General features: G+C 29.0%; 13 protein-coding genes across 30 annotated transcripts; 6 read left to right on the top strand and 7 right to left on the bottom strand.

The window, feature by feature from the left end:
- Positions 1-489: 489 nt before the first annotated feature.
- Positions 490-5,818, bottom strand: LOC108347271 (protein PIN-LIKES 3-like). The gene is made up of 11 exons (XM_017586438.2): positions 5,753-5,818; positions 5,243-5,395; positions 4,974-5,053; positions 4,741-4,865; positions 3,544-3,665; positions 2,941-3,177; positions 2,354-2,464; positions 1,932-2,032; positions 1,803-1,855; positions 1,089-1,274; positions 490-874 (listed from the first exon to the last, which is right to left on the bottom strand). Exons 2-11 carry the CDS (start codon positions 5,375-5,377, stop codon positions 750-752), a joined length of 1,275 nt encoding a protein of 424 aa, XP_017441927.1. The 5' UTR covers positions 5,378-5,395; positions 5,753-5,818; the 3' UTR covers positions 490-749.
- Positions 5,819-18,326: 12,508 nt separating this feature from the next.
- Positions 18,327-23,210, bottom strand: LOC108346804 (protein PIN-LIKES 3-like). The gene is made up of 10 exons (XM_017585851.2): positions 23,049-23,210; positions 22,832-22,911; positions 22,603-22,727; positions 21,808-21,929; positions 21,275-21,526; positions 21,016-21,108; positions 20,659-20,759; positions 20,434-20,486; positions 19,898-20,083; positions 18,327-18,451 (listed from the first exon to the last, which is right to left on the bottom strand). The coding sequence occupies exons 1-10, from the start codon at positions 23,181-23,183 to the stop codon at positions 18,327-18,329; spliced, it is 1,272 nt and encodes a 423-aa protein (XP_017441340.1). The 5' UTR covers positions 23,184-23,210.
- Positions 23,211-28,072: 4,862 nt separating this feature from the next.
- LOC108347089 (protein PIN-LIKES 3-like) lies at positions 28,073-37,547 on the bottom strand. Of its 5 annotated transcripts, XM_017586207.2 has the most exons (12): positions 37,420-37,545; positions 34,228-34,518; positions 33,275-33,463; positions 33,064-33,143; positions 32,841-32,965; positions 31,844-31,965; positions 31,292-31,549; positions 31,014-31,106; positions 30,834-30,934; positions 30,585-30,637; positions 30,058-30,243; positions 28,073-28,236 (listed from the first exon to the last, which is right to left on the bottom strand). In XM_017586207.2, the coding sequence occupies exons 3-12, from the start codon at positions 33,407-33,409 to the stop codon at positions 28,112-28,114; spliced, it is 1,278 nt and encodes a 425-aa protein (XP_017441696.1). In that variant the 5' UTR covers positions 33,410-33,463; positions 34,228-34,518; positions 37,420-37,545; the 3' UTR covers positions 28,073-28,111. The 5 variants fall into 5 exon arrangements, with proteins under 5 accessions (XP_017441696.1, XP_052723935.1, XP_052723934.1 ...); XM_052867975.1 differs by lacking the exon at positions 34,228-34,518 and having other exon boundaries at positions 30,058-30,171; positions 37,420-37,546; XM_052867974.1 differs by lacking the exon at positions 34,228-34,518 and having other exon boundaries at positions 33,275-33,441.
- A 12,064-nt stretch (positions 37,548-49,611) lies between these two features.
- LOC108346305 (uncharacterized) lies at positions 49,612-55,124 on the top strand. 5 transcript variants are annotated; one of them, XM_017585347.2, is made up of 11 exons: positions 49,612-49,695; positions 50,272-50,383; positions 50,769-51,152; positions 51,586-51,696; positions 51,846-51,936; positions 52,338-52,406; positions 52,638-52,715; positions 52,862-52,951; positions 54,096-54,146; positions 54,425-54,661; positions 54,754-55,124. In XM_017585347.2, exons 2-11 carry the CDS (start codon positions 50,301-50,303, stop codon positions 54,871-54,873), a joined length of 1,314 nt encoding a protein of 437 aa, XP_017440836.1. In that variant the 5' UTR covers positions 49,612-49,695; positions 50,272-50,300; the 3' UTR covers positions 54,874-55,124. The 5 variants fall into 5 exon arrangements, with proteins under 5 accessions (XP_017440836.1, XP_017440835.1, XP_017440838.1 ...); XM_017585346.2 differs by having other exon boundaries at positions 49,623-49,695; positions 50,268-50,383; XM_017585349.2 differs by lacking the exon at positions 49,612-49,695 and adding an exon at positions 49,774-49,801.
- Positions 55,125-55,250: 126 nt separating this feature from the next.
- LOC108346210 (ATPase 11, plasma membrane-type) lies at positions 55,251-61,612 on the bottom strand. The gene is made up of 18 exons (XM_017585222.2): positions 61,439-61,612; positions 61,162-61,296; positions 60,383-60,595; positions 60,085-60,291; positions 59,879-59,998; positions 59,388-59,507; positions 59,127-59,249; positions 58,941-59,045; positions 58,712-58,856; positions 57,943-58,104; positions 57,626-57,864; positions 57,495-57,527; positions 57,323-57,404; positions 57,053-57,213; positions 56,769-56,969; positions 56,495-56,677; positions 56,138-56,316; positions 55,251-56,036 (listed from the first exon to the last, which is right to left on the bottom strand). The coding sequence occupies exons 1-18, from the start codon at positions 61,463-61,465 to the stop codon at positions 55,940-55,942; spliced, it is 2,532 nt and encodes an 843-aa protein (XP_017440711.2). The 5' UTR covers positions 61,466-61,612; the 3' UTR covers positions 55,251-55,939.
- Positions 61,613-62,311: 699 nt separating this feature from the next.
- On the bottom strand, positions 62,312-62,914 carry LOC128193967 (plasma membrane ATPase 1-like). The gene is made up of 3 exons (XM_052868175.1): positions 62,861-62,914; positions 62,542-62,661; positions 62,312-62,434 (listed from the first exon to the last, which is right to left on the bottom strand). The coding sequence occupies exons 1-3, from the start codon at positions 62,912-62,914 to the stop codon at positions 62,312-62,314; spliced, it is 297 nt and encodes a 98-aa protein (XP_052724135.1).
- Positions 62,915-70,617: 7,703 nt separating this feature from the next.
- LOC108347281 (ethylene-responsive transcription factor 13) lies at positions 70,618-71,325 on the bottom strand. Its single transcript, XM_017586449.2, has one exon. The coding sequence runs from the start codon at positions 71,288-71,290 to the stop codon at positions 70,787-70,789; it is 504 nt and encodes a 167-aa protein (XP_017441938.1). The 5' UTR covers positions 71,291-71,325; the 3' UTR covers positions 70,618-70,786.
- Positions 71,326-77,742: 6,417 nt separating this feature from the next.
- On the top strand, positions 77,743-78,611 carry LOC108347323 (ethylene-responsive transcription factor 13). The gene has a single exon (XM_017586489.2). The coding sequence runs from the start codon at positions 77,867-77,869 to the stop codon at positions 78,521-78,523; it is 657 nt and encodes a 218-aa protein (XP_017441978.1). The 5' UTR covers positions 77,743-77,866; the 3' UTR covers positions 78,524-78,611.
- An 8,533-nt stretch (positions 78,612-87,144) lies between these two features.
- On the top strand, positions 87,145-88,029 carry LOC108346803 (ethylene-responsive transcription factor 2). Its single transcript, XM_017585849.2, has one exon. The coding sequence runs from the start codon at positions 87,380-87,382 to the stop codon at positions 87,974-87,976; it is 597 nt and encodes a 198-aa protein (XP_017441338.2). The 5' UTR covers positions 87,145-87,379; the 3' UTR covers positions 87,977-88,029.
- A 2,119-nt stretch (positions 88,030-90,148) lies between these two features.
- LOC108346802 (ethylene-responsive transcription factor 2) lies at positions 90,149-90,939 on the bottom strand. Its single transcript, XM_017585848.2, has one exon. It carries the CDS (start codon positions 90,836-90,838, stop codon positions 90,242-90,244), a length of 597 nt encoding a protein of 198 aa, XP_017441337.1. The 5' UTR covers positions 90,839-90,939; the 3' UTR covers positions 90,149-90,241.
- Positions 90,940-99,269: 8,330 nt separating this feature from the next.
- LOC108346801 (ethylene-responsive transcription factor 13) lies at positions 99,270-99,991 on the top strand. The gene has a single exon (XM_017585847.2). The coding sequence runs from the start codon at positions 99,292-99,294 to the stop codon at positions 99,946-99,948; it is 657 nt and encodes a 218-aa protein (XP_017441336.1). The 5' UTR covers positions 99,270-99,291; the 3' UTR covers positions 99,949-99,991.
- A 16,185-nt stretch (positions 99,992-116,176) lies between these two features.
- On the top strand, positions 116,177-120,266 carry LOC108347601 (putative pentatricopeptide repeat-containing protein At1g53330). Of its 10 annotated transcripts, none has more exons than XM_052868454.1 (4): positions 116,177-118,264; positions 118,639-118,724; positions 119,189-119,299; positions 119,691-120,266. In XM_052868454.1, the coding sequence occupies exon 1, from the start codon at positions 116,535-116,537 to the stop codon at positions 117,942-117,944; it is 1,410 nt and encodes a 469-aa protein (XP_052724414.1). In that variant the 5' UTR covers positions 116,177-116,534; the 3' UTR covers positions 117,945-118,264; positions 118,639-118,724; positions 119,189-119,299; positions 119,691-120,266. The 10 variants fall into 10 exon arrangements, with proteins under 10 accessions (XP_052724414.1, XP_052724412.1, XP_052724413.1 ...); XM_052868452.1 differs by having other exon boundaries at positions 118,602-118,724; XM_052868453.1 differs by having other exon boundaries at positions 118,602-118,724; positions 119,161-119,299.
- LOC108347602 (uroporphyrinogen decarboxylase, chloroplastic) lies at positions 119,727-120,206 on the top strand. The gene has a single exon (XM_052868174.1). It carries the CDS (start codon positions 119,727-119,729, stop codon positions 120,204-120,206), a length of 480 nt encoding a protein of 159 aa, XP_052724134.1.
- Positions 120,267-125,375: the final 5,109 nt, after the last annotated feature.

The raw sequence follows: 125,375 nt of genomic DNA, 5'->3' as shown, positions 1-125,375 counted from the left end.
ATGTAATTTAAAATAAAAAAATTCGTTCATAACAAAACTATTTATATTAAAATAATCAAATCTCACTATTTTTAATCCAGTATCACTCCTAAACTACCAATTTCTAAGTCTTTGTAATTCTCACACTGATATTATATAGTATTACATTGTAATATTACTATCTCATACTAATCATATCACTTAATGCATGCATCACATGTCATAACTTATGATACTTCATTACATATTAATATTAACACAGAACATTTCACGTCAACTATTTCACGTTAGGCGATAAAAAAGTCTATGTAAAAATTGTTTTACGGCACTTTTATAAATAATTCATCTAAGTATCACGTACGACTCTATCCAACCAGACATAAAATTCAAAATTTGTGTCAATCCTGTGAATAAATGAACTTTAATGAATTACAATTAAAGGAGACTGAGTTAAGAAAACACAAAAATTCCTAAATCACTTCAAGAATGAAACGTTTGGCACTGATAAAACACTCATGATATATTATTATATTATATCAAACTTTGACTCTTACCCATACATCTCTTTAGACAATCAGGCATGTGTGAACAACTCACAAAATACAAGCCCAATTGAATTAAGAGATATGATGATTCATAACAAATTATACAACATAATTAATTATTTTGTCTATCTATTTCACCCATCTTCTATTACAAATTATTTTTCCCCCTTTTGGATGAGTTGTTGTACAATTTGTTGAATTATTTCTTGTCTCTTATAAATGTAACTATAATACAAGCCATATGAAGAATGTGCACCAAAGAGTAAGGGACACTGCAGCAAAGGAATAAGTTGCAAGCATAATAATTGAGCATTCACCCTTCCCAGTTTCAAACAATTGAGTAGATGTACCTGAAGGAACCATAGAAAAAAAATAAAAAATAATATATATATTTGAAAATGAATCAGACTGAACCAGATGATTCATTTTCACAGCAATATATAAAAGTTGGATATTTTTTTAATAGTTTTTCTGTTAGAAATATATAAAAGAATAATTTTTAATAGTTTCTCTATTAGAAATATATATAAAAAAATTGGTGATTAAATTTGATAAAGAACTTACTTATAGCCACTGCTGGTGGAAGGGCAAATTGAAGCAGTAAAACAAACTCATACAATGGATCATGATGGATGATGCCAAAATGAACAGCTCCTTTAACAATGGCTACTCCTAGAACTGGCATGGCAATGTTTCTAACCACAATTATGCCAAAAAGAACTGAAAACTTCACTCTTTCTCCCTTCAAACCTGAGAATAACCATATCCAAATCTAACTATATAACAACTTTATCTCACAATCCATGAAAAGAATTATACAATTTTGAAAAACTCATGTTTTATTAATTATATATACGTGTAATTAGGTTTGTTTGTAATGATTTGGGTAAATCACATGTATAAGTATGATTTTTATTGTAATGATTTGAGTTAACAGAAATCATAAGATGATTTACTTTTGTGTTTTTGTCTGTTTTGTTTCAAAGGATGTTATTTTATTTGTTTGTTAAGAATTTAACTCAATTTTACAAGATTAGTTTATAAGAAGGAATTTACATTTATTTATATATTGTATATCTATTTTTTATTTAATCTATGAGATTTTTATCATGATATTTTTTTAAAGGGAATTTAGTTTTTAAAGGTTCATACATAAAAGTTCAAATGTTCCTAATACTTCATTCTTTTATACACACATACATATACATATACACATATATATATATATATATATATAATTAGTTATTGTTGATAAAAAAAAATATATATCATGTGTACCTTCAAGAAGATTGGCCCCTACTAACATAGTCATAGCTGGTAGGCAAGCATTCCTATGAACAAAGGAAAGTAAAATTAGATAAGATAATTATTTTTCTTCATTTTTTTTAATATATTGATGATGCTTACCCTATCATAATTATAGAGTCTTGAATCACATAGAGAGGAGCACTTCCACCTACTATTAAATGTCTAAATTGAGGAACTACTCCAATTAGCAAGCCAACCAGCTGCATAATTCAAAACATAAACTAAAAATTAGCAATAATATATAAAGTAATTACTTTCATAAATAAGTTAGTAAAAAAAATATTGATAGTAAACACACTATCAGAGTAATTTCGACTTGAATTTTTTTTTAAAAAAATATATTTAATATTTATGTTTCATATGTATTCATATTTCTTTACATGCATTGTGATCCTGATGACTCGTTTTTTTATTTATATATTAATTATTAGGGATAGAAAAGAAAAACTCATAATGGAACAATTAATTGATGAAAAATAATAAATCTAGAGAGAAAAAGAGAGAGAGAATTATTAACATACCGCTCCAATCAATGTAGGAGGAAAAAGTTGCTTCAAGTTGCTCCATTTACATAACATCTTTACGTATTTTCTTAGCTTCTCCTTCTCTAAAATATTGAATATAGTAACCATCTGAAAATATATAAATCAAAAGACACCAATTATAATAATTTTTATTCCATTCAAAGCCTAAACTATATAAATACTACAATTTATTAGGTTCAATGATACTTCTAATCCTCTATTTATTATTGCCAAATATAGAAATTGGTCCTTTTGTCTTTAAAATATCACTTGTTGAAAAGTTTTACTAAAACAAATTTATTTTTTCAATCAATATAATTAAATACTGATATATATATATATATATATATATATATATATATATATATATATATATATATATATATGTTATTGGTATCTTATTTGAGAGAAAATTAGAAATAAAAATTAATATTTTATTAAAAAATGAGAACTCAAATCATTATTTTTCTACAGATAGAAAGGCTAAAAGTATGGTTATTTTAGAATATATAGAAAAAGTTGTATAATATATAGAGTATTGTAATCTTAAGGACTGAAACATCAAAAGTAAATGTTCTACATACCTTTTCTTTATGTAGCACTACATAGGTTTCAATTTCATGTTGATCCACAGCATTGTTAGTGTGTGATCTTTCATCAGTTTCAATGGCCATTGTTTGTGTGGAAACTTCTGATAGGCTTTTTGCATCACTTTCTGATGCAAATGTTTGATTTTCAGTAACTTTCTCAGTGGAAATGTTCTTAATTGAATACATGCGTACAATGTTGTATGCAAAAGACCACACTAAGATGGATGCTAGCTGAAAAAAGGGAAGAAATATGTTGAAAAGGTTAAAATATTTTTAAAAAATCTAATCAAATAAAATACCCACAATTCTTATTTTTTTTATTATTATAAATATAACATATGTCATTTCAGAAGGAAAAAAATTATTTTTTAAAATGAAATTAGTAATTACTGATGATATATACCTTTCCTATTTTTATATAAGAAATGGAAAATGAATAGAGAAAAGATTAACTAATAATCTTCTTAATTAACAAGCCATTTTGATTATTTTTGCTTATAATTAGTTGGAGGAACATGGAAAACATAATTAAGTTAAAGTATATAGCATTTATTAAACTTAAACTTAATTTTCAAATGTTGGAAGATAATATCATACTGCTAATGAGAGTGATGCATATGCCATTCCGTTTTTGTAACAAAGATTTTCATCCCCAAATGGACTGCTTTTCTCCTTACAAATGGCTGGAACCACCATTAGAGGCAAATTTCCAAGATTTCCTGCACACATCAAACATCAATTTTTAAAGGATTTTTATATATATGCATGATATTTATCAAGGGCACACTCTCATGTAGATGGCAATAAATAGGGTTAGACATTTAAAAAATTATCTGTTTTCTTAATGATTGAATACACTTTTAAAAAATATCAACAGTATTTTAAACAAATATATTTTATAATTTTTTAAAATAAAATTACAAAATAAAATATAAAATATAATATAAATTAAAATTTATTTTTAATTAAATTTAATCCAATAAATATAAATTAATTTTAATTTTAATTAAATTTAACTTAATACAATATAAATTAAACTTTTATTTTATTGTTTTCTGGGTAATGAATATCTCTACTAACAGGTCATATAATACTCACACAATCTTTTATAAACAGATATTAAATTACTCAAAAAAATAAATATCCACAAATATAAACCTGTCGTAGATTTTATCTGCTACATATACTTGTCATTAGTACTCTCGTCCCTTTTTATTTATTTTCAATTATAATGATTGAATTTTTAATTTAAGTGCGTGATATATGCATATAAATACAGTAAATTTAATAATAAAAAATATGATTTTAAATTTTAAAACTATTAGATATATGGATTCAACTCACCTCACTTATATGTAATAAAAAAATTATTATTTATTCAATATAAATATCATAATTATTTAAAAGAATAATTATATAAAAGAGTAAAATTGCAATAATCAAAATAAAATTTAAATAAGAAAGAAATATACTATGTTTAATAATATACCTCCTCACTTTACAAAACTGAAATTTAATAATATATTTGATAAATTCAAATTTAGCTTTATTTTGATTTAATATTTAAACTTTAATTAAATAAGATATTGTAAAACCTTGAAGTGTTAATTTTGAAAGAAGTCATCCTATTTTTATTTGTTTTATGGACTACTTTCTCACTTAATTATTTTACTTCATAAAACATTTTCTCATTTACTTTATTATATGACATGATGCAGGCCTATTTATGTTTTGTATGCATATCCTTTTTAATACAAAAATCAGAAAAAATAAAATACATTTTTTTTTTCATACCTACAGCACAACATCCCAACACAAGGCCTCTGAGATGATAAGGAACTCTTGTTATCTTAACTAGTAACCATCCAAGTGCTGTTCCAACAACAACTGTAAGAACAATACAGAATGGCATGAACCACCTGCATAATTATTCATCAAAATAAAAACCTTTATTTATTAAATCCAAATAAAAAAAATACAGAAATTTTAATATTGAAGATCAATCTCAACACAGAAAAGAAACTCACAATGCAATCAAACTCCTTAGAGTTATGGTACTTGCCAGACTGCTACAAGCAAGAGCAGGAGAAAACACAAAATACACCATCTGTGAAGAAATTAAACCACAATTATATGTCATTTTCAAGATTAGATTGATATTATTTATTTATTTTTAACTTTATAGTGATCTAAATTAAAAAAAAAATCTATCAATCAAGAAAAGTTACTGAATTTTTAAGTTTTTTCATGTTTAAAGACAGATAAAATGACAGTGTTTGAGTTAGAAGAAGCTTACAGTGTTCATGTTGTTGATAGCAGATTCACTTAGAATGTTGAAACGATTCATGGCAAGGAGGGAACCAAGAACAGTAAGCAACAGTACTTTCAGATTTGGCATTAATGCAATCACAAAAAGCTTCAATATCTCCATGTTGATTCTCTGCACTTTCTGATGTGTGGAACAAGCAGAAAAAAAACACAGTAAACATTAATCTTAATGTAATCTTTTAATGTTGTTCAACAAGGATGGAACAGTTGAAAAATAAGCAACAATTTCAAATAATCCATTTTAAATAAATGAAACAATCTATTTTGAAAAGAATATTTCATCTCAGACAGAAACATATATAATCAGAATCTGCATTAGGGTTAGAGGACTCACTGCTCTAATATTAATATATTAAAAAAATCAGAATCTGCATTCCTAATCAAAGTTCTGTATACAGATTTGTAAAATAAGAAAAAGTTACATGAGAAATTGGAAATAAATTTGATGAACAAATATTTTTGAAAAGAATGAATTCACCTTCCTTTACAATCCTTCTTCTTCCTTCTTCTTTTTCCTTTGTCTGTGTTTCACTTTTTCTATGATGTGTGGTTTATATATACTTCTTTCAATGATGTTTTCATCTATCTATGTGTGTGAATCAATCACGGTTTTCCATGTTCTGAGTGTTCAACCTGATCATCATATTCACAGGTGATTTTCCTTCATTGGATGCATGTTACCATCACCTTGGATGCTTCCAAGTGTCATGGATTTCATTATATCAGAAAATTCAGAAAAAAAAATAGACAGCATGCAGAGGTTGGTGGTCGTACGTTGGGAAGTGAGTTTTGAAGAAAGAAGAACTGATTTTGTTTCTTTATAGTTCAATGATTAAGTGAATTCTCATATAACCAATCTCAGATTTTTTTTCTAATTCTAGATTTAAATCGTTATTAATATTATTTGAAAGTTGTAATTAACTTTCCATTTTTCATTAAACCTTTTAAAGTTAATGAGTATTCTATATACTCTTGAAATAAACAAAATTAGTGGTAACATTATGCATAATTGATTTTTCCTATGTGGTGAATATATATTTAAGAAATGTAAACAATTTTTTTTTATTTCATGACTTTATGTTGTTTGTATTTAGACTGATGTGATATTTTTTTATGGGGATAAAAAACAATTGTTCTAATTTCTTCTTCCAACCCAAATTAATCATTTCACAAAGTTGACTTAGTTGTATCCCAAAACTAAAAGACAAACACAACTTTGTATCTGAGTCATTCTTGGGAACCAACTAAAAAAAGACAAATATGTATAACATGAACAAGATTTTGGTGTTATTATTAAAAAATACAATTTTTTAATGGAGTTTTTCTTAATACTTTTTAATTTCATGAATATTAATGGACCATCTTGAGCCTATACACTACTAATATGATAATTACAAAGTTCAATCAATATGATCTCTTACCACAGGCTTTCATATATTCTTAGCAAATCATAGTCAAGAAAAAGATATTTTTGAGAACCCAATTAATGTTTCTCAATATGTGTGCACCTTTTACTTGCATATTCTTCTCATAAAAGCATATTCTTCTCGTCGATCAATATATATAGTCAGGGTGATGAAAACAAAAATTGTATAATTTATAATATATATATATATATATATAGTTTTATATTATTATAAATTATACAGTTTTTAGGGTTTTTTTACTACATCATGATAAACTAATGACAATCTCTTTAATATATTTTTTTATGAAATATATTAACTTTTAATAAAAATATTCTTGCACAGATTTACAAAATAATTATTATAATCTTTTTATAATGTTTCAAAATGATCTTAAAGTATCCAATTGATTAGGACTGCTCTTAGTGGACCTAAAAGTGTTTTTGTCTAAAACTCAATGTCTCTTTCACTACAATGGTTTCTCCTATTTAGATATCTGAGTAAGGTTTTGGTAAGATTAAGAAGATCCTATGTTAGGTAACGGTGGTGGAAAAAGGATCTAAGTTTCCTTTTTTAATAATAACACCAAATCATCTATAATTATTCAAATTCATATAACTTTTGTAAGACCCATGAAAAATATTTATAATTTTATTATTAGTAGAAATAAATTTCTTTGTAAATGGAAAATATAACAAGTTTATGTGAAAAGTTAAACAAGAAATTTTGGTAGCTTAATTGGTAGAAAATTTGTGGTGATGGGTTCAAACTCTTTTCTACCTTTTTGTAAAAAAAAAACGAAAAAAAAATTTAAAATATTGATAGTGGATAAAGCACTCTGATTTTAAGGCATTATTGAGGGATCAAATAGGCCAAGTGGTGATTAAAATATTAATATAATAAGATAATATTAAAATAATAAATAATATTAAAAAATTGTTAAATAGTAAAAATTTTGGACTATAAATAGCCATGAGAGGAGATGTTATTCTGCACAAAGAGAAGAAGAATCAAGTGAGAGCTTGAGAAATAGAGAAGAAAGAGTTAGGGAGAAATTTTTAGTTACAAGAAGAGTAGAGGTTCTGAAGGGTTTTCGGAGAAACAAATTTGGAGCAAGAAAAGTCTGGAATAGAGGTAGGGGAACTAACCTTTCTAAGCTTTTATATTATGATTTAGTACTATTTTATTATTATTCATGTCTTGAAATTCTGTGTGAATACTGTTAATGCTTACTGTATATCTATCTATATTGAATTTTTGTATTAATATTATATGTTGTTGTTTTGAATCTGTAATTAAGAAATTTGTTAAAACTAGTTGAGGAACACTTTGGCTAAGGAAAGATTTGGTACTTAAGTTGTCCATTGTGACGCACCTCTCTTTCCTGGAAGTCTACTCGACAAGTTTTTAACTTAAATCTTGTTGAACAGATTATGTACTGTTAAACTATTGTGCAATATATCTCGTTGGAATGAATTCATGTTACTGTGGTAGATATGAAATTATGAATTATAATTGTGATGGTAGGATAGAGGAATCTTAAAAACCGGAGTTGATACATCCCTGATCATAGAGCAGCCCTGGTCCAATCCAGTAAGTTGTGACTAGTCATATGTACTGGCGTTTATGGTGAGTTTGATTCGTCAAACATTTGATTCTTCTCCGGTGACCATTTATAGTGATATTTTAGTATTGTTAATTTATTTATACATTCATTTTGTATGATTTCTGTGATGATTATATTTTATTAGATTGGATTTGAATTTATGCATCTGAACATGATATGAGTATTATGGGGAGATTTTGTAATGGTATAATGTGAGTTGAGGAATATGAGCATGGTATGAGTTTCGTGGAGAGATTCAGTAATGATATGGTATTTATGTATATGTTGATGTTGAGGGTCCTGTAGTTGGAGGTTATCCTGATACTCTAATAATCATCCAGTCTCAAGTAGAGAAGGATGAATTATGTAATGAGAGGGGCAGGAGGTCTTGGTCTATGTGCCGGTTTTGGACATAGTATTGAGGATTAACCTTGTGAATGGTATGGAGTATTTTGGAAGTGTATTTGTAAGAAGAAGTAGAAGTCATCACAAGTGCATAACCTCCCGTGACCGCTCATCAACGTATCATCCGGATGAATGTCTATTGGGTATTGTGGTGTCTATTGAGTATTGTGGAATGAGTGTCTATTGAGTATTGTGGAATGAGTGTTTATTGGGTATTGTGGAACGAGTGTCTATTGAGTATTGCGGGATGAGTGTTTATTGGGTATTGTGGGACGAGTGTCTATTAGGAATTGTGGTATGACGGGATGAGTACCTATGGTGTGATTGTGGTATGATGGTATGAGGGTGTCTGACATAATTATTATATGATGTTTGTATCAAAGTAATTATGCATGTTTTATAAATGATTTGTTGCATGTTAGCTCACCCTACTTGTTTGTGTTTGTGTATGTGCGACGATCGTATAATTCGTTATACGGGAGCAGATGAAGGAATGTCGTCTGATCCAGTGCCAATGAAGAAAGAGATAGAAGAATAAATTAGAAGAATTCGAGTTATATTTATGAGTTTGTAGTTGAAATCTGAGTTTAAAACATATGTATAGATATATATCAACTATAAATTTTCAAGTGTGAAATTACGGGATGTTACCGTAAATGTAATGTTACAATATATAAATTATGAATTATCAAGTGTGAGATTATGAGATGCTACATTAATGGTATCAGAGCGGTTCGTCTTTATGACGACCTAAGAGTTGTGGATTTATCCTACAAACTCATATTATGAATCATAATGACAATAATTTTCTGTGTGAACAGAGAAATGACACGCACACAACCCAACGGTGAAACCTCTAATATGCCTAGCTTGGCAAGAGCTTTGGAGGCTATCGCATCTACTCTTCAACAATAGGGCGCTGCTTTAGTGCAACAGCACGAAACGACTCTACAACAATTAGAAGCGGCTAGGCTTAGTTCTGAAGCCAGTCAAAGACAACATGTGGAAGCCTTAAGGCAACTATCTGAGAATGGCACATCTGTAGAAGCTCAAAGGATTCGGGAACGGAACTTAGAAAACTTTCTACAACATCGTCCACCTACTTTTAATGGGAGGACAAGTCCGGACGAGGCTGATCTATGGATAAGAAATATTGAAAAGATTTTTTATGCGAAAAATTGGTCATCAGAAACTAGGTTGGCATATTCCGAGTATCAGCTGTTTGGAGAAGCAATACACTGGTGGGACAACATGAAGCTAGTATAACAGGAATGTGGTGAGATTATTACCTGGGAAGTTTTTAAGAATAAGTTTTACGCTGAGTACTTTCCGGACAGTGTAAGATATGCAAAAGAGGTGGAGTTCTTGCAGCTCGTGCAAGGTAACAAGTCGGTGGCTGAGTATGCAGACAAGTTCAAACAGTTGGGACGTTTCTACACCCAACCAGCAAATGAAGAATGGAGGTGTAGGAAATTTAAAAATGGATTGAGAGCAGACATACAACTAGCCGTGAACCCTTTAGCTATTAAAGAGTTTTCTGCTTTAGTTGAACATGCCAAAGTTGCGGAAAGGTTAACGAGTGAGATTGAAGTTCAGCAGAAGTCACAAAGGGTGGGAGGACCATCTGGGTCACGAGTTGGACAGCATGTAAGGAATCGACCTTATGACAGACCACAGCCTCATAGGAATTCTCATCAGCAACAACATCAACATAGAATAATCCGATGTTTCGTCTACGGAGGACCTCATCTGAAGAGTGTCTGTCCACAAGTTAATCTGCGCAACAAATGTTTTCTTTGCGGAGCAGAAGGACATTTTGCTAGAGATTGTCCCTTTAACAGAAGAGAAACAACTCAACCTCAACAACCGCCTCAACAGGGAAGGACTGACAATAGGCCACAAGCGACTAGAAGAGTCTATGCTTTAACGGGAGCAGAAGCTGCCAAATCAGGTACCCTCATCATTGGATGTTGTAGTATAGCTGGTAGAGACTTGAATGTGTTGTTTGATTCTGGAGCGACACACTCCTTTTTGTCTGAAACTCTTATTCAAGAGTTGAACCTACCCGTGAAAGAGCTGCAGTATGACCTTATAGTGTCTACACCGGCCTCTAAATTGATAAAAACATCGAGGATGTGTCCTCAATGTCCAATCATTGTAGAAGGACGTAGGTTCAAAGTACATCTTATATCTTTACCTCTACAAGGTTTAGATGTAATCTTAGGAATGGATTGGTTATCTGCCAATCGTATCCTTATAGACTATAACAAGAAGGAGTTGATTTTCCCTGATCTTGAAGAATCGAAGTTGTTGTCATTACAACAAGTGTTAAAAGAAATAAAAGAAGGATCTCTGTGTTTCATTATCTTGACTCATGTGGAAATTGAGAAAAATGAACAAAATCTTGATATTCCCATAGTTAATGAGTTTAGTGATGTGTTCTCAAAAGAAGTACCAGGATTGCCACCTCAACAAGAAGTAGAATTTTCCATCGATTTAATACCTGGAGCTGGACCAGTATCGATAGCTCCATATCGAATGGCCCCAGCAAAGTTGGCAGAGCTGAAGAAGCAAATTGAAGAGCTGTTGGAAAAACAATTCATCCGACCAAGCGTATCACCATGGGGGGGCACCAGTACTGCTGGTGAAGAAGAAAGATGGTAGCTTTAGATTGTGTGTCGACTACAGGCAGTTGAACAAGCTAACCATCAAGAACAAGTATCATTTGCCTAAGATTGACGATTTGATGGATCAGTTGGATCGAGCTCAAGTATTTTCAAAGATAGATCTAAGGTCTGGATATCATCAAATTTTGGTTAAAGTTGAAGATGTACAGAAGACTGCTTTTAGATCAAGATACGAGCATTACGAGTATGTAGTTATGCCATTCGGGGTAACTAATGCTCCAGCTTTGTTCATGGATTACATGAACAGAATCTTTCAACCCTTCTTAGATAAGTTTGTCGTAGTCTTTATAGATGACATACTCATTTATTCCAAAAGTCGAGAAGAACATGATGGGCATTTAAGAATTGTACTTGAGATCTTGAGAGAAAAGAAACTATATGCAAAGTTGTCAAAGTGTGAGTTTTGGATACAGAAGGTGCAATTCTTGGGACATGTTATATCAGCTCAAGGCATAGCGGTGGATCCAACCAAGGTGGAAGCAGTGCTACGGTGGGAGAGACCAAAGACTACAACGGAAATACGGAGCTTTGGGGGCTTAGCTGGATACTATAGAAAATTTATAGAAGATTTTTCTAAAATAGTAGCGCCTTTAGCACAGCTAACTCGAAAAGATCAACCGTTTGTTTGGACGGATAAGTGTGAGAAAAGCTTCCTGGAATTGAAGCAAAGGTTGACAAGTGCACCAATATTGATTATCCTAAATCCAAGTAAGTCTTTTGAGATTTACTGTGATGCTTCACACCAGGGGTTAGGTTGTGTGCTCATGCAAGAAAAGAAGGTAGTGGCTTATGCTTCAAGACAGTTAAAGGTTCATGAGAAGAATTATCCTACTTGATCTAGAATTGGCAGCAGTGGTGTTTTCTCTAAAGATTTGGCGACACTATCTTTATGGTGTCCAATTTCAAGTATTCAGTGATCACAAAAGTTTGAAGTACCTATTTGACCAGAAAGAGCTAAATATGAGGCAAAGGCGATGGATGGAGTTTTTAAAGGATTATGACTTTAAACTTTTGTACCATCCGGGAAAGGCGAATGTAGTAGCTGATGCTTTGAGTAGGAAGATGGTACATGTTTCCCATATGATGATCAAAGAATTAGAGTTAGTGAAGAAATTCAGAGTCTGAAGCTACAGATGGAGTATGAAGTAGATTTCATTAGATGTAGTAGTCTGACTATATCTAATGACTTTCTAAGTTTAATCAAGGAGAAACAATTGGTGGACCCTAACCTGAAAGAGATAGCAGAATTGATCGAAACAGAACCAACTAAAGAATTTAGGTTAGGACCTGATGGTGTATTAAAAATTAGAAGTAGAGTGTGTGTACCATACAATGCAGAGATAAAAAGATTAATCCTTGAAGAAGGACACAAGAGTCGTTTTAGCATGCATCCCGGCATGACTAAAATGTATCAAGATCTTAAAGAGTCCTTTTGGTGGCCAGGAATGAAGAAGGAAGTAGCGCAGTTTGTAGCCGCTTGTTTGACTTGTCAAAAGGCAAAAGTGGAACACCAAAGGCCTGGAGGAATGCTACAACAATTAGACATACCAGAGTGGAAATGGGATAGCATTGCTATGGATTTTGTTACCCATTTACCACGAACAATGAGGGGTAATGATGCCATCTGGGTTATCATTGATCGATTGACAAAAAGTGCTCACTTCTTAGCAATAAATCTGAGAATGTCAATGACTAAGCTGGCACAATTGTACATAAACGAAATAGTGAGATTGCACGGTATACCTTCTAGCATTGTGTCAGACAGAGACCCAAGATTTACTTCTAGATTCTGGCAAACCCTACAGGAAGCTATGGGCAGCAAATTACGAATGAGTTCCGCATATCATCCTCAAACTGATGGACAATCTGAAAGGACTATCCAGTCATTAGAAGATCTGTTGAGAACTTGTGTATTAGATCATCTTGGTAGTTGGGATGAAATACTTCCTCTTGTGGAATTTACCTATAACAACAGTTTCCAATCAAGCATAGGTATGGCACCTTATGAGGCTCTGTATGGTAGACGATGTCAAACTTCGTTGTGCTGGTATCAGGATGGTGAATCCGTTTTAATAGGACCTGAGCTACTACAACAAACCACCAACAAAGTAAAATTGATACGGGAAAGAATGAAGGCTTCTCAGAGTAGACAAAAATCATATGCAGATCAAAGGAGGAGACCGTTAGAGTTTGCGGTTGGGAATCATGTTTTCCTGCGAGTAACTTCAACCACGGGTGTCGGTAGAGCTCTTCGCTCGAGGAAACTTTCTCCTAAATTCATTGGTCCATACCAAATTTTGAGACGAATTGGGCCAGTCACTTACGAGATTGTGTTACCCCCTCAATTGGCCAATCTCCATTCAGTTTTTCATGTTTTCGAACTAAGAAAGTATGTACCTGATCCTTCTCACATTTTAGAAATAGAAGAGATTCAAATCCGAGAGGATCTCCCAGTGGAAGTAGAACCTGTTTGTATAGAAGACACTAAAACAAAGGAACTTAGAGGAAAAACTATCAATTTAGTCAGGGTGGTTTGGGATAGAAGAACAGGTGACTCTACATGGGAACTAGAAGAAGAAATGAAGCAATTATACCCTCAACTATTTCCTTAATGTATAGAATTTTCGAGGTCGAAAATTTTTTGTTGTTGGGGAGAATGTAAGACCCATGAAAAATATTTACAATTTTATTACTAGTAGAAATAAATTTCTTTGTGAATGGAAAATATAATAAGTTTATGTTAAAAGTTAAATAAGAAATTTTGGTAGCTTAATTGGTAGAAAATTTGTGGTGATGGGTTCAAACTTTTTTCTACCTTTTTGTAAAAAAAAATAAAAAAAAACAAAAACAAATTTAAAATATTGATAGTGGATAAAGCACTCTGATTTTAAGGCATTATTGAGGGATCAAATAGGCCAAGTGGTGATTAAAATATTAATATAATAAGATAATATTAAAATAATAAATAATATTAAAAAATTGTTAAATAGTAAAAATTTTGGACTATAAATAGCCATGAGAGGAGATGTTATTCTGCACAAAGAGAAGAAGAATCAAGTGAGAGCTTGAGAAATAGAGAAGAAAGAGTTAGGGAGAAATTTTTAGTTACAAGAAGAGTAGAGGTTCTGAAGGGTTTTCAGAGAAACAAATTTGGAGCAAGAAAAGTCTGGAATAGAGGTAGGGGAACTAACCTTTCTAAGCTTTTATATTATGATTTAGTACTATTTTATTATTATTCATGTCTTGAAATTCTGTGTGAATACTGTTAATGCTTACTGTATATCTATCTATATTGAATTTTTGTATTAATATTATATGTTGTTGTTTTGAATCTGTAATTAAGAAATTTGTTAAAACTAGTTGAGGAACACTTTGGCGAAGGAAAGACTTGGTACTTAAGTTGTCCATTGTGACACACCTCTCTTTCCTGGAAGTCTATTCGACAAGTTTTTAACTTAAATCTTGTTGAACAAATTATGTACTGTTAAACTATTGTGCAATATATCTCGTTGGAATGAATTCATGTTATTGTGGTAGATACGAAATTATAAATTATAATTGTGATGGTAGGATAGAGGAATCTTAAAAACCGGAGTTGGTACATCCCTGATCATAGAGCAGCCCTGGTCCAATCCAGTAAGTTGTGACTAGTCATATCTACTGGCGTTTATGGTGAGTTTGATTCGTCAAACATTTGATTATTCTCCGGTGACCATTTATAGTGATATTTTAGTATTGTTAATTTATTTATACATTCATTTTGTATGATTTCTGTGATGATTATATTTTATTAGATTGGATTTGAATTTATGCATCTGAACATGATATGAGTATTATGGGGAGATTTTGTAATGGTATAATGTGAGTTGAGGAATATGAGCATGGTATGAGTTTCGTGGAGAGATTCAGTAATGATATGGTATTTATGTATATGTTGATGTTGAGGGTCCTATAGTTGGAGGTTATCCTGATACTCTAATAATCATCCAGTCTCAAGTAGAGAAGGATGAATTATATGGTGAGAGGGGCAGGAGGTCCTGGTCTATGTGCCGGTTTTGGACATAGTGTTGAGGATTAACCTTGTGAATGGTATGGAGTATTTTGGAAGTGTATTTGTAAGAAGAAGTAGAAGTCATCACAAGTGCATAACCTCCCGTGACCGCTCATTAATGTATCATCCGAATGAGTGTCTATTGGGTATTGTGGTGTCTATTGGGTATTGTGGAACGAGTGTCTATTGAGTATTGTGGGATGAATGTTTATTGGGTATTGTGGAACGAGTGTCTATTAAGTATTGTGGGATGAGTGTTTATTGGGTATTGTGGGACGAGTGTCTATTAGGAATTGTGGTATGATGGGATGAGTATCTATGGTGTGATTGTGGTATGATGGTACGAGGGTGTCTGACATAATTATTATATGATGTTTGTATCAAAGTAATTATGCATGTTTTATAAATGATTTGTTGCATGTTAGCTCACCCTACTTGTTTGTGTTTGTGTATGTGCGACGATCGTATAATTCGTTATATGGGAGCAGATGAAGGAATGTCGTCTGATCCAGTGCCAATGAAGAAAGAGATAGAAGAATAAATTAGAAGAATTTGAGTTATATTTATGAGTTTGTAGTTGAAATCTGAGTTTAAAACATATGTATAGATATATATCAACTATAAATTTTCAAGTGTGAGATTACGGGATGTTACCATAAATATAATGTTACAATAATGAATTATCAAGTGTGAGATCATGGGATGTTACAACTTTATTACAATCATTCTATCCCAAATCCAAATATATATTTTTAAATTATAAATTTGATCTATTTAATTGAAGTTAAATTAATATAAACTAAATAATTTTTATAATTTTGAAAATATAAAGTTAGTATATGTTTAAGTCAATTCAAGTTATGAAATGTTTAACTAAAGTAGGATTGGACTGGACTCACTCGTACAAAGTAGAACTAAGTTAATATTAAGTAATAAATCCAAGACAACCTAAATTAGGAATATCAAATAAATTTCTCATCATTAACGTTATCTAAATTCATCTCAATTTTGAAAAAAAAAAATCTTTACATTGACAATATATGAATACAGAGTATGGGTAGTATACAAATTTTAAAATTAAACATGGAACCAATATCATATATATATTCACCTCATTGTCATACCTATCATTTTTTAATATTAAAATACTTATAATTTATTAGATAATTTAAGAAACTTATATTTATTATTATTTTTATACATTAGATTCATTTCATACCGTAAAACCCCTATTTCTTTCTTTTTCTTTCTTTCTTTTTCTTTATTTCTTTTCATACATAATGTTTTATTTTCTCTTTCAATGGTTCGACTTGTCAAATATTTATAAAATTCACTCATATCTTTAATGGTGTATTGTATTTCAAGAAATAGAAACCTCAACTTCAATAAATAATGTTTACGACACAAATTTTATTATTTTTAGTTAATTTTAATATTTTTTTATTGTTTATTTTCTCACATGACAATGTGTAACTCTTTATTTCAGTGTTCAATCGCATAAGTATTTAGTTTAAGAGAAAGCTTAGCTTCTTTATTTTATCTTGATTTCTTTTAGTCTTTGAACTTTCACGTGAAATTAGAATTTTTTTTATGTCATCAAACATTTAAATAAATATGTATAATCTTTTAACTCAATTACATTAAATTTTTTTATCTGTCAAATACACTTTTCAGCAAAGAAGTGAGAATATATCTAACAGTATAAACATTTTAAATGCTAGCATAAATTCACTTTTAAAGTTTGATTACCAAAATGAATCAAAGTTTCAAGACTAATTTTAATTTCATGTGAAAGTTCAAGAACTAAAACATACTTAACTATTTTATCTTTAACCTTAATTTAATTTCATTTGAAGAATTTTTATTTTCCTATAACTTTTCTTTTTCAAACGTCAACTCGTCCAATATTTACCAAGTTTACTCATATTTTATGATATTTTTTCTCTTATTGCAACTTTAATTATATATTCTTTTTCTTTATATCTCTTTGTTCAAATAGTTACTTACATTTCAAAAAATAAATCCTTAATATTATTAAATCAATTCATTTTCAAGATACATATTTGATTATTTTTTACTTTATTTGATATTTTTATTTATTATTTTATTTTTTAATATAAAAAATGTAAAATTATGTAATTAAAATACGATTTCAGATTATCTCCAAAATCTATTTTTAATCTTAAAATAAATTTTAAATTATATAATCTAAAATATAATTCAGCAATCTAAAAGTCTAAAATATAAACATTCTAGACTTTTCCAATAACTATGAAGAAAACATATAATGCAAAAACCAATTGTCCAAAAATTGATAGGGGTATAGGGCTAGATTGGCCCAACAGTAATATTTGCTACTATTTCTTTTTCATTTTCCATTTTGTTATTTGATACAAATTAATACTATAGCCTAAACTTCATAAGGACATGTTTAAAGAAAACCTTTTCATGAAATTTTTTACAAAATAAAATTAAAAGAAAAAATACTTATATAAATTAAAAATCATATTTGAATAAACTAATAATAAATTCTTTCTGTAAAGCAATTCCAATTTTACTTTTTTTTAATTTGTCATTACAACAAATATTATCGATTTACCTTAAACTACTTCTAATTTAGTTGACTTTGCATAGATTCAGATATTACATGCAGTTTTTGGTAAATTTTAGCTATGTTCTAAGAGATCGATTAAGAAATTAAAAGAATTTTTTTATTGAAATTATGAAAAAAATACATTTTCTATTTTTGTAAATCATTTTCATATAGTTTTCAATATTTTTCTAAGCAATAATCTCAGAACACTTATTAGTAAGAAACTTCTTTTTTTAATATATAATGGGACCATTTATGAAGCTTCAAAGCACATCTTATCTTACAGAAAAAATAATAATAAAAACTATAGTACAAGCCACATATAAAATGTAGACCAAAGTGTTACTGAAATTGCAGCACAAGAATAAGTTGCAAACATTATAACTGAGCATTCACCCTCACCAGCTCCAAATAATTGAGTGATTGTACCTGTTACATTCATAAAATAATTTTACACTAAGGTCTAAACAATGATTTTTTTCTATTAACAAAAGTTGATGATTTACATGTATGTATTTGAACTAAAATGTTTAGTTAAAATTAACACTAATTAAAATAATTTTTTAAAATTTTAATTCAATCTTTTAAAATTAATTTAAGATATATAGTTTGTACTCACTTATAAGATTTTATTTTTAATCGATATAAAATTTTTAATATATATTTCTCACGTTAAAAGATTTTCACGAGACTAAATATTTGAAGATTAACAATATTAGCAGGTGAATTGATAAATTTAAAAACCAATAAATCTATTAAAATAGACTATAAAAACTTTGAAATTATATTAAAAAATGAATTCAAATCTAAACTAATCAGCAACTCAATAATAAAATAAGATTTATACTATTTAAATATAATAAATTTTTTTTAATACACCCGTTATATGCTACCATTATACATATTAAACAAAAAGACTTGAAAATTTTCAGATTGTTTTTGTAGCTTAAATTTAAATTGGTAATTTTGTAGTATGTGTAATTTGAAAAAGTTAACATATTCATAATTTGAAAGAAAAATCGAATATTTGACTGAGTATTTGATAATAAATATGTAAAATAAAATTACTGTAACGGGGTCAGTTATATAAGGTAATTCTTTAATAATATTCGAGACAAAAACCTAATAAAACAAAGAGTTTTCAAATTATATATATCTACTAAACAATTAATATTAAATATAAATAAAACAAATATCTTAAAATTAAAAGGAATTAAAAGCATTTTTAATCTTGATTAAACTTAGATTATTTTCAACATAGTGTGGCTTTTTGTTGAAACTCCCCCATACACGAACAAAAGTAAAGTTATCTGAATCTTACGGATTAAAAAGTATATTCAAATGTAAATTAAACTTTGATTGTTTATAGCTTTAGTTAATTAGTGTACGGTATCAGTGTATCATTCACCGTATCTCTATATACCATTAACTATAATTCAGACGATTAATCAAGTTGGTAAAATACAACAAGCTCAAATGATTAACCAATCACTCGGACGGACATCTAAGAGATTAGACGATAATTTCATTAAACTAGATAATCTCAACAAGACTAAATTGGATTAGTTCCAATACTACTTTATTTAAGATTAAAATATGATTAGTTATGTTTAAATTGTAATTAGGTCGACCTTAATAAAAAAACCCATAAAAAGTTTTATAAATAAATGTTTGATCTAAGATACACATTCATTGATTTCTATATAAAATTGATCTAATTTTGATATCGAAATATCTTCTGTAAATAAGATCCAAACGTTTTAGACAAACCAAAGACTATTTTTACCTAACAAAATTTGTATTTTAGACAACACATTAAAAATCAAAACAATTAGGTTTTGGCATAAAATGATTTAGGTTTGAGGAAGAACTTACCGAGTGATACTGCAGGAGGAAGTGCAAACTGAAGTAGCAAAAGAAACTGATACAATGGATCAGGGTGGATTAACCCTAAACGAATAGCTCCTTTAACTATGACTACACCAATTCCTGGTAAGATAATGCATCTCATCCCAGTAATTCCAACAATCAATGTAAATTGCTTTCCAACTCCATTCAAACCTGATGAACAACAACAATATCAACTTATAAGTTGAAACTTGTATATAAAAAATAATGAAAATATTTTTCATCCAAATAATATACTTAAATATAAAATTTACCCAGATTTTATTGAAGTAATTTTTAAATCCATATATATTATTTGGATGAAAGAAAATCAAAATAAAAAATTAAATAACATATAAAGAGAAAATAATTGTTAAAATTTTTAAAACTTTTAGTTGAAACAAAATCAGATTTATTTTTGGTGAACAACTCAATTAGAAAACAATCCCAACATTTCAAACACATGTTCTAGATTGAACTCAACCTATGAGATGGATTAATTGTGATAAAAAATAATGATTTACCTTTGATAAGATTTGCTCCAACCAACAAAGTCACTAGTGGAATGCATGCATACCTAAAAATAAGAGAAAACATAAGTTTACATTCACATAGGGTTATAAAATAAATTTTAAACTTAATTTAATTTAACAAAATCATATATCACATTATAAAGTAAAGGTTACATCTACTTATAACTTATATATCATGCGATCAATGTAAAATTATGAATAAGGAATGAAACTTACCCCACCATCACTGCAGTGTCCTCAACCACACGAAGAGGAGCTTTATCTCCAATTAGAACTCTTCGAAATTGAGGAACTACACCAATTATTAAACCAACAATCTGCATGCAATCAAAAACAAAAATTATAAGGAATGTATCTTATGAGAAGGGTTGTAGTTGATCTCTTCCATCAGATAGATATTATCCACTCTCAGGCAAGTCTTTACAGATTTGCTTTTAGTACTACTCCAAAACATTTCTTTCTAAGAAATGTATCTTATGTGTATATAAACTCATATTTATATCTTGTTTTATCTGATGTGAGACTTTGTTTGTACCCAAATCAATCAAACACAATTATGAACACAATACTTACCGTCCCAATTATGGAGGGTGTGAATAGAATCTTCAGGTTGATTTTTTTTACCCATGTTTTCACTTTTTCCATCATCATTTCCCCTTTTTGTGCCTGTAAAACTCTACAAATTTTTAACCATACATAACTACTGTTAAAGATTCTTCACTTTTCAACACAAAAAGTGCTTCCTACTTCACACAAGATTCACTGAGACTGTATTGTAATCTCATGCAAAGAAGTTAATATATATATATATATTGAACAAATGTACACATACCTCCCTTGTTTTTCCATCATCTGTATAGTGGATTTCCAAGTTCTTGACATGATCTTGAGATTGTGATTTATCACCAACAACACTGACAAATGGTAATCCTGTGGAACATGTTGAAGGGTTCTCTGGGTCAGTTTTTGTTATGGACATTGGATTCACCATGGAATTTTCTGCAATTTTGGCTTCGTTGCAAAATTTTGATGCATATAATCGAACAAGGTGATATGCATAAGACCAGGTGTAAACTGATCCTAACTGAAAAGATAAATACAGAAAAACATAGTTAAAGTTTAAATATTATAAAGCTTAAAGATAATTTTATTTTTTTGAAAATTGATATATATTTTTAGTCCTTGAAAATGATTTTACCTTTTTAATTTTGTTGAAAATTTCTCTTATGTAACTAATAATTGTATGACAACGTACTTTAATTCTACATTCTTAATAATAAATGTCTAATCACATGTTTATATTTGTTTTCTTTAAGAATCGTAATTCCTAAATTTTGAAATTTGTCTGAAGTTAGTATATCATACCGCCATTGATAGAGAAGCATATGCTAATGCATTTTTGGTGCAAACTTTCACATCTCCAAAAGGATTGCCACTTTGTTTACACACTGCAGGAACTATAATTATTGGCAAATTTCCCAGATTTCCTGCAACATCAAACATTCCAATCCATAATTAATATACTAAATATATACATATACACACATACCAGAATGAAAAATCTCATTTTTTCATAGTATTCAACTACTATAAGATATATCACATTTTTTATATTACACAACCGTTAACTCGAAGAAAAACATATAAAATCCCATTACAATTATTCATAAATAATTTATAATAGAAATTTTTATACCTATATCTTCCTATACTACAAAAATACATATTAGACTCAATCAAAAGTGTAAAAAATAAACTTTACGAACAAAAAGTCGAAATGTCCTACTGTAAGTTTCACGTGCTCTCCAGATATATCACCTAAACTCATAGCATTAAGATAATCATTATTATCTTGAAATACATTTTTAAGTCTAATTCAGTTTTATAAAATCGATTTATAAAACAAAATTTAGATCTATTTCATGTCCTTATTTTTATATGGTATGATCAAAGTTTAATAATATAAATAATAAAATAAATTTAATAAATAACAAATATCATTAAATAGACTTTTAATTATTCAAATATTATATTAAAAAAAATTAAGTCTAACTCAATTTTACAAAACTGATAAATTTTTCTTCAATTAAATATATTTGTTTTATTTCTTATCAAATTAGGTTTTCCAACATATATAATAAAATAAAATAAAAGTGATACCTGCTGCACAACACCCTAAAACAAGGCCTTGGAGATGATTAGGAACTCTGGTTAGTTTAACAAGTAACAATCCAAGAACTGTTCCAATAACAAATGTAAGAAGAATGTTGAGAGGCATGAACCACCTACAAAAATTTGTGAAAACATCTTTCTTAATTCATCATCTATGGAGAATTATTGCTTTATAATAAGAAGATGATGCAGAAGAAAGCAAGAAACAAAAACTTACAGTCTAACCACACTTCCTAGAGTTATTGTTTCAGCTAAGCTGGTACAAAGTAGAGCTGGAGCAAAGACAAAATATACCATCTGTTATAAGAAAAAGAAAATTCATATAAGTTATTCATATACAATGAACAATGGCTTAGTAACAATTAAGAAAATTGCAATTTTTGAATAAATATAAAATATTGGAGAAGAATTACAAAGAAAATGTTTAAACTTACAGTGTTCAGATTTTTCCTGGCAGTTTGTCCGAGTATGTTAAAGCGATCAATTGCAAGAATTGTTCCCAATGCAGTAATTAGCAACACTTTCAAAACTGGCATTAATGCAACAAAGAAAAGCTTCCAAAACTCCATTTTTGTCTCTTCTTTTCTTTCCTCTTCTTTAACTATTAGAAATCAAGTGGTAATTAACTTTGAAATGTGAAACAAGTTTCAAATAATTAACATCAAAATCATTCATTGCCAAGAATAGCTTCATCTTCTTTCTAATGCTATGTATGTACAAATACAATATACTAACTAAGCTTATTACCATCATTGTATTTATACTTTCTTGACTGATTTAAATTTGTATATTATAAGTTATTAACTGATTATCTGTAATCAAATCTAAATATAAATTTAATTCTCACATTACATACAACAACTAATTTGTATATATATAATTATAGAATGTTAAGAATTTAAATATAAATTTAAGTCTCATATTAAATAAAATGTTAAGGTTAAACAATAAGACAAAAAAATTGATAAACTCGTTATGATGAAGGCTTGGTTGGAGTTCATATAGATCTCTTACATGAATTAGCCTCATATCTAATTAGAAAAAATAAATTTTTGTAACGACTATTTATATCCATTATAATACACAATGTATAAAAAGTGACACAATGAAATAAGTGTAAGTGAGATAACATTTTTTATATTGATTGTAGTTATAACAAGTATAGAATATAGAAAATGGACGAAGTGACATTTTTGTAATAAATAAGAAAACTTTTTATATCAGGTCTAATTATAACCGATTTAAAAAGAGGATTCAAAGACATTGTTATATTAAATAAGAAATTTTTTTACACTAATTCTAATTATAATCGGTATAGAAAATAATTTCTTATATTATTATTTTTTATTTATAAACAAAAACCTAAACTCAAACCCTTCAACTTTTTAAATCACAACATCACAGAGTAGCACCTACAACAAAGCAACCACTGCGAGTTCTGAAACGCAGACTAAAGCAACTTAGTTCGAGCAATTAGAACTACTGCATATCTCCATTGAAGCCACAACAGCTTTGTCAAAAACTCAATTTTCATCTACCCACTAGGCTAAATCGTGTGGACTCAATTTTTTTTTCTATACCAATTCTATCGTTGACCAATTAATATAAAACATTATATATTTTACACCAGTTTTCAAACTGATATAAAAAATTAACATTTTATACTTTCTATTTTTATATCGGTTTCATAACCGATATAGAAAACCTTTTTTAACCAATATAAAACAACTTTTCTACATGATAAATTTCCTACAAAAATTTATGATAAAAACACTTACAAGACTAGAAAGCAAGAAAAAACAATCTTGAGTGAGAAAATCTTCATTACCTGAGGCTCCGAATTTGTCACACTAGAATGTTGTGGTGAGGGTTTTAAAGGGACTTTTAGTGGGAGATTAAGTGCTTATAGTGTAAATATGAACATTGCGCACTATCTCAAAAAGTAGAAGGCAAACCTAGCTTTGATTACCAAGTATTACACTCAACTCATATTTTAAGTCTTGTCACACTTCATTGAAGATTAGGAAATTTAACTAAAATAATCTCATATACCAAGAATTTAAGCACGTTGTGTTTGTCTTTGTTGACATTATATTTATTTTATAAAAATGAAAGTTTAATTAAATGTTAAGTATTTATAAATTTATATATTTTAATTGAATATATATTAACAATTTTTGTTCTAAAATATTTTATATTTTTATTGAACTATTCTCTTGTTTGATTTTGTCGACAATAGCATATAGATTTTATTTTGTTTTTCATTCCAACTTGCTAATCAATTCGATTATTATTTTTCTTTCTTTTCAGTTCAGTAGACAATTCGTTCTTAAAAAAGAAAATAGGAAGCTGAATAATGAATTAAAAGAAATTGAAAAGGAAAAGAGTAAAATAAGTGAAAATCAAAAGTCAAAACTAATTATTATGTCGTTAACAACAAAAATCAAACTGCAGAATATTTAAACAAAAAACAATATTTTAAATACTCATATTTATGAGATGGTTAAAGACTTAATTTATTCAAAATTAAATTAATAATGTAATGGTAAAACTTAACACTCCCTTTCATTGTAAATCTTTTGAAAGACCTTATTTTATTTAAAGTTTAAATTAATATTAATTAATTTTTTCATGTAAAATGCTCTATACATTCGTTGTGAAATGGAAATTAACTTTTGATTTGGTTGATCAATGAGATTGCAAAAAGAAAAATGTTAGAAAATGACAGAAAATGTAGAGTAGGATCGCACACAATATAAAAATGGAAAACTCGTATAGTAGGTCACTAAGGTTTTTGGCTGTTAATGGAATTCCAAATATGAGAATTAGTGCTCCATTACTTCTAACTTTATAATTATTAGTTACATAATAATATTTAACTACCTATAATATTAATATATTGGTGGAATTCTTTTTATAAACTAGAACTAAATTATATAAAAGTTGAAAAAAAAATTAGAGAAACTATATGTGTGCGCGTGCGTGTGCGTGTGTGTGCGCGTGCGTGTGTGTGTGTGTGCGTGTGCGTGTGTATGTGTTTCTGTGTGCGTTGCGTGTGTGTGTGCGTGGGTGTGTGTGTGTGTGTGCGTGTCTGTGTTTGTGCCTGTGTCTGTGTCTGTGTGTGTGTGTGTATGTGTGTGTGTCTGTGTGTCTATGTCTATGTCTCTGTGTGTGTGTGTGTGTCTCTGTGTGTGTCTGTGTCTATGTGTGTGTGTGTGTGTTTGTGTGTGTCTGTGTGTGTGTCTGTGTGTGTGTGTGTGTTTGTGTTTGTGTGTGTGCGTGTGTGTGTGTGTTTGTGTTTGTGTCTGTGTGTGTGTGTGTGTGTGTTTGTGTCTGTGTCTGTGTCTGTGTCTGTGCCTGTGTCTGTGTGTGTGTGTATCTGTGTGTGTTTGTGTGTCTGTGTCTGTGTTTGTGTCTGTGTGTCTGTGTGTGTTTGTGTCTGTGTCTGTGTTTGTGTCTGTGTCTGTGTGTGTCTATGTGTGTCTGTGTGTGTTTGTGTCTGTTGTTTGTGTCTGTGTCTGTGTGTGTCTATGTGTGTCTGTGTGTGTTTGTGTCTGTGTTTGTGTCTGTTTTTGTGTGTTTATGTCAGTGTCTGTGTGTGTTTGTGTCTATGTCTGTGTCTGTATCTATGTCTATGTCTGTGTTTGTGTCTGTGTCTGTGTCTGTGTCTGTGTTTGTGTTTGTGTCTGTGTCTGTGACTGTGTTTGTGTCTGTGTGAGTGTGAGTGTTTAGATGTCTCCTTTTAAACATTTAATAATTTTTCTAAAAAGAGTTAAATAATAATTTTATTATTATGGAAATAATAAATATTTTTAAAGTGTTTATAATTTGGTTGGATGAGTATGACTTGTTTATAGGGTAAGAAATAGTATAAGGGTTTAAATAGTACAACTAGTTGGTTAAATTTCAATACCAAATTTTTAACTTAGTAACTTAATAAATTTGTATTTTATAAATAGGTATATAATAATTGAACATTAAAAGGCGTTGCAATGATTTTAAAATAACTAAAATCGATAAATTTGTATTTTATTATTATGATTACTTTGAATTATAGAGCCATTTAAAGCCAATTTTGTTGACTAAGGAAATAGTATTGGCTGTTCAATTACATGAACACTAACTAATAATAAATTAGTATAATAAAAAAAATACATAAATCTTTGTATAAACTATTTTCTATACTTGCACAAATGGACACCTATGGATCATTGGGTGAATAAATATATTTCACAGAAATGATATAGAACATTTCGTGTTGTTATAATACTTTTATTAATTGTTGGAAACAATCTATATCCAATCCATTAGATTATAGGATTATTTCATGAAAGTAACATGAGATTTCATCAAATAATTTAAAAATGAAAATTGCTCACTAGTGATGTTGAAGGTTCGACAATCCTATTTCCACCGTCATTTTTATTCTTTTAACTTGTTTAGATTAACCAATGAGATGTTGACACGTGTCAAAGTTAAAAATTTGTCAAATTTTAAAGTTGAAATGTCATTTTCTCTTTTTTTTTTCTATAAGATGTGTTTTGAAGCTTCATAAATTGTCCCATCATAGAAAAAATCTCTCTTACTAATTAATAAGTGTCTTGAAACTATTGCTTAAAAAAACATTGAAAATTCCAAAAAAAAATTTGCAATTTAAAAACCTTACAATAATTTTTTTTATATGATTTATGGGATTTCGAAATCTAGTAAAAAAAATTTGTTCTTCAAATTTCAAAATTTAATAAAAAGATTTCATTTTCTTTATTAAATTTAGAAATTTGATAATAAAAAATTTATTAAATTTTGAAATCTGACGAAAAAAATCTTTCAGAATTCCATAAAAAATATAAAATTACTTTTAGAAATTAAAGATACAAGATAAAATCATTGTAAGCACAGGGTAAAATAGCCATTGCAAAAACCAATTGTCCAAAAATTGATAGAGCTATAGTGCTAGGCCCAATAGTAATATTTGCTACTGTTTCTTTTTCATTTTCCATTTTGTTATTTGATACAAATTAATACTATAGCCTAAACTTCAAGGACATGTTTAAAGAAAACCTTTTCATGAAAATTTTTACAAAATAAAATTAAAAGAAAAAATACTTATATAAATTAAAAATCATATTCGAATAAACTAATAATAAATTCTTTCTGTAAAGCAATTCCAATTTTACTTTTTTTAATTTGTCATTACAACAAATATTATCGATTTACCTTAAACTACTTCTAATTTAGTTGACTTTGCATAGATTCAGATATTACATGCAGTTTTTGGTAAATTTTAGCTATGTTCTAAGAGATCGGTTAAGAAATTAAAAGAATTTTTTATTGAAATTATAAAAAAATACATTTTCTATTTCTTTAATTCATTTTCATATAGTTTTCAATATTTTTCTAAGCAGTAATCTCAGAACACTTATTAGTAAGAAACTTCTATTTTTTTTTATATATAATGAAGCTTCAAAACACATCTTATTTTACAGAAAAAAAAAAACTATAGTACAAGCCACATATAAAATGTAGACCAAAGTGTTACTGAAACTGCAGCACAAGAATAAGTTGCTAACATTATTACTGAGCATTCACCCTCACCAGCTCCAAATAATTGAGTGATTGTACCTGTTATATTCATAAAATAATATTAGACTAAGGTCTAAACCAATGATTTTTCTATTAACAATAGTTCAAGATTTACATGTATGTTTTTGAACTAAAATGTGTAGTTAAAATTAACACTAATTAAAATAATTTTTGAAAATTTTAATTCAATCTTATAAAATCAATTTAAGATATATATACTCACTTAAATATTATAAGATCTTAGTCTATATAAATTTTTTAATACACATTTCTCACATTAAAAGATTTACGTATAAAGTGTGAAACTAAATATTTGAAGATTAACAATATTGGCAGGGGATTTGATAAATTTAAAAACCAATAAATCTATTAAAATAAACTATAAAAACTTTCAAATTATATTAAAAAATGAATTTAAATCTAAATCAACAAACAAAACCAACTAATAAAATTAAATAAGGTTTACACTAATTTAAATACAATATAATTTGTTTTATTACACCCATTTAGTCACATGCTATCATTATACATATTAAACAAAAGACTTGAAAATTTTTAGATTGTTTTTGTAGTTTAAATTTAAATTGATAATTTTGTAGTATATGTAATTTGAAAAAAAAAATTAACATTGTCATAAGAAAAAAAAAAGAATTATTGAGTGAGGATTTGATAGCTTAATTGCTTAATTGGTCTCCATATTTAGGGGTTAGTGTCAAGTTGGTTCTCTCTTTTAAAAACGTGTCAATTTTGTCCCCATGTGGCATAATTGCATCAATCAAGTCTCTTCCGTTAAATTGACAGAAACGGAGTTAAATGTTTTGTGATCTAACAAAGAAATTGTCAATTTAACAAAAGAGACTTGATTAATGCAATTATATTACATGAGGACGAAATTAACCCATTTTTAAAAGGAAAATCAACTTGACACTAACCCCTAAATTTGAAGACCAAAAGCAATTAAGCCTATTTGATAATAAATATGTAAAATAGAATTACAGTCAAATGTATAAGGTAAGTCTTTAATAACATTTGAGACAAAATCCTAATAAAACAAAGAATTTTCAAATTATATATATCTACTAAACAATTAATATTGAATATAAATAAAATATATATCTTAAAATTAAAGAATTTAAAGCATTTTTAATCTTTATTAAACTTAGATTATTTTCAATATAGTGTGACTTTTTTGTGAAACTCCTGTAAACACGAACCAAAATAAAATTATCTTAAACTTAAGGATTAAAAAGTATATTCAAATGTTAATTAAACTTTGATTGTTTTTAGCTTTATCATGAATTTAGTCTTCAAGCAAAATGGCAAGAAACTAATTGCAATCAAGGGAATCATTCATTAGTTATCATTTATTAGTATATCATTCACTAGTGTATCGTATTATTTATTAGTATATCATTCACTAGTGTACTGTATCACCATATGGTTAACTATAATTTTGGACGAGTAATCTAGTTAGTAAAAAATTACAAGTTTAGATGATCAACCAACATCTCGAACAATTGTCCAAAAGATTGGACGGTAATTTATCAAACCGGGTAGTCTGAAAAAGACCAAATTGGATCAAGTCCAACACTGTTTTACTTAATATTAAAACATGATTAGTTATGTTTTGACCGTAGTTAGGTCGACTTTAAGCAAAAACTCATAAGAAAATTTATATATTACTTTATACCGAAATACCTTCTACAAATAAGTTCCAAACGGTATAGACGAACCAAAGACTCTTTTTACCTAACAAAATTTGTATTTTAGATAACACATCAAAAAAACGAGACCTTGATCCCCACACTTGAAACAATTAGGTTTTGACATAAAATGGTTTAGGCTTGAGGAAGAACTTACTGAGTGATACTGCAGGAGGAAGTGCAAACTGAAGGAGCAGAAGAAACTCATACAATGGATCAGGACGAATCAACCCTAAACGAATAGCTCCTTTAACTATGCCTACACCAATTCCTGGCAAGACAATACATCTCATCATAGTGATTCCAACAATCGCTGCAAATTGCTTTCCAAATTCATTCAAACCTGATCAACAACAACAGTATCGACTTATAAGTTGAAATTTCTATATAAAAAATAATGAAAATATTTTTCATCTAAATAATATACTAAAATATAAAATTTACCCAAATGTTATTCAAGTAATTTTTTTAATCCATATATATTATTTGGATGAAAGAAAATCAAAATAAAAAAAATGAAATAACATATAAAGAAAAAAATTGTTAAAATTTTTAAAACTTTTAGTTGAAACAAAATCAGAATTATTTTAGGGAACAACCCAATCAGAAAACAATCCCAGACATGTTATAGATTGAACTCACCCTATGAGATGGATTAATTGTGATAAAAGAAAAATGATTTACCTTTCATAAGATTTGCTCCAACCAACAAAGTCATTACTGGAATGCATGCATACCTAGAAACAAAAGAAAAGAAAAGTTTGCATGTAAGTTTGTTCTTCTTCGCTTAGAATTTCCCTTTATAGATAAATATAAATAAAAAAATAAATTTTAAGTCTAACTTAACTCCACGTAACGAGTTTATATGATGAAATTTATATTTACTTATATTATCGATGAAACTTTTAACAATGGATTAAAAAAAACACTTACCCCACCATTATTACAGAGTCCTCAACCGCACGGAGAGAAGCTTTATCTCCAATCAGAAGTTTTCGAAATTGAGGAACTACACCAATTATTAAACCAACAATCTGCATGCAAAACAAGTCAAAAACAAAAATAACAACTAATAAGGTTCAAAAATATTGTAATAAAAAACACATTACTTACAGCCCCAATTGTGGAGGGTGTGAATAGAATCTTCAGGTTGATTTTTTTTACCAATGTTTTCAGTTGTTTCATGATCATTTCCCCTTTTTGTGCCTGTAAAACTCTTCAAATTTGTAATCATACATAACTACTCTTAAAGATTCTTCACTTTTCAACACAAAAACTGCTTCCTACTCCACACAAGATTCAGAGACTGAGACTGTATTCTAATCTCATGCAAAGAATATATATATATATATATATATATATAATATTTTGAAAAAATGTATTACACATACCTCCCCTGTTTTTCCATGATCAGAGTTTGTAGAGTGGATTTCAAAGTTCTTGACATGATCTTGAGATTGTGATTTATCACCAACAACAATGCCAAAAGGTAATCCTGTGGAACATGTTGAAGGGTTCTCTGCATCAGTTTTTGTTATGGACATTGGATTCTCCATGGAATTTTCTGCAATTTTGGCTTCGTTGCAAATTTTTGGTGCATATAATCGAACAAGGTTGTATGCATAAGACCAGATGTAAACTGATCCTAACTGAAAAAAAAATACAGAAAAACATAGTTAAAGTTTAAATACTTATAAAGCTTAAAGATCAGTTTAGTTTTTTGAAAATTGATATATACACTTTTAATCCTTGAAAATGTTTTAGCCCTTTTAATGTTGTTGAAAAATTCTCTTATGTAACTAATAATTACAAGCTATTTGTATGACAACATATTTTAATTCTACATTCTTAATAATAAATGTCTAATCACATGTTTATATTTGTTTTCTTTAAGAATCGTAATTCCTAAATTTTGAAATTTGTCTGAAGTTAGTATATCATACCGCCATTGATAGAGAAGCATATGCTAATGCATTTTTGGTGCAAACATTCACATCTCCAAAAGGATTGCCACTTTGTTTACACACTGCAGGAACTATAATTATTGGCAAATTTCCCAGATTTCCTGCATCATCAAACATTCCAATCCAGAATTAATATACTAAACATATACATATATACACATACATATATTTTATTATCTTGAATTAAAATTTTTAATTCCAACTCAATCTTATAAAATTAACTTATAAACAAAGTTTGAATCTACTTTTATATATCTATCTTATTTCTACTACATTCGAAATTTTTATTTCATTTCCTTCGAGTATAAAAGTATATTTTCATGATGATAATCTAATAATAAATACTTCACCAAGATTCTAAATGTTGAGTATAAAAGTATATTTTTATGATAATAGTCTAATAATAAATAATAATAGTTTAACAGATAACAAAAATAATTAGAATAGATTTTTAATAGTTCAGATATTATATTAAAAGATATAAGTCTAACTCAATTTTACATATTCAAACTAGAAATTTACCTTCACTTATATTATATTATTAAAAAGTAGATTTTTAAGCCTAGTTTAACCTATAAAAAAACTTAACCCCACAAGAAGTAGACTTTCAAGCCAATCCCACAAGAATTTTTAAGTCTAACTCAACTTCATAAAATCAGATTGTAAGGTAAGATTTGCACCCACTTATCTATTCTAAATTGATCTTATCTCTAGTCAATGTAGAACTTTCGACATATATATTTGACATCCAATAAGGGAGACCGATGTATGTAACGATTTAGACGTCGAAGACCCCTAGAGCCAACTTTTAAATTGGTTTTTTATTTACAAAACTATCACCAATCATTTTTAATGTTGGATTTTATGTGGTTATACATTATACGCGTAACTTTATACGCTATTATTCTGCACTAGTAATATCTTGTCAAATTGGATTTTCAAACACGTAATATAATAAAATATAAGTGATACCTACCTGCTGCACAACATCCTAAGACAAGGCCTTGCAGATGATTAGGAACTCTAGTTAGTTTAACAACCAACAATCCAAGAACTGTTCCAATAACAAATGTGAGAAGAATATTGACAGGCATGAACCACCTACAAAAATTTGTGAAAACATCTTTCTTAATTCATCATCTATGGAGATTATTGCTTGATAAGAAGATGATGCAGAAGAAAGCAAGAAACAAACTTACAGTCTAACCACACTTCTTAGAGTTATTGTTTCAGCTAAGCTGCTACAAACTAGAGTTGGAGAAAAGACAAAATATACCATCTGTTATGAGAAAAAGAAAATTCATATAAGTTATTACAATGAATAATGGCTTAGTAGCAATTAATAAAATTGCAGTTTTGAATAAATATAAAATATTGGAAAAGAATTACAAAGAAAATGTTTAAACTTACAGTATTGAGATTTTTCCTGGCAGTTTCTCCGAGTATGTTAAAGCGATCAATTGCAAGGATTGTTCCCAATGCAGTAATTAGCAACACTTTTAAAACTGGCATTAATGCAACAAGGAAAAGGTCCCAAAACTCCATTTTTGTGTCTTCTTTTCTTTCCTCTTCTTTAACTATTAGAAATCAAGTGGTAACCTTGAAATGTGAAAAACAAGTTTCAAATAATTAACATCAAAATCATTCATTGCAAAGAATAGCTTCATTTTCTTTCTAATGCTATGTATGTACAAATACAATATACTAACTAAGCTTATTACTATCATTGTCTTTATACTTTCTACTGATTTGTATATTATATGTTCTTTACTGAATATCTGTTATCAAATAATGTTGAAAATCTAAATATAAATTTAATTTTCAAAAAGAACAATTAATTTGTATATTAATTATAGAAGGTTAAGAATTTAAGAATTTAAATATGAATTTAAGTCTCACCTTAAATAAAATGTTGAACAACACATATAAAAAAAACTAATAAACTCATTATTACGGAGTCTTAGTTGGAGTCCACATAAATCTCTTACATGAATTGACTCATATATTTGATTAGAAAAAATAAATTTTTATACCGAGTATTATCTCGAGTATAATTCATTATGTATAAAAAGTGACACAATTATAAATAAGATAATATTTTCTATTCTGGTTGGATGTGGTGATATTTTTATAATAAAGAAAAAAACTTTTTACATCAATTCTAATTATAATTATAATTAGTATAAAAAGTAGATGTGATGATATTTTTCTAATAAATAAAAAAACTTTCTATATCAGTTCTAATTATAACCGATATAAAAAGTGAATGGAATAAAATCGTTACAATAAATAAGAAAATTTTCTTAGTTATAATTATAACTAATAGAAAGTAGTTTCTTATTTTTTTTTTTATAAACACAAACCTAAACTCAAACCCTTCAACTTTTGAAATCGCAACATCAAGGAGCACCTCCTTTTTGAAATCACAACATCAAGGAGCAACACCTTTTTGAAATCACAACATCAAGGAGCAACACCTGCAACAACGCAAACACTACGAGTTCCGAAAAGCAGACCGGAGCAACTTTGTGCGAGCAACCGGAACCACAGCGCATCTCCATTGAAGCCACTTTGGATGAGGACATTTTTCAGTTTAAGGTCACAGTATGTTATGCCCATAGAATGGAGGTGGTGAAGTGTGTTGAGGAATTTTGCTATGTAGAAGCAAATGAAAGTGAGAGGAGTAGGAAAGGGTTGAAAGGACTTGGATTTTCCAACACATATAAAAAGTATTTTTTTACCAATATAAAAAAAATTTCTACATGATAAATCTCCTAAAATATTCATGATAAAAACACTTGCATGACATGTGCACAAGGAAGCAAGAAAAAACAATCTTGAGTGAGAAAATATTCATTACCTGAGGCTCCGAATTTGGCACACTAGAATGTTGTGGTGGGGTTTTAAAGGGACTTTTGTGGCTTTTAGTGGGAGATTAAGTGTTATAGTGTAAGTATGAACATTGCGCACTATCCCCAAAAGTAGAAGGCAAACCTAGCTTTTATTACCAACTATTGCCACCTTCGACACTTCATTGAAGATTAGGAAATTTAACTAAAAAAATCTCATATACCAAGAATTTAACCACGTTGTCTTTGTCTTTGTTGACATTATATTTATTTTATAAAAATCAAAGTTTAATTAAATGTTAAGTATTTATAAATTTGTATATTTTATTAATTGAATATTTACTAACAATTTTTGTTCTGAAATATTTTATATTTTCATCGAACTATTATTCTCTTGTTTGATTTTGTCGACAATAGCATATAGATTTTCTTTTTCATTTCCAACTTGCTAATCAATTCGAATATTTTCTTTCTTTCTTTTCAATTCAGTAGACAATTCGTTCTTAAAAAACTTAACACTCCCTTTCATTGTAAATCTTTTGAAAGACCTCTTTTTTTATTTAAAGTTGAAAATAATATTAATTAATTTTTTCATGTAAAATGTTGTATACATTCGTTGTGAAATGGAAATTAACTTTTGATTTGGTTGATCAATGAGATTGCAAAAAGAAGAATGTTAGAAAATGACAGAAAGTGTAGAGTAGGATCGCACACAGTATAAAAATGGCAGTAGGATTAGGTGACCAAGGTTTTTTCTTGCTAAAGGAATTCCAAATATGAGAATTAGTGCTCCATTACTTCTAACTTTATACTTATTAGTTCCATAATAATATTTAACTAACTATAATATTAATATATTGGAGGAGTTCTTTTTATAAATTAGAACTAAATTATATATAAGTTAAAAAAATAGAGAAACTAGGTAAAAGAATTTCTTATAAACTATACGTCTTTTTTTATTTCTAAAATTAATGAGTTTTTTTAGAAATGTCTACATGAATTGTATTTTGGAAAGAGATTTCCATAATACATTAAAAACGTTTCGAAAAACATTTTCAGAAATGAGTTTTTTTTTTTTATTCTCTCTCTCTCTCTCTCTCTCTCTCTCTCTCTCTCTCTCTATATATATATATATATATATATATATATATATATATATATATAATATGCTTTTAGATGCCTCTTTTTAGACATTTTTCACAATTTTTCTAAAAAGATTTAAATAATATTTTGTATTATGTAAATAATAAATATTTTTAGAGTCTTTATAATTTGGTTGGATGAGTAAATAGTATAAAGGGTTTAAATAGTACAACTAGTTGGTTAAATTTCAAAACCAAAATATTTAACTTATGTAGTAACTTTGTATTTTATAAATAGGTATATCATAATTGAACATTAAAAGGCATGGCAAGGATTTTAAAATAACTAAAATCGATAAATTTCACTAATTTCTTTTGAATAATCTGAAAACAAATGAGAAACATATAAAGTTGTCTCTTTAGTGTTATCAAAGTCACGTTAGCGACAATAAATCCTTTCGACAACTTCAAACTACCATTTTCTTTTATTTTTTTATTTATATATTTAATATGTTTAATAACTTATTTTCATCTATCATAGTTTAAATTAATATGAATATTTTTCTTAAAAGAAGTTTCAAAGAGTCAACTTTATACACTTTTAGTTATGCAACGATTTAAATTCTAGTTATAAATTTAAAATATCTTTTATAAATTAAAAATCATATTCTTTTTATAAATTAAAAAGCATAATGTTGTTTATACATTCAAAACAATTATTTGCATAAGAACTTTAATCACTTAAAAATGAGCATTTATATTACGTAAACCATATAAACTAAAATACTAATTAAATTATAATTTAGAAATTATATGATTATAAAAGTTAATCATTATTAAATTCGTGAATACTTATCACCAAAAAAAAAAGCTTCTCCAATGAAACAATTTTTTTTATAATGCGTTTTAATGCACACAAAATATCTATTCATTATTGATGAAGCGTGACCCAATTAAATTATATTGTCTTTAAATCATACCAAGGGGTCCAACTATGGTGGGTTCAATACTTCAATTTTAAATTAGGTCTAAAAATAGTGATTTGAAAATAAATAAAAAAATAAAAAGAAAATGTGGTGGTTAATATACTCCTAAAGACCATAACCACTCACCTAATTCATCATAGAAAAATAGAAGAAAAAGCTAACACATAGAAAGTAATTAATCAAGTTATTATTTTTTTATATTTAGTGCATTAATATGTGGTTTCAATTATAATCTCTTTTGAAAGGTGAGGGAAAAAAATAAGGGTTATTCTTCTCCAAACATATATAAAAATGTATTCACCTAATAGTTATTAAATATTAATGTATATTACCTAAGTGAAACTATCTAAGTGACCACATAAAGAATTGGATATATAACAATAAAATGTTGGTTGAGGTTCTATATTCAAATTTTTTAATAATATTTAACTTTTGTAGATGGAGAAATCATGATGAAAAGAAAAGAAAAATCAATAAAAAAGGGTCAATTACAATATTTCAATATATATAAAATTAATAATATAGTTTATTTTCTAGTTTTTCTTTAAGACTTTAGTAAAACATCTTCATTTTCTATTTCACACCAAGATCAAAAGAAACAACCATAAATTTTGCTATAAAAGGAGAGAAAATCTTACTGAGTTTTGAGTTCTTTCTCTTCTATAGGTTTCTTCTCTTCATCTTTCTTTTATAATTCTCAATGCTTCTCTCTTGTCTATATCAACACACTTCCCTTCACACTTTAAAATTGTTCTTCATCTTGCTATTTATAGATTCATTCACTCATTTGTATTCATTGCATGTAAAGATTATTTGCATTATATATATTTTTTCTTGATAATTAATTATGGCAACTTGAACTTGTCTCATTCAACTTATTATTGGTATCATTTTATAAGTATAATATTATATTATTATAGTTATTATTTTATAAGTATAAAGTGCATATATGTAGCAAGTAAAAGGTAGTATTGATAGAGAACGAATTTGAGTTTTTTACTCACAAGAAATCACCTTTTGATGTCAAATTGGATAAAAAATATATGTAGTATTTATTCTCAATGACTAATTTTATGAAAAAAAAAACATTTAATTGAAAATGTCGTGATCGGGTTTTTTTATTTATTTATATACTAATAAAATTCAATAATTTATTTTAAGAAAGAAATTTTATTTTAATGTAAACAACAAAATGAAAGTTGTCATTCCAAATGATTTGCTGTAAAACGTGAATCTAAAACTCCATGAAGGAGTAGAAGAACCCTATCTTTGCACTACCATAATTGCACCACGATTTTCACGCTTCCAACCACCACACAAAACCCTAAATCGCAAATCAATAACCATAATGAAACCCTCGCGATACCTTTATGGAAAGTTTTTATTTATTTATTACAATTATTTCACTGTGTCAACTTTTTATTAGGATTATAATTAATTAATATAAAAAGTTTCTTTTTTCTTTACAAAAATGTTATTGTATTTACTTTCTATATCACTTTATTATAAAAATATTACTGTGCTTATTTTCTATTTGTTATAATTACAATTACTATAAAAAGTGTTATATTATTTATAATTATGTCACTATTCTCTTTTTTATACCTGATAAATTATAATTAGTATAGAAAGTTGTTATAAAAAAATATATTTGATACTAATGAAATTTTGTGTCAAAGATATAATTTAATTTATATATGTAATGTATTTTCATGTTATTAGTTTCATTTCCAAAAGAAAGGGTTGTTCATTAAACCTACTAAATAACACATAAATATAAACAAATGTAATAGTTATTTATCACTAAAATTGATTACACCACAATAAAGTTTAAGTATCTAATCAATAATGTTTAATACAAATTTCGTATGGACATATATAATTAAATAACTAATTCTAACCTTCTTAACAAGTTTTCAACTGTTCAAATTTCTCTAAACATTCAAAGTTTTAAATCTATACATACTATGAAATAAACAATGCAAACAAGTATAAGTTTCAATCCAACTTAATAGAAAATCATAACATTAACTTGTACAAAACATATACTTTAACAATTCTTTCAAAATAACCTTACTTAACCTAAAGTTCTGTATCTTTTTGAGAAAATATAATCGTTTTATATATATATATATATATATATATATATATATATATATATATATATATATATATATATATATATATATATATATATATATTTTGACGTGAAATCTTTACACATCCCTTACACTAAAACATATATATATTGAATGTGAGATTAAATGATAGTAGGTTGATAATACAGTGATACGATAAATTCAATAAAAAAAATTTGTTAAAATAAATTTTAAATAATTCTAATATTATTTAAAAAATAAATTTTAAGTTTAACTCAATCTTATAAAATTAATTCGTCGAGATTTACCGATTTAATTATTGTAATTTTGCCTAATTTTAGGTTTACAAGATCTCCAACAAACTATTATAAAAACTTGAGGGATTCAAAATATAAAAGAAGAGAAAAACTTAATTTAATTAAACATTTTATATATATTACAATGATTTTTATTTAATCTTTACTTCATTAGTATTTTTTTATCAAGAAAATAATAAGATTAGTTTTGAAAAATTAAAAAAATAGAGCTAAATAATTGAAATTCTAATTTATATATCTAATTTTAGATATTACGTAATCTTGTGGGTGGGGTGTGAGATTGAAAAATGACAAAAATGAATTAAGAGTTGAAAGTGAAGGGACCACGAGTTGGTAGCCGTTGATGTTGCTATGTGTTTCCCTTTCACTAACTATCTCGTTCGTTCTCTTGAGTTTCCATTTTTATCCTATTTTTCATTTTGTGGTTGCGAAAATTCTACATTTTTTTATTTTATTTATGTAACTAAATATTTTATTTTTTTATATGAACACCATGGTTGGAGTGAAGTCTCTAAAGACATTATTTCTTACGCTCTTACTTGATTAAACAAATTAAAATATTTGTCATAAATAAGTTAAATTAATATAAAAATAACATTCACTTAATTTTAAACTAAAGTTAATAGCGTAGTTATAATATTTTTTTTTAAAATGAAATTTTTTTGTTAGAAATTAAGATAAAATATGAAATTATTGAAAATAAAAAACAATAGTAATTTTCACGGTTTAAAATGATTTAATTCCAAAATATTAACATACTCGTAATAATAATAATAATAATAATAATAATAATAATAATAGTAATAATAATAATAATATCTTTTTTATCTTATTGTTATTAAATTTGAAAAAAAAATCTAAAAAAATACACATATTTTTTTGTGGAGAACGATAATTGTGTAAAGAGACGAAAGAAAGAATATAAAAGAGTTACAAAAGATTAGAATCTCACTTTTTCAGAATAAATAATCAAATGTGTGGTAAAAATAAATACATATGTTGATGATTGCTATATATAGTTCAACCTCCACAAAAAATGGAAAGAGTTATAGTAAGCGATACGAAAGAACCTGTTCTTTAATAATTTCATTTTAGAACATATTAATTGTCGATAGAAAGAAAAAAAAAAGTGAGCATGGACATTTATTTGAAATTTATGCACGAATGAATGAATAATTGTATTTATAGAGCATTTTGCATATAATAAATCATTGTTCAAAGAAAAAATTTGGGTCAATAATCAAACACATATAAAAAGGAAAGGCTATTTTAAATTAATGAAAAATGCTTTAATGGGTAAAAAAGATAATGAAATCAGGACATAAATATTCAAATTAATAGAAAGAAGAGCTAAAATTCAAATAATGAAAAAAAAAATATGAGAAAGAATGAAGAGATGAATTGTGAAAATAGAAAAAAAATGTTAAATAGACTTATTCATAATATATTTTTTTAATTGTATTTTACAGTTCAAATGTTCTTAAATTAGTTTTATTTTTCTTTTAGAATAATCAATATAACAATTTTAGTATTTTTGTCAAATTAACAGATAACGTTACAACCTAAAAAATACTTAAGTGGTACTTTTATAAAAGGAAAAGACAATAATATTTCAATAATAACATATTTAAATTATAAATAGATTTATAATAATTGAAATTTGTTATATAAAAATCACTATCTTCACATATAAAGATTTTCTAAAACTTTCTTTATCTTTTCTCTAATCTTCTGTCTGTATTTGTTCTCATTTGTTTGACGATTAGAGATTACAAGTGGATTCAAGACGGAGAGGTCTATATTTCTAGCCGATTAGAATCTTAAGCAAAATAACGAAGCAAAATCTTAAACAACGTACGTAAGTTCCCTTTTTTCTCTATTTTTAGTTAGTTTAGCATTTAAAGACACAAATGGTTCTAAAACCCATGCATGTGACTTAAAATAGTTCAAAGTGAATCTTTATTTTGTTGAGATCGTAAAAATATGCTTAGAGTTGTGATCTATTGTCTATGTAGCTAGTTAAAGCATATGTAAGAAATAAAACTCTAAAAAACAACTATGAATTAAAGGACTATTTAACCAAGGTAAGGGAAACTAGTTTTAAACTTAATTCTTATTAAGGTTTGATGTATTGTGATATGTATGATAATGAATGATGATAAATTTACTAGATCGATTTGTTTTAGAATGGTGTTTGTACATGCTTGAAGTAATTAATCGAATTGATGCTCGAGCTGGAAAATTGAGTTTGATTCCATTAATTGTAAAGACCTATATTTTAAGAGAAGAGTGGGGACACGGCAGTCACCCACCCATTGCATTATTAGAATGCAATAATTGGAGGTGCATTATTAGGGAAGCTTAGCAAAGGAGAGGGCCGACATTCATTTTCAAAACACATTCTTTCTCTCTCTAAAACTTCATTCCAAAATTCTCTCGCTTCTCTCTAAGATTCCAGCACCTTGAACCGTAGAAATTCTATTCTGATGCTACCATGGCCTCCTTGGAGTAGAGGGCTTCATTTCAACCGAACGTTTTCGTCGTTCCGATCGGGGCAGAGTTCTTGGCTGTAGGATGGTTGTGCTTGGAGAAAAACCAGGTAAGGGGAGTTTGATTTATTTCTTTGATTTTTGAGATATGTTGTGGTTGCTGCAAATCTGGGTAAAATTTGGAAAGAAGGGGATGAAGATAGGGGTTTCTGGGTTTTCTCTGCATTCTGTACGATTCTGCAAAATTCTGCAGAATGCACGCTCGTCCAATTTTGCTGAGTCAAAATTGGACGTTCATCCAATTCTTCCTCGACCAAATAGTGGTCGGCCAAAGTATATTGAGCGTTCGTCCATTAGTGTTATTTGAGCGTTCGTCCTTAAGTGTTATTTGAGCGTTCGTCCTTAAGTGTTATAGTGAGCGTTCGTCCATAAGTGTTATTTGAGCGTTCGTCCTTATGTATTATAGTGAGCGTTCGTCTTTAAGTGTTATAGTGAGCATTCGTCCATAAGTGTTATTTGATCGTTCGTCCTTAAGTGTTATAGTGAGCGTTCGTCCATAAGTGTTATTTGAGCGTTCGTCCTTATGTGTTATAGTGAGCGTTCGTCCATAAGTGTTATAGTGAGCGTTCGTCCTTAAGTGTTATTTGAGCGTTCGTCCTTAAGTGTTATAGTGAGCGTTCGTCCATAAGTGTTATTTGAGCGTTCGTCCTTATGTATTATAGTGAGCGTTCGTCTTTAAGTGTTATAGTGAGCGTTCGTCCATAAGTGTTATTTGAGCGTTCGTCCTTAAGTGTTATAGTGAGCGTTCGTTCATAAGTGTTATTTGAGCGTTCGTCCTTATGTGTTATAGTGAGCGTTCGTCCATAAGTGTTATAGTGAGTGTTCGTCCTTAAGTGTTATTGTGAGCGTTCGTCCTTAAGTATTATAGTAAGCGTTCGTCCATAAGTGTTATATTGGGCGTTCGGTCATAACGGTTATATTGGGCGTTCGTCCATGATTTTTATTTTGAGTGTTCGTCCATAATTGTTATTTCGAACGTTCGATTTCGTATGAGGCGAGCGTTAGCATTCGTCCTTCATTTTGAGTGTAACGTTCGACCTTGGTTTAATTGTGTTAGTGAGCGTTCATCCTTAAGCTGGTATTCTTAGGTTTGAATCTTGGACGTTCGGTTTTGATGTATTAGTGTACGTTCGGCCTTAGTGTATTAGTGATTTATAGCGTTCGATCTGGATCAGGTGTCCTGAGGTTTAGATTATTAGCGTTCGGTCAATATGGAATTGTATTCAGCGTTCGACCTTTAGAGTATGATTTTCTAGCGTTCGCGCAAATAGTATCCAGTCAAATGATGTTCAGAAAATACGTTCGTTCTTGGTAGTAGCGTTCGGTCTTAATCATGTTGTGGCTTAGGCATTTAGCGTTCGTCCCTGTATGGAGAGTGTTCGTCCTTGTCTGGAGAGCGTTCGGTTTTAGGGGACGATATTAATAACGTCCGGTCATTGGTCTAAATGACGATCGCTCAAGTTATGGTTTAGTAGCGATCGCTCTCGTGTTGGTTAGTAGCGTTCGTTCATTCGCTGGTTTAGTAGTGTTCGATCGGCTGATGGTTTAATAAGCGTTCGTCAAAATTGAGCGTTTGGTTTTGCGTTCGGCCATAAGTTGCTTATTCTTAAGTTTGGATCTTGAGCGTTCGGCAGTATTATGTGATCAGTGACTTAAAGCGTTCGGTCTTAATCTGATAGTCTCAGACTTCAATTTAATGTGTTAGTCATATTATGTGTTAGTGAAGGTTCGGTCATGTTAGTGTTATGAAATTAGTGAATGTCCAATCTCGGTGATGTTTTCTGGTGATCGTTCTTATGGAACGGTCGTTCTCGATGAGTTATAGTACACGCCTTAGGCAGTGTTAGGCTTGATGTTGTTCGATCCTTGAGCGCTCGTCTAAATAGTGTGCAATGTAATATGGTGTTCGATATTTTAGCGTTCGGTCTAAGTACTCGATTTTAGCGTTTGGTTGAATAGTGTTTAATCAAGTGAGACGTTCGGTTGTACTGTTCGGTCGAATTGTGGGTACTCGGTTTTAGCGTTCGGCCTATTGAACCTCATAGCGTCCGTCATAAAGAGCATAGTAGCGTTCGGCAGATAGCGTCCGATCAGATGGCGTTCGTTTATATAGTGATCAATATAGAACGTTCGGCCAGATTGGGTTAGATCCCATAGCGTTCGTCCAAGTGGTGTTGGTCTTATATTAGTGAGTAGATTTCGTCCAGTAGCGTCCGTCCAGTAACGTTCGTTCAAAAGAGTTTGGTGAATAGTGCTCATTCTAATATTATTTTTATGGTGTTAGATTTTGAGTTTGAATTAAATTATGTGTATTGTAGGGAGATTTTGTAATGATGTAATGTGAGTTGAGGAATAGGAGTATGGTATGAATCTCATGGAGCGATTGTGTAATATTATGATATTAGTGTATATGTTGATGTTGAGGGTCCCGCAGTTGGAGGTTATCCTAATACTCTAATAATCATCCAGTCTCATGTAGAGAAGGATGAGTTATGTGGTGAGAGGGGCAGGAGGTCCTGGGGGTTTTGGGCATAGTGAGGGGACTAACCTTGTGAATGGTATGAAGTATTTTGGAAGTGTATTTGTAAGAAAAAGTAAAAGTCATCACAAGTGCATAACCTCCCGTGACCGCTCATCAACGTATCATCCGGATGAATGTTTAGTGAATATTGTGGTGTTTATCGGGATTGTGGTTCGAGTGTCTTATGAGATTTATGGTATGATGGTATATGAGTATGTCTGTCATAAATTTTATATGATGCCTATATTAAAGAAATTTTGCATGTTTTATAAATGTTGTGTTGCATGTTAGCTCACCCTTACTTATTTGTGCATGTATCGGAAAAATCATATTTTTGCGATGATCGTATAACGTATTTGTTATACGGGAGCAGATGAAGAATTGTCGCGTGATCCTGTGCAAATGAAGGAAGAGATGGAAGACCAAATTAGAATGATTCAATGTTATCTTTGCAGTTAACTCTGAACTTAAAACTTATGTATAGATTTGTGTATGAGGTTACGGGGTGTCACCGTAAATGTATTATTACCTTATTTAATTTTTGAATTTTTAAGGGTAAATTTTTGGGATGTTACATTAATGATATTGGTGAAATTGTTGTGTGATTTTATTGAACTGAAACTTTTTATTTTAAGTGGGAATGTGACACTTGATTGATAAATTCTAGGCTTGGTATGGTAACCTACCATATCACTTTGGTAATTGATACGCTGTCGTTGAAACTATCAAACTAATACTATTTTTCAAGGCAACTTCAGTATTGTCAAGTAATATTCAAGAAAATAGACAATGCTAAAGTAACCTTGAGTCGTCTTCCAATGAATACTAAATTACTTTTCAATATTTGATTCTTACGGAAACTTTGAAAGATTAGTAATGTTGTGCAATAAAAGTAAAATTTCAATGAGCTGGCTAATGGTGTGCCATGTTTGATGCCACGTTTCTGAAATTGAAAGTTTCCTTCCTTCACCACCCTCTCCTCATCCTCCTCCTCCTCCACCACCACTATCCTTTTCAACTCCGTCCTCGTGCAAGCCACCGCCACCAACCTCTCACGCAAGCCACCGTCGCCAACCGCGATAAAACCCAATGCAGCAACCCTAAATCGCGCTCCAGAGAAGAAACCCATCCACGCAAATCGCAACATCATTGCAAGCTTCATCTTCACAGGGTTCCTAACCGTTGAACCCTAAATCGCACTTCAAACTTATCAAACCAAACCCTTTTGCAGGTTGGTTTTACTCTCCTAGCATTAATTTGGGAGTATGATTTTCCATCCTTCATGGTCTTTTCCACTTTCCTTTTCTTCCGTATCTACTTACTCAAGCAATAGATAAAAACTATACTCATCATTTTTTTTCCAGTTTATGACAATGTAATATAAGAGATAAATGCATCATAAAGTTACGAGAAAAAAACAAAATGTGTGATTCATCTTTTCTTTTGGTTGTAGAGCATCCCACGACTTTTTATTTTCTCAATGAAGAGAGTAAATGTTGCAAAAAGTTATAAAATTCTAGCTTGAATATAGTACGAAATAATAACATTTTAATTTTGAACTAGGTTGCAACAGGAATAGTCCCAAATAGTGATTGGAAGCTACCAAAGATATTTGCAACAGGAATAGTGATTGGAACTTATCTTGCGGACAATGATATTTTGACAACATTTTGTTTACAACATTTTAACATCATCTACGTGTCATTCTGTGATTGGTCCAGAATTACTCCACAATCAATAATAATAATCATAAACACCAATATGGACCAATCACAGAATGACACGTAGATGGTGTTAAAATATTGTAAAAGAAATGTTGTGAAAGTATCATTATCACTTATCTTGCTTTGGTGTCCTATTCTATTGGGTAGTAGTTGAGACCACTTTCTTTGAGGTACAGAGAAATTTGAGGGATGAGTTACTCATTGTTTTCACCTTTTATTTGAGGTTCCCTTAAAAATGAAGCTTAAAAATAGTTTGTATAAAAATTTGTTTTGAGAAACCCATGTCTAAAGTTTTCAACGCCAATCTTTATTTAAGAGAATATATAACTTTTCAGCAAATAGTTTTCTTCGAGAGTTAGTTGTATCAAACTTTTATGGTGCTAATTGTTGGGAAACCAAGCATGAGTCTAAGTTCCCACCTTGTAACATCTCAAATTTAGTAATATAAAACTTACTAAAATGAAACATTACATGCATAATGATAAAACAAAATTATAGATTTGGTGAATAAAAATTTCACCTGAAGAACAAAAATAACTACCTATACTATCAGCTTCACTTCCCCCCTTCAGCTGCTCCAACTGAAAAGGCTGTATCCCTAAGCTCACACCATTAAGGTGATCATCGCAAAAGAGAAACAACATACAAAGACAGGCCACACAAAAGCAAGGGTAAGCTAGAGTAATTTAATTGATTACAGTTATCATGCAAATTAAACAAATACATAAGCATGTGTCAACAGCATTTCAAGCATGCAATGACCAACCATACATTACAGGCAATGACCGAATACTTGACTTGACCATCCGGATTGTATGAATATGTAGCTTTAACCGTTCGTGCACTCGTTGGTGTAGTATCTGGAAACCCATCAGCTGTCGCACGAGGTTAGGCCGTTATCCCTCACCTAAGGTGTCCCCCCTTAGACTAGGGCCTCCTGCTATTCTCACGACATGACTTACCCATCTCTACTTAAGACTTGATAATCATTAGAATGTTAGGATGAACGTCGTGGATTTCGCTGTTCATATTCATATTTTACCACCACATTGATAACCAATCACTGAGACATTCCTCCTTGGAATTCTCTTTCATACCAGCTGGAACATCATACCTTACTTTTCCTTTTTACACCATTATGATAATGCATACATAAGCCATCAAAGCAATTGGATCAATTAATTAAAACAACACACTGGAATAACTGTAAACATAGGCCAAACAGAAATCACTAACATATAAGAACAAGACCGAACACCCTGTGAATGTTGGAGAGCGATCGTTCTCTCACTACCTAAAGAACAGGACCGAACGATCAATAATAGATACAGCTGAAGAGAAGGCCGAGCACTATTACTGACCGACAACTAGAGGATTTCGAGTACCACAGCATGACCAAATACTACCACCATACCAAGTATTAAGTTTAGACCGAACGCTTATGACTTAGGCCGAACACCTATAGCTTAGGCCGAACACTTAGAGTTGATACTGATTACTAAAATATCATCGAACGGTCATTAACAGGTAAGACCCATGAGAGGCCAAACGCAGTTAAGACCGAATACAAGTACGAGGTCGAGCACTAGACCGAGCGCTACTAAGAGACCATATAACCCACTAAGACCGATCGCTACTAAGAGATCCCACAACCCACTAAGACCGATCGCTACTAAGAGACCACACTCCTCACTAAGACCGATCGCTATGACTAAAACAAAATACTAGTACAAGACCGATCGGTCATTAACTGAAGCCCTACGGAAGCATAACTCAGTTAAGTACGGCTAGTAACGAACGTTAATACAGAACCAAGTACGACTAATAACAAACGCTAATACAAAACTGAGTACGACTAGGAGACCGACCACCGACCTAATACCGAACACAAATTCCCTAATTTCACCATCAAACTTCCTCACAATTCACTCGACCATTGAACCAAAATTCTGCAGAAACCCAAACCTCATGAACATAGCATATAACAGTCCACACAAGGATCACCGAACATCAAATCATTTAATTTCACACACATGCAGAATCATCAACCAAACAATTAAATTAACTAGCTTCCCTTACCTCAAAGCAACTTGACAAATTTAAACCTCTCAACAGTTTTGCTAAACCGCAAATAATCCTAGGACAGCCTACAGACTTTGGATTGGTGAAAGGAAACCAACCACCAAACCCAAAAACAAAATCAGAACCCAGATGAAGAATCGATGAACACATGCAAAACTGAACAGTGCTTGCATGTACCAGAAATTGCAGTAATTTCAAGAATCAAAGAGAGACAAACTTACCGACTCTAAACACGAAATTGATTGGTGGAAGAGGAAGCCCTTGATCTCATGATCGTCTAGGGAGGTTCTGATCACTAATCAGATGAACCAACAGTGAGTAATTTTAGAGAGAGGAGGAGAAAAGAAAAGAGAAGAAGATTTGGAGAGAAATGATTGTATCAGAAAATGGGACGAACATTTGAAATTTTCATTTATATAGTAATATTATTTTAATATAAATCATTCGGTCACATTATTTCCACACACCTGTCCACTCCAAAATCTTTAAAATTCTCGGTTCTTACACACGTTGGATAAAAATGAGAAAATAGAACACTATATAAAGATGAAAGACCCATATCTCATTTGATATTGTGTCTAAAAATTATAATACTTGAAGAATTAAAAACATATTTAAACAATAAATTACTCAAAATAATATAAACTAACTTGATTAATAATAATAATATTATTATGTTGGTACTTTTACATTATATAATTTATTTTTAACTATTATATTATTCAAAATTTCCATTTTACTATTTTAGAATTATATTTTAAAGTATTACTATTGATGGTTGGTTTTATTTTTATTTTTAAAAATATTTTTCATATTATATTGTGTTTTTCCTAATTTATTTTTTTCTTTATTTTAAATATAGTGTGTCTATTTAAAAATAAGTTATTTATTTTATTTTAAATTTGAATAAAATTATTATAAAAATATAGTATAGGATTAATAGTAAATACAAAGAGTTATATATAAATGAAATATTATTAGAGTTTAAAATTAGTATTTTGTATATATTGTATAAATATATTTAATTCGTCTTTTACTTTTATTTGACGATGTTACAAAAAAATTTAGTTTAATATCTTTTCGCTAGTTTTTTATAATATTTTTTTAAAAATATATGATTTAAATATATTTTTAGTTCAAATGTAAAAATGATTTTTTTTATTTAAAATTTTAATATATTTTAGTTTCTCAATTTAAAAAATATATAAATACAATGCTATTAATTTAAATATGGTAATTTTTTTTTACATGTTATTTGATGTTTGAAACTTATATTTAAGTTAAAATATATTAAATAATATAAATATTAACTTAATTTATATAATTATATTTATTTATTTTTTAAGTTTGTAGACTAAATTTATGAAAAAGAATTCTAATTTTAAGTTAATGTGTTGGAGTACAATTGTATGTAACTTTTTTTTTTACCAATATGAATTATATTTAAAATATTTTTTATTTAAATATATTGATACACTTATCAAATATTAAAGTTAATCTCCTCTTTTAAAAAAGCACAATGAAAACAATGATTAGATAATTATTATTAGATTAATTCAGGTATGGTGAGTTCGTATGACTTTTGGCCAAGTTGTTGAGGAACAGCAATCAGGGTGGGAAAGGTAATTTTTTCAAACTGAACTTTGATTCATTTCTTATCTTTCTCTCTTTGCAATTGCATCACTGCTTTTCAATTTGCTTTATTTGTCAGCTATTTTAATGATAATGGTAACCCTTTTATTCCCAAAGGAACCTGCAAGTTTGTGATACCCAGAAGAAAAATGACTCTTTTCTTTTTGTTTTTGAAACCGAAACAACTTCACGTGCTCATAATTTCATCTGGGTCTTGCTCAAACAAGTCTGAATTTGTAGTGCCCGTGACCTGTTTGTGAAAATTCCCGTAAGACCATGCTGCTGTAGTGTATAAAATGGGTTTCGTGTATGAGAAATAGAGGGATGTGCAAGTCGTGTGCGCTTAAGTTGCCTTGTTTTTGGTTTTGTAAATAGTTTCTGTGAGTTTGAGGCTATTTGTAACTAATACTTTAGTTAAATGAAATGTATTAGCGATAGTCAGTGATTTTCCTTCTTTCGTGTGAAGACTTATTTTTTGTGATGTAATGACTTTGTTCCTCATTTAGTATTTAATAAGATTGATTTGACAATTGATTACAACCTTTTTTTGTTTTGCTTGAAGTCAGCACCTTTGGCTTGATACAGGTCAACAGATATGAGTGAAGAGTCTGACTCTAAAGTCGAGGCTATGGATCTGTTACGCCAGTTGGAGGATATCCTTGAATCTGATGCTCTAATGTAAGGTTTAGTGATTTCTTGCCCACAAACTTGAATAATACTTGCCCTGATGGTTGCTTTAGAAACTTGTAAATTTTCTATCATTCCCGTTAATCAATATGCTGTTTTCTATTCTAGTTTTTAACGTTTTCATAACTGATGATGAATAGTAAGATTTTTAATTTGTATAAAAGCTAATACTAATTTATTTTAGTAAATTTTGTGAGCTTCATTCATATGAAGTCTCTGGATGATATAACAAATTGTAAAATATAACCTTGATGATGGAATAACACCCTGTAAGCAATGCCTCTGGGCTAAGGTCAATCTTGTTTCTTTGTTGCTTGATTTAACTATATTATGTTTCCTCCTTTAAATATGTTTTCCCTTATGTTTTTGGATCTAGTGACGAGCTGGGCTTTATTCATCCCTCACAATTCCCTTTGCTAAAGGAAGAATCGGACATTTCGTGTAATTTATCTTATGAAGCTATCCATCAATCAGAAGATGGAGTAGTAAGCCCCGTGGAACCTTCCAAACAAGACAACATATATTTCTGGAACAGAGATCATAAACTGGGAATTTCAACTCATGTTCTTCTACCGTTATATAGAGCTGCTAAAGATGCATTTTTTATTACATTTAAACAATACAGAATGTGTGACAACCAATCTGGTAAAGGAATTTGCTTACCTGCCTCTTCTTGTGATCATCTTGAAAGTACCCTTCTGAGACATAGCAAGTCTCTTCTGCTGCTAAGCTGTGATTTTATGACAGCTTGGAATTGCAGGTTCTCCTCTTATCTATTAATGATTTTTTTATGCTTTTTTTTGTTGAGATTTATAAGACTTGTAAGTTGACAGAGTCCAGTAAATTGTTTTAACTTATGATAACAGGTGTATTTGACATCATTTCCCTTTGTTCAAATGTCTAAATGATGACATAGTCTTTTTATGATAGAAATGTGCCACTTGAGATGAAAGTAAATTTTACTGCACAGTCACAAGACCTGCGGTACTATATGGTACTAAATGTTATGTGCTCAAGAGTCAACAACAGCATAAGCTTAGTGTTGCACAAAATGTTGTGATGTATGAGGGAACGTACAAGATAGGATTCATAATGAATGTACTAAGAAAAAGAATTGTTAACCTCTATTGAGAGAATATGCTGGGAATTCGATTTTTGTTACCAACTTATTAAGTTTTTCTGTGCAATTGCAGAAAGTTAATAGTGTCCAAGAAGCAGCAGCTCTCAATGTTTGTAGATGAACTTCTGCTGTCAGGACTTGTACTCTCATATTCACCCAAAAGCGAACAAGCTTGGAATCATAGGTATTCATCTTATGGCTTTGACCTCATCACTAAAAGAATGAATATTTTCTAGATTAGTTTTATATAGCTTTGAATTTTGAATATTAATTGATCCTCCTGAGGCTTTGGAATGCAAACATCAATCTAATGTATAGAAGTATTTTATTTAGGCGATGGGTGATCAAGTCAATCTCTGCAAACTGTTCAAATTTCAAAGAGATATTGGGAAAAGAATCTGAGCTGGTGGAAAAAATAGCCGAGGTCTAATTTCAGTATGGGAACATCATACTGTTTAAATTGGAACTGTTTTATGTCATGTTTGTATGATTGATGGGCATTCGTACATGAGAGAAGGATAATTGTTACTTTAATTTCACCTTGTTCTGACCTTTTCTCAATAAAAGGGCGTATTATAAAATATTTTATTGCAACATTATCTTGTTAATACTTTTGGTATTTCAATCCATTATACATTGGTAATGTGAAAGAATCTCCAAACATCATCCTAAAGCAGGAAAATTGACGGGGTAGGGGAGATCAGATGATGATTTTGATTGTAGATTTATATATGCTTCACCATTTTGCCATCATTGTGACATCATATTTTCATTATTTTAATTAAATATTGATTTTTTTCCTTTTTGATACCTCATCATTTGCAGAGATCAAAAATGAATTATCGTGCATGGAATCACCGTTGCTGGTTAGTCTCATACATGACCATTGACCAGGTTTTGATTCTGTGATGTTTTCTTTTTGTTGTAAGTGTTATGAACTAAGCATATTTGACTGAAAAAAAATCTTAAGTTATTTTTTGTTGCATTTTTTATTTCAATTATAGTATATCAAATATAAAAATGAAGTTGAGTCAACAACTGAGCATTCAGTTCCATTCCTATTTCCTCTTATGACTTGCTTGTCAATGACATAATAAATGGTTCTCCTGAGCTATACCTATTTAGGTTCTGTCTGAGTTAAGGAAATCAAGAAGTTGGGCTGCACTGCATGTCGCTGATAATTGTTGTTTCCATTATCGCAGAGTAAGTTTTGCTTTCCTTCTTTAACCTGACTAGTTATTGTTTCCATGCTATAAAAACATTTTGAGTAAAAATACAGTATGTTGTGTGTCCTTAGACAAGCTTAGGATTTTTCTCTTTTGCCAATCACGGTTTCTATTGTATTGCAGCGACTATTACTGAGAATTATGGAGGGTCAAAGTTGTCTGGAAGATACTGTATCTTGTGGTCATAATGTTAATATAGTCCAAGCCTTGAAGGTAATATATTATGCTGATTTATTTCATATATTGTGCATGATCTAGTGTCTTTGTTTCAAGTATATCTTATTATGTGAATTGAAAGAAAGGAAGGTATGCTTTGCAATGAAATAGAATGACAATATACACTGGTTGTGGTTGTTGCAGAGTTCTTGCTGCAGCTGAGATCTTGTGGTGGCATCATGTGATGCGTTCATCTTTCACTTGTGTTCTTTAGGTCGTTCAAAATAGGAAGGAAAATTACCTGGTGAATTTTATTCACTTCCATTCCATTTAATTGGACTATCAATAGATATCCAAATATAGCCTCAATCTCATCTGTGGCAGAAATGGTAGTAGAATGTGCAAAGACATTAAAGAGTTTCCTTTCAGTTTTATTAGAGCCGTGGGTTCGAGATGTTCAAGAAATATGACACAAAGCATTAGAACTTTCTTTTAGAACAACTCAAGCAACAATACGTGAGATATGCTATTTTACTAAATGACTAGTTTGGGTATGCTCTATTGTAAAATTCATTAGTGTTTATACAACAATACAAGTCTTATCCCACTAGATGAGATTGACCACATGGATTATACAACATCATTGGGTCGGTTACAAATCAAGTTCTTAGGAATATTATTCACACGTTATGTCTCTTAACAATTAATTACATTGTTTTCTTGGTCTTCCTCAACACTTTTTCAGGGCCGAAAATGATTTATGCAAAAAAAGTTAATTGAAAACTAAAAGGCAAGTAAGTTGGAAGATAATAATGCATGTAAATTTTCCAAACTAGTTTGCTGCTCCAAATATCATAGCTCAATTTATTAGGCACATATATGCTTCACTTACTATAACTTGATCGTACTGGTCATGGTTCTGAATTTGCATAATTCTTTGTTGTTGCATATTTGCTTTCTACTTCAGTTCATGATCTTGATGGTAGTAATCTATGTCGGGGCTTGGTTTTGACAACTCTATCATTTTCATTGGAATATTCAATGTACTACTTACTGCACAATAAGTTATGCGGCATGTACCTCTTTTATAATACAAGAACTGCATATTGACTGATGTAATTGACATTACTGTATCACCTAGACTTTATATGACATGCAAAGAAATTTAGTTTTTAATTATGTGGCAACCATGGTTTGACAGGACGAGCTTGATTGGAATGAAACACTGATAAAACGTTATGTTGGAAGAGAGGTAGGTGACCTGTGTCTGTAATTAATTTCATAATTGGTCATCATATTACTCGCTAAAGTAATACACTGATTAGCTGGAGATTTATAAATAATCTCTATCCATTATTTACAGGATTTTTGGATTCTTGAAATTTGAGGATATCATTTTTGTCTTTTGATGTCCCATCGGATTGTCACCTTTTTGTGATTTTGGGTGTCTTGAGTGCAAGTGGTTTTTCTACCTCAGTAATTTTCTTAAAGGTTTAGAATTAGATGTTCAATGGTGCTGACTTTTAACAGGCTCTATGGCTTCATCGGCGCTTCCTTTCCACGTGCTGGATAAATAATTTTGTACCTGATTCTGGGGATGAGTCCTACCATTCCAAGGAGGCAATAGGCCTGTATCATGACTTTGGCACCTTTCTGCAGAATGAATTGTGTCTTCTCGACTCCTGCTCAACTTTTGTTGATGATGATTTTGTGGATGTCCAAGCACAAGCTGCACATTCTGCTTCTTATATTCTGTGGTTGAAAGTGGTATGTAGATTATATGTCCATTAAGCTTTCCATTTTAAGATTTCTTAGTTGAATTTCTTTCTCTGGTGTCTTCCATTTATTATGTGCATCAGCAAGTCCCCAAGACTCTGGTGAATCAGCTCCAAGAGAAGATAAGGGATGCTGATCTGAAGACCTTGCTGAATAAGTCATGCCCAGAGAGATCCTCACTGTTCAATTACTTCATGAACTAGAAGAAAGCGTATGAGCTACATAGGATGTAGTAGATCTTATTACTCATTCTAACAGTTAGTTTATCTTATTTTATGTCCGGTACATCTTTTGCAGGTTAAAAGCAGAGTTTAAATAATTCCATACATGTATTTGTAAAAACATCCATAGGAAGTTGCTTTCATAACAAGTGTTCTTGATGTGTTTCATATGAAACTCTTTACAGTAACAATGTTAGTTTGAGGTCATATTTCATTCATTAATTATGATTAAACTCATCCGATAGCAACTCAACTGCACCTCAGACACTTAAGTTAAAATTTTACGCAATCCTATATATGTACTTGTAAAGAAGGGAACTATGCAGCCTATAACAAATTTGCATATCTGGCAACAAGTGTGGGAAGCATGTGATAAGGTTAGAGTCTGCATGGGATCAAGGGAAAAGGGCTTGATGATCATTTGGGTAGTTGTGGGTAGCTGTTGCCACAAAGAGAAGTTTTCCTTCTCTGATTTTTTGTTTCATTCTCAATTTCTTATTTCTGCACATTACCTTTGTTATTATCAGAGCACTGTCTTCCGAATGTTTTCTATATTAAACCACAATAATATTAGTTCCTACCACAAACAATTGTATATAACATATATTAACCACTTGCCAAGAAATTCTGGGTTAGCTGTAAAATCTCTTAATTTGAGTTGATATTATAGGATGAAACAGAATGTTTTACCATTTTATAGCTCCGGTAGAAGAAAATGACACCCATTTATTTGTATATTACTTCAATGTATTGTTTAAAACTATTGCCATTCATGTTTTCTGGCAAAACTAAGAAATGTTTACAAATGAAATATTTTACTTTCCAAAGAGTGATATGTGTGAATAACATTATTATAACAATAGATACAATTATCCCAAAGAAGAAAGACAAAGGAAAAGAGCAAACAACAACCAATGGTTTGAACGAAAAGTTAATGAAAATTCAGCAGATACATTGTTGAGGTAAAACCTGTAGTCTGACACTTGACAAAGCCATAATACAAGAGCCACGTGATATAAGAATCATGATAGATAGCAGTCATAAAGTCTTAGACAGTGTAGTGTCCGTTCATGGCATCTATGTCCAAACCCCTTAGCTTGGCAAATGATTCCACTCTACCTTTCAGAGTGTGAAGCTCTCTCAGCCTGCATCACAAGGAAGAAAATTTTAATAAGTGGGAAAAGAAAAACCATTTAATGGTAAAATAAAATTAAAAAACAGTTTGAAGTTGAATAAAGACAGTGACCTTGCTATCTCTGCTCTTCTCCTTGCCTCTTCTGCCAATGTATTAATTTCTCTGAAGGTGTGCTTATCTGTAAACCCTTTTGACTCAGCAGAGTGGAGGCCATGTAAGGTTCTCTGCTCAGTAGCCCATGCAGCCTCACGAGCTTCTCTTCCAAAGTCGTTTTTGTTGATGAATGCGGTCTGTTAATTTGCATCAGCAAGGTGTCACATAACTATATAAGTGCTCTAGTTATTCTGAGTCTTAGAGTATAAATATATGATAAATCATCTGTCATACTTTATGTTTTCAACCTATTTCTTGGTATTCATTCTCCACAATTTTTTTTCTGAATTTATGAGGTTCAGTCATAGTACTAACCCTTTGGTTGACCACCAGATTCCAAGCCCTTCCACTTAATGCATAACGAACTGCAAACTTCAAAGGATCTAGAAGTAAATAAGTTACAGTATTGTAAAGCCAAATAGCTCCTGTCCAGCCCCAACCGATTCTTCTGATCCCAGCAACATCCCAAGTGAGAGTGGCAGATATAACAGTAGCAATCTGTCAAAATTATGGCAAAATGAAATAAGCAAGTTCAAATGGTTTTAGAGGTTTGGATAAGTAATTCAGGAAGATTGAGAAAACCATGTACCGCTTGAGCAATGATGAAGGCAATGACAAGCAAAAGACCAGGTCTTTCTGTGTAGGACCAACCCCTTGACCTTGTCACGAAAATTAAGGCTTGACTAATGGTACTAACTTGAAGATAGACAGCAGATCCCAACATTCTTTTGGTTGGATCACTGTCCTCAGCATTTGGATCATAATGAAAGTGTCTCACGCCAAATTTGTTCTGGGGAAAAATACTTCATATCAACGATCACATCATTGAATGAAAGAAAAACGTAGTGGACAACTGGAAAAGAAGATACTTACAGGAAAGAAGTCTGTTTCAACAACTATATAGAAGAAGATCACAGTCATTAGAGCCAGATAGCTGCCAAGAACAATCCCAGTTGCAAAAATTTCACTAAGCTTCCAACTATCAGGAAATGGAGAGGGCTTAACCCTATCTTTAGATATTGTCATGATGGTACCTACAAGGATGCTAACAAGTAAGTGGACAAGAAAGAAAATATTTCATGTACTAACCACCAAAATATGATGAAACTTTAGATTAAGATACTAGAAAGAAGTTAATATTACCATCATTAAGAATGGCAATGACAAGAACCATGAAGGGAGGAAAGTCAAATTTCCAAAAGCTGTTCAGTAACATGAAACCAAGCTGAAAAGGAAAAAAAAAAAAACTGAAAATGAGAAGAAGGTTGGTGATCAGGTTCATTCTGAATATATTCTTCATGTACAAAAAGCTTACCACAATACGAATAGTGATAGATATGGCATATATCTGCAAAGGAAAAGGAATAAAAATAATCATGATTTGTTGTCACACAGAAAGATTATAATTATTTTCTTTTACATATATGTAGATAGTTGTGGAATTACTGTGTAATTTTTCATTCTCTGGAAAATTGCACGGCTAGTTAGAACTGCACTTATGATCACACTCAACCCAGGTTCTGTTAGGACTATGTCAGATGCGCTTCTGGCAGCATCTGTAGCATCTGCTACAGCAATACCTATGTCTGCTATCTTCAAGGCAGGTGCATCGTTCACCCCATCACCAGTCATCCCACAAATGTGTTTTCTAGCTTGTAACCTCTTCACAATCTCATACTTGTGCTCTGAGGGAAACACATTATCAAAAATTGAACATAACATTAAATTACAGCTTCCTTTTGATTACTGATTTCTTAGCTTACCAGGAAAGACTCCAGCAAAACCATCAGCATTCTCAATGAGATCATCAACAGCGACAGCACCCAATCCATCTTTATTTTCACCAAGTAGCGATGAAGAAGGATACATGTTAGTCCCCATCCCAAGACGTCTTCCTGTTTCCTTACCTATTGCAAGTTGATCACCTGAAAGGTTTTTTTTACAATATAACATGAGCATCTCTTTCTTGTGTACCCTAGAATTAAAACAGTAAGAAAGAATACGAGAATAACTCTATTATACTGGTAGTATCACTCAGTGGTAGCAGAAACTATCACAGACTTTTTTCTATGTTCACTATAGTACCCAATGTTATAGGCTTATCTTTAGAATTTGAAAAATTCAGGATGTTGGAAATGTAGCTAGATGTCATGTTAAGCCATGCAATTTTAATTTGATTTGTTTTAGTGGACTTTATTCTCTTCTCCACTGTCTAGGACACATTGTTTAGTAGGAGCAGTCTAAACAATAGCAATTAAAGCATAGAAGAAATCAAGGTAACAATTAAGACTGTTTAGTTGTTCTATGCATGAAGACAATTTCTTCAAAGAATAACTAACAGTAAGAAGAATACTAAACAGGATAGCGCCTTATTTAGTTTTCCAAATAGAAGATTTCATTTATAATCATACATAGTTTTATGTCTAGAACTTGTTTGTTCACAGAGGCATTTCCTTAAAAGTTCATATTGTAAACGCAATCAAGATATTTGCAATACTCTTAAATGAACATAAAGTAATAGTGACCACATACCAGTGATCATTTTGACACTCACGCCAAGATCAAGAGCTCTTCTAATTGTTTCTGCACTATCATGGCGAGGTGGATCGAAAAGAGGCAGAAGGCCAACAAATTCCCATGGTCCTCCTGGACTGTCTTTAGTTCCCTCAGGTACTTCCTAAATTGGAGAAAAATTCAACTTCTATAAAAAATGCACACACTGTATACCAACGAGATGATGGAGAATTCTTAGGGAGTAAACCTGGCGGGCAACTGCAAGAGAACGAAGTCCACGTTCTGCAAACTTGTCAATGATTGCATGAACCTTTTGTTGTATTTCTGATTTGTTATATGCAAGATTGAGAATCTACAAAGTATAGTTAAATAATGATCAAACAATGTTACTGTAGTTGGTACTATGATTCTTTAGACTTGGATTATGTACTACCTGCTCTGGTGCTCCTTTGCTAACCCTGTGCATCTTACCAGCAGCATCAAGGTATGTTAGTGCAGTTCTTTTATCAGTTGGATTGAATGGAAGGAAGTGAACTTCTTTTATTCCAGCTCTTGCCTTGCAAAATTAAAGGACCATTAGTAAACTAATCAGATTTCAACTACAGAAGAGGGTGGAAACTTGCTTTGTTGAATGCTACAATTAGAATAGTGAAAAATTATTGTCTGTTAATATAGGATATCTTTGAACTTGTACCTCCTTTGGGTCTGCTAACATTGAAACTATAGCACCATCAATTGCATCCTGGTTCTCTAGCCTTGATGCTCTTGCGGCCATAAGTACAACCATATCACTGTCAACGTTTTTAACAAAAACCTACCAGATATTGATAGTTTTTTGGAAAAAGAAAGTTAGCATACCATCACTCAGATTCATTAATATCTATTCATGTATGCAAAATGTAAAGGTTCAATATATGAAAAGGATTTTCAGTGCTTTATCATAAATTGTAAGTTGATGTCAATTATTAGCATTGCTCATCACTTTCCCATAATATGTTTCTTTAAGAAGTTGAGTTGTCTAATTTCAGAATTGAGTGGTCTAATTAATAGCATTGCTTGAAGGAATCTACCATGTCCTGTCCTATTCACCTTTGTACGTTAATGACATTTTGCCCATATGAAATTGTATCAAACCATTAGCTATGTTCAGTTTCATTGTAGAAACTAAGAAGAAAAAATTAAGACCTCAATGATATTCTTGTCCACTGAAAGCTTGTTAAGAGTTAATGTGCCTGTCTTGTCACTGCATAACACATCCATTCCAGCCATCTCTTCAATGGCAGTCATTCTCTTTGTTATGGCACCCTGCAAAGGATACACCCATGATAGTTATTAGCTCAACAGCACATTAGTGATCTTTAAAAAGCCATTGAAATGTTTGGATCACAAACCTGCTGAGACAACCGGTGTGAACCAATAGCCATTGTAACAGAAAGGACTGTTGGCATTGCAATAGGGATGCCACCAATTAATAGCACCAGAAGGTTATCAATCCCATTTCTGTATCCCTTTTTATGGATTGCATATATCACAATGATTTCAATGACCATACCAACAGCAATTGAACAGATGCAGAAGTTCCCAATAGATGTTAGAACCTGAAACAATTATGTGATTGCACTGAGCATCATCTTGACAAATATTCCACACGGAAATGACTTTACTTGAGACAACATTCATTTGCACAACATTAAGAGCACTACAAATTCTATATGTGAGAACCTTCTGGAAATGTCCAACATGTGTTGTGTTCTCCACAAGATGAGCTGCCTTCCCAAAAAAGGTGTGAACTCCGGTTGCAATAACCACTGCCTCAATTTCTCCTTGCTTGCAGGTTGAACCAGAATATACTCCTTCTCCAGGGTGTTTGCTGACAGGAAGTGACTCCCCAGTAAGAGCAGACTGAAAAACACATGAACATATATAATTGAATGCAGGAAGGGGATGCATGGAATGGAATGATGATGAAGTTCATGTCACATTTCATCTTTCTATGCAGCATCATGTCGCAGTTCATGAACATATATAATTGAATAACAAGAGCCTTTTACCATTAGCTTAAGATCAGTTACATAGACGAATTTGGAGTTTCTGCTGGTTTTTTTGTGTGTTGTTTCTCTGTTGTGTCTTCAAAATATATTGATAGACACTGATTTTGATGTTTTAAAATATCTTAAAAAGAAATTAATATACGAACATCAGTGCATTTTTAAACTCTACATGACTCACCACACGAAGCCATTTGGTTCAGACCAGTTTTTCAGAGATCCTATTTAGCATGAGATCCATATTACTAACTTTCTCCATCTATGTGTGAAATGATTAATTTCATACTAATATAGAAACATATTCCTTTTTTCTTGAGAAACTATTAGAACCATTTCAGAAGTTTCCTATTTAGTTCACATCTTATTTTAGTTTAAGATGGTTGATATGCATCAACCTCACCCACTAACAGCCAATTTTACCTGATCAATCTTCAAAGGATCACCTTCAAGGAGACGTGCATCAGCAGGAATTATGTCACCAAGCTTGATGCTAATTATGTCTCCAGGAACCAACACCGAAGCTTCTTCTTCACTCCATTTTCCATCACGAAGTACCTGTAAATGTAATTGGATGCCAAAGGAAATGTAAACAAAACAGTATAACAAAGATATTGGTAGAGAAATCTGAAAGGAAAACAAAAAACATGCAATTATGATATAGGAAGCTACAGTTAAATCAGTTGAAGAGGGAAATTACCTTTGCTTTTGGGGCTAATCTGGCCATAAGGGCAGCAGCTGCATTGCCAGCATTGTTTTCTTCTATGAAACTGATGGTGGAGTTTATAAGTAGCAAAAGAACTATGCCAATAAAATCTTGATAATCTGCTCTTTCATTCTGCAGAATTAAGGAGTTGTTGTTGTTATATAAAATTTAGTGGATAATGAATTATAAATTGTAACTGTACAGTTCTCAGAAAAGTAAACTCTGACTAATTGATGATGAAATATGACTTTAACATTCAAACCTATGATAGTAACTAGTTACCACCAAAAATTTAATCTTGCATGCCACAGTCCTTTGAAAATTAATAGTATCCATAACTTCCAAATTAAAAGTAGCAAAAGGAATGGAATAAAATTCACCATGAAAAGTGTAAAACATCAAATCTCTCGAACTTTTAATAATTGATATTTTAGTCTGAAATAAGTAAAAACATGAAATTGGGAACCATTACTCATTTTAGCCTTTAACATTAGGGTTTTCCTATTCAATTCCTAATTTTGGTAACCATTAGTGAAACTAGTCCCAACTTTATAGCCAATTTTGTCCCTCATGTCAGAGATTGAATTGGCTAATGATTTAACTGTGTTGATTGATTTAGTAATGTTAAGAATCAAACAGACTAGTGATGTCAATGTTGTGAATCAAACTTAAATTGTCAAATAATCATGGACTAAATTTGTCTTTTGCAACATCAAGTTTTGCAAAATTGAAAAATAGCATGAACTTTTTTTGTTTATTGTAACATTAAAGACCAAATTGATCCATAGCATAGCTGTTAGATTGCTGTTTTGTTTTTCATTCATTAAATTAAACTTAACAATACCATGGAGAATATATAGTATAAACTCAAAAGCAAAGGTGAAGATTTACCCCTCCATGTGCCATGCCTATGGCCATGATAGCAGCAGCTTCCATAACCCATGACAGAGGATTCCACATAAACCCCAAAAACTTCAGTATCTTACTTTCCTGTTTAATCATTAAAAGGTACATGCAGAAGCTATTCATGAGAAACCTGATAAACAAATTGAAAAGGAAATAAGAAACTAAAAAGGCATTGAAGTTTGACTTTTCACCTTCTTTTCTTCAAGCTTATTGTATCCAAACAAGTCTAGCCTCTCTTGTACTTGCTGAGAGCTTAAACCTTCTCTTGTACATTTGAGATTATCAAAAACCTCTTCAAGAGGAATGTTCTCCTGCATGTCACAAATTCCAAGTTCATCAAATTCCTTGAACCAATTTGGTTTATACCTCCTATGTACTACTACTAATCATCACCTTTTTTTAAAACAAAAGCAAAACAGCTTCTGATTAATTTCCAACTGATTAATTAACCAACATTGAAGTGTTAACTGATAATTTGCATTTAAGAAACTATAATATGTTTTCACATACCAGATCAACAGCTTCCTTTATAATAGCATCAAGTTCAACAGACCCCTCTCCCATTTTGAAGCTGCTTATCTTCTATTCTCTTCCAACAACACAATATACGCACTTTTGAGCTCTGAGTCACAGTTAGAACCCTTTAAATATAGATATTGATGAACCATATCAGCAAAACATAATAAAAAATGTTGCCAATTCCCAAAAAATATTGCAGTTGAGACAACAACATAAATCTGAAATTGTGAGGTTTTTCCGAGAAGTACTAGGAGATTTGGTACTAAAGAATTATGAATATATTCATAAGATATCAAGAAATCATTTTCAACCCAAATCCGTTTTTGCTTAGAAGTGATATCTTAGTCTTTTATATAAATTTCTTCACAACTTCTTAGTACTAATCTCCCAATGTCTTCCCTCAGAAAAACCTCACAGAAACAACATATACACATGCATATCTACAACTTTCCTAGTTCACAGAGTGAGCTCTAAACCATTCTACAGCAAAAAACTAAAATTTTGATTCTCTTGCCCCACCAAAGTTATGAGCATTACCAGAAATTCACCTCTCAAAGAGGTTTGATAATCTCTCCAAATCCTCAGAACACTCTTTCAAGCTCAAATGAAACATGACCTAAGAATGACATGTATATATATTATATACACACAAAAAAAATAGAAAGAGAAATGTGAAACAATGAAGAAGATGAGCTTAGAATAACAAGAATGACAAAAACTAGAAAAGGTGTAGAAAGCTACAAAAAGTGGCATATGCATGTGTAACTCCGCCGGCCAGCCAGCTTCTACAATGGAAAGTGGATGTATTAAACAAAGCTATGGAGTTATTACACTCAAACATACATCTGCCATTTTTGCCGCCATCTTCATTTCTTTACTTTTGAATACAAAGTTCATAATGCCATTTGGCCATGCAAATCAAATGCAATAAAATAATAATGAATATTCAACCGTACATTTTTATTCTGGCTTCTGTACTTTGTCACTGACATCTTTCTATATTAAGAAAAATACGATTTCACATTCACAGCTTTTAATCATCTTATACAATGTTGTGCCAGAACGGTAACAGGGTCAAATTGTACAATGAGAAATCAAACTATATATATAAGAAAATGAATTTTACAGTTAAGTTATAATTTTATATTATCATAATTATTCACGTAAACTATTTTAACGATTAGAAAATAATGACATAATATATTTTGAAAAATATATATGATATAAATTTTTTTAATATTTTTTATTTATTTTTTTAATTACATTTTTCATGTGATAATAAATTATTAATATTGTGTTCGATGATGTTAGAATATATAGTAATGTCATATGAGTTTGCATGCTCACAAATAATTAGTTAATTATGTTAATTTGATTTCTTATTATTATTCTACTTATGCTAATAAAAAATTTCATGTTTAATTTTAAATTAATTATAATTAGTTATAAGTTAAAAATGACAATTTGAAAATGTCAAGAATTTAAACCAATAAATCCTTTTACACGAACCATATTCATACCTAGATATATTATATCTTTTATCTTTTAGTTAGTTTGTTATTATTTCTTATTTGTATTTTGGGTTTAATCCATATTTCTTCTATTATAAATAGAGAATCCTATGTGTGTATTTAACACAAGGGAGGTTAATCCATATATAATTTTCACTGTATTTAACATAAAGTATATTTAAATTTCCTTTTTTATGATTAATAAAATATTACATTTTGTAATTTTGTCAGTGTATAAAGTGATGAAATGTGAAAAGAATATACTTACTGTAGAATTTTGTAAGTGGGTGAGGTTACGTCTGTAATGACCAGATTTGTTCGAACTTATCTAAAATAACAGAAATATAACGTCGATTCTGTGTGTATATATATATATATATATATATATATATATATATATATATATATATATATATATATATATAGTAAGGGTGAATTTCTTTATTTTTCTGTTGTAAATTATTTATTATAAGTCTATAGTTAAAGTTTATTAATCCATGTTGTAAATATCTTTAAAAATAAAGGTATTAATTAATCTGAATTTATTTGGTAGAGGTAATGTATAACAAATATTATGAAAATATGCATATAAAGTATATTATTATTGAAACAAAGAAAATGTATTAAAGTAAATGAAAGAGATAAAGTGTTTGAAATAAATGATTGAAAACGAAATGGTTGACTTTGTTCCTGTTAAGAATTCCTACTTAAGATTTAAATAAGTGTTCATAAGTTTTAACTTATGTTACAAAATACAAGTATGATATTTATAAAACATAAATCTTATATATATATATATATATATATATATATATATATATATTTACCTATAATTTTCAAATATATTTCTATAATATTCTTATAGTTGTTAGTTTTGATCATGAATTTTCACCATCGATGACATTTTGAACTTGATTATTAAAAAGTGTTCTCATATATTGAAATAGTATGAGAGTTAATTAAATATAGGAAACCATTGGATATAAGTTAATGTATAGATATAAGTTATTATGTATTGTTACAAATTAAAATATATGTTAAGATATAGTTAAATATTATGATATATATTTTTTTATATATTGTTATATATTAGATAAGTGAGAATCAAATATTTATTTTTCTTAAATATATTACGCTTATAAATATAGTGAAAAATAAGGTTTAGGGAGAGGAGACTCTTACTAAAAACGTTGACAAATTAAGAAAGAAGGGAGAAAGTTTTAAAGGTTGAGTTTTGAAGGAGAAAAAAAAAAGAAGTGATGAGTAAGAGGTAGGAAAATCTTACATTTTTTTTCTTTTATTGTCTTCTTGCATGTTTGTGTGTGGTGACTCGACTAAAAGTGGTGAAGGATAACTTTGTATAGTTGTGTCGAGTGTGAACTTCCTCTAGGCTCTCGAAGGGAGTAACAAGAACTGACACATGTGTATTTTGTCGGGGCTCTCAAAGGGAACAATAGAAAATGGTATCAATGTATTTCTTCTGAGCTTGCAAGAAGAGTAATGAAAATGGACACTTATATTGGTAACCTTTGAGAGTTACATTTCAATTTGCTGATAATAAAATTACTTGTGATTGTATCGTATGATGAGACCATAAATTTTTTGTATATTTGTATGATGAGTGATTTGAATTTATATTTTTTATCCAAAGAAATATATATTTAAACTTACAAAATGTCTTAATAGAAATAAGGATTATTTTGGTTTGAGGACGTGTCTTAATAGAAAAACTGAAAAGGAAAGTTAAGGTTTGAAACACGCTCCTCTATACTCTTTCGTCTTCCATTGTCACTCTTGGTTTCGAAACATGCTCTAAAATTTGTGTATTTGTTATTTTTTATTACTTAAATAATTTAATATTTTAATGTTATTTAATATATTTTTATTTAAAATTTATTTATTGTATATGTTTAAATTTAATTTGATTGAAATTGTTGTTATTTATTTTGTCAATATGTTATTTTTTAATATAATTTAATTTATAAATTTATAAAGTTTAAAACATATTTTGTTAACACTTTTATTTTATTATTCTGAAATAAATAATATGCAAGTATTCAACATGGTATCGATCATTAAATGTGACAAAATCCAAGTGCCCAGGTCTCCAAATGGAAGTTCAATAGTTTCAAACATTGTTTCGACCATCCCAAGATGTTCCATTGTTAATGTGTTCAAACTTGTGAAAAAGAGTAAAATAAATTGAAGAATTAAGTGGTACCTGGTTTTGGTTGGTGTTGAATTCAATATAGAAACTCACGCAATGATACCATCAACATAACCCTAATTAATAATGCAATCATATCTTTATTGTCCCACCTTATAATTTATCCATTATTTTTTGTTGCTCTAATATATTAATCTTTGTTTTCAACAAGAAAATTCAAAAAATAGACAACACTATAACAAGAATTATTTGTCATCTTGATCTTTTGTCCAACCACAAACTCACAAAAAAGGGAAAGACAAAAAGAATAATTTTTGAACTAAAAAAAATGGTGTAGTCAATGGTTGTGTTATTATAAACATTACATCATTATTAGAACACTTTAAGAGATGGTTCCAAAATAACCTAGAACTTATCAAAGGCCATTATTATGCTTCTAACTTTATTATTCCATCCTCAAAAGTATCTTATGTTAATCTAATCTTGATATTTTACAAATATATAATTTAGAGTGTAAACTAAATTAATGGAGAAAATGACAAATCCGTGATTAAATTGTCATATAATTGACAAATTTGAAAAATATTTTTTATGATAGATAATATTCTTGAATCATCTTATTTTTTTAATTGGATTTGGTGGTGATGCAAGTAAAAATAAGAAATAGTATATTTTGATAAGTACATCACAATAAACTATGAAACTATCCATAACATAATTTCATTCTCGCCTTCCACTCTATATAAACGGGGAAAGTGATTTCTCTAAAATTGTTTCATTAAAAAAATAATATTTAGTATAATAGTTTAAGCTTTAATAAGAACTAATCATTTATTAAAAAGGTATAAAAACCTCCTTAGCAAAGTAGTTGCATCTCCATCCTCTGTTAAACTAAAGTTATCATAACGACAAAAAAGGTAAGATGTTATATTTTTCGTTATTCAAACTTCAAATCCAAAACAATATTTACATGTTGGATGTGTTAAAATGAAAATATATACTCTTATTAGAGACATTTACTTTTAAGTTGATTTTTTTTAATTTAAATACTTATTTCAATTTGTTTCTCTTTTTTTTTTAATTCTTAACCTATTAAAATTTCATCCCTTTCCTTGTTTGTTTAGTAAAACACCATTTTTGGTCTCTAAAAAAAGTAGAATACTAGCATTAACATTTAAAATTAAAAGATTCAAAATAAACACCAATATTGTATTCATATACTTTCAAGGCCTTAAATGGGCTTTGTATTTTTTTATTCTTTGTAATTTTGTTTTATTAGTAGTATATATCATTTGGTTCTAATAAACACTTTGCTTGATATTTTAAATTTTTTTAGTAATACTTAAATTCTTAAAAGAATAATTCAAATTAGTTAATTTTTTAGTAATTACATTGATTTATGTCCATCTTCTTAATTAAGTTATTTTGCTAACACTTTTTCAAAAATTTTGTTAACATCCCTTATAGTATAAGTTTAAAAGGTGATAAAATTAAGGCAAATAAAGTTAGTATTTTTCATCTTTGAAATATAAGTGTTAATACTTAAGTTTCTGAAAGAAATTTCTAAGTAGGTTAGTTCTTATAGTTTATATTGTTATGACGTGCATGATTCTTTAGCTTTTTTACTAATAATATCATTAGTTGATAAATAATTATAACATTGAAAGCTTTTCAAAGTTAAATATATACTGTGTACGCAAATAATGTTGTAAATTATAAGGTTAAAAGAAAGCATATTGTTGTTAATAAACTTGGTGTGTGCTAAAAGTCTTGTGCTTGCATTATTTTTGTTACATAGTAATGGACATGATTATAGTAGTGCACATAGGGGAGGAAATGATTGAATATATATAGTAATCTTGATACATACTACTCTAATCATATGACTGCAAATAGAGAATGGTTGGTGGATCTTGATTCTAGTGTAAAGAGCACTGTAAAATGTGCTGATAAGTTATTAGTGATAATAGTACCATCATGGTAGAAGGAGTTGATTACAAGATGGAAAAACAACATATATGAATAATGTGTTGTATGCTCCTACCATGAAATTGTAGACGAGTAAGCATTCTGTAATTGGGAAAGTGATTGAAGAAAGTTGAGAAGTATTTCATTCAGTGTATGCTTGAAGACAAAGCTGCAAATTTGAGAGATAGTAAAGCAACAAAACCAACTGTTTGAAGAGGTTTCCACAATTCAGACTTTATGGACATGAGCTATTCAGTGACAGTGATATTACAGATACTGGTGAGTTAATACATTTTAGACAAGACAAATTTGAGAAGTTGAGAGACCTACTGGGATTGAAGTATTACATCGAAAATGTTAAGTAGATATTAAAGTATTACAAATTAAGTGTAAAGCATATTCAAACTTATAAGTATATATACAGTACAAAATTATATACTTAAACTACAACTACTCCCTCTTTAACTCTTAGTCTTATCATTGCTCTTCACTCTCAATTGCATTACTTATGTTTATGTATAATGTACAATCATTGGAGGTAGATATCTCAACACCATAAAAACAAAAAGTAAGTTAATGAAAATTTAACAATTATAGCTCAAATAATACACTAATTCAACCATTCAACATATCATATAAAATCATTCAATCATAATTCAAGTTTGGAATAACATGTATGGAGTCAAATACACGTGAAATCTTGCACCTCTCAAATAACTTTATTGTGTAATATCATGATCTGTGCAGATTTACTCAGTCTAAATTTTTTCCTTAAAACAGGATTAATTCACTGTAGCCTAGTTAGAAAAGTGTTCATTTATATCAAATGCCACCATAGAAATCTTCTTCAACTCTTGTCACCTAAACTTCATTACTTATATGAATTTGAGTTTAATAGAGTTATGATGACTTTACAATTAAGACTTTCGTTCAATACATACTCTAACATTATCACATTTATAAAATTCACAAATTAACAATATCTTAAACGAAACTCAAGAAATGATTACCATTACATTGATATCACATTTTTCTCTTCTTCTCATTCATTGGTACCTTATTATTCACAACTCATCTTCATTGTTCTTCTCTTTTCCTATTTATTCTTTTTTTTTCTGTTCTTCCTAAGAAAGATGTTATAATTCAAAGTTTCTCATATTTCTATGTTTTGGCTTATATCCCAAACTTGAATCCTTCAACGCATAACTTCAAATTATTGTCAAAATTTCTCTCGCACAAAATTTACAAGACAATTGTGGTCATCTATTTTCTATCTCTGAAAAATAATTTCCATTGGATGATATTATCATAAGTCATGTCCCTTAATTTCTAAAACCTAGATCTGTACTTTTCTTCTTTCATCCAAAATATTCCACTACGTAAATTGAAGAAACCACTAAATTCACGAGCTATACAATTGAACATATCCTTCTAATGTCATCATAGATATGTACATCCATATGTTTTGCTTTAGGGGCAATGATTTGAGGACCACCAAACAATGTAAGCATGGCAAAACACAATAATGCAATTTATTGTAAAAAATAATGTGGAGGAAGAGCATATTAGAAAATAAAAAACTAAACAATTGAAGAAAGAGAGAAAGAAAGAAAGAAAACGTGTAAAAGAAAGGAATGAGGTAATAATGAAAAAATGTAAAGAAAAAGAAAAGGAAGAAGAGATATATTTAAATAGGTAAAATAAGAAAGAAAAGGAAAAAGAATTATTTAAGTATATATAGATAATAAGGAGGTGTTAGACCTTTATGTATTAAACTAACCATGGTCCATACGATATAATCATAGGCATAATTTTCTAAAAAGTTCGGATGGATATAGGCCAATCATATAATAACAAAAAATAAATTACGGAAAATAGAATGAAACCGGGCAAAAATTTATATAAAGACCATTTTAGAAGAAAAGGTAATGAATCACATAATCCTATGCAAAATTACTTCACTTAAAAAAGAAATATTCAAATTATAAAATAAGCAAAAATAATAAAATAAATGAAAAACTCATACTAAGAAAAATAGAAAGTCTTATAAACAATTATACATAGAATGACCCTGAAAAAATACGAAAGAACATAATAAAATACTTAAATGTTCTCTTTATATATTGATAAATATCATGAAATTTTATAATAATTTTTTTCTCAAAATAAACCATAAATATGACTCATACACATCTTCATATTCTACTGAATCGTTCAATTTAACTCAGCTCAACTCATTTTAAATTTTGGCGCCACTTATTAAATCCCACTTTAGCCATTCTCTTTCTGGCTCGGCTCATGGCATCCAATTAAATGAGGAAAATTAAGCTTAGCTTTGGAGCCACGCATTTCAAAAGCGGCTCGATCGTAAGCTAAAGCCGCACTCTCAGCCGAGTCGTAAGTCCCAAGCCAAACTCTCGCCCCGTTCTTCTTTGGATCTCTTATCTCAGCCGCAAACTTTCCCCACGGTCTTCTTCTCACTCCCTTGAACCTCTGGTAAGACGCGTGTCCACCACCCGCTTCCGTGAATTCCCCACGCGCCGCCGTAGGATCCTCACGCGCCTCCGTGGAAGTAGTTGGTCGCTCTTCCATGTTGATGGAAGTGGTGAAAAGGGTGGACGTGGATCCGCCGCCGCTCCCCACAGGTGAAACGGCGTTGGGTGCGGCCAAAACTGCCGTGAGTGCATTTAAGTCTTGGGTATCGTCGAGGAGGAAGCGTTGAATGGATTGAAGAAGAGCATAATCATGGGATTCGAGAGTGGTGTTGAAATTCATTTGATTTTGGTCTTCTGGAACATGAAAATGAAATATGTGTATGCGTTTTAGGAGTATAATGTGTTATATTTATACGACTAAGGTTGTATTTTGTCAGATTTTTGGGACAATTTCTTAGAACCATCCTTTACTCGTTAAAGCACGTGCAAAGTGGGTTTTGAGACATTTTTTATTCACCATAAAATTTCAACCACGTGAAAAATACAAAAATAAATTATGATAATAATGTTTAATATCTCTTTGTACTTAATTTTCAAATATTTTTTAATAATACTTTTTAAATTTTGTTTCTCTACTTTAGATGTTATTAATTAGATCTCATTTTTTTTAAAATAAAATTAAAATAATTTCTTTTAATAAACTAATAATAAAGATTGTGTTGCCTTAATATTTAAGGCGAAAAAATGTAAGTCGTTTTATTATTTAAAGTTATTTTATTAATGAAAATAACACGTAATGAAAACGAGAAATGAATATTACAATGAGTTTTCATCTTATAATTTTTGTCTTATCTAATTTTATCCAATTTTCACAAGCATAAAGGAATTGGTAATTCACCTGAAAAAAATTAGAAATACTTGTTGTTAAACAATTTCTTACAAAAAATGATTTTATAATGAGTTTTTATTTTATAATTTTTGTCTTATCTAATTTTATCTAATTTTCACAAGCATAATGACATCAAATGAATTGATAATTGGCCTGGAAAAAATCAGAAACACTCGTTGTTAAACAATTTCTTACAAAAAATGACTTTATAATGAGTTTTCATTTTATAATTTTGTCGTATATAATTTTATTTAATTTTCACAAGCATAATGACATCCGAAAGAATTGGTAATTGGCTTGGAGGGTTTTTTTAGAGATGATGATTCAACATATGCAGATGATGAAATTAGAGAGATTAGTGAAGATGGTGAAATTGAAGAGATCTTGAATGAACCTTTGCCTGAAGGTGAATATGTCAATGACTCAACTCTTTACAAAGGTAAATTGTTTAAAGGCAATTGTTTCTGATTTTTTCAATTGGGGCTACAGTAGGATGACAGAGAAAAGGTTGGAGTGAGAGATATGAAAGAGAAAGGATTGAGAGCAATGAGAGAGGTGAGTAAGGGTTTCGAGGGTTTCTTTTTTTTTTTAAGTTTTGAGAATGAAAATTATTAAAATACTCTTGACCTTAAAACTTAGAATCTATGATATATAAGGGTATTTTTGTCTACTAAAATCCGGTACACATTGCTAAAATGTACCAACTGAAAAACAGACGTACGCGCGTTAGCAGACCCATATATATATATATATATATATATATATATATTGTAATAATATGTTATAGTTATTTGATAGAAATTAGTATTTTGATCTCCTATAAAACCTTAGACAGTTAATATGTCAAATTAATTTAATCTATTTTTAATTAATCATTTTGAATGTTTGTTCTTTATTAATAGACTTTTTTTTTCAACACAATTTTTATGTTATTTATCTTTTATTTGATTGTATTACTATTAGAGCTGTTAATTTATCTTTGAGTTCCAAGGTCAGTCTGATCTTTCATAGAGCTAGACCCCATCCTTTTAGCTCATACTATAGGAACTTGACATATTTTAAGCATATATTATAAATGAAATGTGAAATTATCTTATCTTTTAAGTACAAGAAAGTGCTAACATCATTGAGAAGCATGTTGCACAACTTTCCCTCTTAATTCTATTAATCCCTATAGATAATAGTTTTAGATCTATTTGGAGTCATTGCTAGAGGAGTTGTTGTATGTGCTAAACTATCTCTTGTCAAATCTATCAAAGTTGTAGAGATGTTTCTTCCATTTGATATCATGGAGGATATTGACAATTTGAAAGTGGATCATTTTTCTCAATTATTGGACTGAAAGCAAAAATTAGAATATTTTGTTTTATTTGATATATTATGAACAATGTGTTTTATTTTATATTTATGATATGGATCTTCAATTTATTATAACTTTATGTTTTTTGACTTATATTTAATTATTTCCAAATTTTTGGTTTATTATATATTTTTCTCATGGTAAAAAGAAAGGTCTATAGACTGGTCTTGACCCATAAGACTTTATGGATATTTGACTTTGTAGACTTTTTTAATAAGAGATTTTTTCAGTCTTGTGGGCTTTTTTTGGCCCTAACCCATGTGTTAGGGTCAAATCCTATCAAATGAGTTAATTTGACAAGTTTAATTACTATTATACCTTTCTATGCTTTTTAGATGTATGTCACTATGAAAAAAAAATAAATATCATCGATGTTTAAAATTTGTTGAGAACTTTAAAAATCTATCATTAATAGTTTTTTAATGGATTTCTAACAGACTGAAATTCGTCGATAAAAGTATTGTTAGTAATATTTATTGATATAAATTTATATTTGTCAATAATTATTAAAAGAAAAATTTGTCAATAATTATCAATTGAAAAATCCTTTGATAAACAACAATTTTCTCAAGTTCGGCCAATTCGACAACTCGGCTAGTCGGCAACTCGACTAATGGGGAACTTAGTCACTATTCCAAGAACACTCATCATGATATAAGTTCATGTGAAAATTGAACCTCGCATTCATCAATCCATTTGTCCAGTTAAGACCATCGTCAGCCAAGCCAGTCATCGTCAAACGCTTCACCAACTGCTACATTTTCATTCCCTGCTTCAATTTTGGCGCTCACGCGACATAGAAAAATTTGTATCCCAGACTTCACTTTTTCTTTTCCATGTTGATACTTGTTGTCTGGTAAAAGCGTTAGTTATATTGAAAAAGGGGTAAGGCAGTGGAGAATGTGTGGTGTCTCTGCCAACAAGACAGTTCGACTAACAAGTAGCTTGATGATCCTGTGGTTTGGAGGTGAAAAGGAGATGAAGATGAAGAGGCTTGACCTTTTATGTATCTAAAAGTCTTGGGTTCAAGTGATGGTGGGTTGTGTGACGTGAAAGAAAATAAAAAAGAAATTTTATATTTAAATACTAAAACCGAGATTTGAATAGATATTTGATGCTCATTTTATCGATAAATTATTTTATCAGAAATAATATTTTATTTATTGGCAAAAATATTTTTCAATAAATTAAAATTTCAATGATGAAATCCCATTTCTAGTTCTTGAATTTTCCGTAATGCGTATGGAATTTGGTTTTTCTATCTTTTTTGCATTTTTCATATCTGTAAAAATATTGACTATATATGTGTTGCGAACACTATTGATAAAATTCAAATTCAAGTTTTAGATTCTCAAATTCAGATTTGCACCCTTTTTCGTCCTAAAAGAAAAAAAAAATTCAAATACACCAATCACATAAACCAATACACCAAGCACATAAACCAAAACTTAAAATATTTTAAGTTTAAGTTCATATCTTCTTTCCATGTGGCCGATACTATTTCAATATTTCCTTGTATTTTAAGCTGTTTATATTTATATTTGTTTCTATTGAAGATTTTAACATCAACTTTGTAGTATATTTGTTTTTTACGAGATGTTATGGTACAATATGTCTATATTTAACTTTAACAAGTATTCATGCATATTCATTTCATTTTAATATAACATATAATTCAAAATTTTAATCGAATAACAATATTGTTTTATTACACATCACTAATTAATTATTATGTCAATTTTATATTAATTATTAGATTTTAATTTTGTTATTTAAATTATTATTATTATTATATATTATTTATTATTTGATATTATTAGTTGTATTTCCTACAATAAATTATTTTAATATAAAAAAATAATATTACTTATTAACATTCATTTGTTATTAAAAAAAGAAAAATACCTATAATTAACCACTTAATTTTTTTCATATTATCAAACTCTTTATTTAAATATCATATCTATAATTATACATAATTATAACACTTGAATTATGTAAATAAAATATTTATTTAAATATAAAAATAATTATATTAATTTGTTTAATATAAATTAAAGCAAAAAACAGGACCCATGCGTACGCACCGATCTTATCCTAGTTTATTTTCTAAAATAGAGTGCAATTAAAGTAAAATCACTAAAAATGGATAAACTAAAAAACAAAAGATCGGTGATAAATGTACTAAAAAAGTAACAAGAATTCTTCTTTGATTTGATTTGTCACGCGCTTGCGTAAACAACTTTGAATTGAAATTTTTTTCATTCACACTATAAAGCAATGAAAATCCACTTAATATTTGAATAAAAGGAATATAAATGTTCTAGATTCAATATATATGTTTTTCCAGAAATTAATTTTAGTTCAGTGAGTGAGTGAACTATTTTCTTTTTAGTCAACTATTTACACCTCCTATGGTGAAGAGACAAAAATAATTTCAGTGAAATATTTTCTACATTTAAAAAAATATTATTTATAGCAGACACGCATATATCGACTAGGAGATCAAACAAAATATAAATAATCCAAATTATTCTTCAACCAAATTATATTATGACTTAAGTTTAATTATAGTTTCAATATTTTATAAAATTTGTAATTTTTTCTTTAATATTTTTTATACAATTTTAGTTATGTTGAAAGTCTCACGTCAATTAGAGATAATGTCAATTCATAATATCTAACTTAATATAAACTTCATCTTATAAGTCAGTTTTATGAGATTAAAAGTTTAAAGTTCATTTTTTAACAAGTTTATTTTTAATTAAATGTATTTTTGGTTGAGTTTTACACACACAAAAAATTCATTTTTTTAATTTTGAATTTCAAAATAGCCACTATGATTAATTTTGTAGAATTTAATCTGAAAAAATATCACAAGTATAATGTGTTTTTCTTTTCAATATTAATTTATTATGCACAAAATAATAAAAAAAGAGTTACGAATAATTGAAAAAAAGTGAAAGATAATTAAAATGGTAAAGGATGAAATAGTAAAAGACAAATAAATAAATTAGAGGATGAAATTATGTAAGAAAATTAGATATCACAATTATTGATAATTAATGATTAAAGAACTGCTATTTAAAAAAAGTTAAAAATAAAAATTTATAAAATATAAAAATTAAAATTACAACTAAGCCAATTATGGTTAAACGATTAATATTTATTTACCTACGTAAGTTAGTTCAAATAGAAAACTTTGATTATGTCTATTGAGTTACGTTTTCAGTCTTTTAAGTTGTCTTATAAGAATTTGGAATGAAAGATTTAAATTAATTAGTCCAATGCTTTTCTTGATTATTTTTTTATCAATGATTAATCAAAGTGACCCTAACTAATATTGATTTTAATTATACACATGTTTAGTAGCACTCTTTCTTCTACAAGCATCTGTAAGAAAGAAAAAGGAGGTTATGTTTACACATGTTTTATTATAACTAATAATCAAAGTTAGGTATTCATTGAATAAATAATGATTGATGTACACAAAGTTTATCTATCCACATAATAATGTTATATGAAGACAAAGAAGACCATTGGTCAACCATTGACTACTATGTTATGGTTCAAAAATGGTGGGCAAGATTACAATCACTAAGGTGACAAAGAATCTACCTTTGTACTGTTTTATATTTAGTTTTTATTTTATATTTTATGTAACAAAAAAATTACACTTCATGTTATTGACTAAACGGGGAAGTTTTCATATTGTGTTAAACCCTAAATTGCTTCCTACTTCCATTATTGGGAAAGAAGATTTTGATTTTTCTTATTGCCCATCTTAAGCTTTTACTTGAATGATGAAAATGATTAATTACTTGCCTTCAACTACAACTAATGCCCATTAAAATATTATTACTTTTTTTATTATTTTAAGCATAAGAGTGTTTTTTAAGGGAAGAAGGAATATTTTGTGTTCACAAAACATCTTTTTTTAATGGTCAAAATATAGTTTAAAGAAATTACTACATTTCAAAAAAAAAAAAACAAATCGACCTATATAAACAATGAACGACGAAAATTTAATAACTAAAATTTGAAGATAAATTCAATAAAAATGAAAATATTAATATCTTATAACAAGAATCTATAATTTTTTTTTAAGATTCAGGTTGAAGTGGTATGAATCCGTTATTAATATCTTATAAAAAGAATTTATAAACTTTTTTTTTTGTTAAGATTCAAGCTGAAGTGGTATGAATCTTTTTATGAAAAATAGTTGTATCATAATATATTTTTATATTCGTTTGATATATAGAATACGAAAATGTATAAATTTAAATTATATAATGTGTCAAATCATAGTTAAAGATGCATTTGTGTTTGGAAGTAAATAAGATTTGTTTTCACCAATTGGTGTCAAAGTCTCATAGTTTTTTGAGATTTTTCCATTAGAAAAAGAAGAAGATAACATAATATGAACAAACCACACGTGGGGGTGATTCTGATACTTCAAGTTTCAAAGCTATTTCAAACACTCCTTGTAGCTTCAAAGAAACATCTCACATGAAAGAATCATTAAAGAAAGAAATTATCAGCACGATGTTCAAACTTTCAACAAACACCAAAAAACAAAACAGCTCCAAAACCTAGTGGTATAAATACACATCAAACTATTCTCAGTAACCACAAAGTTGTTAAACAAAAACACCACCTTTGAAAACATGGCCACCACAACAACAACATCATCGTCATCATGTGATTTCTCATCCTTGGAATCTATTCAACACTATCTTCTTGAGCTCGAACCAGATTGTTCCAACACTCTCATGAGCGTTTACAGTCACCAAGTTTTGCGTTCTCCAATGTACAAACCACTCCCAAGCCCTACTTCGGAGGTTGTCCATGATGCAGATAATAACTTGTTGATAAAGACGCGTGAGGGTCACGCGCCGCCTGTGTGGAAGCGTTTCCGGGGTGTGAGGCGACGGCCGTGGGGGAAGTTTGCTGCCGAGATAAGGGATCCGAAGAGGAATGGTGCGAGAATTTGGCTTGGAACTTATGAAACTGAAGAAGAAGCTGGTTTGGCTTATGATAGAGCTGCATTTAAGATGCGTGGTAGCAAAGCTAAGTTAAATTTTCCTCATCTTATTGATTCTGATGTGTCTCTGAAACCTGTTAGAATGATGAAAGGTTTGAAGCGAAATAACTTTGAATCTTGTTCATCATTTTCACCTCCTTCAGATACAGTAAAAGAATCGAAAAAGAGGAAAAACTTGGCTGAGTTGTTGAATAAGTTGGCCAAGAACAGAAGACGATTGCAGGTGTTTGAAACCAGTTTATACACAAATGATGTTAATGTTCATCTATGTTTTAATTAGTGTAATTAAATATGATAATTAGTAAGAGTAGGAAATGTGTGAGCTTTGATAATCATCCTCGTTTTTATTGGATTTTATTGCGTTTGAGTACGTTTATGGATTGCATCATCTCATTCTCTAACAATTTTAATTTACATGTAATTTTTTTTAAAAGTAATCTATGTATTGAGCTATTAAAAATTAATCATTAAAGTGAACTAGAAATAACTTTTTATGATGAGTAAAAATAACTCGCGTAATAGTTTTTACAGTTATAACAGGTCTAATACTTTTTATGACTTAACAGAAAAATACGTTATAATAAGTTCAGCATACTACGACGTACTTTCTATCTCCTATCATAATATGTCCAGCTATTATGACATATTTTTACTTATTAGTCATAATATGACGAATTTATTATGACAGAAATGAATTTATCTATCATAATTTGTGGTCTTTTATAATGTAAATATTTTTACCTGGTTTTAAGAACTAACATATTATGACATATATTGTCATGTATGTTATAAAAACTTGTTTTTTTTTTAAAAAAAAATTGTTCTTACATTTGACATCCAATTAATTTATAATAAATTTTGTATATTATCATCTCATCAAATCAATTTATAATCAAATTATAATCAATTTATAGTCTGAAATGAACATATATTCAATTCAACTAGCAAAATGAAATTCATTTTAAACATTAAATTGTTTAATAATATTTAATACATAATTTATATATCAAACTATATATTAAATCCAAATATTACATTAATCTAGATACACTACTAAATTGTAGTCAAGTTTCTAGAATTTATTAACACTTAAAATAAAAAAAGCGTCTGGAGTTTTCATTGAAGATGAATCATTACATATCTACAAATAAAATAATATAATTAAAAAATATTGTAATAGTTAGTTTTTTAATACTTATTCCATGATGATGGACTTAAAACCAACTTATCTCCAAACTTAATTTATTCAATACAACACTTATAATATTACAATTTTCAATATTAGATAACAATAACCAATCCAACCAATCACTACAGTTATCAACTCCAAAACATTTTCCATTAACTTAAATGTATTCTTCAATAACCGGTATCTCACACCCAAAATCTCATTTGATCCTACTTCTTCAAATTATTATAATTCATCACATATTTTACGAAACAAATTTCTAGTTGTTATAACTCACTGATTCAACTAAATAATGATGATCTTTACACATATACCGTTTTCAAGCCAGAATCCCAAACTCTAATGGAATAACCCACAAACTACAGTAATAGAAAGGGTATCTACTATTTCTTAAAACCCCTTTGTTGGACCAAACGAAAATTGTGTGCTATTCAAACCCTTGTCGTGATTGAAAGCGAAAAATAGAAAATTTCGTGGATTTCGGTAGACATTACCTTAGAACAATGTCTTTCGTCCATAGCATGTGGGAGATGACGACAATGGCTTGCAGGCGTGGCGTCAACGAAGTGGAGGCTCGTGCGCGAAAACAATAAGAGGAGGTGCTTCGAAAATGAACTCAAACTTCGAGATGAAATGAAGAAAAAGTGAAATTAGAGATTTACACCTATTATGATATAATATAACCAAGAATCATAGTAAATGATCTAAAACATATAGTAATATGATTTCACCGTAATATCACTTTCCAACCGTGTCCAACTTATTATAATAAGTAATTTTTATCTATCATAATACAAATAACTTTTATTACAAAAATATTATCACAACATCTATCATATAACATGTTTTGTAAATTACAGCATAATATATCTTAATTTTATTACAAAATTACTACTTATAATCACCTATCATAATAACCAGTTATGAAAACCTTTTTTTCCATTTATCAAAATTAAAAATTTAACTTTGAATATCAATTAATTAATAATTATTTCTACGATAAAAATTATAATTAATAATTAAAGTATAATTAATATAATAACTCCCACTTAATTCGACATCACAAGCAATTGCTATTGTATTATCAAGCCGGTAACAAATACTGTATTTGGGACCCAAATTATTGGTTTTCTTTTTTATTGAAAAAGCTCAAATTTAAAATCAAATTCAGTTAACTTAACAATACTGGTTTCTTAAAGGATATAATTGATAAAATAAATATTTCAATTAAAAAATTACTTAAATAATAAAAATGATATATATATTTAAGAAAAAGCCAACAGTTATTAGATGAGTTTGAAATATATATGATGTGTATAATAGACGTCATATGGTCTTTCTTTTGTTTGAGTGTGTTTGGATTGGACCCTCTTCGTGTTGGTGACGTGTGAGAGAATCTTGAGAGGTTCAAAGAATCAGAATTCATTCACTGCAGATGGGCCATGCTTGCTGTTGTATGTGTCGCTTTTGAAATAACACTTTTGTTTTCTCTGTTGTAATAAAGCTAACATGCATTCAGTGTACAATTTCATACTATCCTAAATGTATTACAAGCAGTTCACTCAAGTGTATTGGGTATGTAAAAAGGAGGTCGACTAAGAAGAGACAAATATTAATAATGATATCCGAATTTAATAAATTAATATTATTTTTTATTCAAAATTTTAAGATAAAAGGTTAATGAATTTTCATCTTTACATAATATTTTACTTTTTTATTTTTATTAAATTAAATTGGAGTTAAACTCATACTTAAATTTTTAAAATTTTTACAAAACAATGATACCTCTATTTAAGTTTTCATTTAATTTCAAAACTGTATAGTATAGACTGAACGATTAACACTCAGGATCGTTCGATCTATCTGCTACATCAACAATGGTCGACTAGGTTAAATAATTCTATTGATGTTGGGTATGACCAGCGTTTAAGTTATTATTGGACCAATAATCCAGCAGATGATAAAATAATAGTAGAATGATTAAAAGATATTAATTAAAGATATCTGATTAAAAATATTGATAAACTGTTTATGAGTAACTAACAAAATCTAAAGGTAAGTTTGTTTTTGTTTTTGTTTTATTGGATACGTGCTAGTTTAGAATCCATGAAATGACTGACAAAATATAAAGTTAAAGCCAAAAATAAAAATGTTCAACCAGATCTCAAATACTCAATTATAATAAATAATTTACTAAACTACACCTAACTAAATATTCGAAGCAGCCGACTCAAACACTGAAAGATAGGAAATCGCAGCAGAAAACTAAATCTCTTAGTCCTATACATACCCATACCGAAACAAAAACATTTCAAGATATAGCTGTGTAAAATATACAAATTTCAAATTAAATTTGCTTTGCAGGGACGAATAGAACGACCATGGGATGCTTTAAAACACGAACCTGGGGAAGGCTCATCTTCTAAACGTCATAAGATAAAACTATAAAGAAAAAAAAAACTTGTATAGTGTTTTAACATTATTTAATAGTTTATATAAATCAATTACAAATATATCATATACAAGTATACTTTGATATTTTAAAGTTTTTCAAGATTTAAACCAAAAGAAAATACACAATTTGAAATCATGCTCAGATACAGTATAGGAATTAATTTAATTTGGTAATTTTGTAGAAATTAAAAATTAGATCTCGATTATGATGAGAATAATAGTAGCTCGTAGGACCTGAACGTGCAGGATTTTTTTTTCCTTGGAAGTAAATCTTATTTTCTAAATAAATAATTGTTGGAATTGGTCCTACTATTTTATTTTTATTTTAACATAACTCGTGCAGTCTATAATGGCTTGACATGATGTAGAGTTGAATTTAATTTTATAATATAAAACATTATGTTTGGAGTTGTTGGAAAATTTAATTACATGTTAGAAATCTGGAAACCGGTTGAATTATATATTTAACAGTTGGATATTGATGCGTGGAATAATGTCTTTCCTTTTATTTTAACTTTATTACAATGAAGAGTCTACAAATAAAAGTCATTCATCGTATCTCAAAAGAAATTCGAAATAAATTTAAATATGGTTAGTGAATAAGTAATATTAAAAAAAGATAATTGTGAATAAAAAATAAATATAAATACGTATTATTGAAGTTTCTAAGTGAAAATCTACATCTCACCGACGTGAGAGATGCATAAGTCAAAGAAAGAAGTGGAAAAAATTGGCTGAGATGTTGAATATGTTGGGTATCGATAGAAACATGTACAAGTGTTTGAAATGTTTTTTCATGCAAAAGCTGCCATTAAATAAAATAAAAAGTGGAAATTAATTTATGTTTAAGCTTTTTTTAATTTTGCAATTAAGTTTAATGAAGTAATTTCGTTGAACTAATTAATTATTGATAAAAATAAAGGCTATGTGATTTTCTGTCCCTTTTTAATTTTCTTTTACCATTTGATGTTTACATCAAGATGAGAATGGTACATAAATATTCAATATATACAAAAATATGTATTATAGAGTTGTTATTTGGACGAATATATTAACAAATAAGAATTTCTTTTTCTCAAATTTATTATATTAATTGTTGTATCATCGTTTACCCTTTTCTTTCATAAACACAAATTGATTATTATCTGTAGTTACTAATCTTTAAGAGTTTAATTGTAATAAAATTGGTGACCAATGAGATGCTTTGTTACATCACCCAAACAAGGAAAGAATATTATGTCATTTTCTTTGGGTGGCATATCCCATATTCTATTCTATCAAATTCTCTTTATTGGATTCGATGAATTATTAAATATATCAACATGCTTTTATTGGAATATGAGATGTCGTTCTTAGTTTTATTTGATTTTAAAAATTAGAAAACCCTATTGAATTTGAACATGATTTACACGGTCTTGAATAAAAAAAAAATCGCAATGATTCTAATACATCCAAACCTGGGTTAGTTATCACAGAAATGTTGTTTAACTTTGATGTTGAAAGAGGATTATGGATTTGACTATACTTTTTCATTTCCTCATTGTATTTCATTGACTATACTATTCTCATTTAGGAATAGATATATTTTTATTTGTATAATTGAAATATTTATTAAATATTTTATTTATATAATAAAAAATTAAGTAAATAAAATGTTTTATTTTATAACAAAACATTAGAATAAATAAAATATACTATTATCGTGAAGAAAATTATATTTTCTTTTTCTAATTTTTCAGTTTAATGCATTAAGGTGTGATGTAATTAACGTTATGTTTTCACAAGTTTTTTATGTAATATATCACTAAAAGATATTTTTGTGGTGTATTGCAATGTTTCTAATTGATAATTATAAGTTAAGATTGTATAAAATATAAGTTTTACATTAAAAAAAATCACATATATTATATCAATTTTGGGTATCTTTACTAAGGGATATATTACAAAGGAGGTTGAGTTATAACCAATGTCATATGTCCCTCAACAAAGGATATTACATTAGTTATAGCCCAAAATCGATGTAATATTTCCCTTAACGAAGAATACTTTATCGGTTAAATTAAAAAGTGATGCAACGATAATACACTTTTACATGAATTAAGCAACCAATGATATATGTACTAGATGTTTTAAATTGGTAGTATTTACTTCAAATTTTTAACTCATGTAATATTTTACGTATAAACGATATTATGTGTTGTTTGTAGTAGTGATTGCTCAAAACTTAAATGGAAACTGTGTGACTATCATTATCGCTTAAGCAAACATGGTGACACTTGTGCAATAATACTCAATATATAATACATCACTTGAGTGTTGTTCAAAGTCAACTTGATGCTCAAGAAAAACTAAAAAAAAGAAGAAAACCAACAACGATACATAACAAATGAATAATTCATTCTAATTAATTTTAACCCTCTTCACATATTTTAAACACCAAATACAATCCATTTTTCATGAAAACTTATATATGAACCAATTCAAACTTAAAGTGACTAGTCAAACTGCCAATTGATTTCAAAACCATAACTCCATCTAATTTTAATGCAAAGGAAAAATCAACTTCAATCCAACCATCATTACATTCCAATACATCTAAACTATATTAATAAACTTTTGTTAACCATGAGGTAGTTTTTTTTTGTTCAAAAAACATCTCTAGCAAAAAAAAGAGTTCCTAGTGTAAGTTAAGAAAATCTCTAAAACGTTAACACACATAACCAACACCCCATTTGTCAAAATTACCACAACACTTCCCATTATCAGTGTGTTAAGACAATCACAGTGTACACCTTCCCAATCTCAAAGAAAAGAAGGAAAAAATAAATATATAATCAATTGTAGGAGAATAAGAACATTCCTAAATTAAGATTATGGTTGACGTATCTTGATCTATTTGTTACTACCTTCTTAGAAGTATAATATGATGATGGAACAAATGTCTAACTAGTTGAGAATCTTAAAATAAGGTTTAAATGCGTTAACTATTTAGAGATAACATTTTAGTTTTGAAACTAAAAACAAATTGTCTTAACCTATATATAATATTTTTCAAAAGACATTTTTATTCTTCAATTGCTTTAAAATCATATCATAGTATAAATAAATTAGGTATTACAATTGTAACTAAATGTAAATCTTGTTTTTGTAAAAATATTTTTCACCTTTATTTTTAAAAGTATTTTAGTTTTAAGCTCAGACAAACTCATTCATTTGTTAATTTATAAGAGCTCTTTATTAAGTTTTCTATACTTGTTGTAATTTAAACTAACATAAATGTATTTTCTATTCAAGTTATAGCTTTAACTATATTGATTTAAATTAGAATCAACATAAAAATTCCTTATAGAATATTTGTTTTTTCATGCTCAACTATTATTGTTTTTTCTTCATATGTTCTCTACCTCTTTTTTAATTGCACTCGTTACTAGACTATGAGATAATTATGAAATCATTACGAGATTACTATGTGTTTACGAACAACTATTACAAGATTACGAGTCATTATTGCAAGACGATAACTTGTAAGATTGTCACTTTTATATTAAGGAATCTAAGTGTGAATTTAACAATCACATTGACTAAAGATGAAAAGGTTGAAACATATAAGAAAGAAGGCTTGTAAATTCATTCTTCTAATATTTTTTATTGGATGTGTGTCATTCTCTTACGTAGGTTTGACCTATGTCTTATAGTTGTTGAATTTCTCTAATGAATCTCCTCTAGATAGACCTATTAGTATCAAAGTTGATGGTTTGTTTTAGTGATTGACTCAAATAAGCTTTAAGATTTTATGTTGGAGGTGGTATCATGCTATCTTATATGGAAACTCATACCTCAATTGATAAACATTCATAGTCTATACTAGTAAGAAAATCTCAATAGTTAGAGCCAAGTTTGTCTTGAGGTTCAAATCAAACAAAGATAAATATACCGTGATGTGGTAAAATCAAACCATAGTTAGAATAAGAGGAAGTGTAGATAAATGGGTGATAGAAACCCATGATAAAATCCAACATACACTTAAGGAAAGACAATTAAAAATTCAAAAATAAATTGAAAGTCACATATATATTGAGTAAAAAGGAGAAAGTTAAGTGACATATAAAATATATAAATGTGTTTCTAAAGAAGATTTTAAATAAAAGTATTATGTTATGATGTAGTAAAAATGATTACAAAGAATACTCATAACTAAAAAATGTTTTCATTCAAGAAAAATTGTCAATATAAAAAGACTTTACAAAGAAAAATTATTAAAAGTCTTAGTTGTGAATTAACTTAAGGAAAAACAAAAAAAGTTAAATTCTATACAAAAAGAAAACTCACAATTCGAAAATAAAAGATGTTGAACAACCACTACAAAATTTTTAGAACTACACAAAAAGAAAGTTTGAACAAAGATAATATAAAAAATCTAACTTTTTATATTAGTTATTTTTCTCACCAACATAGAATAATAAAATTAAGATCTTCTGTATTATTTAGCATCTATTTGAAAACCGCCTTTCTTTTTATGAAAGAACAACGAGAGATGGAGTGTTACATACAACCTGCTTGTATAATTTCATAAACATACTAATCCAAGCAAGCAAAATGAAAAAGACAAAAAGTTAAGAAGGAAAACACGTTCCTCTTCTCTCGGCGGCTGCGACAGAAGAAACATTATTGGTGAGGTTTTACGTGTTTCACATGTTCTTCCAAATACATGCATGTTCATGTCTCTCTTCTTCAAACACGTATACACTTTCTTTCATAATAATCTCCCAAAGGAAATTGTGACTTGGGAGAAGTAGAATGATCTACATCACAAATTTCTCACCATATAGTTAACTTATTCGGTAATAAAAATACCAATTAGTTATATTTATTTTTCTTAACATTTTTTAATTTGTACTATTTCTTTTACTATTTATTCTTTATAAGCTACCAAAGTTTCCTTTTGAACGCTAAGAAAAGTGTGTGAAAGAGTGAATCGATCGACAGTTTCTTCACACGGAAGAATGCTTCCTATTATCATGAGGGAATCTATGAAATTTCAAAGTCTCATTATATATATATATATATATATATATATATGCTTGTTTCTTTTAGACAAAATACCAAAATTTGGAGATTTATGCCCATCATGTTAAGTGTTTAAATATATTCTAGTCAAAGATATCTGACATTTGATAATTTCTAGAAGAATAAAACATAACTACTTGATATATATATATATATATATATATATATTGAAGTAGTAAACGTGTTAAAATATAAATAAAATTATTTATTAATATTATGAATGTATAACAACACACGTAATTAAGATTACTCTAATTAATACAGCCAGTTTATCTTTCAATGCTACTATTCCTCTAAATTTCAAAGAACCAATCCACATGATCAATTGTAAAATAATGAAATAGCGTAATTCTAAATTCAGTTTCAAAACGCAAACAAAAAAAAAAGAAAATAAATCTCAAACCCAGTGGTATAAATATTCAAGACATGAACAGGTTAAAAGAAGAAAACAAACATCATCATACATCACTCACCATCATCGTCCAAAACATGGATGCTACAACATGTTATGATTTTTCTTCATTGCAATCTCTTCAATATCTACTTGAGCTTGAACATGGTTCCACACACTTGGACTCTAATGGCATGGAAAATATCATTGATGAGAAGAAAGTGTCTGGAAGAGAGCAGCCTAGGGAAGCGCGTGAAGTTCACGCGCCTCCCCAATGGAAGCGATATAGGGGTGTGAGACGGCGGCCGTGGGGGAAGTTCGCGGCGGAGATAAGAGATCCAAAGAAAAATGGAGCTAGGGTTTGGCTTGGGACTTATGTAACTGAAGAAGAAGCAGGTTTAGCTTATGATAGAGCAGCTTTCAAAATACATGGAAGTAAAGCTAAGTTAAATTTTCCTAATTCTTTTGGTGGTGATGTATTATCATCATCAGAGCCATTGAAAAAAATAGAAACAAGCAAGAAAAAGAAAACTTTAGTTCATTTGTTGAATAAGTTGGCGAAGAACAAAAAAAGAGCTGGGTTTAAAAGTTCTGAGATTTTAGATCAAATTTGTTCTTGGGAGTTAATCTAAATGTTCTATCTTTATATATGAAATTTTCAGATTCCAGAATACAAATCACAAAATGGTGTTTTTCTGAATTCAAAGGTAGTGATTCAGTATTCCAAAAATGTGGATCGAGTTAAATTGCATATATATATATATATATATATATATATATATATATATATATATATATATATATATATATATATATATATATATATATATATATATATATATATATATATATATATATATATATATATATATATATATATATATATATATATATATATATATATATATATATATATATATATATATATATATATATATATATATATATATATATATATATATATATATATATATATATATATATATATATATATATATATATATATATACTTTATATTTTTATGTAGAATACAATTAAATGTTATTGTTTTTTTTATAATCTTTAAAATTTAAATCTCATATACCACAACAACTTTAAGTTTTTAACTAGATATATGACATTTTCTAATTATCTTGGACCAAATATTATCATCTATAGGCCAATAGTTGTTGATACTTAAATTATCAAATTATTTCATTCAATCTATAGCCAAACTAAGGTTAAGATTTCTTCATTCTTCATCGACAACTTGAAAATATGTAAGTAGCTTCAACATGACTAGCATTGAATGTTCTATAATGAGACTTAATTGTAAGAAAACTAAAAAAATTCAACTAAGTTCAAAACTATAGAAGCAATAGGTCATAATGAAAATAAAAGCTAAACAAAATTCAAAATAATGATTAAGAACCATGAAACTACATTACGAATGCTAATGCATAACTGAAAACGAAAGTTGTAACAGAAAGAAGAAGGATGTAAAAGAAGAATGAAATTTATAATTAATAAATGAATAATGATACTTTGACAACATTTTTTTGACAACATTTTAACATCATCGTCACTGTGTGATTGATCCAAAATTACTTCAGAATCAATAATAATAATCATAAACACAAACATGGACCAATCACAAAATGACACCACTGTTAAAATGTTGTTAAAAAAATATTGTCAAAGTATCATTATCCTTAATAAATAGCGTCAAGACGATACTAAGACAGAGAATCACGTCCATAAACACAGTAAATACAAATGAATGACGCTTAACTGATTCAATAAATCTCATTCAAAGAAATTCACTTTTCTACTTCATCACTACATATAAATTTTAAATAACATTTCTTAACTTATAATAAATTTTGTTAACATTTTATATTGTAGACCAATACAAAATACATTTATCAAAATTTTATAAAATGTATAAAATAATAATTAAATATATACACTAATAAACTATTAAAAACTTATTAACGTTTCAACTTAACAATATTCAATATATTATTAATTATAGTATTGTCTCCTCTTATGTTATGAGATAAAAAAGTTAATCAAGTGTTAAATTTATTTTGATTTCACTTACGAGTATATTTAAAGTTAATAATATATATAAAATCTTCAACATAGTTGAAAGTAGCTTGAAGTCTAAACTTCCAACTTACAGCTCAATTCCTATACTTAGCTATATTTTAAAAATGGGAAAATTTAGCTAAATTAATTTTCTACAATTATTCTAATTCCTTGCCCAAGTAAATCTAATGACAAATACATACTAACCAAAGTTTGAGTTCACAATAGTGTGTGTGATTCAGCTCTTTCACTTTTTCCTCAAACCATAATTTTGTTCCCAACGATCAAATAAACTATTTTTGCTTCTAAGTCACACAAATCTTAAAAAAAATAAAAATAAAGGGTTACTATAGTTTAGAGTTGTAAAATTTTTAAAATTTAGTTTTTCCTTTCAAAATTTGATGTTTTTTTTACCTAATTTTGAATGTATCTTTTTTGGTTAATTGAAATGCTAAAAGTGGTCATTGGATAGAAGAAAAAAAAGGAGACAAAAGAATTAGGAAGAAATAAAGCTAAAAGTTTTGAACATTTTAAAAGAATAAAATATTTAATATACATATTATACTAAGAGGTAATTGAATTTATCTATCAATCTATAATCTAATGATAAAAACTAAAATGAACTATTATAGTAACAAATGCTAACTATTTTCTTTAACGAGATTGTAAAGTTTATCAAAGTAAATGAATACGTTAAATCTTTTTAAAAAATATAAAAATTGAGTAAAAGAAAATAAATAAAAAAACATTTAATCATTAGAAATATAAGGACAAAAAAATGGTATTAAACCTTAATCAATCAAACATATGGATGATTTTTCCTTATTTCATACATACATACATACTTGACTTCTATTCTTGGCTAACCTATTAAGCAAATCAGCTAGGTTTCTCCTCTTCTTTGACCCTTGTGGCTGTGAACCATCCTCCGCCGCAGACAAAGGTGGAAAACAAGCCTCCGGCAGGTTTGGCTTCCGAGAAACTCCCGCCACTCCCACTCTCTCCGGCGGCGCGTGGGATCCAATCAGGTGTGGAAAATTCAACTTTGCTTTGCTACCTCTCATCTTGAAAGCAGCCCTATCATAAGCCAAACCTGCTTCCTCTTCAGTCTCATACGTTCCCAGCCAAACCCTTCCATGTTTTCTCTTCGGATCCCATATCTCTGCCGCGAACTTCCCCCATGGCCGCCTCCTCACTCCTCGGAAGTGCTTCCACTTCGGCGGCGCGTGCTCCTCACGCGGTGCCACAGGTGCTTCCCTTTTGCATGCAAATAATTGAGTCGCGTCATTGACATGGCAAGGGTTCGCTATAGGATTCTCGTACGAGGAAGAGTAAAAGGTTTCTTGGTCGGAAACATTTACAAGAATCTGGGGATCGTGTTCAAGCTCGAATGATTGAACACCTGAAGACAAATCATTGGCCATGCTTTTGAAGATAATGCTAATGAAACTGTTTAGTTTTTTCTTTCCCCTTTTCGTGTTTTTTTCTTCTTTTTCCGAATCTGCTTTTGCAGTTTTGGGAAGAACAATGCTTGTATTTATACCATTATGGTTTTTGGTGGTTTTGTAGTTTTCTTTTAGAAGGATGAATAACGATATTAACATGTGTTTTTCATACATATTTATCTTTTACAGTCACATATAAAATGACATCAATATAAATTATAATAATTATTACACTGTTCAAGATTTTTTAATTATTATATTTTCAAAATCTAGTTTTACATTAAGAAGCTTCTTTCACCGAAATCATGTAGTACTTCAAAATTATTTAATGCTCTTTTGTATAAAGCAAGTAAAATTGATTTCATATATATTTTGAGAAAAGCTATTGATTAGGGTAAATATACTATAAAAATCCATTAAATATAAACTAATTTAGAGACAATTAATCATTGATTTAATCTGTTTGAGAAATTGTAGATTATTACTTTCAAACTATGATATATTGTTATCGAATTTGAACTAGTCATAAATTCGTTTCCAAAATTAAGATTTTAGATACTTTAAATTATTCTTTAATTATTATAATTAGTAACTCATTTTTTTTTAATTATTATATGGGTGTCATTTGAACACTTTAGTAATCATATATAACAAATTTAAAATTGAGTATCTCATGAAAAATGTGGTGTAAAAAGTTAAACTTAAAGTAAATTTTTCGTTACCAAATTTCACTGTTTATCTACAGAACATGTTATCTTAAATATCAAACTAAGTGCTGCCCCCCTGGCATGTGGTTTTGAATTTACCATTTTCATTTGATTATTATTGGAGAATGATTACTTTCTTTGATGCTTCGGATAATAGCATTCAAACTTGAGCTGGCAATAGCTTGTTTTTATAAATTTACTTCACTTTCATTGACTCAGAAAAAATTCCAGAAAAAAATTCCAAAACAGTGAAAATATAATAATAAAATGTTCATCTCTGTATAACAGCTTTGCCTCATTAATAAAATACAAAAAAATATGAGATATTGAATTTTAATAAACGTTTTAACTATAGAAATTAAGTTGAGAAAAATTATATTTTAAAAAATTATTCTTTTGAATATAATTTTTTGGAATTATATGTTTGTTATTTCAACTATTTTTCATTATCATTCACAAGAATCCCCCAACCATTTGTTATACTTAAATTATTTCATTTGTTTTCTTAGACAGATAAAAAACACCTCATGTTCACACCATAAGTTCTAATAGAAATCCACACATCATTTTTCACACGACCAATTTTAGGGAATTTCCAATATGATGTTAAATTGAACGATATACCTATATTTTAAATTTTTATTAATATTAAAAAAATAATATTACACTTCCCTAACATTTTTAACAAAATAAAAATACCGTTTTTAAAGTAAACATTCACTTTATAATAAATAACTGTTAGTTTCCATATATATATATGGGATCCAAAATAATATATTTAATATTTATAATCATTGTTATTATTGAAACAAAAATAAACAATTGCATAATTAGCATCATGTTTCACAATAGATGAAGAAATTAAATTTGTGTTATTTTCATATTCAAATATAACTTCAATTTTCTCACTTTTAAAAAATGAATCCATTATTTTATTCTTATATCTATTTTAAAAAAAATCTAATTAGATATTGATGGACGTAATTATTAGAAAGAAAATCTATCAGAATTAAAGCCACAATTAAAATGAGTTTATGAAAAAACAGTAATAGTTAACTTTTTCATCTATGTGCACAAAAACTTTCTATACGAAAGACTTATTAGATAAAAAAAAATATGAAACTAATATTTTAATATCAAGTGAGTCAATAGAAGGTAATTTTTTTTTCACAATGAAACAAAACATGTGATAAATGAGAGCATAATGAGTATGTGTTTAACTTATTTTTTTCTTAAAAAAAACATGTAAAAGAATGGAAGATGAACAAAATGGTAAGTAAATAAAAAGACAAAAGAAGATAAAAAAAAAAGGTATCTTAACAAGCTTTTTATTTTTATTATATTTAATTTTATGTTTTTGTATTTATTAACATTAAATGACAGGTTTATAAATGAGTTAAAAATCTACCAAATTTAATTTTCATAAATTATCATTATACATATATAGAATTTTAAAAGTTGTAAGAAGATGATATCTCCTGGCCTCCGAGAAGTCAAATGGAATAATATAGTTGTATCATAGAAGTTATCTTATTTTAAATGGAATTTTTTATATTTCTAAATATAGAAACTTCCTTAATGTCAAACAAAGTGGTTTCTTTTTTTAGTATATAATGGATTTATTTATGATGACTTGTTTAATTAAGTCTTATGCCTTTATTTAAATATATATATATATATATATATATGTATATATAATATTTCTTCTTTGATTATTACAAATGTTGAAAGATGGGAATATGACATGCGGTAACTTAAATTTACTATGTCTCTTAATCTTTTTCCTAAATCTTGTATTGATTTAAGGCAGAATTTTATGCTTAATTAAAGCAGTCAAGAAAACTTTTCTATATACACATGAAAAAAAAAATTATTTGAATTGATTCATGATGATGTGTGTAATAGTAATAATGTTTTAACATGCGGTGGCAAAAAATATTTTATTATTTTTGTTGGTGATTTCTTGATGGAAACATGATCATGATCAAGGACAAAGATATATTTAATAAATCAAAAATATAATTTTTTTTAACAAATTCAAATTATATAAATATGAGATAGAAAATAAATTAGAAAGGAAAAATTAGAAGTTTATTTCATATGGAGGATGTTATGTTTAAAGGTTTTGGATTGCCTAAAAATACGTTGGGTAAAGCTTAATATTCTCTTTGTCATAATCTTTTATAAAGATTATTATTATTATTTATTATTATTATTATTATTTATTATTTATTGTTTTATAAAACTATAAGGAGAATGATTGTTTTAATGAAACATAAAAGAATTAAGTATTTGTTTTACGACTAAAAGATGCACAATATAACCTTGGAAAACATAAGTTGAATTTCTCCTAAATTTGATTAGAATATTACTTTTTGTTGTGGTGATCTTGGAGAATTTTATATATATTTGAGGTAGTTGTTTGTTTTTTATAATTGGTAGTACTAAATATTTCAAAATAAATCTAGTTACCTTGAAGGCTGACCCTTAACTAAATTCTTCAAAAATACTTTAGATTTATGAGTTCTTTTATTATTTTAAAAAGAGTATTAAATAAACGAAGGAGAAAGGTTATTAAATTGTTCTTGATTTTGATTTTTAGTAGATCTAAGACTATTGCGTTTATCGAAATACATATTAAATTATTAAATATAAAAAAATCCATTTATGTAACTAAATTTACAAAATATCTATTTTTAACATTTTTAAATTTTAAATTATTTTAAACATTTATTTTTAAAATGAAGTTAAAATAATCTGTTAACTCGACATAAAGTCATGTCCAGACTAAATGATCCAACTCTCCAACTCTACCAATAGTGATAAATACTAAACTCAATATTGAATCTATTCAGTTCGATATTGTTGGCTTTATTTTTAAGAAAAATATTATACAAACATAGTTTTAAAAATTAGAAACAGGTTACTTGAATCATTTAATGAAGTGAAAGATTTGGATATATGCGAACAAGAATTTCAGTTTTTTATTTTACGTTTTTAAATTGTTCTTATTAGAGTTGCAAGTCTTATTTTGTAGAAACAATTTACACGTTTGAAGCAATGAGTACGCAGCATGAGAACACAAATAAATAATTCATCAAACCCTCTGTTTTTTTCCACGCTAATCACTCGTAATTTCCATGATATAGCAATTTCAAGTTTTCTCACTGCATAAAAGTTAAAAGAATATTATGTAGAAAACAACGTCACTATGATATGGGAAAACATGTAGAAAACAATTTCATACCTATCATTTTGGTTTGAGCTTTTAAATGAGAATATAAAATGCCAGATTCATTGTAAGACAGCGTAATCTTAGAACACAAATATAAATTAGGGTTTTTTTCAAACTCTCCTCGTAAACCGTTAGTTTTACTCTATTTTAAAAAATCATAATTCTCTTATTAATTTCATCATAAGACTTTTGTAGGTAAATTTCTCTTTCCCCCTTTTAATAAGACTTTTTTTAGAAAAAATGAGTAATAGGACATATTTGGATGGACTCACATATGATGAGATCATCTGATGCCGCCTGTATCAGTCATATCAAGCTAGTCGTCCACTTTTAACCATCAATATGTTTTATGGTTGGATCATAGTTTGTTAGATGATGCATTTGGTATGAGTAGTCGATTCTATGGTTGCCAAACACTGTTCTAGAAGCCACAGAGCAACCATTGTTGATTGTTAGTTGTGCTTTGAAGATCATATGATGATAAATGTGACACCTACCTCATCTCTATCTTCTTGTGTTCAGGGATACCTATAATGGTTTAGAAGTGTATCTCATTCTTATGTAATTCTTGCTACCTACGACAATCAACTAAGTCTTGAACCTTGACTTCGACAATATGTCCCCAGATGACATTCTAGTTCGTCGTAAGAATCTAGTTTGTTGATATGTAACCATACATTGTTTATGTCTTAAAGGCTATTTAAGAATGTTAATTAATTTTTTACTAATGTGAATGTAGGTATCTATGTAGCACGACATCAAAGTCTTACATACAATGATTGTTTATCGTGATATGAACGAGGGTACTATAGCCTGGGATTGTATTAATGAGGCCTTACATATAGCTAGTGTTGTGACTAAAGGACATTCATCCAGCAGTAGAGGAGGTTGACATGTATGTGGAAGACGTTCATCATCATCTGGATAACAACATCTTATATTATGTATTTCATTGATTTGTACTTTTTATGTAATATTTGGAAAGTAAGAACCTTTTTTATTTATATAATTAAACAACTTTGTTCATTTTTACATAGTTACTATATTAATTGAGAGGATGTGAGTTTTTTATATGCATGAGAGTGGAACACTTTGGAATAAATTAGCAACAACCGTAAATGTTCATTTATACATTTGTTCACATTACACAAATATCAGGGCTCAAGCAAGTCTATTTATATAACTGGTATTAACACCTATCAACTCTACAAATGTTTGCATCCTACTTATATAAGAAAGATGACCATGCCCAAGCCTCGGCGTTGATATCTGTAAAGTTAAAATTAGTAAATAAAACTTATTTTATAATAGAGCAAAAGAATAATGACTTTACTTGCATGAAATGACATCCCTAAACGTATCCTGAACATATTGATCAATATTATTTTATATTAGAAGGAGGTGTACTATGTAGTGAAAATATTGTATAATTCTGACCATATGACAGAAAGACTAAGATGACATTATATTGATTAGCAATAGCATAGTTAATGTTTGGTATAGTCATTCATTTTTCCCTATTAGCCTGTAAGTAATAAAACAAATTGTTATGAAAGAAAAATGTAAGACATAATAAGTAAAGTGTCAACTATAGCAACGTGTATCGTTGATTATGACTCGACTAGCAAAAATTTCCTTAGTTCTTCTAGTCGTTCATAGTGTTCCACTAGCCATGGGTATTCATCATGCCATTAACTAAGTTCTTTAAATAGGTCATGTCGAATAAGGGGTCATGACTCTTCACCCAACCCCAACATAGCAACAATGCATCTATAACTACAACATCAACAACAACAAGAATGTAAGTGTGACAAATGGGATGCAATTGATTTAACATGGGCACTCTCTTTCACATGCACAGATTTAGCCTTAGATTGCATTTGTTTAATTTGTGATGAAGATTCGTTCATGGAATGCAAGGCTTCTACATGCTTAAAATATGAGGGTTCATGGTTTATAAACATTTGTGTTTGATGAACTTTATTTTTTTGTGCACCCTTCGTTTTAACTTTAGGCAAGGGAGGTACCATAGTAGTCATAACAGGATAAGAAATTTCAAGTAACTTTTGCTTTATGTTTACTTTTCCTCCAATGTCAACCTCTTTGAAACGTTCTTGCACTATATCAAGTTCATGTTGAATGCATAATTCTGTCGATTCATTTGATAAAATGTTTGAAGAGCTTTATCTAGTCCACATGATATGAATTTTTGCCAACGAAACTATCTTAGGGACATATCGTGCAATTTCACAAGCACGGGATGGACTATACGTTTGATCAATTATAAAATTATTTGTGTTATCTCTCTCGTACACTTCATCGACGAAAGAAGATAAATCTGACATGAAGCTCGAATTTACTTATGAATCCATGAAACTAAAAGAATAATCTTTCATCTTACAATATAACTACCTATAATATAACATCCCCACCACTCAATACATTACTTCACTAATAATAATATGTCAACAAATTATTAAAAAAATTCTAACAAATTTTAAATAAAAGTAAAAGCAAAAAACTAAAAAAAAAAATTAAAGAAGTAATAAAATTTTAAAATGTAGTAAAAATAGTAATCAGATTTGGAAATCAAGCTTAAGTAAGTAATTAGATTTCGAAATCCATTTAAGGAAGCTATCAAAATTCATGGTTAAGGCTTCACTAAATTCTGAAATCCAACATATATCTTAATCGAATTTTAAAATCTAATTATTTCCTTAATCAAATTTCGAAATATAATAGTTCTCTTAATAAGATTAAAATCTAGTGGTTTCCTAAACCGGACTCTAAAATTCGATTAGTTTTAAAATTTACTATTTTTTCTAATCGAAATTTAATAAATTTCTGAATTTCCACAAACAAAAGCAAAGAACCACCACAATGAAGAAGCAGAAGAACACAGTAAACTTAAGAATGCAAGATGCCGTGAATATATAACTCAAGATAAGATAGTAACACTATTTAAGTGCTTAAATTTAAGTGTTTAAAGTGATATTAACACCTTTACAATATATTAGTATTCACAACAAGAAAATCAGAAATAAATTATAAAAACAAAAAAAAAAATAACTAGTCACTATAATAATTAATTTAAACATTAATTTATAACCTAAAAATAATTATAATTTAAAATAATTTTTATTATGAATAAAAATTTATAATTAATTTGTAAATTAAAATATACAATAATAAAATGATAATTTGTTTGTGAATTAGAATCTAAACTGATATTTAATATTAACCACCAGTATTTTAACTATAAAAAGAATTACACTAATTTAAACACTTAAACATATCCAGAATAACAATAAAAATATTTAAGCAAAATGCCTACACACTCATTCAAAGTATACTTATGGTTTTTTCATTTGTTAAATTAAGTATGTGACCATCATGCTTTTTCCAGAACTTGCAACCTATTGAAAATTGGATCTTCGTATTAGTTTGTTTGAAAATATTAAGTAGATTCTATATTTTATTATATTTTATTAGTCTCAAATAGATTCTCAATTTGAAAATATATACAATTTGATATTTTCATTAGTATTGTATCAACTATGGTAATTCATGTGTCATACATAATTCTTTACTTTTTAAAAAATAAACTTTTTAAAATTTAAATAAAAAATTATCATATGTCAAGTGTCACATGTTACTATTATACCAAGAGTTAAGTGAAAAATCTGAATTTAATCACTATATTTATTAATTTAATTTGATTCAGTTTCAATTTTAGTTTTAAAACTGGACGTCACTCTTCAAATTAAGAACAAATTTAACTTTTTATATAAATATTATACTAATATTTTTATTAAACAGATTAAATTTATTTAAAATTACATTTTATATTAAACTTTATTTAAATTTGTTTTAAAATTTTAAATATATTTGTATTTATATTTTACTACATCACACTTTAATATTGTTTTTGTTTGAATTTATATTTTAAATAAGTGTATATAAATTTATAAATCTATATGATCTTAAAGTTGATTTTTCATCTATCGCTATTAATAAAAGAGCACTTGTACTCTTTATTTTATTTCTGTTTATATTTATACTTATATTAAACCTAATTTAAAACAGGATTTTATATATAAGAATTTCAGAAAAATAGAAGGCAAAATTGGAATCACGAGTATGACAAAAAGAAGTTAAATAGCAGACACGTTGAGCTTGGGAGACATTGATTCTTTACTTTAAAAACTAGCCAAATGATTTGACATTCCTCACTTCCAACTCTCAAATCTGACCAATCTTCTAAGACAAATGTGAAAACAACAAAAATTAAAGTGAAGATTTTCCCACGTGGGACAAACCCTAATTCACATGCTAAATTAAGAACCTTCACGGAACCACCACATAGTCCACAGTTCAATTGAATATTATTACTGGTTCGCACAACCTTGTCATATATAACACGACACAACACTCACAAGTCGCAAACCATACAACCTACGAAACTATCGAAACATCACACTTGTACAACGATGAACCCTCATGCTTCAAACACCCACTTGAATGCCCCTCATCTCTCCGAGCTCCCTGCAACGATGCCGTTTCAGGATGCGTCGGCGGTGCTCGACCGTACCTCCAGCTTCCGGAGCATTTTCTCCGCCGAGAACTGGGCGGAGCTGCCGCTGAAGGAGGACGACGCTGACGACATGGTTATCTACGGCGCTCTGCTTGAGGCCGCCGCCACCACCGGATGGTTCCCGGCAAATGGCAGTGGGGTGAGCAAAGTACCAGTTAAAAAGGAAAATGGGGGTGAAAGCAGTGGCACCAAAGGCGAGAGTGGAACTCACGCGCCTCCGGTGAAGGGGTTGAGCTACCGAGGCGTGCGGAGGAGGCCGTGGGGAAAGTTTGCGGCGGAGATAAGAGATGCTAAGAGGAATGGTGTGAGAGTGTGGCTTGGAACCTATGAAACTGCTGAGGACGCAGCTTTGGCTTATGATCGAGCTGCGTTTCGAATGCATGGCTCCAAAGCAAAGCTCAATTTTCCACATTTGATTGGTTCGGATGAAGCCGAACCGATTAGGGTTACATCAAAGAAACGTTCGTTGAATGTTTTACCGTTGGTGACTGCAAAACGGAGTAAAGATAATTCTTTGGTTGATTCGGAGATGAATAAGTTGAATATGTGGTAGTTTTCCATAAACACTTGGTGAAAATGACATCAGGGTTTGAGTAATTGTGATGATAACTTGTGATAGTTTGAGATGTTTCAATTTTTTATTTAAATATGGAACTCATGGCGTATATTTTATTTTTCTATCAGCATTTTTGTTCAAACAGATTCAGTGCATTTTCTTTCCGTATGGTTGAATTAAACTTAAAATTTACTTCTTAAGATATTATTAGAATTATATAAAGTCTATCTCAACGGTATAAAATAGCATAATAATATTCTCTAAAATTATGCAAATTCGTTGGACGAAAATATACTCATAGGGCGAGCTTAAGGTAAGAGAATTATTAATTTGGTGATCGATGAGTGAGACTAATCTTGTTGTGATGTTCATATGAGAATGATTTGAAGCGACCAAAGAAGGATTGGTTGTAATTTTGTTAGTGTATGTGATATGAGGTTAGAAAATAGGTATCTTAAACTCTAATAACTATTCAAATTCAAATAGTGTAAAATAAGTTATATGATGAAAGTAGCAGGAGATCAGTGGTAGGATAATAATTTCTTTGTTTATGACTTTACAGAGCATAGATATTATTACAAGTGCACGCCTACGTTAAAGACATTTATCTGGATAATTGAGTTCAGTGTTGACTATTGAGGTGAATAAGTGATTTCTTATACATTATGCATGTTTTAGTTGATAAATTGTTGTATGGTGAAAGATTAAATCAAACCTCTTATAAATTAGTTTACCATTTACTCAATTGTGTTTCATTATATTTTGCTATGATCACTTTATGAGAGGAGAGTTGAGTTAGATGAATATATGTCTATGATGGATGGAGAAGAAGTGGCGAAGTAACTTATAATTTCTTAGGTTTTGTATACAGGAGCTTTCCATTTTGATAAGATCTTGTAATTTACTGTTGATGTATATATATTATATTAATATAGTTACGTTGGTGGATAATTAATATTCTATCTGTTATTTAACTATATGTTTGGTGGTTACCAATTACATAATGTTTTATTTAGTAATTTTTATAGTATTAAATGGAATGTTACGTAAAATTAAAATTGAATTATTTCTTTTTTTTCTTTTATTTGATAAAAAAACTAATTCTTAGTTTTATTTAATTAAACTTGTTAATTATTATGTGTTATGAAGATATCACTCGAAAATATTTCTTCAAACACAATGTGTAAGTTACAATCATTGTCTTCCTTTGCATACTAACATAAAAAGTTATTGATGGCGAAAATTAATATTGACTCACAATTGATAAGCGCGTATTTTTATTCTGTCATTCATAGTAATGCACAATTTGTCGACAGTCATTTGAAGAAAGCCAGAATTAAGAAAAGACTAAAGTAATTAATAAGATTAGGTGATTCATAATCATAAATTACATATTTAATTGTGGATGTGCTGATAACTAGTCTTGTTGGTCTAAAGAGGGTTGCTTACTCTATATAAAATTAATTAAAATCACGTGTTGGAAGAGAGTTATTATCTCAGTTACTTTTATTTTTCAATATGAAGTATTCTACTATTTTTCAAAATCATCTGCATTACAACTACCTTTTTAATAAAATATTATATTATAATAAAATAATAATTTATATAATTATAAAATGAATGTAAAAAAAATAAATATCAATTAATTATGATCATTTTCTATAATCAGAACCCTTATTGCAACCAAAAGCTCCTTGCGTAAATCTTAAATATACACGGTTAAAATACATCACTAAAATTATCATATCCAACATTCAACCAAAAATTTAGTTTATTAATTTTTTAGTTATGTATTTGTTCAATTGATTTATTCATATAAATCTAGAATTTATTACTACAACTTTTGATATTCTCTAGAATATTTTCTAAACATTTATAAAAAAAATATTTGTGGGATTTTGGTTCTCTTATTTATGTTTTTCTTGATTTTTGCTTTTCGAGTTATCTTGATTAAACCTCCATGTACTTAAAGAATTAATTTCTCACTTTTGAGGGAGCACCATCTTAGTTTTGTTTCAAAGTTGTATTTGTAAAACCTAGATTTTCCACATTGTTAACCGTTACACTAACAAAAAAATTCAGTTTCTAAAATATATTGATTCACTTTGATTACTAGGATTATTAATTGGATGTATGTGTTTAAAGAGGTTAGTTTTGCATTTTTTTAGAGAGCTAAATACCACCTTATTTATGTTTATAAGTTCTCTTTATAAAACATAGATTTTCACTTCGTTAACTATTAGATTAACTTGCAATATATGGTTTCTAAGATATATTGATCCACTTTGACAGCTATTTATTAGATGTTTGTGCTTAAAAGAATTAGTTTTGTATTTTTGAGGGAGCTCAACACCACCTTAGTTCTATTTATGAGTCATCTTTGTAAAATTAAGATTTCAACTTCATTAGATCAAGCTGAAATTTTTACAGTGATTTATAGATAAAAAGGTATTTACTTTGATGGGTTAGATCTTTAATTAGAGGCTCGCAGTTAAAACAATTTGTCACTTCATATTCTAGTAGTTTAGGTTATTGATAACTTTGACATTTTTGTTTGACACATAACGTTTTTCACAATTGTTCAATTAAGTTAATTCTTTTTTTTTCATTGTTACTCATTCAATTTAAATATAAGAACATATATTTTTGAGTTTTATGAAAGCTAAAATTTGTATTTCTGAAAACCTTAGTTCATACATATGTTATTAAGTTGTTTTGCAATATACTTAAGAAAGTGATATGAAAATCCATGATGAAATATAAAAATTTATGTAACAAAAGAAAAAAAATTATAAAACTAAAGGCTAAAAGAAAAAAAAAAAAATATATATATATATATATATATATATATATATATATATATATAAAAGTAATGTCTTGGCTTAATTTAAAATTTGTGTCATTTTCTTTAAATATTTAATATTTAATTATGAAACCGCGATAAAATGAGAATAACATTAATACATGTGTTTTTCTAAAAATTAATTTATTTAAAAAAAATACAGTATAATATGACTAAAAACTATGATGCAGTTTTCAAAGATACAAGGTGACCGACCATAATAATAGAAAATACGTCTTTGTCTTTCCATTGATGGGATTCTATAAGTGTGTTCTGAATAGTCTCCTTTTCAATTATTATTTATAATAATGAAAACAAGTGATTATTGAGTCTAAGTTTTAGTGGTTTAGATTATCGATCCTCAAAAGCTATTTTTTTTTTTTTTGGAAAATCAAACTATCTTTTTCCCTTAAAATCAACTTAGATATGTCATACTTACGTAGCAATATAGTATTTTTCGCTCATTTATAACAATTAACAATTAAAAATAATTTTTTAAATGTTGATATATATATATATATATGTACTGTGTGTATACACTTTTTTTATTCTTATATTTACTGATAACTTTTTTCAATTTTTATAATCCATAATAAACTATTAGTAATAAACTATCCTAATCTAAAATTGAAAGTTTTTTATTATATAACTAAATTAATTAACAAAAATTAACTTACTTTTATAGTTTTAATGATCAAGTTTATTCAAGATATTTGAAGAAAAAAAAACACTAAGTAAGACTATTTAGTTATCTCTTTTGCTATATTTTCAATGACGTTTTAGAAGTCAATTAATCTGAATAATTAATTAATCACATATGATAAACGTGTACTTTGTTTGTACTTTCCATTTGATGACGTTATCAAGAAAGCTCGAAAGAAAATAATAGGCTAATAAGATTACGTATCTCATACTCTCTCATGGAAGGTGGATCCAAGAAATTAATTATTTAGTTTAATTTCTAATTATGGTCTTTTTTAAATTTTTATTGGAAATTTTGATTTCATATTCTTTTATGCCTGTTTCTTGTTTGAATTTTATAAAATTAGAATTTTTTAAATATTGAATTTTAGATATAGTTTACTTTGTTTATTTTGATCCAATTGAACAAAGATTGGATATATTCATTAGAAGTACAACAAAAAAATAGTTAATTGATTAAATATAACGGATTATACAAAATCAAACTCATATGATCATTGTGAAATTTCAAAACAAATAGACTCAAAATCGTGAAAAATAAATGATAAGAGACTATTTGAAAAGGAAATAAAATTCCAATCTAATTTATTCAGAAGTTTTATCACTAATTTGAGTACATTTTTCATTGCATAGAAATAAAATTGTAAAAAAGTTCTAAATTTTAAAATAAATAGTACAATAATGAATTCTAACGGATATTATCTTAATACATTTAAAATCAAAATAAGGATGTTTTATATATTAGTTTTGTTGTCTTTCCAAGAAAAAAAAATATATTTCTCAAAGAGCGACATATAAGGTAATATTGAAATTTCTAATGTGGAATTTTATTATTTAGACAAGTCTTATTTTTCTTAAATAAAAGTGTGCATTTCTAAGTTCCAGAAAATGATGACTAAAGTGCAAAGGCAAATGCGAATTCAAATTCTGATGTATTATATTTTTTAAATATTAATTTCTAGATGTAGTTTTCTATATTTGTTTTTCTCTATAGATTCTTGTAATACTTTTCTATAAGAATAGTAATTTTGTTATTTTTATTTTCATATGAAAAAAAAAAGTAAACATTCACACGCCCACATGTATTTCCATTAATAATGCATTGAGTTAATTTAAAAGATTTCAGCCGTTAATTTTGGGCTTCTAAACTCGCTTTTGAATTTTAGTTAGTTTTTGGGAGACAACATTAGAACATAAAAAATATGTAAAAAATTAGATATCATATTCGTAGAAAGCCGTGAAATTTGACAATAATTACAGGTAGAAGATAAATTCTCCAAATATATTTTCTTTGGATTTTTCAATAAACCAAAAACCATCCACTTTTGAATTTCAAATAGTTAACGTCAGAATGTACTGTGAAGCAACGTGATTTTCGTTTTGTTAATAGTAACTTTGACTATAGTTCAACTTTAGCATTAGAATATTAAGGAGAGAAAAATTCAACTGATCTATTAGGTATGTATAATTTACTGTTCATGGATAACATGTTGAATGTATTGTCTTATGCGAATGTGTTTTTTTTTATATAGAAATAGATGAACTTTAATATTAAATTTAAGATTAAAATAATCAATTTATATCTAGCTAAGTAAAAATGTTGAAATTAACCTAATTTAGAGATATAGGTTGGTTTTATGTAAAATTGTATTTTATACTTTTTCTATCTCGTTAAGAAGAAGTCTTGGTCTGGTTCTTTTTGTTATCACCGAATTCGACAAATAGTTTTTCTATCATCTACTAGAAGTTTGAAGCACAATTTGTTATCAATTGATCATATCATCTAACTTCAATTGTCTTAGTAAATGTTAGGTAAGAAAAGGTAGAATCTTTTTGAATGTTTATGGAACGATTCGGCAAGGTTGCGAGATAAATACATAATCTCAATCTTGATGATTATTTATCATATGATTACAACCTCGTGGCATGATGTTCATCGAATAGCTTGTGCATGCAACCTATAGAGAACATGGACAAGCTAAGACAAAGAGCGGCCAAGTTTATGCAGATCGAAAAAATGTAAGACTTTAGGAAACATATGTGAGCAAAGGCCTCTACAAGTGACAAAAAATAGTGAGAAGAAACTACACGAAAAATGACATGATTCAATATCCATGAGATGTCTAAGCAATATGTAGATTAGAACATTCTTATTAAATGGTTATAAGACAAACCATGAAATGTCAAATGTAAAAGATTAAACAACATTTGACAAAAGCGTGACTAGAGAAAGAAGTGATAAATGTTATATATATTATCAATTGTCTCTACTTGAAAAAGCTCAGACTTGCATTAAACACTTATTTTACAAAACATGGCTCAACACTCTATCAACCTATAGATCATTAAATGCATATACGAATTGTATCCTATCTGCTCTACTTTTTCTCTCTTTATTTGTGCACAATACCAAGATCTACTCAAAAGCAATGCACATGGATCAGAAAGACATTGTGAAATAGCAAGAAAATGTTTCCTAAAGCTTTATGTGTCCAACCATAGTGGTAAAATTAGCTCTAACTATGAAAGCATACTACTCTTCCCAAGGCGCAAAAAAATATATATCTTCATACAAGAAGCAACCTACTCTCAAGAAGGTCAACTCTCTTTAAATAACGGTCATCTTTCGAAGAAAGCTATGAAAAGAGGACTTGCACAAGAGAATAAAAAGAACTTTTGCTATCATTATATCATTATGTTATTATTCTCTCTATAAGCTTTCATCGTCTGAGTCTAATCATAGAATAAAAAAAACTTTACAACTTCTCATATTTCATTGTATTATATTTATCATCTCACTAATTGTGTTTGGATATTTTGAAGAGAATTAAAACACTTGTATTGTTTTCACGAGAGTTAAACGTTCTAGTTAGGATTGATTAAACTCTGTTTCAGTAGGGATGTGGAGGCCGAGATACAAACCTAACAACTCTGAACTACTACTTCCAGTGATGCCGTTACTGAGGTGTCTCTCTTCCTGTGTTATGCTCTCCGAGGGGAAAATGGGCTGGGTACCTGCAAAGGCACTCCGACGCTCAAGTCAGAAAAGGGATTTCCTGAATCTTTTCAGTTCAAAGTAATCAAGAAGAAGAAGAATAATTTCTCTCTCTCAATTTCTCTTAAGGGAAAAACGTACCTTTTTTCTGGTGTGCTTTGTGTATTTAAAACAGTAAAATAAATCGTTTACCTGAAAGTCCGGATGGTTACCGAAGTTTACTATCTGGAAGTTATAACTGCTAGATCGTGTCTGATACTGGGTCAGTTATTCCCGTGATTTATGGCATTGACCGATATTCGTAATTGGTAACTTCTAACCGCTACACATTATATGTCGAGCGCCTTATGTACTGATGTAACTATGCGAGCTGTCGTGCGAGCACTTTGTCACGACATCACTGTTTAGTTGTCGACCACCAAGTGGTCGACGTCAAACTCTAAATGATACGAACATAAGGAAACCCAGAAAATGGTTGATTGGGTTATGTGTCGAGTGGTCGATTGGGTTTTGTGTCGATCGTTTAGCAGACTATATTACTGTTTAATTGTCGATCACCAAGTAGTCGACATCAAACTGTAAGTGATACGAACATACGAAGGCTTAGTGGACGGTCGGTTGGGTTACGTGTCGACCGTTTAGTGGACTCAAGTATTCTACGGTACAAACTCAAACTAGTCAGAAATGACTATGTAAACTAAGAGTGGTTATAATACTTGGTATATACCAGGTATGGTTTGTTCTCATTTGTAATCTTTGATAAAATTAAAGAAACATTTTAAGAATTCTTAAGAAAGACTGAATGTAACTCAGAATTAAGTGAATCAATATAAAATATTTGTGTTATTACTTTTCTTATTTAAAACTTTTTTTCTAAATGTTTTATTGCATACCATCTAACACCTTCAATAGTTATTAAATATTAGTTTGTTAAAAGTTTTGATCGGTAAGTGATAGATAGATGATCAATCATTCAGAAACATCGCAGTGAAAGTAAAAACGGATCTAACTTAAAAAATCAAGGTTTCATTGTAATAAATAACTAATAAAAGACCATCCATTAAAAAAAAGTCGACCCACGTATCGAAAGAGGTATAAAATTATTCCATGCATTCGTGCAATAATTAAAATAATCTTTAGTCACATGCATGGAAGAGTAGTCAATGACAAAACTTTGTAAACAATCATCCATTTTCTACTTTAGACCATAATTGACTTTTTTTCGACCTTTAGACAATAATTAGACCATGTTTGACTGATACTGTTTTAACAAACACATTTTCATAAGAAAATATTTTATAATATAGTTTGTTACATATTATGGACAACATAAAGAAAATAAAAAGTTTTATTAGTATACTGCTTTAAGTATTTTATTATAAATTCATAAAAACTTTTTTTTATTATGCATATACATACATATATTCATATATATACATATATTCATATATATATATATATATATATATATATATATATATATATATATATATATTTGTAGACATTAGTTTGGATAATTATTGAAGAAATTCCAAGAATTTAAGTAGAAGAATATAATGTTTATCGTCAGTGTTCATCCATCTTCCATGAATTTAAGTAGAAGAATATAATGTTTAATCATCCTATTTGTATGTACAACATTTTTAATATAAAACCATAATTTAACGATAGAAATCCTTCAATCGCACAACTTATTATGCCTGATATCATCATCAAAATGAAATTACAGTGAATTTTTAATTTTCTGATAAAGAAAACATAAATGAATTTTAATGGATTTTAATGATATATATATACAGAGATATCATCTTCGTTAATTTAGTGAATTATTTGTATTTATAAAATTGAGTTCACAAGCATCTTATACATAACTATTTTTCAATTATACAAAAAGAATAATAAATTCAAATTTAAAAATACATTTCTTCTCACTTAATTTACCCATATTTTTAATGAATAAATAAATAAAAATGTCTTAAACAAGTAATATTTGAAAAAAATTTGAAATAGTCCATTTCTATTATCACGCGTTTCTTTTTTCTTGTCCAACATAGAAATAGTCCATAGTTTTTTTCTTTCTCTTATTACTTAAACGTGGGTTAATAATATTAATACCATTTTTTCCAATCAAATTTCTAGAAAAATTACATACACATTTACACCAAAAATCTTATGTTGTTTTTCTTGAGAAAATAAAGGAAATAATGTACAAGAAAACTAAATAACATGCACATGCACTTTGGAAGACATTCTTTATATTAGACTAATATGTTCTTAATGTGAAAACAGAATAAAAATTAAAAGTGGGAACAAACAACACAAAAATCATCAAATTGAAAAGAGAGTATATTTTACGACAAACCTTATTCCACGTGGGAAATTAAGAATGGTCAAGGAACAACACTTTAATTAAATCAATACTTGAATTGAAAAGAATGGTCAAGGAACAACACTTTAATTAAGTAATATCAAATTTCCTAAAATAAATTGGTAACCAAGTTATTTTTACACCAATGAACTTGTTTGATAGTTTGTTGATTAGTAAGCTAGATAAATAGGGTTTTGGTATGTAAAGTTTGATCTTAACAAATCGTTTTGGATATATAGAGGAAGAACTTAGTATATAGTTTTTTTAAAAGGGTTAGAGCACCCAAGTATTTATTATTAATATATGTAAAAGATAAAAAATATTTTACATAAAAAGTGTTTTTGTAATAATGTAAGTAATGATATGTATCCACTGTAAAATAACAAAGAAGAAAAATAAAGGTTAAATATGTTTTTGGTCCTTTAGCTTTTAGTCAAATTTGAAATCAGTTTCTCTTTAAAATTTTGACCTAATTTAATCTTTCAATATTAGAAATATATGAATTGAGTCCTTTTAACCAAATTTTGTTAAGTTTATTTGATGTTTCAAATGTGTTTTATGATAACATTTGAGTTGTTTAGGTTATTTAAGACATTTTTGTTTCAGTGTTATTTGATAAATGCGTTTGAAACGTTACATAAGTTTGACAAAATTTGATTGAAATGATTAAATCAATGCATTTCACAAGTCAGGGAACTAAACTGGATCAAATGTTTGAAAATGAACTAATTCCAATTTTCACTTAAAGTTAAGGGACAAAAACATTTAATTCGAAAAATAAAGAGTCACTTAGGGTGATATTTAAGAATCAGAGGGGGTAACTTAGAAGAAATATTTTATATATGGCTAGAAGCTTGTGCTTGGATGCCACCTTCTCTTCGGTAAATTGGCTAGCACCTATGCTTAATTTAGATCCAATATCACAAATTCAAGATCTTCATTTTTTTTTCTACAGCATTATCGGAAATGGACACATGAAGTCAATTGTTGCTTTTAGATTCATTTCTAAGATTTGTAGAGGAAGATGCTGACAGAAAACAATCTATATTGTTTTCATGTAAAAAATACAGGGACTCAATTGAGTTAAAAGAAAATTTTAGAAACAAAATTACTAATTAAATATTTTGTTATATTGATACGTAGTCACTTTCCAAACAATATTAATATCAATTTAATGAAAGGAGTCACATATTTAGACCAAAATAATTAAAAACAAAAAATATAGAAACCAAAATAGTAATTAAGCTTAAATAAAATTTATTTACTATGAAGTTAATCAATCACAAATGAAAAAATTGAATGTCGTATTAGGAAGAAAAGTAATGTTAATTTTTTATAAGTAAATTGAACTTATGTCTCACTTATTCATAACTCTTTTGTTGATAACTTTTAGATATAATCAAAACACTTTTTTGTTCTTTTGTTCATAAGTCTTGTATTTAACCAACAGATCTTGGTGTTCTTCCTTTTTTCTTTCTTGAAAGTACTGTGGCTGTACCAAACTGCTGTAAAATGTCAATCTGATATGTAGTTTGAACTTTTTAAAGCTGCAAATGGAGGCTATGGGCCTTTCATCACACTTTGCGTAAAAATAGTCAAATTTTACTTTCTGTACCCTACATTGGAATCTGTAGTTTCATTCAACTAAACGTAAATCAACCAACTATTCACCCATTTTGAAAAGTTTGAACATTGTCATCGTTGAAAAGTTTTATTGTTTAATCTTTTTTTTCCCGTATTTGTATCTGTAGTAATAGTTTCATATTTTTTTATTCAATGTTGTTCAATATTTATTAAAAAAATTAATATCATTAGATTAATTTTAAAAATAAATATAATTTTAGTTTCTAAATCTAGATGTAAAATTAAAATTCATTTTTTTTAACTTTGACACCGTTTACAGTTTAGTTCTTAAATTTTAAAAATGAATAAATATAATTTTTTAATTTGATTAAATTAATTTTCTTTTACTTATTATTTATGATGATATTTAAATTGTTGATATTATTTGACACATTCAGTTGAATTAATGTCAATACGATGAATGTTGTTTAATAAGAAAAAATCGTTTAATATTATTAAATTTAAATATATATATATATATATTTATTATTTTTAAGGTTTGAAGACTTGTATTAAAATTTGATATAATTATGAACTTTAATTTTATCTCTAAATTTAAAGATTAAGAGCATATTTAATTTTTAACTTTAATATTATTGGAAAATGATTTAATAAAATGATATGAAAATTTTTCCTTTTACATAAACATAAATATATTACTTTGTCAAATCCTAATTATCATGTAACAATATTAACTCTAATATAACATAAGAAACCGTATTAACTCTTTCTAATAATATTAAAACTATATTAAATAAAAAATTATAAAAAATATTAAATAATTGTTACAAATACACAGAAAATAAATATTTAAATGTTATCTTTCATAAATAATATTTATATGTATTAGTTGAAAAAGATAAATTGTTAAAAATTTAGAAAATTAAGTATATTTTCCGTCTCAAAACTATTTTAAAAAATTATATTTTATTCTTAACCTAATTTATATAACTATTCCGTTTCTATATTTTATAAAATTTATGTAAAACATTATCTTCCACAAACAATTTTATATTTAATATAAAACTCCATTTGTCAAATAGAAAATATTCTGCCTACAGGTTATTGAAAAAGATATTTCTACAACTTTCGAAGAATATAAAAGAAAAACAGATATATAATTCAATTTAAGAATAAAACTTAATTTTTCAAAACAAATTAAAAATAACGAAACATATTTAACTCAGTTTTAAAATAGAAGAAAAAAAAAGGTAAAAACATGCTAAAAATATAAACATAATCAGAAACAAAAGGTGATTGAAGTTTGGAAACTTTTAACAATATTTCTTTACAACATTTTAAGATTATTTACGTATTTATGTTAAAATATTATTAAAGTATCATTATATTTAAAGTTTTCCGATAAATATCATGACACAAGTAAATAGAAGCAAAGGTAAAAAAATTAAAGAAGTAAGAGGATGACATATTTTTATATTTACAGTATAAAAGTCAAACGGTTGTAAATAAATAAACTTTTATATTTTAAAATATATTAAATGAATATAAAAATTTATATGTGTCATATATATTTTGTCTATAAAAAAAACTATGGTTATCGATTTTAATAATCCTTAAAATAATCTTGGTCCCTGTTTGGCTTTTTAGAAGTAAGCAATTTCATCATTTTCTATAGATTGTTGTTCCCCACACAATACAACTTTCACAAACCTAAAAGAGTTTATAGTTCTTCAGAGGTTATTGGGAGCTTCATTGCATCTCCTACAATTAAACAATTTTTGGTCTTGCTACAGATATTTTGGGAGGTTAATTAAAGAATTAAAAGAAAGAAATTTATAGGAATTAAATTAGAGCATATTAAAAAATTAAATGAAAATTTACTTTTTAACTTCTTGGCTAGTATCTCTTGAAGGTATCAATTAGTTACCATTTGTCTTACTTTTTTGGCACTCAAACATAGTTAAAATTAATTCGTTTTTTACCAATTATCATATAATTTAAAATAAAATAAAAAAAGGTAAACTCTCATTCTTTAAAAACGATATCTAGAAAATAAAATAATCAACTGAAAGATATTTTTATAATGGTATAATTAAATAAAATGAAAAAGATTAAAATTTATTCATATTAAGTCTATCAAAAACTTTTTATTGGTTATAACTAAAGTTGGGAGAGAGTATTTTAATTTTGTAGTAGTGGATATTTGATTTTTGTTTGTATCTGAAAATAGAAAGTTCACTTCTCTAAAAGCTTTCAATGATAAATAATCAGTTTTTTTTTTTTCTTTTCAAAAAGCTAAAAGCTTAAGCCAACATGTGCTTAATGATTATTCTAGCAAGTGGTTTGAGTACAGAAAAAATAAGAGTTATGAATCATTGTTTTCTTTAGTTTGAAGTTTGAATGAGTCATGATAAAATAAATTAATTGAAACATATTTAATAGATTACTTCTGAATAAATATATATATATATATATATATATATATATATATATATATATATATATATATATATATATAATATTCCGTAAGGTTGTGGTAAGTACGACTTTGATGGTGACAAATCCAAATTTCTCTTTTATCGAAAATAATGATTTTAGAGATTTTGAAACAATTACTTTGAAAACTTCTGATCTAAACACTCTTTAATCTTTATCTATCTTCAAACATGCAAGATGATTTTTTCGATATCTTTTGTTTTATTTGGTTACTGTTTTTACCGAATCTTAACTTTACTAAATTTGTGTTTGCATTTTAGTTGTCATGGTAAACATTTTACATATAGTAAAAACTTAGAAATTGACATTTTAAAAGTGATAATGGTTTTAAAATAGTATGATTTAATTATTTTAATAATAAATGATTTTAATATAAATAATTTTTTTTAAGAAAGATACTTATTATTTTAAAACACATTATCTTTCTATAAATTATTTTTCTAAAGTTCTTTCACTAAGGATTCTTCTTATTGAAGACATGAAACCTAAAGATTGATCCTTGTAGCAAGCTCTTCAATTTTGACTGATTCATTTCTTCCTTCGTGTTGTATGAGTCATGCTCTTCAAGTTCTTCAAGTTGAGTTTCAACTCATGTGAGCCATGTTCTACTTGCATGTGTCTCTTAAGTCATTAGTATGAGTCTTTATGGATCATTGGTTCTAATAGTATGCCCTAATCATGTTTGCATTATTCATAAGGACAAATTAAGCTACCTATGCATGTAGGAGTGTCTTAGAGGTCATTGAGTTGTTTAGTCATCTTTCAAGTAAGGGAAGTTAGATGCTTCAGTATGTGTGAGTTGGATATTGCTAATTGAAAGAGGTATATTGAATATGATTGTTGTTTGTGATTAATAAAATGATATGGTTGGTTAATTGAATTGAGTGTTTTGTTTTTGTTTTGACTGTGGTAATTGAGCGAATTGACAATCTGACCATTTGAGCAAGTTAGTAGGTACTCTAAGATTGAAAATTGTTTTTAAAACCACTTAAGTTAGGAATACCAATTTGATTATTTGAATAGGTATGTTCCCCAAATCACATTTAAGTTGACTATTTTTTGGTATGACGTTGAGTAGTACTAGTGTAGCATTGAGGGTAAGCTTGTTTGTGCAAGTCTTCAAAACCTCTGAGCACTCATTTTTATCGCTAAGCAACCATTTTTACAAATGGTCTGCCATTAAGCAATAGTAGGGCATTATTGAGCACCATTTTTTACTGTATGTCTAGAATCATTTTAATTCCATTTCACTGAGTGAAAAAATAATGTTGCTAAGCAAGATGTTTTTGTTGAAGAATAGCGTTGAGTGTCAAGACTGCAAACACTTTTTGTGAAAGGTTTGACTTGTTGAGCACCACCTTTGTGCAAGAGGTTTCATGTTAAGCATCACCCTGAGCGCCAATTTATATACTTGTTTTGGTTTCTTCTTTTTGGTTGTTTGGTATTAATCATTGATTTTGCTTGTGAGTGTAACAACGATATGAGTGTATATGAGGATTTTTGATGTGTTTATGTGTAGTATGGTTCTTGAGAGAATTTCAATGATAAACTTTTGTGATGGTGATGTTTAGTGTATGTTTGACATATGAGAGTTCAGAAAGAAGGTATCCTGATATACTATCAGTCATTCAACTCATATAAAGATTAATGGAGTGAGAGAGAGAATGGTAGGAGGTCTTTGCTCTAGACTTTTAATCTTAAGCATGAAAAGATTAACCTCGTGAGTAGTATGGTGATAACTCTTGTATTTATGACTCTACAGAGTAGAAATACTACTACGAGTTTACATTTATAGTAAAGCCTTATATTAAAGAATGTATCTGGATAATTGAGTCTAGTATCAATTGTTTATGCGTGTTTATAGTGTTTCATAAATGTTTAGCTTATATATGATATAATTTAATTGTCATAAAAAACTCTTTTTTTGCATGAGCTTGTCATGTTATTTTTTTTGTATTCTTATGTCTTTGTGTTTCTTTTACAATGATCATCAGTAAAAAATATTGATGTTACAAAATAATCTTCATAATCAATTAATAGTTATATAGTTTTCTTTAATTGGTTCAGATATATTTTATTAGTATAATTATCATTTTAGATAAATATATTAATATTATATATTATTTATTGAAACTTGTTTTATCAATTTTATAATGTTTTATTTAATCAGTTCTAAATTGTTAAAATTGAAATATTACACTCAAATAGTGTTTCTCACTTTATGCAATTGATGATTTCTATTATTCATTAATAAAGTTTATATATATATATATATATATATATATATATATATATATAAAATTGTTTTTCATCTATAAATTTTTTTAACATCGACTAAAAAAACTGCAAAAGTAAAATCCACAACAAAATAAATAATAAAATATTTTTATTAGCATACCCTAGATTCATACTAAAACAAGTTAATAAATATACCATATTCATCTTGGGTAGAGCGAGACTATATATAATAAAATTTTATCATGTATTTTTAAAACGGCACTTACCACAGACTATTACACATTTTCTTATCTTTATGTTTTAATCTGATTGCTTGTGAATAAATATGTAGATATAGCTATACGCGTAGCCTTGAATTTGGTGAGATTATTAATAATCTGTTGGAACAGGGTTAGGTGCTCTATGTCTAGGGCAAGTTGTCCAATCTAGGATTTCGTTTTCTTATATTTTGTGGGGTCCTTTTTTTTTTTTTGGGTAATGTGTTTACTTAACTATATTTTATCTCATATATAAATACTTATTATTTATAATATAGTTTTTTCTTTATCCAACCAATATCTAATGAAAAAATAATAATGATATGGTATAAAGTTTAGTTATTTAAGAATGAAAATGAAAGTCTTAAAGTGAAAAAATCGTATTATAACTTAGGCTTAAATATTTATTTCGTTTTGAGATAAATTTTTGTTTAATATCTAATTTTAAAAATAAAAATATTAAATCTCTGTATTATAAAAAAGTTAATGATAAAAAAAACGAGGAAGGTTTAAATTTTCAAATATGAAATTTTGTTGTATATGATTATTTATATTTTGTACCTTTTGTTTTTATATAAATACACATCCATATATATATATATATATATATATATATATATATATATTATGTTGGCGTGAAAACAAAAAACTATTTCTAGCTAAGGTATGATGTAATGACATCTCACAATTTAGCAGACATTCTCAACTAAAACCATATTTATATCAACATTTCAATTAGCAAGGTAACTTTGTCATAACCGTAACTCATTCAAAACTTGAAAAGTCAATGAATCTTTTAAGGAGTACAATCCTGTTGTTGCAAGTAATGCTCATCTTGCCAAACAAAAACAATATCTTTGAGAGCTGGTCTTAAATCTTCCTTCACTATATTCTGGAATTCTAATGTGTCACCGCCAGATTTCATCTCAACCAAATGGAAAGATGGAGCGACTTCAAATATTTCAACATCAATGGAAAGCGGTTCTTTTCTACCTGCCTTGGATTTCTCCAATTTCAGTAGCCCTCCATCCTTCTTAATGATCTTTTTCAATTCCGTTTCAAAATGTAGTCGCATTTCTCCAAACCCATTCTTTCTGATTAATGAATTTTGTTTATCAGTTCTGGAACCAAACTACAATGTCTTGTTCAAAACCCATCTCTTCTTTCCGACTCACCTCTCTCCTCCGCTCTCAGAAAGATCCATCACTGGCCCTTCAACTCTTCCTCAACCCAAACCCTAACCACCCCTCCGTCCACCCCTTCCGCCATTCCCTCTGTTCCTATGACCTCATTATCACCAAACTTGCCCGAGCCAAAATGTTCCCCCAAATGGAAGACCTACTCAACCAACTCCACACCCAAACGCGCTTCCCTACCCCGGAACCCCTCCTCCGCTACGTCATCGCTGCTTACGCCCGCGCTGGCCTCCCATCGCGCGCCCTCCGCACCTTTCTCTCCATGCCCGCCCCCTCACTCCGCTCATTCAACTCCCTCCTCCACTCGCTGCTAGCTTGCCGTGACTTCGCCTCATTCACGCGCCTCCTGCCGCACCTCCCCCGCTTTTGCGGTCCCGACGCATGCTCCTACAACATCCTTATCCACGCGTGTTCTCTAACGGATGACCGCGATCGGGCGTGGAAGCTGTTCAACGAAATGCTTAGGCGAGGCGTTCGTCCGAATCAAATTACGTTCGGAACTCTGATTAACTTGCTGTGCAAAAGCCCTCAATTGCACCTTCCCCAGGCGTTTAAGGTGAAGGAAGAGATGGATAGGGTTTTTAAAATTAAGCCTAATGTTTTTGTGTACACTAGTTTGATTAAAGCGGTTGGCGAGGTGGGTGATTTTGATTCCGCGGTTAGGTTAAAAGATGAGATGGTGAGGAACAATTTGAAGCTTGATGTTGTGGTGTACAACACTTTGGTTTCGGGGTTTTTAAAAGGAGGGAAGAAGGATATAGGATTTAGGGTTTTGGAGGAAATGAAGACTGGTGGTGTGAAGCCGAATTCTGTGACGTGTAATGTGTTAATTGGGGAGTTTTGTAGGGAGGGGAAGTTTGAAGAGGCTTATAGGATTTTGAATGATGGGTTAGAGGGTGTGAAGCCTGATGTTTTTGGTTACAATGTGGTCATTGGTTGGCTGTGTGAAGAGGGGAAATGGAGGGAGGCTGATGATTTATTTCGGGACATGCCAAGGCGACAATGTGTTCCTGATGTTGTGACTTACCGCACCTTGTTTGATGGGCTTTGCCAATGTACGCAGTTTGAGGAAGCTGGGTTGGTTTTAGAGGAGATGATTTTTAAAGGCTATGTTCCTCGTTCCTCCCGTTTGAATGAGTTTGTTGGTATGGTGTGCAAGGAAGGGGATTTTGAGTTACTAGGGAAGGTTTTGAGTAGTTTGGTAGGTGGGGGATTTTACTGTAAGGATGTGTGGAAAACTTTAGTCTTATTGGTTTGTCAATCGGAAAAGTTGTTGGGAGCTTTTGAGCATTTTGATGAATTGGTGTTGGCATGAATTCTTTATTGGGTTTCTGTGAATGTGCAGAGTGATATTCTGTTAGTTCCAAAATACGTATTTCAGGGATGGTCTGGACTCACCAAATCTGGCGAAACATTGAACTAGATCTATATCAGAGAGGTGAATCTCTAGTCCACAAAGCGATGATGAATGTCCATGAAGAGCAATTGCAATCAAGTACTAAAGGCTTGGAGTATTGTTTAGGGCACACCTTTTGTTGAAGGAGATATGCTAACTGAGGCCTTCTAAGCTCCCCCTTCCAACAAAGGGTCATCAAGTCACCGGTCCCATTACTTGTTGATTCTCAAAACCAGGAGGTAGGTAGCTCCAATCCAAATTATTATGAGTTTTGCATTATAATTTTAATTCAATAGTATCTTTCATTTTGATTTCTATAGGATAAAGTGAATAAGATGCATCTAATTATGATTAAATTAAAATGATATGGTAATAAAACATAGGTCGTGTTTTAGGAAGAAAAATTGAAATTAACTTTTCCATAATTTTAAAGTTAGTTTATGCACAAGCGAATTTGTTGATACCATCTCTTTATAATTTCTCTAATATTTTAAAGTTGTGTATAAAGTAATTTAAACATATGGAAAAACTATCTCTTTATTGATTTCTGTATTTTGACACTTTGATATTGTGAAGGGTAAGGGTCCTGTTATATTTGATCCTATTCACACAGATGCCCAGGTCAATCAAATGAGATAGTTTGTTCCTGAAGAATCAGTTCTATACATTGGTGAAGCACTGACAATATTGAGAAAAGAGGTCTGACTGGTGCTATGTTCCGTTGCATTTCTGTTTTTGTTCGTTTTACACCCCACTTCCTTTTTATACCTGAAATATGCATGTTTTGTCCAATACCATAAAACATGAAATTCTGCATATTTTGTGATTAAAAGGGAATTCTCAGTATTTTAAGGATGTTAATTGGTTGGGGGCTGTAATAACATGGAATGATGGAGAAAGGTGATTAGGCATACGTCATGTGGTACTAGGGGGACCATATAATATTGAAACTCAGAATTATATATTTTATTGAACTGTCTACCATGCTGGTGGTATTAATATATTGGGTTAATCTTCATTTTCCGTTTGCATTATAAAGTTGTTTTATGTATTAGTAAATAATGGAGCTTCATGGAGACCCAAATATCTTGTTATTGTTTCTTTATCATTATTTTGTGTATATCATTGAATGCAGAACTGTTGATTGCATGTGAATGATACAGCTGCAGTTCTTGGTTTTGTTGGGGCACCGTTCACTCTGGCATCATATGTGGTTGAAGGTGGTTCATCTAAAAACTTCTCAGAAATAAAAAGATTGGCTTTCTGAGTCCAAGGTAATCTTCAGCCATCTTCCCTTATCATTCAAGCTCACTAAAGTTGTTGCCCATGGAAACTCGCTTACATTCTTATGTTTTAAATCCGTTTTTTTCAGCATTTTTGTATCCTGAAATATATTGATCAATCCAGATGTTTAACAAATCCTTAAGTTGGTCATTAGTTAGAAAATTAGTTCTGGTTGAAATGGAAGAAATTAGTACGGTTCATGTTACCATATTTGTTTAGGTTTTTCTTCAACTCTATTTTGTGTGTACATTTCCAAAATAAATTTTGTTCATTACGATTAAAAACCAATTCTTAATACTAGCAAAGAGGGTAATTAGTCGATAATGAAATTTGCACTATTTCGTTATCTCGTATAACTATAAAACAGTGATTTCTCCACAGACCCTGCACTCTTTACTGCAAAAGTTTACAACGTCAATGGCAAGATACATTCAATACCAAGCTGATAATGGAGCTCAAGCTGTTCAGATCTTTGATTCATGGGCAACAGAACTTAGTCCAGTGGATTTTGAAGAATTCAGTTTGCCTTACTTGAAGCAGATTATCGATGCTGTGAAGAAAAGCCATCCAAATCTCCCTTTGATCCTGTATGCTAGTGGATCTGGGGGCTTGCTTGAAAGACTAGCCTTGACAGGAGTGGATGTAATTAGCTTGGATTGGACAGTTGATATGGCTGATGGTAGGAGGCGACTGGGACCAAATATAGCTGTCCAAGGAAATGTGGACCCTGGTGTTCTTTTTGGTTCCAAAGAGTTCATCACTGATAGGATAAATGATACTGTGAAAAAAGCAGGTAGAGGGAAACATATCTTGAATCTTGGTCATGGAATTAAAGTAGGTACGCCTGAGGAGAATGTTGCACATTTTTTTGAGGTTGCTAAATCACTCCGATACTAACCAGCCAACTATGATTAACTATTATTTTTTTGTTTCTCTTCAGCATGTCTGTTTGATTTTGATTCTCTAGTGAATTTTTTCAGAATAATTACATATCCCGTATTTTCTAATTGAAAGAAAGTCCCTTGGTTAATCTGTCATCTAATTATGAATAGAAGCCAGGGACATGAACAATAATGTATGTACATTGCTTAATACGTTACAGAGTTAGATCAACACGAACAAAATGACATTTAAATAAGTAAAAGTTATCAGTTAATCCATTAAATTGTTTTACTTTAAAAGTACTGTATCTTCTTAAAGCATTTGATCGTTGTTTAAAAGTTTTGCTTTCAGAACACACTAGATCGGAAATTGTTTTCCCTGTACATTCATCCCACTCCTATTTCAGATCAAAATTTTAGAAAGCCTGATACAGTGTAGGAAGAAAAATCCGAGGTGCAAACTAAGTCACGTATTAAGCCTCACATTGGTGTAGGGGGCCCTGAGGGGATTTTTTTTTGGGAAGAGATCTTCCCCTTCTATTGTCGAAAAGAATTTCGGGGAAAGCTTCTGAATGGGGTGGATGAAAAATTTTGATGGATGTAAGAAGCAATAGCCTTTCATCTTTTGGTAATGTTGATGTCTTGCTGATGCAATTGCCTCTGGTATTTGATAAATTAATAGAATATAAGTGAGCTATAAAATGCTTGAAAAACCCAGAGTACGTCAAGTACATGAACGTGATATTGGGTAGGAATACGTTGTGTTGTATCAGACACGGTTGTTCCATTATGAGATTGAGGTAAAGAAGCTCACATTTTAATTTTAGTGGTTCATTTTTAAGGTAAAAGTCTCTTGATTAAATTGCTGATGCTGACTACTTTAATTCATATCAAACATTCAAAGTACCTTTAATACATTGCAAGATACATTGAGAAAATTAATATATTTCCAAACATGATGGGCATATGAGCTAACTTAAAGGTTTCCCATGAGTGAAACTTGTAAATACTTTATCTAAACCAATGCATATGATATGTATACAATGAGACTTAGTTTATTACATGTACACATGAAATGTCTTATATATATGGATTGGACAAAAAACACCTACATAGATATCATGGATCTTAGATAATGTAATTATGGTTCGAGAACACCGTTTTAATGAAATGATAATAATGTCTAATTTGACAATATTGATCACATTTTTTAAAAGTTTTTCTTTAAAATGAAATATATTAATTGAAAAATACCTCAACATTGACAAGATTTTTTTATTGGTAAATTCATTATTTATTATATATGTTCATTAGTAATTGATTTGCACTAATAAAATTTGATTTCTCAAAAGAGATAATCGTGGCATTTGCATTAAGTGTGTTAGATACATGATAGTAAGATATATCTGTTTTGCAAGTCACAATTCGAAACAATTTAGAAAAATGTTAAAAAAAATGTAATCCTAAAAACTTGTTGGATTTTGTTAATTGAAAAGGGTGCTAAAAGCAAACAACGCAACCATATTAATGACACCTTAGATCAGACACTGAAATTTTGCATTCATAATAAAGTCTCAAGTGTACGTTTTTATATATAAATATCGTATCATAGCAGAAACAAATACAGATATAATCCTAAAAACTGTTTGGGGTAGTTTGTATTTTTTACTCTTCCCCTCTGTTTTGCTTACAATTGAAAAGATTATGTTTTTCCTGACATAGTTGTTGTGTATGTTTTTGCTTATGTTATCTAGGCTGTGCTTGAAAACACAACACATTAGTAAAAGTTAAGAAATTGGTGGACTTTTTCTGGATTTTCTGAAGGCTGTGAGGAAGCAGAAAGAGTTTTGATTGGACAATAATTCAAGTTTTGATTACTTTTGCCTCTTTTTTTCAAATGATTTATTTGTATAGATTAGTAAGAAACAAGAAGTTACTGAAAGAATATTTTTACATTAATCAATTATTTTCTTTTGACTTAATTAATAGCTATAACGGATGATGATTTACTTTAATTCTTAGATTAAAAAAATTAAAAATAAAGAAATCTCTCTTTCGTTAGTAATCATGTTATCTGTTATTGTTTACTTTATTTTTCTGAAGATGTGGTTTGGTTTATTTATGTAGGTAGAGTTATTCTATGAAGTTACTGTTATGGAATTACTTGATTGATATAGAAAAATAATAAAACCGATACAGAATTAAACTTGAAGAAAGTGAAATCAAATAATAAAATAACAGAATTAATACATAGTGATATTAAGAATTTAGGTGATATAGAAAGTGATTAGGTAATAGAGTTGGAAAAATAATAGGATTGGGTGAATTGCGTTTTATAACACATCAGAATATGTTGGAAAATTATTAATAGCAGGAACTAACTGATACAAAATATTTGAATGTGAATAATAATTTTGATCTAAATATGTAGTTGGTCTAAATACTGAATAAAAAATATAATAAAAAATATGAAAAGGGAAATAACGTAGGCATGTTTGAATGAGAAAGAGGAAAAGACAGTGAAATATGACGAGGAATGAGGATTGTATTTGACAACTTAGGGAAAGTGAAGAAAGTGGTTTATATATAGGGAAATGTTTGTTTCACAACGTATTTTTGCCAACTATTTTGAGAACGCTACTTGTCGTCCTATTATTTGTTATTTTATTTGAATGGTAGTTGCTTGTTTAGGAAGGCGTTTTTGGAAAGAAAGATTACTCAAAAACCCTTTTTGGCGGTTTCATTCTTTTTGTTTCACTTTTCGACTTTTTCGAAATCGTTCTCGCTGTCACTCTCCGGCACTAGACACACACAATCTCGCTCATCTTCTCCGACAGTAGACACAATATCAGCGCTCTCCGGCACTAGACACAATCTCGCTCTCCAGCACACATTGAGAATCTCCGCCACGAAGTGACTAACACTGTCTCTGTCCCTATTTTCGAAGAGTTGTACAAAGGTTTATTCTTTTTCCATTGTTTGAGTTGTCTCATTCATCCCCATTTGGAGGTTCTCGTCGGTGGCATATTAAGCGGTCTTTGCGGGAAGCTTTTGGTATTTCGTACTCTCCGGCGAGGTGGAAGTTGGTATTCCGCACACACCTACAAGGTGGAGGTTTGTTTTTCGAACACAATGGCGAGGTGGAGATTTGTTTTTCGCACACTTACCGTTACACATAGTATTGTATGTTGTTCAAATTTGGGTGAATGTGTAATAACAGGATTATTGTACTTTAGTAATAAACTTTGATTTTTAGTTGGAGATTAAAATTAATGTGGAGAGTTTTGCTGTTGGTTGTTTGTTGTTGTAGGTAATTTTTTGATTGAAATAGTGAATTGAGTTCGAACTGAAATGGAATCATTTAATACGAATGTAAGTATAGTTTATGTATTTGTGTTGTGGTTGTTGTTTTGGAATAATGATTGTAATATTTGAAATTTGGAGTGTTTTATAGTGGCGCATGCGAGCATGGATGGATACATCGTACATTGTCCATATGAATTCTTTTGCTACGAACTAGACATTAAACGCGCATTGGAAAGACTCCATTTAGGTGGTGTTTAGACATTGTTAAACCTCTAGAGGTCAGTTTAAAATTGATAAAGGCGATGGTTTGTAGATGGGTTGGGCACCATCAATCATTTAGAGTTAGCCAACATCTACTGTCATTCACTACGGTTGATGTTGTGATGACTTTAGGTATAGGAATAGGCGGTTTTGAGGTTCCGTGCGATGATTCAGTAGTGGGTAAAGTAGGTGAGATGTTGAATCCAAAAACAACCAGATTGAAAGACCTCATGAATATGTTTGATGGGATGGTACTGAATGATGCTATTGAGGTAGATGTGATTTGTCGTTTGTATATTTTAGTTTGTTTGGTGGTATTTTATTTTCCTAGGAAGTCAAGGTTTGTTTCTAACATGCCTTGTTTAGTATTAGATGATTTAGATAGGTTGTCTGAATATGATTGGGGTAGTGCTGTACATAAATATCTTGTACATAGTCTAAATAGATGTACTAAGAAAATACTGTCTGGAGTGATTGTTGACTCCTTGAGTATTAGTGGCAATGCTATTGTGTTACAGGTAATATTATGTATTGTTTGTTTTAGTTGAATTCGTTTAAGTGATTGTCATAATTTATTACTGAAGTTGTATTTGTGACATTGTAGCTTTGGGCATTTGAACGACTTTGTTTGCATCGACATTCATCTCATAAGATATTCCCGCATGTGAGGAGATTTCGGTCCTTTCATTTAAGCACGAAAAAAATTGATGCTTTGTTTAGGACAAGCGATGTAAGTTTTTAACATCTTTGTCTTTTATTTGTTTTATTATTGTTGATGTTATTTCAGTGAGGTTTTTGTTTTTGATTGTTATAGGTACAATTTGATTGGTACCTTAGTAAGCATGATCTTCGGGAGCCCCTCATACGTGGTGCTTTCCATATGGATGATGAAGAAACAACTTGAAGATAAGAAGTCTAAGACAAAATAATTGCGCGTGTTAGGAATGAACTTCGTCAACTTCGAAAGTGTAGAAAGGTAGAAGATGGTCGTTTAGGTTTTGAAGGAAATGGTGATGTTGAGGGGAACGAGGAACATGCAGAACCTGCAGGGTATGATCAACCTTTTGGTGAAGTACATGAGGAACCTGCATGCAAAGAACAACCTTCAGGTGAAGTGGATGAGGAACGTATAGGCTATGAAGAGCCTGCAGGTGAAGTAGATGAGGAACCTGCAAGTACAAAATATGAAGAACCTGCAGGTGCAATACACAAAGAAGCTGGAGTTGCAAAAGATGCAGAAGCTGCAGGTGAAGCAGATGGACGTGTAGGCGAAGAACCTTTAGGTGAAGCGGATTGTGAACTTGTTAGTGAAGCGGATTGTGAACCTGTTAGTGAATCGGATAAAGAACCTTTAGGTGTACCCCATGACCATGCAGTAGGTGTTATTGACATTGGTGATTATGATGAAGGAGATGTTAATGTTGTACTATTGTCCGTATCGCCTTTGCGTACTTATGTTGGTGATCCTAGAACCCAGGTTGATTTGGATAAATTGTACCACTCAGTTTCCGCAAAAGGGATTGAATAGAGGTAATATAATAATGCTTTATTTTTATTGAACAATCATGTTGGCATGTGATTTGATATTATTGTTTTTACAGCTTTGTCGCTGAAATAT

Source organism: Vigna angularis, chromosome 9, assembly GCF_016808095.1.
Source record: "Vigna angularis cultivar LongXiaoDou No.4 chromosome 9, ASM1680809v1, whole genome shotgun sequence".
Classification (NCBI taxonomy): Eukaryota; Viridiplantae; Streptophyta; class Magnoliopsida; order Fabales; family Fabaceae; genus Vigna; species Vigna angularis.
This window is presented reverse-complemented; position numbering and strand designations above follow the sequence as displayed.

Bases quoted from the DNA above. Each gene is read 5' to 3' on its own strand.
- LOC108347271 (XM_017586438.2), bottom strand. From the start codon at position 5,377: ATGGAGATATTGAAGCTTTTTGTGATTGCATTAATGCCAAATCTGAAA. The intron at 2,033-2,353 runs GTATGTTAATAA...TGAATTATGCAG, and splicing joins CTCCTACATTGATTGGAGCG to CTGGTTGGCTTGCTAATTGG. The intron at 1,275-1,802 runs GTACACATGATA...GGTTATTCTCAG, and splicing joins AGGGGCCAATCTTCTTGAAG to GTTTGAAGGGAGAAAGAGTG.
- LOC108346804 (XM_017585851.2), bottom strand. From the start codon at position 23,183: ATGGAGTTTTGGAAGCTTTTCTTTGTTGCATTAATGCCAGTTTTGAAA. The intron at 21,527-21,807 runs GTATGATATACT...TTATCTTTTCAG, and splicing joins ATGCTTCTCTATCAATGGCG to TTAGGATCAGTTTACACCTG. The intron at 21,109-21,274 runs GTATGTGTACAT...AGAGTTTTACAG, and splicing joins ATGATGGAAAAACAAGGGAG to GCACAAAAAGGGGAAATGAT.
- LOC108347089 (XM_017586207.2), bottom strand. From the start codon at position 33,409: ATGGAGTTTTGGGACCTTTTCCTTGTTGCATTAATGCCAGTTTTAAAA. The intron at 33,144-33,274 runs GTAAGTTTAAAC...TTCTCATAACAG, and splicing joins CCAGGAAAAATCTCAATACT to ATGGTATATTTTGTCTTTTC. The intron at 31,966-32,840 runs GTAGGTATCACT...TTGATGATGCAG, and splicing joins CTTAGGATGTTGTGCAGCAG to GAAATCTGGGAAATTTGCCA.
- LOC108346305 (XM_017585347.2), top strand. From the start codon at position 50,301: ATGAGTGAAGAGTCTGACTCTAAAGTCGAGGCTATGGATCTGTTACGC. The intron at 51,697-51,845 runs GTATTCATCTTA...TATTTTATTTAG, and splicing joins GAACAAGCTTGGAATCATAG to GCGATGGGTGATCAAGTCAA. The intron at 52,952-54,095 runs GTAATATATTAT...ATGGTTTGACAG, and splicing joins ATATAGTCCAAGCCTTGAAG to GACGAGCTTGATTGGAATGA.
- LOC108346210 (XM_017585222.2), bottom strand. From the start codon at position 61,465: ATGGCCAGATTAGCCCCAAAAGCAAAG. The intron at 59,999-60,084 runs GTTTGTGATCCA...TATCCTTTGCAG, and splicing joins CACACCGGTTGTCTCAGCAG to GGTGCCATAACAAAGAGAAT. The intron at 56,678-56,768 runs GTACATGGTTTT...TAATTTTGACAG, and splicing joins CCTTCATCATTGCTCAAGCG to ATTGCTACTGTTATATCTGC.
- LOC128193967 (XM_052868175.1), bottom strand. From the start codon at position 62,914: ATGGGAGAGGGGTCTGTTGAACTTGATGCTATTATAAAGGAAGCTGTT. The intron at 62,662-62,860 runs GTATGTGAAAAC...TGTGACATGCAG, and splicing joins TAAAGGAAGCTGTTGATCTG to GAGAACATTCCTCTTGAAGA. The intron at 62,435-62,541 runs GTGAAAAGTCAA...ATGATTAAACAG, and splicing joins ATAAGCTTGAAGAAAAGAAG to GAAAGTAAGATACTGAAGTT.
- LOC108347281 (XM_017586449.2), bottom strand. From the start codon at position 71,290: ATGAATTTCAACACCACTCTCGAATCCCATGATTATGCTCTTCTTCAA.
- LOC108347323 (XM_017586489.2), top strand. From the start codon at position 77,867: ATGGCCACCACAACAACAACATCATCGTCATCATGTGATTTCTCATCC.
- LOC108346803 (XM_017585849.2), top strand. From the start codon at position 87,380: ATGAACAGGTTAAAAGAAGAAAACAAACATCATCATACATCACTCACC.
- LOC108346802 (XM_017585848.2), bottom strand. From the start codon at position 90,838: ATGGCCAATGATTTGTCTTCAGGTGTTCAATCATTCGAGCTTGAACAC.
- LOC108346801 (XM_017585847.2), top strand. From the start codon at position 99,292: ATGAACCCTCATGCTTCAAACACCCACTTGAATGCCCCTCATCTCTCC.
- LOC108347601 (XM_052868456.1), top strand. From the start codon at position 116,535: ATGAATTTTGTTTATCAGTTCTGGAACCAAACTACAATGTCTTGTTCA.
- LOC108347602 (XM_052868174.1), top strand. From the start codon at position 119,727: ATGGCAAGATACATTCAATACCAAGCTGATAATGGAGCTCAAGCTGTT.